General features: G+C 47.2%; 2 protein-coding genes and 1 non-coding gene across 3 annotated transcripts; 2 read left to right on the forward strand and 1 right to left on the reverse strand.

Moving 5' to 3' along the window:
• The first annotated feature begins 7,214 nt into the window (after positions 1–7,214).
• On the forward strand, positions 7,215–45,306 carry SLC6A20 (solute carrier family 6 member 20). The gene is made up of 11 exons (XM_025458251.3): positions 7,215–7,403; positions 22,031–22,171; positions 23,783–23,874; positions 27,690–27,917; positions 31,250–31,360; positions 32,261–32,502; positions 33,387–33,549; positions 36,731–36,935; positions 38,729–38,888; positions 41,679–41,844; positions 44,007–45,306. Exons 1-11 carry the CDS (start codon positions 7,283–7,285, stop codon positions 44,157–44,159), a joined length of 1,782 nt encoding a protein of 593 aa, XP_025314036.1. The 5' UTR covers positions 7,215–7,282; the 3' UTR covers positions 44,160–45,306.
• Positions 45,307–51,175: 5,869 nt separating this feature from the next.
• On the reverse strand, positions 51,176–110,562 carry SACM1L (SAC1 like phosphatidylinositide phosphatase). Its single transcript, XM_025458249.3, has 20 exons — positions 110,449–110,562; positions 91,758–91,855; positions 90,109–90,183; positions 88,732–88,859; positions 85,830–85,979; positions 83,086–83,145; positions 82,138–82,171; positions 76,274–76,375; positions 73,763–73,848; positions 72,900–72,986; positions 72,113–72,181; positions 67,736–67,815; positions 64,131–64,229; positions 60,995–61,133; positions 58,785–58,854; positions 58,591–58,663; positions 57,556–57,649; positions 57,347–57,439; positions 56,379–56,436; positions 51,176–53,021 (listed from the first exon to the last, which is right to left on the reverse strand). The coding sequence occupies exons 1-20, from the start codon at positions 110,478–110,480 to the stop codon at positions 52,885–52,887; spliced, it is 1,764 nt and encodes a 587-aa protein (XP_025314034.1). The 5' UTR covers positions 110,481–110,562; the 3' UTR covers positions 51,176–52,884.
• Positions 110,563–110,837: 275 nt separating this feature from the next.
• On the forward strand, positions 110,838–110,910 carry TRNAR-ACG (transfer RNA arginine (anticodon ACG)). The gene has a single exon. It is a non-coding gene; the product is annotated as a tRNA-Arg (tRNA).
• The last annotated feature ends 5,192 nt before the right edge of the window (positions 110,911–116,102 follow it).

A 116,102-nucleotide genomic window follows, 5' to 3' on the forward strand; every position in this document is an offset into this window, starting at 1 on the left:
AACGTAGGTCTAGGTGTCACATTACTGCCCCATCAGAGGTAGGGGAGTGAATGGCAGGCCCAGGAATGGAGACGGAGAACGTGGCACGCACTCGCACATGCACACACGGAAAAGCTATCTGCCATGTCACGGAGACCAGGGTGGCCGGTGGGATAGATGCCAGTCCCAGGAGGTAGTGGGACCCCACCCTCAGGGAGGCTGGCCAGGAAGGAGCACCCTCAGCTGGCCAAGGGAGCTCAGGACCAGTGTTAAGTCATCCGTGGGCTGACGGGGATGGAAAAAGAGGTTGGAGAGGCACACAGAGAAGATCTGGGACCCCAGCCCACGCCATGAGAGGGGACCCGGATCTCAGAGCAGCAAGCAGCAGCAAGGCCCTGCTCACGGCCCAAGGCTGCAGCAGACCCAATCACAACTCTGCTAGATCTTTCCAGAAGCACCTACCAGCAGTCAGAGAACCCAGAGAAGCTCAAGTTTGAGTGGCACAAGGCTGAGAGACAGCAAAAGGACTGGGGGCTAGGAGGGTTGGGAGGGCAAGACATGGAATTGGCTGACTGTGAGGTCTAGGCCAGAGACTGGGCCTGGGTCCCCAGAGGCAGAAAGGCAGTGGGAGGGGTGGGGGTTGGGGTTTGCCACCTTGTAGCAGGAGTGGCTTCAAGGGATAGAGCCACCTAGGACATATCCAGCCTCCCAACGGGAGGCCGAGAGGTTGCATTCGGCATCCTGAGAGGTGAAGGAGCAGAGCAAAGGAAGGTCCCACCTTTTCTGAGGACGGGACAGCATTCGGACATTGCTGTGTCCCCCACCCCATTGCTCACAGTCCAGGCCCAGAAGGTGGAAAGCTCCGTGGCAGGAATTCACGCAGAAACTCCCCCTCAGGCCTCCTGCTGTGCAGCACGGTGGCCACCAGCCACAGGTGCTCCTGTGCTCTTGAAGTGTGGCTAGTAGTTATTTCCTTTTAAAGTTAAGTAACAGCATGTGGCCAGTGGCTGGCGTGTTGGACAGGCCAGCTCCAGGTCCCCTCCTTTAAAACAAAGGCATGGGCTTGGCCGTGGGGCTCCAGTGCATTTTGGGACCTTAACTCCTGTCAAAGTTCTCCACGGAAACCCAATATATAAAGACTTCCTGGGATCCCTGGGTGGCTCAGCGGTTTAGCGCCTGCCTTTGGCCCAGGGCATGATCCTGGAGTCCCAGGATCGAGTCCCACGTCGGGCTCCCTGCATGGCGTCTGCTTCTCCCTCCTCCTGTGTCTCTGCCTCTCTTTCAATCTCTGTGTCTATCATGAATAAATGAATAAATACATCTTTTTTAATAAATAAATAAATAAATAAAGACCTTCTGGTGGGGCTGCTCTACTTGGCCCCGACCACTGCCTTCCAAGCCCCGGGCACATCCTCGGGATTCCGGAATTCCAGTCTGTGGGCAAGGTGTGTGGCACCCGCACAGCACATGTAGCCCCTGGAGGACATGGGGTGGTTCACAGCACACCACAGACACACAGTTTGCAACTTGAGTATTTATCAGCTTACCTTACATTGCATTGGGAAAACACTAGCTTTACATGTATGGTAATGATATAAAGACTTCCTTTCAAAATTTAAGTATTTAAGTGAGAAAGTGACTAATTTAAAGGAAAATGATAAATAAATAAAAGTCACATGGTTCACCAATGTGGCAAGAGGGTGGTATGAAAACCCGGCAGACGTGGCCAGAGCACAGAAAGCATTGAAGGGTCTGATTTGGGGATCCAGGGATTTGGACCAGTGGCAGTGGCACGTGCTGGCAGCTTGTTGGAAATGCACGCTGGGAGGCCCCATCCTGGACCTACTGAAGCAGGACCCCGGGGCATCTGTGGGCACGCCGATGATGCTTGAGGAGCACACTTGCTCAAAAGGGCTGACAGTGCTGAGTTCAAGGGTGGAGCCCAGGAGCTGTACTTGCAGCCTGGAGAGGCTCAGGTCTCACAGGAGCTCCTGTCCCCTCAGCACCACACACACACACACACACACAAACACGTGTGCACACATGTACACATATACACATACACACATCTACACAATGCACACATACACACGCACATGTGCACCATGACACACACACGCCCATGTTGCATGCATACACTCAGCCTTGATGCGGCGCGCCCTGCCCCCAGCTCTCAGGAGGACCCTCCTCTTCACCCCACAACTGCACAGTGCCTGTCCTGTGCTCTCATACATAGAGCAAGCAGGCATTTGGGCAGCGGGGGCAGGGGGGGCACCCTCCTTTCCAGAGGTGTCCCTCCAAGCCCCGGAGCCGAGCAGGATCCTGGCACCGGGTAGATGGGCAGCAAAAACTCAAAAGTCTGAAGAAGGGACACCTGGGTGGCTCAGCAGTTGAATGTCTGCCTTCTGCACAGGGTGTGATCCCGGGGTCCTGGGATCAAGTCCCACATCTGGGTCTTTGCAGGGAGCCTGTTTCTCCCTCTGCCTGTGTCTCTGGCTCTCTCTGTGTGTCTTTCATGAAGAAATAAATAAAATCTGTTAAAAAAAAAAAAGAGTCTTAAGAAAACTTATGAAATGTGGTTGTCGATGCTGTGGAGCAACAAGGATGAATCGACACTGCAGCGCTCATTTCTCAGCTAGCCTTTACTGATCCTCGACCATGGAGGAGGGAGGAAAAGACAAATAAGACGGGACAGCAGCCACAGAGCAGAGGGGACACATATCATATCATGCACCCCTTGTGAGAAGGCCCCACAGACAGCGTTAGAAGCCAGATAGGCACCCCCAGCCTGGGATGGGGGGGAAGAGGGAGGAATGTAGTCTGGCTGAGGGGATGCTGCGGGGCGGGGGTGGGGTGGGGGGGTGGGGGGCTGGGCTTCCCAGAAAGGGTAGCATTTCTCATCCAGGTCAAGGAGAACAGAGAGGCTTTTCCCAGGTCAAAAAGGGGGAAAGTGTTTCTGGCTGAGGGAACTGCCCGGGAGGATAAGAAGGCACAGCGTATTCTGGAAGGTGAAAAGTCTAGTTTCTCCTGGAGCCTAGGTAAGCAAGGGTCACATTCCTCTGGGCCCAACTAAAAAATAAATTCCTCAGGGACTGTACAGACCAGGCTCAGGAGTTTGGACTTTATCTCGCGGGGAGCTAGGGGCTGCTGAGGGTTAAGTAACAGCAGTATTGCCAGGGTGAGCACATTAATTATTGAAAGCTGCGTGGCTGGAATTGGTAGGGAAGAGTCTGGAATCCTGGCACCGGGCTGTGACCACACCTGTGCAACTGAATCAGGAGCGCCCATTTTCTCTCCACCCTCTTCCCCAAATCAGATAACCGGGGCAGGCTGACCTTCTATCCTCTGGGATTAGTGTCCTGATTGACATGTGGCGACTAGGACCAGACAGGTGGATCAGTGGGGTGGAGGGGAAGGTGAAAGGCCCCCAGGGAGCACTCAGGGTGAGGCTTCATGGAGCTGGGAGCCCTGCTGTCCTTGGGCACCCGACCTCTGAGACCTGAACTTGTCCCACTGGCCCCTGCCACACAGAAGTTGTCCCCCCACCCCACCCCAAGGCCCCCGTGGAGTGCTGGATCCAGCTCCCATAGGCTTGTGCGTGCCGGCTGGTAACTTTTCTTTTCTTTTCTTTTTTTTAAGATTTTATTTATTTATTTATTCAGAGAGAGAGAGAGAGAGGCAGAGACACAGGCAGAGGGAGAAGCAGGCTCCATGCAGGGAGCCCGACGTGGGACTCGATCCCGGGTCTCCAGGATCACACCCCGGGCTGCAGGCGGCGCTAAACCACTGCGCCACCGGGGCTGCCCTGGCTGGTACATTTTCCAGAATTTTGTGAGCTGATTGTTAAAGGCAGCCAGAATTAAAGCTTCTGTTATAGAAACTAACAGATAAATGATGTAAAACAGAGGTCCCAAATGCACTCAAACCCCACCACCTCCTAATCGTTCACTACACCTTCATCAGGCTCCCGAGGCTCGCCCACTACGTGTGTAGAATGGAGATTTGTGCAACGTTGTGCTTCAGAGCGTCTCTGCCCAGTGTTCAGTTGGAACTTGGCCTTGGCCGCGGTGGGGGTATTTAGACCAGCGACATTGGTGAGTGCCACAAAGCAGAGGTCCGTGGAGAGCCGGCTTGGCCAGTTGCATTTGACACCAGTAACCTCCACCCCTGCTCTGCTGGCTCCCTGAGGAAACACCATCACCCCTCCCCAGTTTGTTCTTTGGGCTTCTAGCAGCACAACCAGTCTTGTCAGATTAGACAGAGCCGTTGGGTGTGTGTCAGGAAGGCGTGAGGACCTTACCAGGAGCCTGAGCATCGCCCCTGAGGATTTACTTAGTCCTAGTCTGGGGTGTCTCTGTGTACTTCCCACAGCCCGCAGGCTGGCCCCCCCACCCTGGACAGGCTCTTGGGGCGGCTGGCGGTGTGACCGCAGGGGCGTGCTGGCCTGATTCCTGGTGGTGAGGAATGGAAGAGGGGCCTCGCCTTTGTCACACCAATGACCAGCCAGCAGCCTCCTGTTCCAGGTGGCAGGCAACTGCTCTGGGCATCTGTCTGGGGTGCCCAGTTCCCGAATGCCGCCGTGTGGCCGGGCACCTTCTGGAGAAAACTCACTCACGAGAAAAGAACAGGCCAAGCAAATAGCTGGAGGTGGCAACCTGCCTCTGTCCTAAACTACTCAACGACGTTAAAAAGGCAGCCCTGTCTATGCGGATGGCTGAGCCTTCTTTCGCCACAAATTTAAATTCTCAGGGATCCCTTCATGACTCCAGAGTCAATAAGAGAGACGTCTCTTAAATAGGATGTCTTAAAAAAAAAAAAAAAAAAAAACTAACGGAGACCACTAAAGAAAAAGATGGGCCAACTGGACTTGGTTAAAATCAAGAGCATCTGGAGGCCCCTGGAGGCACCTGGCTCAGTGCTTGAGCGTCTGCTCAGGTCGTGATCCCGGGGTCCTGGGATCGAGTTCTGCATCGGGTTCCCCACTGGGACCCTGCTTCTCCCTCTGCCTATGTCTCTGCCTCTCTCTGTGTGTCTTTCATGAATAAATAAATAAAATATTTTTTAAAAAGATAAAAATCACAGTGAGCCAACACTACACACCCACAAAACCAGGTAGCACTTTTAAGACAGAGTGACAGATGTCCATGAGGACACAAACACCTGAAACTCCCATGGGAGTGCAAAACTGGTACTGCCTCTCCTGGGAACAGTTAGGCAATACCAGCTCCCCCTAACCCTCCACTCACCGTCCGGCCTGGAAGGTCCCAGTGCTGTGTGTACTCATCCCCCAAGGGCACTGGAATGTTCGCCAGAGCCCCACCGTGGTGATGTCCTCTGGTCATCCACTAGAGTATGTCCACACGTGGAATATGACACAGCAGTAAGGAAGAGGAGCCCAGGGACGTCCACGCAGGAGCAGAATGACAGCCACAAGGACGCTGATCATGGAAGAGGACACACTGTCCAAGTTCATGTGCACAGAGGTCAAAGCGGCCGGGACTAACCTAGCCAGGCAGACCAGGATGGTGGGACCCTCCGGGGAGGATGCAAGGTGTGGGGAAAACACCCACTAGAATCCCAAAGTTTAAAAAGCAAAATAAAAAATAAAATAAAATAAAATAAAATAAAATAATAAATAAAATTACAAATAAACAAAAAGCAAAATAGTCTTCCTTGCTGCCTTGTGGACTTTTGGGGCTCTGGGTTTTGAGGCTAGAAAATTCAAGGACAGGCAGTGGGTCTGAGGAGCCTCCACCTTCCTCAGCACACTGCCCTTCCCCGTCCGCCAGCCGGGCAGGACCTCGGGGGAAACCAGAGTGATTTCATTGTGGCTTCATGGAAGATTTCCTCCAGCAACTCTGCTTTTCATCTCGGTTTAATTTTATTTATGGATCAAGCATTTTCTTAGCTTTCCTACGTACCAGGCCCTGTTCAAAGCACCATTATCATTAGCTGATTTAGCGTACCAGCTGTTCATTCCTCCAGACTACTGGGGACTTCGAACAGTGGCCCCTTTATTGTGCACTTACTATGTGGCAGGTCCTAAGCTAAGTTATCAAGTAATTCTCACATGAGCTGTCACAGGTTTGTTTCCGTGACATGAAGCTCCAAGAGGTTCAGTGATTTGTCCAAGGTCACACGGCTCAGTGGCAGAGCTGAGAGCCAAAGCCAGCTGTGGCACTTCTCCAGAGCACCAGGCTTAGACATGTCTGGTGTGACCACCTAGAACCAAACAGCCTTTCCAGACTGGTTTTTTTTTTTAGGCCTCAACTCCAGTGAAATGGAGCAGAATCTCTAGCCCTTAGACCCGCCTGAGCAGTAGAGTATCGCACACCTGACCCCTGCCTGGCCCCACAGAGCCAGACTCCCCGAGCTACGTACCTAGTCAAGTGGGGCCTGTCTGTAGATGGAGGGCAACCTGGCTGGCGGATCGCTCTTCCTTCAAGAAGTGTGTGTGTGCAGCAGTGGAGGTGCTGCAAAGTCCCTCTCTCCCTCCCTCCTTCCCTGCCTTCCAGTTTCTGGGTAACCGTCCTGTCTCCTCCTCCGGGAAGTCCTCCAGGACCACCCCAGCCTACCCCCACGGTACTGCTCACCCTTTTGCTTTGCCTTAGTTGCCTTTCTCCTGTCTCAGTCTTTTATTTTTTTTAAAGATTTTATTTATTTATTCATAAGAGACACAGAGAGAGAGAGAGAGACGCAGGCAGAGGGAGAAGCAGGCTCTATGCAGGGAGCCCGACGTGGGACTTGATCCCGGGACTCCAGGATCGCGCCCTGGGCCAAAGGCAGGCGCTCAACCGCTGAGCACCCAGGGATCCCCTGTCTCAGTCTTTTATATAAAGGACTAGAATGGGCCAATATGAAATGTCCTTTCTGTGGGTCAACAGTAGTTGAAAATGGGACCTTTTCATCCCGGCCAATGTAAGCAGTTCCCTCTCGGGAATGTCGGGTCCCACAGGGTTGGGGACGTGTGTGTGGCCCCCGGCGCGTGCCCAGACGATGCCCAGCACCCAGGAGCACCCAGCGGACGGTGGGCAGGTGGCCGGGAGCACCTGCGGGCTCCGACGCGCTCCCCGCACCGCGCCCTCCCGGGCGCAATCCCGGGCGCCTTCCGGGCGGCGGCGGCCGGGCGGGGTGGGGCTCGGCGTCATCCGTTCACCGGCCTCGCCCCTCCGCGGCGCGCGTTAATGAGATTAGCAATTAAAAAGGGAGCGCGCGGCGGCGGCCGGGGCGCGGGGCCACCCCCAGGCCGAGCGGGCGGGACGCGCCGGCAGCCGCGCTCCGAAGCAGCCCCGCGCGCGCGGCCATGGAGAAGGCGCGGCCGCTGTGGGCCAACTCGCTGCAGTTCGTCTTCGCCTGCATCTCGTACGCCGTGGGCCTGGGCAACGTGTGGCGCTTCCCCTACCTGTGCCAGATGTACGGCGGGGGTGAGTGCGGCGCGCGGGGGGCGCGCGCGCCGGGCCGGGAAACTGAGGCAGCCGGGAGCCAGGGGCGCGAGAGTGCAGACCCGCGGGCTCGGACACGCGCTTCCCCGAAGGCGCCCTCCTGCGCGCTCTGCAACCCCTACCCTACGCCCTCCGCAAACCCCCACCCCACTCCCTCCGCAAACCCCCACCCCACTCCCTCCGCAAACCCCCACCCCACTCCCTCCGCAAACCCCCACCCCACTCCCTCCGCAAACCCCCACCCTTCTCCCTCCGCAAACCCCCACCCTTCTCCCTCCGCAAACCCCTACCCCTCTCCCTCCGCAAACCCCCACCCTTCTCCCTCCGCAAACCCCCACCCCTCTCCCTCCGCAAACCCCCACCCCACTCCCTCTGCAAGCCCCCCACTCTGCCCCAGGTGCTGCTGAGCCCCTTCCTGCACCCCAGCTCTGTGAGCAGGGCGCTCCGGACTGTTTTCTCTGTATGGGGCAATAGTCTGACTTCTAGTGAGTAAACCTGACATTTAACTGCAAAAAGTGAGCAGGAAATTGTCCCCTTCAACAGAAACCTCTGCGACAGTTTTCAAATTCGAAACATGCTCCAAGCAGTTCGGTTTGAAACAGGCTAAAAGAATCTTGAGCCAGCCAGTTCTTTAAATTCCCTATTAAAACATTGGTTTTGGGGCAGCCCAGGTGGCTCAGCCGTTTAGCGCCGCCTTCAGCACAGGGCGTGATCCTGGGGTCCTGGGATCGAGTCCCACGACGGCTCCCTACATGGAGCCTGCTTCTCCCTCTGCCTGTGTCTCTGCCTCTCTCTCTCTCTCTGTGTCTCTCATGAATAAATAAATAAAATAAATTCAAAATAAATTCAAAAATATGCCAAAAAAAGAGGAGAAAAAAAATATGCCAAAATGTTGATAATGGTTATCTCAGGGTGATTTTTCTTTGCCTTGGACTGTGTGTGCACGTGTGTGTGAGTGTGTGTGTGTGTGTGATCTATACTTAGGAATGGTTTTTCACCATAAAGGACAATAAAAGATGTTAGACCAAACTATTTACACAATTTAACCCATTTAAGAAGAACCAAACCTAAACTACTGCTCCCCTGCCTTCCCCCAACCAGCTCAAAAAAAGAAAACCCCAAACCTGACAAAAGGTTAACTCTCTGATTCCCTTTTTTATTTGAAGGGTAGAAATACATCATAATTATGGGAAGGGCATGGCATGCCTTGCCATGTGTTGTAACAGCTTCTTAACTGACTTTTGAAAGAATCATTGGTCAGGATGAGATTCCACGTCCTCCTGTGCTCAGCACACCTACCTATGATACCTTTGTCCTGGCTGCATGTTTTCCAACCACCCGGCCAGGTGAGCCTTGCTGTCACGTGACAGTTTCCTTGTTTCTAACGACACCGTCCCCTGAATAGTCTGCAGGTGACCCAGGTCAGTAGGAGTAGTGCTGAAATAGAATATATGTAAGGAGTTTACTAGGGGAACTGCCCGACCTTTAAGACCTAGAAAAGGAAAGAAGAAATCCGGGGGCAGGGTCGGGGGGGGGGTGGGGTCGTGCACCTGGGTGGCTCAGTCAGTTGAGTGTCTGCTTTGGTTCAGGTCATGATCCCAGGGTCCTGGGATCGAGCCCCATGTCCAGCTCCCTGCTCAGCGGGAAACCTGCTTCGCCCTTCTCCCTCTGCCTGCAGCTCCCCCTGCTTGTGCTCTCTCGCTTTCTCTCTGTCAAATAATGGATGAAATCTTAAAAAAAAAAAAAAAAAAAAGCTGTGTCTGGTATAGAGTATACTCGGGTCGGCTGGGTGGATGGAGAGAGATGGGTGATGGCTGACAGATGGGCAGACACCGAGGAGAGGCTGGCTGGGTCCGGGGTGGGCAGATATAAGCTGTGCGGGTAGCACCTTCTTAAGCATAAGTGTCTACAGAATAAGGACCCCACAGCTTCTCCTGGCACAGTAAGGACTTCATCACCCAACATCTGCTCCTCTTTCCACTCCATTTCCCGCCACTCATCTTTCAGCCCCACCAACTGTTCTGGACAGTTCTCTGTCCGCAAATGCCTACTCTCTGCCTCTACTCTCTACATGAGCCATTTCGTCCACCCGGGAAGCTGTCAGTGGCCTGGAGGCCTCCTTTCTCTGCCAGCCCCCAGCCCCACTGGTGGGGTCAGAGGAGGCGCCAACGAATATTTGTTGGACAGCTGAGCAACCTCTGTTAGGAAAAGCACGGGGTACGCGAGGTGGGGATGCTGGCGGTCTTCCCAAGGGTCTTCCCCTGTCGGGTCGTGTTACCTTTTAATAAGTGATTTATGTGGCCCGAAACCCCAGCCCTTTGCAGACCCATTCTTTACCTAAAGCCAAGAGGTAAACCAACCACATCAGGAAAGTGTCACCTCCTTCTAAGCAGCACCGTGACCCACCACCTCCAGCCAACAAAGGGCTTGTTTATAAGCTACAGAGCCAAGCTGCGCCAAAATACTTGCCAGAATAAAGCGGATTAAGGGTCCGAGCTCCTTTCCACGGGGCTGGGCCCATGACTGGGGATGCTTGTGTCCTTCCTGCTCCGGGGCCAGGCCCAGCACGAGGAATGTTAATTCTGAAGATTACGTTCCGGGTACCAACCAGCTCTGTGCAGCGCGCCGGCACTAGAGGAAACATAAAAGGGCACAAAACCTCTTCTTGAACGGGTCAGCAGGTCTCGGCGACCGTGTCAGCATCTAAGGCGGTGCTCTTTTGAAAGAAATTCGGGATGAAAATGTCCTTGTAGAAAAGAAAAGCACCAGAAACTGCTTTTCATACAAACATGCTCGAGTCACGGAAGAGAGGCGGACAAATGGGAACAGTTGCGTGGCTGGTGGCAGTGTGGATGCTTTTCCTCCGGAGTGTTCTCTCTATTATATCTGGTGAAGAGGAGGAAATCGGGGGACAGTTGCCTGTATTGGTTTGATGACACTCAGACTGGATGTCTCACTCCCCCTCGACGCCCAGTCTGCTCCTCTCTGGCGCTCAGAGCATGGCACCCCCAACTGTAGCCTTTCTGGGGAGCCTGATAAACTGCAGGTCTCAGGCCCCTGCTCCCCATCCCCGAGATTCTGACTCAGAGACCTGCGGGGAGGCAGGGGCAGGATCTACCTTTCTAGCAAGGTCCTAAGGGGTGCTGATGCTGCACGTCCTTGGACCAAGGTCAGGGTTGCTCTTGTGTCATCCACCGGGCCACCAGCTGCTAGGAGCCTGGTAGCCAGGTGCTGGAAAACGCTGAGCAGCTGGCTTCTGGTGGGAGAAGTAAGATCTAACTGGCAGCATTTGATGATCCTTGCACTGTACATACTCCCCCCATGGCCGATTTCACACTGGAATGTCCTGGGATGTGACAGCGTAAGGTCCTGGGACGTGGGGCTAGCAGAGGTGCACACTGCACACAGCCAGCCCTCAAGAGCTGGTCTGAGCTGGCCCCATGTGCCCCCGTGGACGGACACGTGGATGGCACTGCAGCTGCTCACTGTACTGTGTGCGTGTGTGCACAGTGCATGTGCGTGTGTGTTTCTGCAGTTCTCCTAGGTGGGACGGAAGCATGAAGTTCAAAGGTTGTAGCACATTGACCACATAAAATTTCCAAAGTCAACTCCGGATGGTAGGTGAGAAAAATGTGCTCAGTGAGTCCCTTGAGAAGCCAAGTCTGGGCTTCTAGACTCAGTGCTGGGAACCAGCATGTCTGGGCTCCTAGTAGCAACACAGTGAAGTGTTTCCTGCAAATACCCAACGTCCTCCTCCCAGCACCCCTGCAGTTGGTCCTGTTGTCCCCACTAAGAAGTAGGACACAAGTCCAGGAAAGAAAAGGAGGCTCCTGGAGGTGGAGCTGGGGCTCAGGCCACTTCCATGTCAGAGCCAGGCTCTTCCCCAGACCCCTGGTGTCAGGGTTTCCTGTTCTGATAAAGGCAGGACAGAAGTGACTGCTCCAGAGGCCCAGGCCTCCTCCCAGGTCCGAACTGGCTCCAGCTCAGGGCCCTTCCCCACACTGTGACCAGAGGTGGCCCAGATGAGCACCTGGTGTCCGCAGTGTCCCCTGTGGCTTTCAGGCAGCCCTCCCTCCACCCCTGCCCTTCTCCCAAATGTACACCCTCCCTCTGTGGGGCATACCCCATGCTCCTCGCCCTCTCCGGGACACCTCCTCCTCCCTAAGTTTAAAGCGGCTCTCTAAGTTAAAGCCGTGACTTACCATGCACAGCACCGTGGACTCTGACACAGCTCATCCCTGTCCCCCATGGTGGGAAGAGCCCCCTGCCAGGACACAGCGTCCACCTGCCAGTGGAGAAGCCTCCTCCCTGTCCACACGTTAGCATCCCCCAGGAGCTGGGAAACACCCTGACATCCATGATTTCCCCACCCCAAATCCTGATAGGGTTGGTCTCATGGTGTAGTAACTTTAAAGCTCCCCAGGAGATCCTGATGTGCACTGGGGATGAGAACTTCCATCTTAGATCCTTTTCCAAAGAGGCAGGAGTGTAGAAAATTAAACAGTCAACAATAAAACCTCTTAGGAATTTAATTTCAGTCCTTCAACAAGTTATCGATTGAGCATCTGCTGCGGTCCAGGGACAAAGCTGGCCATCACCCTTGAGGATGCCACGTCATGAACATACCCCTTCTGCGGAAGAGCTGACTGCCTGAAAGAGCCCAGAAAGGCTTCCAGCAGTGGTGGCATTTCATCTAGGCCTGGACAGATGAGTCTCAGCTCATTGGTAGATTTAGGGACAAAATCATTCCGGGCAGAAGAAGCCGTGTGTGCGAAAGACACAGAAGGATGAGCATCTGAAGGGAATGGCTGGAAACTATGTGGCCAGGATATCTGGGGTGGGGGCCAGGGCCATGGTGGGAGGGGACATGAGGAAGAGTCCAGCATGAATGCAAACCTAAGGTCATTGACTAACAGGTTGACAAGATGGAACTTCACTTGGACAGCAGAGCCAGGATTTCAGGCGGAGAAGCAGGGCCTTCAGAGCCGTGGGGGACTGGGAGGGTGCCAAGGTGGAAGCCAGGACCCCGTTCACCAGGGTAGCTGGTGATGATGCTGCTGGCACAGGGGACGGGCAAGGAGGGACCAGGGCCAGTGGAATGGGCATCTACAGGTTTTAGACCAAGGTGTCAGGTAGGGTGAAAGGGAACTTTCATTTTTCTTACTTGTGTCTCTGTTCTTCGTTTCCAAAAGTTGACTGGAGTTGACTCCAAATAACAAACTTTTAGGGGACAGCCAAGATGGGCGGGGGTGAACGAGGAGGAGACAGGTTACAGTAGGATGGGGTGCTGCAGGGAATAGCAGAGCGCTTCTCAAAGTGTGGTCCCCAGACCAGCAGCTTCTGCATCACCTGGGAACTTGTGGTCTGTACCCCCTTACACACACACACACCCTAAAAAGAAAAAAAATCAGGTTAAAAAGTCCCTGTGTGGTTTTGTAGAGACAAAGGTATGAAAGTGGAAAGAGTGTGAGTTTGAAAGCCTGAGCAAACTTTCCCCTGCAAGTGGCTGCATCTGATTGCTTGGTCTCTTCGTGGGTCTCAAAGGACAGAGATTTGTGGAGATGAATTTCATACAGAGAGGAATTTCTCTTGTAGTGAATTTTTTGGGTGAGGCAAACAGGGCAATTGGCTGCGATCGTTAGAGGAATAAGTAGCAACGTGCTCTAGAATGATGAACTCGTGTGTGTGTGTGTGTGTGCGCGCGTGTGTGTGCGCACGCGTTGGAGGTCATAAATGTACATAATATTTGTTCACGGTAGGAAATTTGGGAAATTGAGAAATGTACAAAGAAATAAAATACAAAATCACCCCCCAATTCCCAAAAGTCCAGTACCCAAAAGTCATGACTGTTATATTTTTTTGCAACCTAACCAAATCAGAGGCATATATTTTTTTAAGATTTTATTTATTTATTCATAGAGACACACAGAGAGAGAGAGAGAGAGAGAGAGAGAGAGAGAGAGAGAGAGGCAGAGACACAGGCAGAGGGAGAAGCAGGCTCCATGCAGGGAGCCTGACGTGGGACTCGATCCTGGGTCTCCAGGATCACACCCCGGGCTGCAGGCGGCGCTAAACCGCTGCGCCACCGGGGCCGCCCTAGAGGCATAATTTGTATGCGATTTTGTGTCTTGCTGATTTGACTGCACCTGCGACAGTCGTTTCCAAAATCATTTCAGTCTTTGTGAACTCACACCGCTCTTCGAGGTTCCGTTTACAGATGGCGCGTAAGGAACGTGCCCATTCTCCAACATGCGCTTAATCTCACAAACCTTGCAAGCCGCACGTCTCGGTGTTAAGCACATCATCAGTGTTGCCCGGGCTCGTCTATCCCCTGCCGCGCGGGGCCAGGGCCAGGTGGAGAGTGTTCCCCGGGTCCTGTACTGAGTACAAATGCCTCAGGCCAGCTCTTGGCCCACTGGAGGGTGAGCCAGCGCTCCTACTGGGAAATCTGCGCTTTTTTGCAGATAGGAGCCCTCTCTTCCCCGTGAATGGGCTTCTGGGGCTGCGCGATGGGCTGCCTGACACGGTGAAACCCTCCGGGGTGGGCTTCCCTGGCCAGAGGGTACAGGCATCCACCCCGCTGGGAGAGGCTGCTCTGTCCCTGGGGCCCCTCCTCCTCCTCTCAGGGTGCCTCTGAGCCCCACCTTCTCACCATCTGATGCTCATCAGGTCCAGGTTGGTCACCTGTGGACGGGGCTGAGCCACCCCAGTGTTTTCTACGGGGCCGATCCTGCAGGTGGCAAACTCAGCTGCGCGCCTCCGGGGCTCCGGAGGGCCCATCGCTTTGGCTCCCTGCTGCAGTCGTTCACAAAACCTTTTATTTTTCTTACAAGACTTTAAAAAAATTTTATGTGGGACTAGCGAGCCCTTTCAAGGACACGGCCAGGAAAACATCAGGTAGAATTTGTATTTCCAGCTGCTGTGTCCACGGTCTTCTCTCCCGCTTGGTTCTTTCTAGAGGACACAGGAAATGGGTGCTTGGGGTTGCTGTCCGTGCCTCACCTTCTGTCATTTCCACTTTATCCTCTTCCCCTGAGCTACAGGGTGTTTTTTTGTTTGTTTGTTTTTATTTATTTATTCATGAGAGACACAGAGAGAGACAGAGACACAGGCAGAGGGAGAAGCAGGCTCCCTGCAGGGAGCCTGATGTAGGAATCCATCCCAGGACCCTGGAATCAAGCCCTGAGCTGGAAGGCAGAAGCTCAACCCCTGAGCCACATAGGCGTCCCCAGGGTGTTTCCACCCCCGCTCCCATAGCCTCCATTGGCTTTAAATTCATTCGCTATATTTTTTTCATCTTCATAAAATATTTTCTATCCTTAAATTGTCCTTTCTTCCTCATTGCCTGAGGCTGTTCTATAAACATAGCATCCTTTTCACTCTTAGGGACCAAGTGCTAGAAATTTGCTCCCTGTTTCTTCTGTTTCTCAAAGCAAATCAATTTTGGAGGTAGACATTTGTTCCGATGCCTTAGTGTGGCCCTTGTATCTTGATCAGCGGTACATTATCTTAGGGCCAAAGACTGTCTTCTGAGTGCTCACCCCTTCTGAGGGAGGTGCAGGCCAATGTAGACCTGCCCAAGGTCCGTCTTACCTGATACGGCCACAAAATAAAGCGAGAGTTCGAAGGAAGCTGATATGAAATTTTAAAAGACACACTGGTTTTAGCAACGTGATGGACTTTCCCAGACCTCTCCATCATCTCTCTCTGGTAAGAGCTTCACAAATTGCCCACCCACGTAGAACACTTAGCATCAAGCAGTCATTCAGCAAACACTCACTGAGCCCCTACTTCGTATCAGGCCCTGTGTTAGGAACTGGAGATTCAGCTGTGGGCCAGGCAGACTGTATCTCTGCACTCAGGAGCTGGGGTGGACAGAACCACCCAGCTTTGGTGATCCGGAGAGGTTCCTGGAGGAAGTCATGTGTGTGGAAGGTCCAGTGAGCATGAAGGATCCTGTCCTGCATGCACCAAATATGCACTGTGCTCTGCTCTCTGCTCACCTCTGCTCCAAGCAGACCAGCGAGCAAGAGCATCCATGCTAAGTGAGGGAGACAGACACCAAGTAGACAGCTAAAATTGCAGCATAATGTCACATGGGTCACTGCTTGGAGGTCCAGCGGGGTGAGAAGTTGGAGGATCACTGTGGTGTGGGGGCTGTGGTCACCAAGGCAGACCAAGAAGGCCCCTGTGAGGAAGGCAGGTTTGGCAGAGAAATGAGAGAAAGGAAAAGGCAATTCAGGCAGAGGGAACACCACGGGCAAGTGTGCAGAGGCCGGACCGACGGGAAGGGCCACTCAGCTGCGGCGACATGAGGGAGGCCACCAGCCTGGAGAGGAAATGGGAGCCCTGGGTCTCAGAGCCTCAGAGGCCATGGGAGGGAATGTGGGTGCTATTCTAAGTGTAAGGAGGAGCCATAGAGGCTTTGACCAGGTGTAGGGGGCGGGGATGGGGGAGACAGAGAGTGATGCAATCTGACAATCAGCCTTCGGGGGCAGGGGCAGCTGTAGAGTGGACACAAGAAGATCAACACCAAGGGGACTGCGGCCAAGACGTAATGCTGGGCACTGGGGAGGTAGCAGTGAGTATGAGCTCTCCAGGCTCAGAGCTGTCTCTATATGCTCGGAATATAAATGTCCCCTGTGACTGGAAACACCCCCCTCACCCAGGGTCATGCAGTCGCACACAGGCCCGCGCCACCCGCACTCCGTGACCTATCTCTGCAGCACCGACCATTCTAGAGCTTAAGGACTTAGAAGGAATGATGCGATTATAAAGTCACCCGTCGGCCGGTTGGCAACCAACACAACACAACGATGGTCGTTTCCCACACGAATCCTCAGTGGCCGCTAAATCTAGCGGGCAGAGGTCCGATGCTGGGACACAGGATGCCTGCTTTGGCTCAGAGTGTCTCCCATCCAGCCACATAATCATTTCCCAGGAGCAAACAGTAACTTTCCGCAGAGAAGCCCAGCAGACCCCACCTTGACCAAGTGAGCGAAGTTAACCCGGCCAGGAATGGGGCAAGGCGGCATCACGTGCCTCTGGACAAAGACCGAGATGGCTTGGGTGTTCCTGCCAAAACCCAAAGCGAGGGACATTCCATAGAAGAACTGACTCGTCCTCTCCAACGTGTCAAGGTCACAAAAGACAGAGAGAGCCTGAGAGGCTGTCCCCGATTGAAGTTGGCCGACAAGAGGTGGCCTGAGACACTGCTCGTGATGGGGAGACCAGAGGGACGACAGGCGTCGGCAAGTCGGTCAAATTGCAGTGAGGTCTGCGGCTTAAATCGCAGTGCTGCTTCCATGTCACTCTCCTGGTTCTGCCCATTGCCCTGGGATGATGCAAGAGAATGTCTTGTTTTTAAGAACTATGTGATGAAGTATTGAGAGGTAAAAAGGAAAAAAATAGTGACTAAAGCAGTGAATTCTTTCCTACAGCTCTGTGGGTGCCTGGGCGTTTCTCCCTCCGGGCTTCACCAGGCCTGGCTGTCCTGGCGACATCTGCCGGGGAAGCCCTCACACATGGGCACTTGGCCCTGAGCTGGATGGGCCCTTGGTTCTCCTCCATGTGGCTTTTCATCCTCAGGTCCCCTGGACCGGCTTCCAGATGTAGCAGCCTCAGGGAGCACTCCAGGAGGTGGTGGTGAGGCTGCAAGGCGTCCTGAGGCCGGGGCTCTGGAACCACCATGCCATCCTCTCCCCCCACATCCTGTTGGACAGAGCTGGTCCCAGGACCAGCACAGATTCATGGGTAGGGAAATAGGAAGGTCTTCTCAGGAGCGGCTCCAGAGACTGTGCAGCCGTATTGAATCCCCCGCTGTGTGCCCCCACAAGGCGCGGGAGCGAAGGCCTTCGTCTTCCTCTTCCTGATGACAGGGGCGAGGGGGTCTCCTCAGGCTAAAACAGGGTCAGAGATTTTATATCAAAGGAACATGGGGAGAGGCCAATGGGAAGAGGGTTGGCTAATGGACTTGTTTTCAGAGTGATCACAAAACTAAATTTTCTTTTCTTGAGAAATATGTATATGTAGAAACACACTTTTTTTTGGTGTCCCCTTCTATGAATCTTAAGAAATGTATGGTTGTGTTACCACCACCACCATCATGCCCCTTAGAGTCAGCCCTTCCATTCCCAACCCCTGGCAACCACAGATCTGTTTCCATAGAAATGGTGACAGAATGTCATATAAATGAAACCATACATGTCCATCGGACAAATGAATGGATAAAGATGTGGTATATATATATATATCCAATGAAACTACTCAGCCATCAAAAAAAAAAAATGAAATCCTACCATTTGCAATGATGTGGATGGAACTAGAGGGTATTATACTATGGGAAATACGTCAATCAGAGAAAGACAGTTTTATGATCTCAGTCTTATGTGGAACTTAAGAAACAAAGCAGGATCATAGGGGAAGGGAGGGAAAAATAAAACAAGACAAAATCAGAGAGGGAGACAAACTGTAAGAGACTCTTAATCATAGGAAACAAACTGAGGGTCACTGGAGGGGAGGGGGTTAGGGGTGGGGTAACTGGGTGATGGGCATTAAGGAGGGCATGTGATGGAATGAGCACTTAGTATGAAATAAGACTAGTAAATCACTGACCTCTACCTCTGAAACCAAGAATACGTTATATGTTAATTGATTAGATTTAAATTTAAAAATTTACAAAAATGGGGGACCCCCGGGTGGCTTGGCGGTTTGGCGCTTGCCTTTGGCCCAGGGCATGATCCTGGAGTCCCGGGATCGAGTCCCGCATCGGGCTCCCGGCATGGAGCCTGCTTCTCCCTCTGCTTGTGTCTCTGCCTCTCTCTCTCTCTCTCTCTCTCTCTCTCTATTGTCTATCATTAATTTAAAAAAATTACAAAAATGGAATCATACAGTATGTCACCTTTTGAATCTAGCATCTTTAACTTAGCATAATGCTTCTGAGAGCCTCTGGCGCTATTGCATGAATTAGCAGTCTGTTCCTTTTTACTGGCTGAGTAGCATTTCGCTGTATGGACGTACCACAATTTATTTGTCCACTCACCCAGTGGAGGGCCATTAAGTTGTTTCCAGTTTCTGACAACTCTGAATGGAGCTGCCATAAACATGCACATGTAGGTTTTTGTGTGAACGTTGTCACTTCTCTAGAGCAAACACATAGGCGTACGATTGCTGGATCACACAGCAAGTGTGTGCTTAACTTTATGAGAAACTGCCAAACCACTTTTCAGAGTGGCTGCGCCATCTTACATGTCACAGGTGAGGCACAGGAGCTCCCCTAGATCCTCGCCAACACTTGGTATTGTCAGCATTTTTCTATTTTAGCCGTCCCAGTAGGTGTGTGGTGGCATCTCGGTGTGGCTAGAATGTGCTCATTTTCATAATGAATGGCAACGTTGAGCATCTTTTCATGGGCTAATTTGCCCATGAAATATATTTTCTTTGGTGAGACATCTGTTCAAATCTTTCATACATTTTTTAAAAGATTTTATTTACTCATGAGAGACACAGAGAGAGAGAGGCAGAGACACAGGCAGAGGGAGAAGCAGGCTCCATGCAGGGAGCCCCGTGTGGGACTCGATCCCGGGTCTCCAGGATCACACCCTGGACCAAAGGCAGGCGCTAAACCGCTGAGCCACCCAGGGATCCCCTCTTTCATACATTTTTTGAATGAGTTCTTCGTTTTCTCATTGTTGAGTTTTGAGAGTCCTTTATAAATATAGACACTAGGGATCCCTGGGTGGCGCAGCGGTTTGGCGCCTGCCTTTGGCCCGGGGCACGATCCTGGAGACCCGGGATCGAATCCCACGTCGGGCTCCCGGTGCATGGAGCCTGCTTCTCCCTCTGCCTGTGTCTCTGCCTCTCTGTCTCTCTCTGTGTGACTATCATGAATAAATAAATAAAATCTTTAAAAAAATAAAATAAACATCATCTTTAAAAAAAAAAAAATATATAGACACTAAGCCTTTGTCAGATATGTCTTTGGCAAATGTTTCTCCCAGTCTTTTGCTTGCCTTTTTAATTGTCCTAATTGTGTCTTTCATAGAACACAATTTAAAAACAAAATCTGACTTATCCATACCTTCTTTCATAGCTAGTGCTTTGGATGTGGTAGCCAAGAACTCTTTGCCTAGCCTGCAGTCAGAAAGTTTTTCTCCTGGGCTGTCTTCTAGAAGTTTTATAGTTTTGAGTTGTGCATATAGGTCTGTGATCCAATTTGAGATATTTGTTGGGTGAGGGGGGATGCATTTAAAATGTGAGATGTGGGTTGAGATTCATTTTTTCTGTATATGGGTGTTCAGTTGTTCTAACACCATTTTTGGAGAAAACAATTGCAGAGCAAATTCACTCGGATTGTGTTTTTGGATAGTTGGAGGGGTGATAGAACTGTCTGATGGGCAGGCCTCGAGAGCCCCCGTGCCCCCACCTGGGCACCACACCTTGGATTTCCAGCCTTCCCATGGGCAGTGGGCCATCAGGCAGGCCCTGTCAAAGAGAAAATCCTGCCACAGACCTTGCCAGGCCTCATGTGGTTACTGTTTAACACCTTGGGTGAAAATGAGCTTTTCTTGTAACCACTGAGGGTTTGAATGTTGCTCTGAACAGGTGGTGCCAACACAACCTTTGTTGTTAGGTTTGTGGTGGGTGGGAGCCCCCAGCAGCCTGCCTCTTGGACTCCCTGCTACCAAAGAGGAACCTGGTGTGATGCCAAAACATGTTTCTGCAGGGCAGGAAGGGAGCAGGGCCTGGCGGCGTCATCAGAACAGAGTCCAGAAGTGAGAGGGGACGCTTGTCGTAGGCCCCAGTGTGGGCAGGGAGCACAGACTCGGAATGCAAAGGCCTGGCAGTCCCGTGCGCACAGCTGGTGCCTGTTTCTCCAGGGTAGGAGGTGGCCCTGTTCCATCTCTGCTTGGTCTTGGTGCCAGCCATCCTACTTCTGCGATTTCTATCCCAAGGAAAGAACCAAACATGAGGGCCAGCCTTTGTCCCACTGCTCTATTTAGGATGAGAGGACACTGGCTACAGCTAAGTGTCCAAGGACAGATGAAAGGAGTCTGGGTGTGTTTACCTAGTGAAATACTGAGCAGCTACTAGAGGGGTGATGCACATGTACAGGTTGTGGTCAGAAGAGGGTTTGTGAGATCCTACCGGGGGAGAAAAGTGGGCTCTGAGGCCGCCCATATATTCAGTGGAGGCATCCTTGTAAATATTAGATGTTCACGTAAGCACGTTTACCTGAACATTTTTGGAATGAATTCCTTCTATAACCAGCCCTTAACCCCTACAGCTGTAGTGTCAGGGTTTTATTTTAATCCGGAGTCCTGCCCTCTTCTCCTCCTGGACCTTTTCTCAGGTCCACTGCCAAGGAGCTGGGGGGGAGGGGGGAGGATGAGCGGAGCTTCAGAGAAGGAGGGAAGGAGGGGTGGGGCTCACGGGAGAAGAAGCAGGGCAGTGCTCTGCAGGGCAGGAGTGGAGGGAGCCCCCCACCCAGCAGGCTGCCCACCTCTGACCCTCTGTCCAGGTGTCAGCAATGGAGAGGGCTTCTATAGCTCCATCCATACTGCCTGGCTCCCCACCATCATCACAGGAACTTGTTTGTGGGTGGCTCCTCAGGAACCAGCGGGTTTTAAATGTGTGTTAGTCATTGTACTCTTTATCCAAATAAAATAAAATTTTAGGCTGAAGGCCACTGTATAAAACAGATACACACACAGTAGAGGTGCTCTGAAAAAATGGTGACCTAGGCTCGGTCTGTTAGAGACCAACACATACACACCAAGCCCCTGCCTATGTCATTGGTTGGTACAACATAAGATGGACCAGGGTTTCTGGCAGAGGAGCTGAGGCAGCTGAGGCATTGAGGAAGGCACTCAAGGGGCTTGGAACGGTGGCAGTTGATCATTCAGGATGGAAGTATTTGAACATTTTAACTGACAAGTTCACATGTCATCCATGGATAGATAGATGAACAGATGGATAAATGAAAGATAAAAGGATACATGGATGGATGGATGCATGGATGGATAGATGCATGGATGGATAGATCAATGGATGGAAGAATGGTTCTGTTGATCTGTGGATGTATGTATGAGTGGGTACTCGGGTGGATGGATGGATGAATGGCTAGATGGATGGGTGGACCAGTGGCTATTTGGATGGGTAAATGGATGGCTAGATGTGTGGATGGTTGGGTGGATGAATGGATAGATGGATGGATGGATGATGGATAGATGGATGGTTGGAAGGGTGGTTGGTTGGATGGATGGGTGGATGGATAGGTGGATGGTTGGAAGGGTGGATGGTGGGATGCATGGGTGGATGGATAGGTGGGTGGATGGATGAACGAATGGAAGAATACGGATGGATGAATGACAGGTGAGAGGAATGAAGGAACAGTGCGTTGTGGAACAAGGAGGAAGAGGGTGAAGGCAGAAGGATGGAGGATGGATGGAAAGGTGAGAGGATGGGTGGGAAAGCAGAGGTATGAATGGACACATGGAAAGACTGAAGGAAAGAAGGGAGGGTGGATGGAAGGACAAGTGCGTGGAGGTCATGTGGGCTCGAGTAAAACCCATCAGTGATGGCCCGGTCTTGGCTCTGGACACCCACAGGCAGCTTCCTGGTGCCCTACATCATCATGCTTTTTGTAGAGGGCATGCCTCTGCTGTACCTGGAACTGGCGGTGGGGCAGCGCATGCGGCAGGGCAGCATCGGTGCCTGGAGGACCATCAGCCCCTACCTTAGTGGTGTTGGTAAGTGGGTACTCTCCAGTCCTTGCCCACCTGGAGACCCCCTGCCGTATCCCGGACAGCGGGGGGTTGGGTGGGAGGCCCATTGGCGGAACAGCTGGAGCAAGGAGTGAGCACAAGGCCTAAGAGAGAGCCCTTGAATGGGTGGACACACGGCCGAGGAGGGGGTGCCACAGAATGTCAGCTGAGAGGGGCTGGATTTCTTACCCACATGGCAGTGAGAAGGGGGACACACACCCGCTGGGGAGCTGAGGTCGCCATGCTTCTCTTCTCTGGGCCTCAGTTTGCTCTTCTGTAAGAGGGAGCTAGCTGCCCAACCAAGGAGCTAGAAGTCAGTGTGCCAGCCAGCTACCATTCAGGGAACTCCCCTAAGTGCTCCCTGCTAATTATTACTAACAACACCTCCCTCTCGGTGAGCACCTACTATGTGCCAGGTGCCAGCCCGCACGACAGATGCACATGAGCCCATGCAATCTTTGTCACACCACTGCGAGGCCGTGGGGCGCTGTCAAGATCTCCAGTGCGTGCAAGCAGAGGCACATGGGTTGTAAGCAGGGCACCACGGTGCACCCCCCGCCCCCCGGTGACTTGGAGCTGGCGTCCCCGGCACCTCTGGGAGATGGTTAACCTGCCCTGCGCAACCCTCACGTTCCAGGGCTGCCTGTGAGCAGGAGGACCTTTGGCCAGCCTTGGCCACGGTCTCTTCTGCTCAACCCTCCACCTGCAGGCAGGAAGGCGGGCAGGGAAGCCAAATGGGGTTTCAGGAGCGCGGACAGCGTAAACCGGTTCGGGGATTTAGTCTCCGAGGCAGAAGGAACGCATCCGTGGCCTCCCAAATCCTCCCGAGCCGCCCCCCCAGCCCCGCGCTGCCTCCTCATCTCGCAGGGCTGTTAATCTTTAACAAGGAGGTGTGTGGTTTTGCAACCTGCCCAAGCGATGGATCACAGAGGGCTTCTCCGAGGTGGCATTTGCTGCCAAGAGGGAAGATACCAGATGTTTGCGCCAAGCAGGGGTGCTGGCGAATGTTTAACCACCGGCTCTCACCCAACGAGGGGGAGGCAGGGCCGGGCTGGGGCATTTACTGATGCCGGTGGTGTGAATGCCCCCCGCCCCCCACGGCCCAAGGCCTGCCACCCACGCGGGTCCCAGGGGGTGGGCTGCGCCACGATGCACACAGTGGCTCGCGTGGGCTGGCTGCGCGCTCCCGCCCCCCTGCAGGCTGGCCGGCTTGGGGCAGACCCGTCCCCTCCACTCCCCAGGCCCCCGGGCCCCCCACCACCAGGCAGGGCTGGGCACATGCGACCCCACTTGAGGGAAGCCGCGGGGGACCGTCTGCGACTCCAGCCCCGGGTGGCATTGGCGGGCAGCCTGCCTCTCCGCTCGGGTCTAAGTGCCCTCCTGCCGCTAAGAGCTGAGCGCCCTGGGGCAGCCTCTGCACCTCGTTTCTGCCCTGGGAAGTGGAGGCAGTGACACCCCCGCCACGACGTTGTCGGGAAGACCCGAAGCACCTCAAGTACTCAGCACAGCACCTGGGCCCGGGGTGTTGCCAAGATGGGGAGTGGCTGGCGGGGCCGGGGCTGCGGGCAGGCCTCAGCGCCCCTGTGCCCCTCACAGGCCTCGCCAGCGTGGTGGCGTCCTTCTTCCTCGCCACCTACTACAACATCATCAACGCCTGGGCCTTCTGGTACCTCTTCCACTCCTTCCAGGTGAGCGGCCGCCCCCAAGGGGGATGAAGATTGGGGGTGGCGGCCTCGGGCTGGGGGCACGCCGAGCACCCCGAACCCCACAGTGGGCGTGTAGACCTCGCATCCGCCGCCCCGGCCTTTGTGTGTGCATGCACGTGTGTCCATTTTTTCTGGGGAGCAGCTTTCTAGATTCCCCCGGGTTCTCTCTGAAAGATGTGACCCCCACCCCCCCACCAGCAGCAAATATTGAGCACCTCCTCCCGCAGAAACCATGGAGACAGCCAATGGGATTCCTCCAAGCCAGCCAGCCAGGGGGAGGCCGCCCCTCCTCACTGCCTTTCCTCTGCGCCCGCCCTCACTCTCGGGGGGGCCCCCTGCCTACTGCCCCCTCTGGCCCTCCAGCACCCCCCTCTGTCTCAGACAGAAGGTCACTGAGCAGGTGCCACGCCCTTGCCCCTGAACCAGGCCTCCACAGGATACACACTGTCCTCCAAAGCAAGGCAGGGCTGGCCATGGACCGTGGGGTCCCCCAACCTGTAAGGCCACTCTCTGGAACACTTGGGCACAGCCTTGAATCTTTGGCACCCCCAGGAATGCTTGGAGGAATGACCTCAATGACGGGGACTTGGCATTGTCACTGGGAAGATGCCACATCCACGCCCGACTCTGGCTACCCAGTCAGCCCTACCCGGGTCCCTCCACTGAAAAATGCCCTGTGTATGTCTCTGACAGGAAGGACTCTCTGCTCTGAGCTTAGTTGCAGCCCCTCATCTTCTCCCTGACTCCACAGCCCTGCCTCTCTTCCCCCTTCTGGGTAGAAATAGCAGCGGCCCTTATTCTTCACTCCAGTGACCTTTCCTCCTCCTCTGTGTGGAGCTGTCATGTGCAGTTGGGCAGGTTGTGCACTGCACAACAGCACCCCCAAATAATGGTTGCCAGACACATCACCAGTGTTACAGATCTGTATAAAGACAGTTTTCCAAAGATGGAAGCAACGTGTCCTGTTTTTGCAAAATCAGAATAGTTTGACCATGTTCCATAGTGTGAAAACAAGAAATGAGACACATTTTTCTAACTCTCCAAAGTATGAGGACCAGCAATTCCTGAAAATCACTTAATGGTCCATTCGTTCCATCCTTCATGGGCGCATGGACTTCCCCTTCACTCCCTGTGCTCTGGAGACCTCTTGTGTGTTCACGCAGGGGCAGGGATGGTATGAGCAGTAGGCACTCACTCACACTTGCTCTGAGCCAGGCATAGTTGCAAGCACGTTAGAAGCAATCACCTAGGAACCATCACCACGGCCCTGTGATGTGGGGTGCCCTGGAGTGCCTGAGGCAGAGGAGAGCTGAGTAGCTGGGAGCTTGGCCTCAGGGGCCACGCTCTTGTCTATCCCACTACCAGGCAGTCTTCCCAGCTTCCTGTCTAACCTTCCCCCCCACCCCGGGGCGGGGGTGGGGTGGAGTGGGGGGGTAGCAGCCGGGCGGGGGTGGGGGAGTGGGGTGGGGGGAAGCTAATAGAAATGCAGATGCAATGACCCCAGCCCTGACCCACTCATTCAGACAGAGGAGGGGAGGCCGGGTACCTGGAAATGGGCAGGTTAATCAACCCTTACATACATGCTAAAGCCTCTTCACCCTGGCTCTGCACTGGGATCCCCCAGGGAGCGCTCAAAACTCCCATGCCCAGGCCCCACCCCAGACCAATGAAACCAGAGTCCCAGGGGGTGCAGCCTGGGCACCGTATTTTTTAAATATTTTTTAAAGCGTCCCTTCCCCCAGGGGATTCAATCCCGTAGCCAAGGCTGAAACCAGGCCGGGCCAGGCTGCCTCAGCAGTGGTCCAGCGGTGGGGGGACCAGTCAGTCCCACACAGGCCGGCTGAATGGCCAAGGGCCTGTAGGCTGGGTAGCTCCACTGGGCTCCAGGCCCACAAGGGACCCTCCCACCTGCCTGGGGAGTGGAGCTGGCTGTGGCCCGCACCTCATCAGTTGGCTCCGCATAGTCATTCCCTCCATGAGTCCCTGTCACTCAGCAGTGTGGCCCGAAGATCTTTACATCAGCCGGTTTCCAGGCGGGCCACAATGACTGCCACAAGGCCCCAGGAAGCCCCGGCCAGGAAAGAGCAGGGCATCACTTCCCCGCATTTTCTTTTCTTTTCTTTTCTTTTTTTTAAGATTTTATTTATTCATTCATGAGAGACACACACAGAGAGAGGCAGAGACATAGGCAGAGGGAGAAGCAGGCTCCAGGCAGGGAGTCCGACATGGGACTGGATCCCGGGTCTCCAGGATTACGCCCTGGGCCGAAGGCAGATGCTTAACTGCTGAGCCACCCAGGTGTCCCCATTTCGCTGCATTCTCCCGGTCAAAGCAAATCCCAGGCAGCCGGGAGTCACGGGGAGGGGCCATAGATGCCACTTTTCAATGGAAGGAACCATTGGTGGCTGTCTTTGGAAGTAATTCCACATTGAAGCTGGAAACCCACTTATTCCAACGGGCGAAGACCACCGATTGCTGCCAGGGTCCCACCCACACGGTGTCCCCTGGAGCATTTTCCAGGTGGACTCAAACCTGAGCTCCAGCTGCTCGCTGGCAGAGCGGCCTGGCCCCTCGGGTGGCATCTGCTTCCTATGAAATGCACAGATGGAACCCAGCGGGTGAGGACTTGCTTCTGTCCATGGAGAACTTTTGTCGAATGAAATCTGAGCTTATGGGACCCTGACATAAGGGGCCTGGTGGAGCAGAGGTGGGACTCCTAACCCACCCCCTGCCCACTCCGGAGCCAGAATTAAATCCACTGCCCTCCCTCCTTCAGCTCGTACCTGTATGAGCACTTGGCCTTGGGCAACAGTCCTTGGGCACACACATCCTTAGGCTCCTGTGTTCCAAAGTGACGGAGAACCCAGTTCAAACCAGCTGAAGCAGCAGAGGCTCTTCCTAGCTCCATCTGCAGAGTCCTGGGAGTGGCATTGCTTCAGGTATAGCTTGACCCAGGCTCAAACGAAGTCAGCGGTGCCAGACTCCACCTTAGGGGCACAAGAAGGCTGCAGGGAGGCTGCGCCTCATCCCCACCTGACTCTTTAAACCCAGAGTCCCTCGTGGGAGATGCCTGTCTCCACCACCATTTAGTGAGGGCAGGACCCAAGTCTTATTCAAGCCAGGACTTGCTAGGAATGTGTGGAAATAGGCAGAGTCCACCCAAATGCTATTTATCCGGAGCTCCCTACCACTTGCCTTTGGCACAGACCCCGGGGCAGGCAGAGGGGTGGGCAAGTGTGGGGCAGAGGGAAGGCTCCCAGTGTGCCCCAATTGGAAGGTGTGGGAGATGGTGGGTGTGCTAGCCACGTGATGAGGGGAGCATCTTTGGCCTTCCCCGGTTGGTCTGGAGCTGGGGAGCACACAAGTGAGGGAAGCTGACGGTCCCTGACCAGGGCCTGCCCCCTCCCCCCACTGCAGACGTGGGGTGGTTACTGCAGACGTGGTGGTTGGAGCCCCCCTGGGCTCCTTGCTGCAGACATTGTGGGTTCTGCTCGCAGAGATGGCCTGGCCATTGTCCTTTTGATCCAGGCTTTGGACCCATGATACAGCGAGGTCATCCTCAACGAACACCTGTAGGGTGGCACTGTGTGTGGAGCCCTCTGCCCACCTCTCCCCCCCACCCCACACCCCATCCGTGCCCCTGACCAACCCTCCCATTCCCTGTCTGCCTTCAGGTACTCGGGCCCCTGTGCTTTGGGGACCAGCACCCTCCCATTGGGGCCGTGCCCATCCTCCCCACCCTGCTCTTCGGCCTCTGCCCTCACCTGTCCTGTGTAATGCTTCTTTTGATCCCAAAGGATCCCCTGCCGTGGTCCGTGTGCCCGCTGAACCACAACCGCACGGGCTACGACGAGGAGTGTGAGAAGGCGTCCTCCACGCAGTACTTCTGGTACAGGAAGACCCTCAACATCTCCCCGTCCATCCAGGACAGCGGGCGCGTGCAGTGGGAGCCGGCGCTCTGCCTCGTGCTGGCCTGGCTCGTCGTGTACTTGTGCATCCTGCGGGGCACCGAGTCCACCGGCAAGGTGGGACCGCAGAGCCTCCCCCGGGGCCCGGGCAGTGCCACGGGGCTGCCTCCCGCACTCGAGGGGCGGAAGCCGTGCTGGGGAACAGGGTGCCGACAGCATCGCTGGCACGAGTCACTCCTAGGCGACATGGCCAGTGCCGCGCCAAGTTGTGGTCTTGAAATGAGGACTCTCCCAGCTACCTAAAGGGATGAGCAGGTCTGTGCCCGCCAGCCCCAAATCCGTGCCACCCAAGTGGCACCGAGCAACTCAACAGCGAGTTTTCCCTGGGCTGGAGATGTCCCCAAGACCCCCTAGCCGCTGGCTCTCCAATTCAGCTGCACGTCAGTGACATGCGGAGAGCTTCTAAAACTCTGGGGTCTCAGTCTTCCCCGGGAGGTCCTGGAGCAATCGGTATGGGAAGGGACCTGGGCATCGGGTAGTTAAAAGCTCCCACGGGTGATTCTAATCTAATCTAATCTGCCGCTGAGTCCAAGAACCTTTGCTCTAAGCTGCTGTCACTGACCCCGCGGAGCTGTCAGGCCTGATTTATAGACCTGGTGTGTCCCTGGTGTGTTCCCAGGCTTAGACTCCCGCAGGGGCTGAGATGCTCTTTAATCTGCCCCCATGGAGACAGTCTTCCTGCAATGTCTCTAGCATCTGCCAGCTCTGTGGATCTGCAGCAGATGCCTGGCCGCCCGGGGCGTGCCCTGCCTCATACGTGGTCACTCCTCCTAGCTCATCCCCGGGGGGTCAGGCATGCACCTTGTTCCCTCTTGCAGGAGCCCTTCACAGTAGAGTTCATTATCCCACCCACTGGAGCGTAGAGGGAAAACGGGACCTGCCCAAGGGCACCTACCAGCAAGGGCAGAGCCAGGGTAGACCCAGCTTTGCTCTTGAGACTCCCCATCATCCATCCTGGTCTGATATGCTACCTCTTATTTGCTCTCTCCACACCTTTTATGACATAATTCACCCCAACTGTTCCCCTCAGAAGATCCTAAGAGGCCACCTGTCCTCACCCTCCTGACCACCTGAGTCGCCTCCTCCAGCCCCACCGTGTTTCTCTTGAGGCAGCGAGACCAGAACTCCTCGTGATACTTGACCCCAGCACCATGCTCATCCCATGGCCACCATCTTGAAGCTTGGCTCATACTTTATGCTCGTAAAAAAAAAAAATGTTTTTTGCAATTTGTCTTTGCTTGATTCTAATGAACGTGACAAAAGATCTGAGGTCAGCATCTGTAAGCTTCGACATGTGACGAGGCCCTCTTTTCTAGATCATTTATAAATGTGCGAAATGAGGTCATGTCATGCCATGAATTCTTATTTATTCTTACTATTTCCTCTACTCAAGCCATACCCTCTCTCCAAGACAGAAGTGCCCCCAATAGCTTTATGTATGGGCAGCAATCCTGTTAAAAACTGTGTGGTATTTCCTCACCTCTTCTCTTAGAATATCCGCTCCCCCTCCCACCACCACCAAGAGTTGTTGTGGACTGGTCAGAAATGGTTCCTCCCAACGATGTAGACTGGGTCACATGTCTGACTTCCCTGATGAGGAGAAATGAGCCCAGAGAGCCTGCCAGGAAACTTACAGACCTAAGGGGAAGGAAGGAAGCCCCAAGGGCCTGCTCTCAGTGCCCCCTATGTGTCCACTGGTTATGGACATTGGTCACCCCTCTTTAGCTCATTGGCCAGATGTCCTTGCCCTCATCTGTCTCCATGTCACTCCTGGTTTATTTTCTTGTCAAGTCAGCTGGATTGATGACTCTTCTCAAGTTATGATGACCTCAGTGAAGAACCAATGATAAAAAAAAAAAAAAAAGAACCAATGATAACAGGCAGGCCCCACCTCTGCCTGTGTGCCTGGGGTGAGAGGGCACGACCGCTCTTCTGGTGGCCTTGGGAATTTCCAGGATGATGGTGCCACACCTCAGTAGGAATGGAGGGCTGAGTGCGATCCCATCCAAGCCCATCTGGACGTGGGCCTCCAACCAGATGTCCCACATGAGGACCCAACCTTCAAGCAATTCTATCTCGCAGGATAGAATTTTGCAAAGTATTTCTGTGCTTTACGTAAAGAGGCTCTGGTGCACATCCAAGTCGACATAGAGGAAAGACGCTGGTCCTGGACAGGCACGCGTGCACTTGGAGGTCCCTATTTGAAGGCAGTGGAAGAGTGAGAGTTAGCAGAACCAAAGTACGAGACTGCCGAAACTACCACAAAAACCAAGGATAAAATGCCACTGAGCTTGTGATGCATGTCAGCAGGAAGAGAAGACCTAAAAAAAAAAAAAAAAAAAAAAAGAAGGAAGAGAAGACCTGATTTTTTTTTTTTTTATAATTAGGACTGTTGCTTTGACCCATTTATCCAACAACCCATTTTTTAAAAATTTTTTATTTATTTATGATAGTCACAGAGAGAGAGAGAGGCAGAGACATAGGCAGAGGGAGAAGCAGGCTCCATGCACCGAGAGCCCAACGTGGGATTTGATCCCGGGTCTCCAGGATTGCGCTCCAGGCCAAAGGCAGGCGCTAAACCGCTGCGCCACCCAGGGTTCCCGAGAAGACCTGATTGACCAAAAATTCCATTTATGTGCAGCTTTAAAGCCTGCAAGAGTGAAGCCTTTTATAAAAAAAAAAAAAAAAAAAAAAAAAAAAAAAAAAACAAGCTCAGATTGTTGAATTTCAGACATATTTCTGATAGGGACACCATCCCCACACCACCATCACCACTTTTCCTTCACGAGCCCTCATGCCCAAGCTTCTCCCTGGTCTCAGTTCTGGAGACACGTGCCCTTGATCCAAGGCCCTGAGTTTCTTTTTCTCTTTAAAGACGCCATAAATGGTGTAGGTGATGGTGCTTTCTGCTGCATGGGGGCCACTAGGAAGCTGGATGGGGAAGGAATCTGGTTCCCAAACGGTCCAGCCCCTCCCCCCACACACACACATCTTGTGGGCTTTCGCTTTGGGCTCAACTTCCTGGATCGCTCACATTGTCTCTCTTCTAGCAATTAAAACTAGCAATGCCCTAGGTATCCCCAAATCCTTTCTGCAGTAGAGCCCGGGTGCAGGGAGGGTGGGAGGTAGAGGCCTCGACCCAGTTTCCTCTGGTCTAGGAAGCAGGTTGCCTGGCGGTTACGGAGGCGGGGAAATGCATGCCAGCACCCCAGCTCCCCAGCCCAAACTCAGAGCCTGTGGCCATGCCTTTCCAGCCGTCGTAGCCCGAACGCCCAGGACGGGGCCGTGTGCTCCATGGGGACCAGGGGTCTGTCCCAGGGACCAAGGGGGCCCGTGGTCCCGCGTCTCCGAGGCTGACTCTGCCCTCTGGTGCCCCCTGGTGCCCGCAGGTGGTGTACTTCACCGCGTCGCTGCCTTACTGCGTGCTCCTCATCTACCTGGTCAGGGGCCTCACGCTCCACGGAGCCACCAACGGCCTGGCCTACATGTTCACCCCCAAGGTACCGGCTGGAGGGAAGGGGACCTGCCATATTCCAGGATGGGTGGAAAGAGGGGAAGACCCTGGGAGGTGGGTGGGAGCCCACCAGGCTGGGGCAGCAGAGATTGCCCATGGGCGCTGGGTGACCTCCTCAACCAGGCCGGCCCCAAACCCCGTTCATTCTGGGGCACTGACTCTTTTGTTGACTCCTCCTCCGTTGTCCTCCCTGAGCCCCAACCGACCACTACCACAGCCTCAAGTCTGGTCTCCTGGCCCATCCACTCTCCGCTCGCACCCTCCTGGCAGCCTGTGGACTACATGATTCATCCCCCAACCACCTGTCTTTCCTGGCTGTGCACCTCCACGTACCCCTTCCCTACAGGGAAGAATCCACACACCGCAGGGTATTCTGTGCTCCCCGGCACCCCACAGCCAACGCTCATCCAGCAGCAGGGGGTGTGGAGACGGAGGCGGGGGCACTGTTGCCTTTGGGACAAAGGAGCTCTTCATTTAGCAAATCCGACCCCTAGAAACAAAATGGCTGTGGGGGCAGCACCCCCCCACCCCGAATGCTCCCCACATTCCACATGGCCCCCAGCATCAACCCAGACCGAGACCTCCAGAGCAGGCCGCACCACCTCCGTCCCTCCAGGCGCAGGCCCGCTGCTCACGGTCAGGGGCTCGGCACCCGTTTAAATGACTTCACTCCGCTTCTTGCAATTGCACACGTCGGCTGGGAAAGGCGCTGGGGAGCATCGGGCCTGAGTGATGCGTGCGCTTCAGCTGCTGGGGAGCGGACCAGGAGAGCTGGGCTGTGGCCCCAGGCCCCTGGCACGCCCTCTCGGTCCCCTTTCTGCACCTCCTGCCCCTGCCCGTCGGTCACAGAGGTGGCTCACTGGCCCCGTCCCCTGTGGGCTTGCAGTTGGAGCAGCTGGCCAACCCCAAGGCCTGGATCAACGCGGCCACCCAGATCTTCTTCTCCCTGGGCCTGGGCTTCGGCAGCCTGATCGCCTTCGCCAGCTACAACCAGCCGTCCAACAACTGCCAGAAGCACGCCATCATCGTGTCCCTCATCAACAGCTCCACCTCCATCTTCGCCAGCATCGTGACCTTCTCCATCTATGGCTTCAAAGCCACCTTCAACTACGAGAGCTGCCTGGACAAGTAAGCCCAGCCCAGCCACCCCAGGAGCCCTGGGCCTCAGGTTGGGGGGTGCGTTCCCCCAAGCTCCCAGGTCTGCCTGGGAAGAGATGGGTGCCGGGAAGGCAAGGGGGCAGGGGCAAAGGCCACCAGCTTCACAGCCCTCCACCTGGGGCCCCAACCCGGGCACCCAGCCTGGGGACTGAGGGCAGTTCAACAGACAAACCGTACGTAGTTTCTTCTAGCCCATCAAGTGCTCTCTGGGTGAGCCATGGAGGTCCCAGAACTCACTCCCTGCCCCCCCTTACCCAAAACTCGACAAACCTCATCCATGTCCATCACTGTCCCACACGGGAGTGAGTCACTGGCCACAAGTGGCTACCTACAGATTTAAATGGAGATTGACTGACATCATGAAGTGAATCTTTAAAAATTCACTTCATTAAATTCGTTGATTCAATTTTAATGAATCGAAGCAGTTGTGATCTTAGTTAAGTCGATGAATTAAATTTTTGTTGAAACTGATTTCCATTTAAATGTAAATGAACTCAAGTGGTTTTCTCGGTGAGACTCACCAATTCAAGCGCTCATGGGTCCCTGGGGGCCCCACAGGACGGCGCGGGGGTAGGGCATCCCCCCCATCACATTCTGTTGGGACAGTGTCGGCCCAGAGGTGAAGGTGGCTGAGGGGTGCGGGTTGGTTTCTCATTTCTGGTCCTGCTCGAGTCTCTTCCAAAGCCGTTCAAAATCACCCCAGACTTTAAAGGTTACCGATCAACAGATTCCCTTTGCTGGAGAGACCTCGCCCCATCGGATGGGGAGGAACCCCCGGCATCCAGGCTTCGAAGGGGTTCAGTGACAAAGGCCTTGCTAACCAGCGAAGGTCCATCTGGTGCTCTGCTCTGTAGGGTGATTCTGCTGCTGACCAATTCTTTTGACCTTGAAGATGGCTTTTTGACACCCAGCAACCTGGAGCAGGTGAAGAGCTACCTGGCGTCTGCCTTCCCCAGCAAATACAGCGAGGTGCTCCCACAAATTAAAAACTGCAGCTTGCAATCAGAGCTGGCCACGGTAAGGCGCGGGCGGGGTCTCGGCTTGCTTCGCTCCGCGCTCCGCGGAGAGCCGCCCACAGGGACCTTTGAGAGCCTCCCACAACAAAGCACAAGCCAAGGAAGATTCTCGAGGCAGCCTTAGTGTTAAACCCATGTGTTATTTCCCAGATGCTTTTCATGCGATGTAGCAGCAGCTTCTTTGCAAGTGACTGGGTCAGTGGGTGCCGTAGTCGAGGACCCCCGGCCTGTAGCTGCTTCTGTGGCCTTCATGCTGGGATCACGTGCGTTCTTGTCGAAGCCGTGGCGAGCGGTGTCTGGTTCCTCAGCCAAGTGTGTAGCTAAACAGCTTAAAGCACAGCAACTGGTAACATAGGGGCCCGGAGCTCCTTCTCCTGTGGCTTGTCTACCAGCACCTGTCAGTATGGGCCACCTTCTCGGGCATTCGGTTGGCATCCCTGTCATTGATCAGCTCATTGCATGCAGTAGGCAGCCAACTGCGTGCACACCGGCCTGACCCCTAGCCCCCGCCTCTGAGGCCTCAATCCCTCCCCTTGGGGCCTCAGCTCCTGGTGGGTGTTTTCATTTCAAAATTCCTTTTTGTTTAGGGCCCCTGAGAGTTTTCCGCACTTACATCTGAGCTTGGCTCAGTGTCCAAGGATTATGTGGTTGCTGATTTATTCAGACTGTCTTGTTATACGTTTGTTCCTGTTTTTACCCTCTGTTCCCCCTGCCCCCTCCCCGCCCTGCTGCTTTATTCTCTGCTATTTGGAGCTGATCTAGCGAATTTCTTCTCTCGAATTTGTCCCATGCACATTTAACTTAACAACACCTGAGGTTCAACAAGATCTTGACGTCCCACCCAAACAGAACAAGGACTGTAGAGCACGTTCATCTCATCCCTCTGGTTTCAAATACCGTCTGTGTCCGGCTCTGTCCTTTTGAGCCTGTAAGCTGGATACAAATGTTGTTGTTGCTGTTTTTAAATTTTATTTATTTATTCATGAGAGACACACAGAGAGAGGCAGAGACACAGGCAGAGGGAGAAGCAGGCTCCATGCAGGGAGCCCGACGTGGGACTTGATCCCCGGTCTCCAGGATCACGCCCTGGGCCGAAGGTGGCGCTGAACCGCTGAGCCACCCAGGCTGCCCCAGGTGTCGTTTCATACGACTGTGTCTACCCTTCCCTGCACGTTTGCCATTTTACTTGCTCACCATTTCCTTTGGCACCCAGACATCTTCTGGGATTTTTTATCCTCCCTTAAAATGCATCCCTTTATAGCAGGTTTTTTTTTTCTTTTAATTTTAATTCCAGTATAATTAGCATATAGTGCTATATTAGTTCCCGGTGCACGGCACCTGCTCCTTGATGATGCATTGCCTCAGGTTTTGTCTATATGCAAATGTCTATATTCAGCCCCTCTTTTTAAAGACAGTTTCTCCTACATAGAACATTCCAGGTTCACAGTGATCTTCTCTCCACACTTCGGAGATATTTGCCATGTGATTCTGGCTTCCATGGAGGCTCTTATAATGTCCTGTCCTTCTTCAAAGCCCTCTGGCTTTCAGCGCTCTCTCTGATTTCTCTGTCCCCTTTCCTTGGACTCTGCCCTCTGCTATCTAAGCACGAGTGTATTTTTATTTATGCAATGTGGGTTTGGGCATGGTTGGGCTTCCTGGATCCACGGATCCGTGTATCTTACCAGTTCTGGGAAATTAATACCTGTTACCTCTTACTCGTCACCTATACTTCTGTCTCTCTTCTCTGTCCAGAGTTCCTTCTACATCTTCTCATCCCTCCCTGCATGTCCCCTCATTTCTCTTTTATGTTTTCCCACCTTCTTTTCTTTTCTTCATTATGGATTCATTCCTGGGATACACCTCCCAGATCACTAATTTTCTTTTCAGCTGCAAGTGGTATTTAGCTGCCGGTGGAGCCTTTTGGTTCAGTAATTTGTTGGACACGATTTTTTTCTCCCTCAAATTTGCTTTTCATTCTAGTAGCTTCTTCTGATATGTTTATCTTGGCAATTTTGCCTTTTGTGTCTTTGGAAGTGTCGTACACATAGCTATCCCTGACATTGTGGAGGATGTGTGGGCTCATAATAATGATAAAAAGCAAGCCAACGTTAGCAGGTTTTGTTACCGTTTGTGAATTCTCTACAAATGATCACCCCTGATGTCTGCACCCAGAGCTGGAGAATCCCACTGTGCTCATCAGTATGCCACAGAGCTGACTTATGTTCTGAATCTGCCAATCCAACCTCTGCCATTCTGGGGGAATTATTCCTGCTGACTCTTTTTACTCAGTGGCTTGTCTTCCTGTGGGTCGTTTTTTTTTTTTTTTTTTAAGAGTTCATTTATTCATGAGACACCCAGAAAGAGAGGCAGAGACATAGGCAGAGGAAGAAGTAGGCTCCCCGCAGGGAGCCCGATGTGGGACTCAATCCCAGACCTCGGGATCACAACCTGAGCCAGAGGCAGATGCTCAATTATTGAGCCACCCAGGCGTCCGATCTTGGGGTTTATACATCTGTTTGCAAGCTCACTGCTTGATCATCTCTGATGGTCCTACAGGTCTAAATTAAGGGAGCTTTGCCCCAGGGAGGGTTTGCTTCTGCTGCTGATAGCCAGGGGGCACCCTCGAACCCAAGACCTCTTTCATCCCTCTTGAGGGTATGTCATTAAGCAGGAGCTCCAAGCTCTGTTTCCACAGTTCAGTATCCCCACAACAGTGCTATCGCTGCAGGGATCTGGCCACCGAGCAATCCTGTCATTTTGGTTGCCCGCTGGCCAGGCCAGCTCCCCACTATTCTGGCTCCCATTGCTCTGGTTCCACCTGCCCACCTCGGCTCCCAGCCACTGAGGACTCAGAACACCTAGGTGGTCATGACACTGGAAGCAGAAATGATCCAAACCTTGTTTTATTGTATTTCATCCAGAACATATGTGAGTTGGAGCTGGAGAGAGGAGCTCAGTACTCCAAGATGACTTGGAACATTTGCCAACACGGACTCCTGACGGGTCCCACTTCTATCCAGCCCCACTAAGCCTGAGGGGCCGGGCTGCAGATGGCAAAGCCAACCTCAGAATGTGGCTTCTCATGGCCACTTCCAGGGTCCCCCAAATTGCTTAGCATCGGGTGTGCTTGAGGAGTCCTACGTCCCTTGGGTGTGTAACCGGTGTCTTCTTACCATGGGCAGGCAGTCCAGGGCACTGGCCTGTCTTTTATCGTCTACACTGAGGCCATTAAAAACATGGAGGTGTCGCAGCTATGGTCGGTGCTCTACTTCTTGATGCTGCTGATGCTGGGCATTGGGAGCATGCTGGGGAACACGGCGGCCATCCTCACGCCTCTGACCGACAGCAAGGTCATCTCCCGTCACCTGCCCAAGGAGGCCATCTCCGGTGAGTGGGCCAATCCGTGGAGGAGGCTGGATCCGGGAGGGCCGGGCGTGGGGCGCCAGCTGATGGGCGAGCTGCCACAGGACCCTGTGCTCGTCGACGTGCCAACCTCCCAGAGGTCCTGCCATGGTCTCTCCTCCTCCGGGCCATCAAGGACCTGGTCTGTGTGACTCGCCCTTGCCTCTGCTTCTCCATTCCAGCCATGGGAAAGGGCAAAGTCACCAACGTGGTGCTCAGAACTCTTCAGGCTAGGAGAGGACCTGCTTTTTTGTCTTTGTTTTAATTGAAGTGTACAATTATCATGTGTACATTGCTTAAACACAAACTCAATGAGTTTTACAGGTTTCTACCCAAGTAACCACCACCCAAGTCAAGATACAGAGCATCCCCACCGCCCCTGAGAGCCCCTTGCCACCCTTTCCTGGTCCATACGCTGACCTCTGTCCCCAAAACCACCTCTCTCTGACTGCTACCATTTAGGATTGTTTTTTCCCACTCTTGAACTTCCTATAAATGAAATCACACCATCTGTGCTCCTTGTATCTCGTCTTCACCAAACTCTGTGCAGTTCACCCTGTTGTGGCAACTGGCTGCGAGTCTGTCCCTTTCCTGCCTGTGTGATAAATGATCCCCTGTAAGACCACCCACCACCATGCACCTTCCCATTCTGCTGCGGGGGGCGGGTGGGGTGGGGTGGGGGCGTTCTTAGGGAAGGACCTATTTTTTTCTAATCACCCCTCCTCCCTTCTTCACTCCACCATCCATCTGCGCCATCCTTCCTGGCTGTGTCTGGGGGACCTTGTAGCCCCCACCCCTGCCCATGATGACGCCATCCCACTGCATCTAGGACATCCCTTCTCCCAGCTCTCGGATCCCACCCAGTTCTCATCCCATCCCCTTAAAATCCCGACCACCCAGGTGGAGCTGCCCACCCTTTGTCAGAACCCTCTAGTGCTGAGCATCCCTCCCTGCGCCTGGCCTCTGTAGCCGCATGACGTGTGCGTGTGACGTGTGTGTCCAGCATGTAGCCCCTTCTCCTTGTGTGTCCTCTCAAGATGGCACTGGGGTTTGGTGACTGGTGGTATATGGTTTGGCGCTGGGAAGGGCAGGTGCGAGCTTCCGAGTCAAAAACTTCATGGGGTCCCCAGGGCGGAGTCAGCCAAAGGAGACTGGGACAAGAACCTCAGTTCTGGAGGCACAGGGGCCTCTGTCTGAATCCCGACTCCACCACTTGCATGCTGTGGGATGTGGGGAAAGTTACTCCATATCTCTGGGCCTTGGCTTCCCCAGCTGTGAAAGGGGGCTCCCCAGACTATCAGATCCAATGTCTGCCGTGTGCCTGGGGCACAGTAGCGGGAGCTGGGTAAACATTCCTATCTTCCCCTCCCCTCCCTACTCCCTCTCTGGCCAGGTGTGAGTCCTCCCTAGGAAGTCCTGGGAGGGGTGCCCCGCCAGTGCAAATCTGTGAGCTCAGGGGCTGATTTGTTGGGGCAAACAGGCTGGGTGGGACCCCCCTTACCCCCCAGACAGCAGTGCCCACAACTTTCTCTTTTCCACTGAGTTCCACGCCCCCTGCATGCAGGACAGCTCCCTGAGTTGACATCAGCGACTTGTGCAGACACCCCTCCTCGGGGACACCTTTGGCGTCCCTGAACCCACGCACCTGTGGCACACACGGGCAGGGAGGCCGGTCCCCGGCACAGTCCCCCTGGGGTCCGCGGCTCTGCTGCCGCAGAGGAAGCTGGACGGACGGGTGGGCGTCTCAGGCTGGTGAGCGCGTGCTCTTGCGGCCCCAGGTCTGGTGTGCCTCGTCAACTGTGTCATCGGCTTGGTGTTCACCATGGAGGCCGGCAACTACTGGTTCGACATATTCAATGACTACGCTGCCACACTGTCCCTGCTGCTCATCGTCCTGGTGGAGACCATCGCTGTGTGCTACGTGTACGGGCTGAGGAGGTGAGGAGGCCCCGCCCCCCGCTGGCCCCGCCCACGCGGAGGCCACGCCCCCTCGGACCACGCCCCCGACTAGCCCCGCCCCTGCTTGGGCCACGCCCCACGGAGGCCCCGCCGGACCACGCCCCCGCTGGGGCTACGCCCCGTGGAGGCCCCGCCCCACTGAGGCCCCGCCCCTGATGGGCCACGCCCCGCTGAGGCCACGCCCCTGTTGGGCCCCGCCACGCCCCTGGGCCACGCCCCCACGGAGGCCACGCCCCTTCCCGCAGGCCCTCCACCCCTGGCTTCCAGCTTCCAGCTTGGCATTGCTTGTCCCTGTGCGCGGCTGGTTCTCTTCCTTCGTCCCACCCTCCGCTCATACCTCCTCTCTCCACTTCCTGTATTTTTACTTTTTGTTATAGGATATTCGCCCGTGGACCCTGCTGGACCCCAGCGGCTTACCCGGGCAGGGAACCGTGCCTCCAGGCACGAGACACTCTGATCATCCGTGAACATCAGTATTTTTCGAGCGCGCTGACCAAAGTCCAGTGCATAACTTACACCCTAGAAAGTGCTGCAGATTCAGGATGTCAGGTTCTCCATCCCAGCCCTGGAATGTTTTAAATCTCCCCAGGCGATGGCAGGTGCGGTGGGGCTGAGACCCCTGGTCTAGAGCAGACTCCAAACCTGAGTGTGGACGGTCGGTTCTGACCTGCTGGGCCTCACGCCAGGGCTTCTGATCACCTAGGTGCAGAGAGCTGCCCAAGGACTCATGCTGGTAACAAGTTCCCAGCGGAGTCAGGGGACCTCAGTCTGACAACCGCGGGTCTAGAGAGCCTTGCTACTGCAGGTGTGGTCCCAGAGTAGCAGCCTCAGTGGTATCAGGGAGCTTGTTTATTTATTTTTAAATATTTTATTATTCATGAGAGACAGAGGCAGAGACGTAGGCAGAGGGAGAAGCAAGCTCCATGCAGAAAGCCTGATGGGAGACTCGATCCCCAGACCCTGGGATCACGACCTGAGCCAAAGGCAGATGCTCAACCACTGAGCCACCCAGGCGCCTCCAGGGAGCTTGTTTAAAACGTGAGATCTGGGGCCCACCCAGGCCCACTGAATCAGATCCGACGTTTTAACACGTGAGGGATCCAAGGCACACTGCACTTTGGGAAGCACTGCTCAGATGTGAGCCGATTACAAAGGTGTGTCAAGGTGTGCCCCCCATCCTCCATCTTTTCCCATCCTCCAAACTGGTTTGGAGGGGTTGGGGGTGGGGAGGACAAGCCATGACTCCAGAAACCAGACCCCTTGAGCCACGTTTCCCCACTGTGTCCGGGAAGCCCTGGGGTCTCCTGTCACACCAAGGGACTCCTATGATCAAATAATTTCAGGACATAATAAGTTAAAGCAAAGATTTCTTTCCTATTGGACTTCTTGGAGCCTTGAAGACAATTGTGAATCTCAAAGAATGGGGTATAATTTGTAGCGGTTCTCTCTGCTTGCCCAGGGGACAGCGCCATCTAGTGACACCTAGCAACAGTGCCATGTCACCTCCCCCCCACCCCTCCCACCCCCAGCCAGCTCGCTCTTCCCAACCTTCTCTATCCAGCAAAGTGGGGGGCAGAGGATGTGAAGGGACAGAGAACCCCAGCCCTTTCTGCCACGTGTAATCTTGAAAATCTCAGGTATTCACACGAAGGACATGAGCCTTCATGGCCTGGAACCCAGGGGCCAGCCAGGTCAGCTGCAGCATGGGAGCAGGTGACAAGCTGCAGGCTTCTGCGGGAACTCAGGACATGCAAACAGGCCGAAGTGTGGCAGGTGGCTGTGGTTGCAGCTGGTGACAGGCTCACCCCGCCCCACCCCCACCCCTCTCCAAGGCCAGAGCACCTCGGGGGCAGTTTCAAGACCCTGGACGGGAGGCAGTACACCAACCTGGGTTTTAGGCCTGGGTCTGGGCCTAAAACTACCCTGGGTGCCCTCGGGCAAGTCACCTCACAGCCTGGGGCCTTGATGCCTTCTGCTGTTAAATGGGATGATGGCTGGGTGGGCATCTCCCGAAGTGCTGAAGATACTTTCCATACTTCCTTGTGTCTGTATCAGCATGAGTAACTTGTCACACCCACGGTAAAATCGATGCTGTTGCACTATTGCTAAATTTAAGGAAGAGACTCCGTTTAAAGGGAAGAAAAAGACACATTCCGCAGACACGATGGCCATCACAGCGGTGTCTGCGGGCAGCCACCTTTGGGGACCGCTGCTCTGGCTTCTCTGTGCCCGCCACAACGGGCCAGGCCCAAAGTGCTTTGCTCCTGGGTTTGGCTCTCCCCTCTGCCCCAGCAAACCCGCTCTGGTTCCAGGGTACAAAAGAGATTCCCCTCTGGAGGCATTTTTATGTGCAGTATAGAGTCGCTGATACCAGGACGGAGGAGGGGGGGCAGAGCTTGGGCACCCTCCTCCCCAGAGTTGATGCTGGCTTGATAAATGTCCCGCATTGCTGTTTCTTCCTGCCGCCGCTGGGAGCCGCCCCCTGGTCTACACCAGCGCCTTCCTCTAGCACCGGGAAGATCTCTTCGGACGTCCCCCTAACTATGGGGTGGTTCATTGCCTTGCTCCACTGCTCTGCGGCGGCCTCACCCCTTCCCCCCTCCACCCCCTGCCCTCACCCTCTCCCCAGGAGGTACCAGGGAGGGATCCCAAGAGGTCATCGATGGTGCTCAGAACAGAATCTTCCTGGGACCACAGGGATATGAAAGCTGAAGCCCCCTCACCCCAACAGCATGGATAATCCAGACTTTCTCCCCATTTTCCAAATAGATTTGAAAGTGACCTCAAGGCCATGACTGGCCGCACTCTGAACTGGTACTGGAAGGTCATCTGGGCCGGCGTCAGCCCGCTGCTCATCGTCAGCCTCTTTGTCTTCTACCTGACTGACTACATCCTCACGGGGACCCTGAAGTACCAAGCCTGGGACGCCTCCCAGGTACCCTCTGTCTCAGGGCCCCCCGGGGCTCGCTCTCGAGCACCGGCTTTCAGTTTTCTGAAACCAAAGAACCATTTCCCCGGTGTGGGCAGGTTATTCGTCTCAACACGGAAGCATCACCCGGGTATTTACTCAGCCCAGGACAGCAGCAAGTGGGCTTTGAGTTTTCCAACATGTGCTCTGGGAAAGAGAGCGGGAACTTCCCAGGGGACCTGTGCCGGCGGCCAGGAGAAGGCCTCTTGCTGGGACTGGTTCCCGCCTGGGCAGCACCCTCTTCCTCGGCCGCAGGCCCTCTGACCACTTAGGCCTCCTCGGGAAAGGCAGAGGGAGCCCGGAGGGCGTGGGCCCGGGCCCTGGAAGGGATGCCACAGGAGTCCAAGGGGACCTGCCCTTGCACTTGCATGGCCAGATCCTGGGTGGCTGTGGCTCTGGGTGCAGCTGGGACAGAACAGGCTCACTCAGGGCACCAGGCAGCCACCGTGCACTGACCGGAAGGGCAAGTGTCCATCCCTATGTGAACAAGGGCGGCCACGGATGCCCTCGGCCTGCAGGCCAGCCCTGGCTGTCCCTACACAGACGCACTCCCATGGGGAATATTTATGCTGTGAGGACAGTAACACTTCAGGCCAGCAGGCACTCGTCTGCCCAGGGGTAGAGGACGTGTCCCTCAGTGTCCAGTGTGCATGGTGGCGTGCAGAGAAGGGGGGTGAAGGACACAGCTCCACGTGAGCACACAACTGATGGTGGCTGGAGGCGCTCCCACCCCGGTTCCAGTGGCGGTGAGGGGGCCGGGGTGTCTTCCCCAATCCATAGCATCCTGACACTTTCATAAAATGCAAGGCCAGTGAACCAGTCAAAAAGTCAAATGAGAAAAGATACATAGAATACAGGCTCCAATTATTTCTTATATGCAACAGACTCAAGATGAAGCTGCCTATTTGCTAAAGCAGCTTCTACGTGTTTCCTCCCACTTTCTGGACTGGTCAGGACAGAACAAAAGAAAGGGACTGGGGAGGAACGAGAAGTTTGTGGGCTGGTTCCCACACCACACTCTAAGCCACGTTTTGGCTTACAAACCACGCTTGGTTGGCAGCAAACACCTGCTCTCCTGGGATGTAGCTGTTCTGTGGCTCCCGCATAGAAAGGGGACATTTACTGGCTTTTTGGCCACTTTTTAAAAAAATATTTTATTTATTTATTCATGAGAGACACAGAGACAGAGAGGCAGAGACACAGGCAGAGGGAGAAGCAGGCTCCATGCAGGGAGCCCCATGTGTGACCCAATCCCAGGACTCCAGGATCACTCCCTGGGCCAAAGGCAGGTGCTCAACTGCTGAGCCACCCAGGTGTCCCTTGGCCACGTTTTCTCATCAGCTTTAAAGCATGTGCATTCAGGGAAACATCCACCAACTAAATCCAGAGGTCCATCAAGACTTCTTGTAAGACTAGGGCTGTGCCATTAGGATGGTGGCCAACCCACATGTGGCTATTTACACTGAAATTCATTACAACGTGATACAATTTAAAATTCAGTTCTTCACTCTCATGGCCACAGTGCGTGTGCGTGTGCTCCGTAGCCACCTGTGTCTGGGTGCTGCCATGCTGGACACCGATACGGAAACATTTCCATCAGCCCAGAAGGTTCTGTTGGGCAGCAGGGGCCTAAGGAAGGTTAGCCCCCTACATTTAGGTGCCCTGATGGTGCCTCAAATGAAAGGCCCTTGATTGTTTTTGGGGTTACTCTTCAGGCGTAGAGCCAAGTAGCGGCTGTATGCGCTGGTTGAAAATTTCATGGATGGGCCGCCCGGGTGGCTCAGCGGTTTAGCGCCGCCTTCAGCCCAGGACGTGATCCTGGAGTCCCGGGATCGAGGCCCACGTCGGGCTCCCTGCATGGAGCCTGCTTCTCCCTCTGCCTCTCTCTGTGTCTCTCATGAATAAATAAATAAAATTTAAAAAGAAAACTTCACGGAAGAGAAAGCAGCCAAGGGGAACTAGTCTCCCCGGCACACCTGCCAGCGAGCTGCTGCGCCAGGTGGCCCGTAAGGAAGCCCGATCCCAGACAGTCCCGATCCCAGACAGTCCCGCCGCCCACAGCCTCTCGGCCAAGCCAAGCTCTCTGCCTGCCGGGCCTCCTGGCGCTGACGCTCAGCTTCTCCTTTCAGGGTCAGCTCGTGACCAAGGATTACCCCCCCCACGCACTGGCCGTCATTGGACTGCTGGTGGCCTCCTCCACCATGTGCATCCCCCTGGTGGCCCTGGGGACTTTCATCACGCGCTGCTTCAAGAGGAAGGGAGACACGCCCCCCGTGGCCTGAGGACTGGGCTTCCCGGAGACCGCGCTCACTGTTCTGCGGCTACGATTTACAGGGGGAATCTCCTCGGCTGCTTTTGCAGTTATTTACTCCAGAAATACTCAGCCCGTCGTCCCCGAGTCCACCAAGAAGAACCGCGGAAGAAGGGTCCCTGGGACCCACACTCCACCTGCAGAGCAGCCCCTGGTCCCCTCTGCCTCCCCCCGGGTCGCACCGTGCTGCCTCCTTGTCACCAAAGATGCAGGCTCTTCAAGGCCAGTCTTGAAGACAATTGCTTTCTTGATTCTAGGGAAGTCCTAGAACTCAGACACACTGTGAGCTCAAATCTGACCATAATTTTTGCAGAATAAAACTTAAAGCGATTTTTTTCTTCTAGAGAAATTCCAAAATATCAGAGGGCAATTGTTTTTTTGTTTTTTAAAAGATCTTATTTATTTATTCATGAGAGACAGAGAGAGGCAGAGACACAGGTAGAGGGAGAAGCAGGCTCCTTGGGGGTTGTCTGATGCGGGACTTGATCCCCGGACCCCGGGATCACGACCTGAGCCAAAGGCAGATGCTCAACCACCAAGCCACCCAGGTGCGAGGGCAATTGTTTTTCAGATCAGTTTGAAAAGAGGGTTTTTTTTGTTTGTTTTAAAGCACCTGAGAGGACAGATCTGAACATCACTCGAGCAAAATCAGGTCTCTCTCTTTTTTTTTTTTTGAGTCATGGTGAATATGCAATTGCTGTGTTCTTCACTCCAGGACTGGCTGACCAGGCAGAGGGGAGGCCTTTGTTGGGATCCATAAAAAGGGGGTCACTTCTGTGATCTGAGGTCTCTCACACTGGGTCCAGGGCCAGTCTTCCCAACTACAGTTCACAACCCCAAACCACCTGAGCAGTCTGTGCAGACGGACCCTACCCCGGGGGGTTACACATCGGAAAAGGTGCCAGAGCCACCTGGAGGGTGAAAGCAAATCTAACTTGCCCATAGACGATGTGATATTTGGACATGGTACCCAACTCTTTATATAGCAAAGACCATGAACATCACTTACGATCAATTTTAAATTATTTGTACATAAGTTTCCTAAAGTGTATATAACTCTAACAGAACATCCTGGAACTGAAGACTCTATATTTATGATACAGCATCAGTCCACCGTGCCAACGTCTCCTGTCTTTTTTTAACGGCAATAAGTAGATCAAGGTCATCCCTAAGTGGAGAGGGCACCTTCCTGCCCTAACATTCTGGCTTCACCGGCATACAGAATTCAGGGAAGTTTCTCTGGGTAGATTTGTACAAACATTTTTGAAGACAAACACTCATATAGGACATCAGCTGGAGGTTTGCGTTTTGGTTTTTTAACTTTTTTCATGCTATAAATGTCCTCTATAACGAAAACAGGCATTAGGAAGGTCTTCTGCTATCTTTTACAGCCATCTTATCAATACTTCCTAGCTTCACCTCATGGCCAGTTACATTAAAAAAAAAAAAAAAAAATCAAATCACTTGCCTTTGAAATGCGTGCCCCAGCATTTACTAACCACTAATACTCGGTCCTCTGATTCTCCATCAGAGGGTTTAGCGTCGATAAACCTTACATATCAGGGCTGAGACCGTGGGCACACTCAATGTCAAATACACGGCACACAGTTCCTGAATCCTTACAGAGAGGGACCCCCCACCCTCACCCTGGCACGGTCACGGTCTGACCACATGGGCCGCCCCTCCCGGGGGTCAGTCACCAGCAGGGTGTTTCAGACCCACATGCCGAGTATCCTGAGGACCACGGAGACCAACGTTGTCCTAAATCATTGCTTTATTCAGTGACTGGATGTCCATGTTTCTATACCTGGCCGCCTGTTCAAACCACCTGCGTGCGAGCACTTAAATTTGGTTCAGTTTTATTCTGGTTTCTGTGAACTTCACGAAGAGCAGAACATTTCTCGGTAATCCTCTTGAACCAGGAGTAAGTCCTGTCTCAAAAAATTCTTGGTTGACCATTTCCCAGGTGCTGCACAGAAGTGGTCATCTGGTGTTTGTCTATCCTCCACCAGGAGGGCTTGGGGGGTGGGGTGGGGGGACAAGGGGACGTTTCATCCCTGTCCACGTAACAGTCACCATGATGCCACGGCCAGATCGTGGACTCCAGGGAGCTCTCTATTAGTGCTCGAGACATAATGGCCCTTGACTTAGCTCTAAGAAATCTGGGAGAGAAATATCAGGGTTTTTAGCAATTGTCCTCATAAATAAAATCCTAAACAACTGCATCTATAGGTTTTGGGTCATGTACTGGCTGCAGTTTTAAGAGCTCTTTCTTCATACAAGATTTTCCATCATTATGTAAAAAGACAAGCTGATTCCGAAAACACAGTAAATAAAGGAGACTCCACCCGGCATCTTGTTTCTATCCCCTTCCACATTTCCCCCTCACACAGCCAATGAAACCACATTGATGCAACGGACAAAGACCCTCACATGATGGTCAGATTCCCTAAGAAAGATCAGAAAAATAATGTTTAATTTGCTGGATGTCAAACAGTGTGAGCTCTTCTGAATCGATGCAAAATTTTTTCAACTCTTCTGAGAGGCATGCTGCCCAGCCTGCCCGTTTCGGGGGCTCTCTCTGGCGGAGGCAAGAAACCGCAGCAGGCCTGAGTGTGCCCTCACAATTGTCCTGGGGCCGGGGGGGTGGGGGGGGCGTGTGTCCAAGCTATTGTGTTAGACTTTTGTACGAGTTAGGCAGAAAAATTAATTTGTGGCTGTTCCACTTTATTGTCAGAAAAGCTGGGTCAGAGAATTAACTCTCCCATCAGTTTCTATTTGACATTAGTCACGGGAAGAGAAAAAAATAGGTAACAGATTTAAACATTCACTTGTAAGGCAAAAACATCATCGACAAATAGGAAATTCTTAACCAGAATGTCTTGACCGGTCTCTGACATGGGAACCACTTCCTGACAGTCGCCTACCTGCATGTTATCAGCCTCTATTGAGATCACCAACTGGTGTGTTGCACATCAGTCCCGGGGTAGGTGCCGGGGATGGTGCTGAACAGAACAGACACATTCCTGATCTTTAGGGTACTTACATTCTGGAAGGGAAGAGCGATGGTCATGGGTAATGAATGAGAGGAGTAGAGACTGTGATGGTTTTAAGAAGCCAAGAAATGGGTCAAGTGATGGTGTGAGAGGGGCAGCACATCAATCAGGTGGTTGAGGAGGCTCTCTGAGGATGGAATATCTGTCCAGGCAGAGGCAACAGCACGTGCAAAGGCCCAGGGGTGAGAGAGAGCAGAAAGGAGCCAGTGGTTAGAATGGGAGGGTGATCGGAGGTGGGCACGGAGTGGGCAGGGTCAGGTCAGTAAGGCCTTCTGGGCCAGACCAGGGACTTAGATTTTCTTCAAAAAGCAAGACTGTTTAACATGAGGGCCCTGCCCTGCATACTCTGCTGGGAGAAGATTTATATAGCACATATAAACCAACAAAGAACTACTCTCTAGAATATAAAGAACCTCAACAAATCAAAAAGGACAGTCTAACAGAAACAGGCAAAAAGACCTCAACAAGGCACAGAACAGGAACACCAACGACCAAAAAAAGAATTACGAAAAGATGCTCAGTGTCATCAGTGATTGGAGAAATGCCAGAATGAGATACCATTTTATACCTACCAGATTAAAAAATTAGGCCCATTTGGCATACCGGGCATTGGTAGTAACATGGAACCACCAGGCATATACATGGCACAACCAATTTAGAAAATGCTTTCATGTTATCTTGTCTATTTCTGGCTTCTAATTCCTCTTCTGGGCAGATGCCAGGGAGAAACACTCTCCGTCGTGAGCCAGGAGGCTAAGCTAAGTATCTCTATTTCTCATTTTCCTCCCGCAGCAGCACAAACTATAGTGACTGATCCAAAGTGGTCATTCCATAAATGCTAGCTAGAAAGTAAAGAGCCAAGCGGCATTCCTAGAGCGTGGAGAACCCGTAACTGAGTGCAAGAGCTACCCCCAGAAACCACCAGATGTCCATCTGCATCAGATCGGGTAAAAAGTGAACTGTGATCTATAAATCTGAATGAGGGCAGCCCCGGTGGCTCAGCGGTTTAGCACCTCCTTCAGCGCAGGGCGTGACCCTGGAGACCCGGGATCGAGTCCCACGTCAGGCTCCCTGCATGGAGCCTGCTTCTCCCTCTGCCTGTCTCTCTCATGAATAAATAAAATCTTTAAAAAATATATATGTATATAAATCCGAATGAACATGCTGACGTGTGAACCTCTCTAGGAATACACGGGCGTCCTCAACTAATAGGGAATAGGAGTTAATGTGAAGCAAGACAAGTACCTCTCTGGGAGGACGTAGTGGGGGGGCCTGGGAAGCACACGGGCCTCCACAGGTGCAGGGCCTCTTCTCCCCCGTTCTGTTACGGGCGCCCAAAAGTACAGGAGGGAAGCAGTGAAGCTTGAGACTGAGCTGAGGTCCTGAACTTCTAGGGCGAGGTGTCCTTCCCCAGGCTCCTTCCACGGAGAGAAGGGTGCCAGGAGCTACGCAAACAGCAGCACGGCTGTGCCAGGCGCGGGGCCCTCGGGCAGCTGCTCCGGACGGGGAGACCCTTGCACACCGCAGAGCCTGTGTCCGCCTCCTCCCTCTCCCCTCCCCTCGGCCCGTCCCAGGTAGGGGCGAGCTGCTGCTGCTGGGGGCCGCTGGCCTCGGAGCCACACCACTCGTGCCAAGCGGAGCCCAGAGGAGCGAGGCCTACCAGGCAGGGCTGTGCGAGCAGAACAAACGTCACGGTCGTCCTGTGCCACTCCGGGGCTCGTGTGCTACGCAGGCGGTCCCAGCCTATGCGGCACTGCCTGCAGGGGCCACCGGGTTCTCCAGGCCCCAGCCTGGAGTCCCCGGCTTTTGGGTTTTTCTCTCATCGGCTGCGACGGCAGACTTCCTCGATGGCCCAGAGATGCGCACCTCCTGGCACTCATGCCCCGTGTGGTCCCTCTCCTCCCCTCGCGTGAGCTGGATCCAGTGACTGCTTCCCAACACACGGGAAACGGCAGACGTGACCGACGACACTCCTCAGTTTAGGTTACGGAGGACTGGCACTCCGCCTTGCCGCCTTCCTTGGGCCGAGCAGCTGTGCTGGGGGCCTCACGGGGCAACCGACACGTAACATATCCTCACTGGGATACTTTCTTCTGACCTCGGGACTCTGAACGAGACAACCCCGAGACCCTCATCTGTGTAAGCCGCTGCCCCCAGCACCACCCGCCCCTGCACACGCATACACGCCTGCGCTTTCCCCGCCCTTCTGGCCAGGCCTTGGGCTTGGTGCAACAACTCCAATCCTGACACAAGTCCATCCCCTGCTGTCAGAACGGAGGAATCTGCATCACATCATTCTGGGGACCGCCTCCCCCACCCCTCCCCACTCCCAGCCCCAGGATCCTCAACTGGACAAACTTGCTATTCCAAAGCTGCAAATAAAAGCACAGACAGACGCGTGGGTAACACATGGACTAAAATCTCATTCATACTCAAGCCAGGCAATCAGAGGATCATTAACCTTTCTCTTTGCCCCATGGAAGGGAGGAGCTGGATGCCCAAGCACAAAACACCGATTAATGTATGGGAGGGAAGGACAGAAGGTCCCAGGTGGTGGGTGGTAGGGAATTCCTGAAAACCTCTTCACAGGAAGCCGCTGGGGCAGCTCACCTTCACCAGTGTGCAAGAAAGGAAGCTGCTAGAGCCCATGCTGGGAGCTGCCACCAGGGACAGGCACGACACAGCCCGAGGCGGCTCTGCTGGGCTCCTGAGGGGGACTGTATACCCCACAGCCCATCTCCAAGGACTGTTGCCTCAATCCCGTGAGGGCCTCCTAGGTGCCAAAGGGTTGACCCCAGTGTGCCCACTTCATTCATGCACACGTTCCCGTGGCCTGAGAGATCATTTTCTAATAGGCAACACTGTCCCTCTTCCCACGTAAGACCTGTGTCATTCTGAAAAACTAACTTTTGGGGGGTGGGGTGCCAGGGAAATCTTTTTATAGATATCATACTTTACTAAATGTTTCCCTGGTTTTATCTATAACTAAAAAATAGAGGAAAAAACAATTTCTCAAGTGATACCTGCAAAGCAGGATTTCAGAACCTATGAAATGTCTTGCTTACTTACACTTGGGTGGCTCAGCATCTGCCTTCAGCTCAGGTCATGATCTCAGAGTCGTGGGATCAAGTCTCACATGGGGCTCCCTGCTCAGCAGGGCAGTCCGCTTCTCCCTCTCCCTGTACCCCTCCCCTCTGCTCGTGCTCTCTCTCAAATAAAATCTTTTTTTTTTTTTTTAAGATTTTATGTATTTATTCATGAGAGACACAGAGAGAGAGTCAGAGACACAGGCAGAGAAAGAAGCAGGCTCCATGCAGGGAGCCTGACGTGGGACTCGATCCCGGGTCTCCAGGATCATGTCCTGGGCCGAAGGCAGGTAGGTGCTAAACCGCTGAGCCACCCAGGTGCCCCTCATATAGAATCTTTTATTTTTTATTTTTTAAAGATTTTATTTATTTATTCATGAGAGACAGAGAGAGAGAGAGAGAGAGAGAGAGAGAGTCAGAGACACAAGCAGAGGGAGAAGCAGGCTCCATGCAGGGAGCCCGACGTGGAACTCGATGCCGGGACTCCAGGATCACGCCCTGGGCTGAAGGCAGGCGCTAAACCGCTGAGTCACCCAGGTGCCCCTCATAAAGAATCTTTATTATTATTATTATTTTTTATTTTTTAAAGATTTTATTTATTTATTCATGAGAGATACACAGAGAGAGAGAGAGAGAGAGAGTCAGAGACACAGGCAGAGGGAGAAGCAGGCTCCATGCAGAGAGCCCGATGTGGGACTCAATCCCGGTACTCCAGGATCACGCCCTGGGCTGAAGGCAGGTGCTAAACCGCTGAGCCACCCAGGGATCCCCATATAGAATCTTTTAAAAAAATTGTTAAAGAACATCCCTTTCGAGACAAAGTATAGGAATGATACCAACGGTGGTTAGAAAAGAGTATGACATTTATTTTCACTTAAGGATGTACAGTACATGAATTTAGAAATAAAATCACGGCAGGTTCTGAATACGGATACTTTAGGCTCTAACACACCAGCATGAGTCCATTTGCTGCAGAGCAGCCACATGAGCCACACGAGCAGCTCCCAGCTGGTCTTTGCTGTGGTTGTGGAAGTCGGTTCTTCACGTGAAATGTCCAGTAGCACTTGAGTAATATATTACAGTAGACAGGAACCAAGTTTCAAATGTTTCATCTTTGGAACAAATTATGCTTATTTACATGTTAAGAATAGGTAGTCCTAATTACTTACCCTATTGTGAGTTTTAATGACTGATTTTAAGCTACAGAGGGCTTCCAGCTACTATCTCCTTTAGAGTTTCTAGAAGCAATGACTCTTTATTAACGTTTATAAAAGATAATGTTTGAAAAAAAAAAGTCATGTTGAAATAAAGGCGCTTTGAGAGATTTAAGGACAACAGAAGGTCTTACTATTGAAAAAAACTGTACATATTTTCAAGCACAACACAAATATTGTAGCAGTATTTAATTGACAGTTTTAAAATAGTGGCAAGTATGCTACCCTACACACTTTCCTAATATTTAAACCTCATAATTACAGTTTGAATATACAGTCCAACTTATAGTTAGAAACTATGCACAGCTTCTAAAGCATATTTTTCAGGCTTGTTTTTGCACATAAATTAACATTTAAGTTGGTCCTTGATTTGGAGAACTCTAACTACCTGGAAGCACGAAATTTCAGACACATTTATTGATCGTTAACAGAAACCTTTACAGAGTGAAAAGCATTGATAGTACCATGCGTGGAAAGCAGCTGCTGCCTCCAAGTGCAACACCAAGTCCAGCACCAGAGCCTCCCAGAGGCTCACGAGTCTCAATGAACGAACCCCAAAGAAACCAACACATCCAGGAGGGAGGAACCGACCAACGGAGGGTATCTTCCACACTGGGGCAAATCCTTAAAACAGAGGCGGCTTTGGACCTTTAGCATAAGACACAGACTTTACATTCTTTGATTTCATTTACACCTTTTAAAAAAGATAAAGTAAATCTGAACTTCTTCTTCACACCCAAGTTCAAGCTGAACTCAGAAGGCAGCTCAACCGAAACGCCAGCCCCGGTCCCCGCCAGCCCTGCCAGGAGGTCACAATCTGCTTTGTCAAACTACCTGATGTCTGTGACACACTCACACTGCATACACACAGGCAAATTAGCTTATTATTCAACTTTTAAGAAAAATTCAAAGATGTGTGGGGAAGTTCGCTTGCTAACAGCAACTGCCTCTACAGTGACAATAAGGAAACTGAGCTAGAAAAATAATTTTACCATTTTAAATAAGGAAAGAAGCTAGATTTCTTAAATATATTACTTATTCTGCAAGAGTTGATTAAATTGACAAGGAATAGATTCCTTCCATTCCAGGAGCTGGATTCAGGTTACCTTTTAATTACAGAAGAGCTTCAAATTATAACTAGAGCTGTCCAAGTAATGAAGAGATGGTCAAGGCAGGAACATCAGGCTGACCAGAGGTCATCCCCCCACACGGCGCACAGAGTGGGCTTTTGGAGAAAGGCTTTCGAAAGACCTCGGGGTGACGTGGAAAGCGGGTCAGTAAAGACTCCAGTTCTGCATAATGGAATCTTCTAAGCCAAGCCGCTTTCCACAGACACAAATTCAGTCCATCTTTTCTTTCTGGACCAATCTGGGAGCATCGACAAAATCTTTGCCGTTATAAAGAATAATGAAAAATGTTCCGATGCTTGCAACTCCCCAGAAAAGCACATAGGCCAGTGTTTCTGTCCAAGTGTCACCTATTGATATATAAAAAAAGAGTTGATAAATAAAAATCATTTTATTGATCCCAGAGGCAGTTTTCAGCTGCTTAGCAAAATTAAAGTCCAGTGTTTAAATATTAAAGTTTCATCTTCACAATATCAAAGTTTATTACCACATCTGCAGGAAAAATATAAGAACCTCTCAATTAAGGTTTAAACAAGTGGCTCTTGAACTCTGACTGGCATCAGAACTCTCCAGAGCTTGACAAGGTGTGGGCTGCTGGGGCCAACCCCAGAGATTCTGACTTGGCAAGTGGGGGTGGGGCTCAAGAATCTGCATTTCTAACAAGTTTCCAGGTATGTCGAAGCCACTGATTTAGAGGCCACAGCTTAAAAACCACCTGACCAAACTATTTGCATTCCAATCATGCAAATAATTACTTACTTTTAGACTCAGCACTTTTATATTACAAGAAACTATTAATACATTTACCACAATCAAGATGCCTACACAAAAAATAACTGTACAAAACATACATACATGCTTCAGAAAAGCTATGTATAAAAGTGTGTAAGACAAAGCTCAGTAACATATCTTAATGACCAATTTCACACAACTCTCCCGATAAGCATTTTTTGCAATGTCTAGAGTTCACGAGGGTTAGTAGCAGTGGGAAAAGATCTACTTTGTTCTACTACTTGAGCAGCTGAACCTAGCACAGCTTCCCTCCTGTGACAGGACTGACTGCACCTGCAGACCTGGGAGATGTGTGCAGAGGCCAGGAGACGGTGAGAAAGCATGCCAGGCAGGCTCTTTCCTAGCAAGCTGTCGGAGATCATGCTGCGCTTATTCCCCATTCTCTAAAAACCCAAAGAACAGGCTAGAAATCAGATGCTATCACATCTAAACATCACAATGCTCATCATTTTATAGCACTAACATGAAACATTGCTATCCTCAGCATCCATCTCTTTTTATAAAAATTTACATAATCGCTCATTTTCACACCTCTGAGTTTTAAAATTCTTCTTGGACAAAGAAGAAAGGCAGTTCCTCACAAGCCCAACCCAGGACATTCCCCAAAGGAATCATCACTTGTTCAGGCTGAGCTGTCAACTTTCCTCCCTCCCCAGACGTTCTACAGGGATGTCAAGAAAACACAGAAGAGATCAAAGTAACAAAACTAATTCGACAGGCTCCCAGAAAATGGCATCCACTAGGCAGTGTTTTAAAGAAGTCAGAGAGTCTAGGGATTGAAGAGCATGATCCCCTAGGAATCACGAGAGGCACGTGCTCGCTGGCCCTGTCCACCTTCCTTCCTGTCCCCAGACTGGACACAGGGCCCAAATTATGCCACAAAGCACTGCCCGTGCTCTAGAGCCCTCAGCCTGTTTTCGTACTGTGAGCTAAGAAGAGTTTTTACATTTCCAAAAGTTGTCAAAACAAATAATGTGCAAATGGAGATGGTATGTAGTTTGGAAGTCAAAACTATTTATTATCTTGCTCTTTAGAGAAAATGTTTGCTAACTCCTGCCCTAGAGTACAACAGGATGGCTCCCTGCCTATGTCATGACTGCCTATGGCGCTGAACACGGAGGGGATTACAGGGATTTCAGACATGAACAGGTACCTATTGACCCTCTGCTCCAGAATGCGCGTAGGGGTGGTGTTAAGGGTCCTTAGCTCAGCAAATTTTTGCTGAGGGCTTACTATATCCCAGACACAGGAGATAAAACATTGAGAAAGGCACAGTGTCTGCCCTCAAAGTGTTGCTTATCCAGTGAGAAAGATAAACGAATATGCAAATCATGACCCACAAAGAGAGATGTTCACTAGGGATGCTGGATACACCACAGAGATACGCCACCTCAGAAAAAGAGATCCCCAGATGCTTATGAGGCCAAAGGACACAGTGCTGTAAGAAAGGGACATGATGCTGTGGAGATGAGAAGGGGGTAAGGTCTGTGTGGGAGAACAAAGGGCCACTGTGAGAGGGGAGAGTGAGAATGGGACCCTGACAATGGGCGGAGCTCAGACAAGACAGCCCAACCTGCCTAAAGCTGCATCTCAAAGCGTAATACAGCCAACTCATAGACTCAGATCCCATAGCACTGAAGAGTACCTAACGGAAACACTTTAATCCTACGTGCTTATTAGCTTAGTAACACAGGAAAACAGTGAGAGAAAAAGAGAAAACCAGTAAAGACCTCGTTAGCACAAGTTCTTAGGCTAAAAAAAATTTTTTTTTTCTTTAGAGAAAGAATGAGAATCTTAAGCAGGCTCCATGCTTAGCATGGAGCTGGATGCGAGGCTCAATCCCACAACCCTGAGATCACAACCTGAGATGAAATCAAGAGTCAGACACTTAATCGACTGAGCCACCCAGCTGCCCCTCAATCTACTAAAATTTAATGATAAGTAGTGTATTAATCTATTAATAACATTTGCTTGTCCAGTAACAGGTGGCTGGCTAAATAAATTATATATCCATAAATGGATTTTAATGCAGCCATTAAAAATAAAGAACATGGGGAAAGGCTTATATTATATTGCTCAATGAGAAAAAACAGATTATAAAAAATGTGTATCTCACTTGTAAAAAAAAAAAAAAAAAATCACACACACAAAGATTAAAACATCACAATGGGGATCCCTGGGTGGCTCAGCAGTTTGGCACCTGCCTTTGGCCCAGGGCACGATCCTGGAGTCCCGGGATCGAGTCCCGCGTCGGGCTCCCGACATGGAGCCTGCTTCTCCCTCCTCCTGTGTCTCTGCCCTCCCCCCGTCACGTCTATCATAAATAAATAAATAAATCTTTAAAAGATCACAACGGGGCAGCCCGGGTGGCTCAGCACTTTAGTGCCGCCTTCAGCCCAGGGCCTGATCCTGGAGAGCCGGGATTGAGTCCCAGGTCAGGCTTCCTGCATGGAGCCTGCTTCTCCCTCTGCCTGTGTCTCTGCCTCTCTCTCTGTGTCTCTCATGAATAAATAAATAAAATCTTAAAAAAATAAATAGATAAAACATCACAATGTTAAGTGTAGTTAGCTTATCTCTACAAAGCAGAACGATAAATAATATTTTCTTCTTTTTCACCTGTTTTCTAAGATTACTTTGTATTACTTAGATTAAGAAGGAAAAAAAGTTTAAATCTTAAAAAACCAAAACCAAGACCTAACAACAATTATTGAATTTGAACAAAGAACAAAATACTGAAGAATTATAAATTATTTCTCTTGTTACATTTAAACTACTCACATCTGGTCACTTTGCTCCCCCTACAATTAACAGGAAAACATCAAGTGCAGAATATGCTTGCAAACTCAAGACGCTGTACAAGGAAGTGCCACATTCTGAGAAAGGAATGTGAGTCTGTGAAGGAAGAGCAGACTTACCAGCCATCAGCAAACAGATAATGCACATCGAAAAGGCAACAACCATGATAATAGGCAACTGAAAAGAAAAATGGAGAGACAAGCCATCACTTAAGAACACTACTCAATGGTTTCGAAGTCTGTTGTGCAAGCTTTGTGTGAAAAAGAAAACCCTTTTGCAATCTAACTACAAAATATCTTTTCCCAACAAAACCCCATTATTGGGGGCGGGGGGGGGGGGGGTTCAATCACAACTGCTGAAGTCTTCAGACTGGTTAGGCCACAAGGTGTGAAGAAGCATGGCTCTGGCCCAAGCCTAGGAGCCAAATGAAGAGAGGCTGCCCAAGTGAGAAGCCTGCTCCGTGCAGGGGCACTCTGCCCACTGGGTGAGACCCCAGAGGGGCTCCTGCAAAGTCTGGTGAATAGAGAGGTCAAAAAAAGGACAGAAGTGTCAAGAACCACTCTGCTTTCCATGCTACAGCTTTGCCCCCAGCGACCCCTGACCGTGACAGGAGTGGAGCCTCCCTGAAACGAGAAACCCTCCGAGCTCCCTTCTGCTCCAGTGCTCTCACAGAAAAAGACAGTGACATGTGAGAGAAAACAAACGTCCCAAAGTTCTTTTACTCCTTTCCCTCATCTTCTCCTCAGATAAAAGAAGTATTTACAGTCCATTTAGAACAACATAGGGAGTTTTAAATCAAATGGACTTGGCGCCATCTATACCTTCAGACCTAATGCTTTTAAACTTGAAAAACAGGGGCGCCTGAGTGGCTCAGTCCGTTAGGTGTCCACGACTCTTGATTCCAGCTGAGGCTGTAATCTCAGGGTCATTGTATTGAGCCCCAAGTTAGGCTCTGCACTCAGCAGGCAGTCTGCTTGAGATTCTTTCCTCCCCACCCGCCCCCCCGAACCTCCTCACATACTCTCTCTCTGAAATAAATAAATCTTTGCAAGAAAAAAACAAAACTTGAAAAAGAAAGGTTTCTTACAGCCAGGAATTTCAAATCCCGTGGAACACTTAAAGGACTGTGAGATTCTAATTCATCCACTGAGTAGTTCCCAAGAAATAAGTCTATGGAATCCTAGAACAGAGGAAAGGAATTAATAAGTCCCCAATTCGATATAATTATGTGACTCAAGAACAGTACAAAGCTGCGGTCCCCTGACGACCAGACATGAGCACCAAACACAAACTCACCTGCCGGAAGCCATCAGAGAAGTTGTTCTTGTAATACCGTATCATTGAGTTCCAGCCGTCCATCAGAAGCCCCAGCTGAGTTCTCTTCCCGGTTCTGGGGAGAAGAGGTGAATTTCAAGTTACAGATTTGTATAGTAAATTCTCCCACGGTTTTGTGGCAAGTATGTGATATGGAGATAAGTGAGTTACAAGGATTTTTTTTTTTTTTTTTTTTTTAGAAAGAGGGTTTTCTTTTTTTTTTTTTTTAAGATTTTATTTATTTATTCATAGAGACAGAGAGAGAGAGAGGCAGAGACACAGGCAGAGAGAGAGAGGCAGAGACACAGGCAGAGGGAGAAGCAGGCATCATACAGGGAGCCTGACGTGGGACTCGATCCAGGGTCTCCAGGATCACGTCCTGGGCTGCAGGTGGTGCTAAACCGCTGTGCCACCAGGGCTGTCCAGTTACAAGGATTTTAAAAATCACCCCTAAAAGTATCAAGGAGACATCTCCCAAAAGACACCACTGGCAAGTCCAAGAAACATGCACTCTCCCTCTAAAATAGTATCAAAGTTGGCGCAAAAATGACAAAATGTTCAGGTCCAGCTGCAAGGGGAAGAAACCGGAAGAGAAACACACAACCAGGGTCAGAACAACAGACTAGGAATGTTTGCTCTCGGGGAATTGCTACAGCAGAGAAAGACCAACATCTGTAACAAATCCCCAACGTCCTGACCTCTCACTAGCCAGTGTGGTCCTGGAAAGCCGCATGGGCATCACCTGGGTGCTTCCCTGAGGTCCAGAACCTCAGGTCCTGCTTCAGACTGCAGGGACCGGGGCCGGAATTGCGAGGTCTGCAGAGGGGGGTTTAGGGGGTGTGGCTGCCTCTCCACATAGCATAACCACCCAGGGAGGCTAGGAAGCCTCCAGCACCTGAGCCTCCCCTCCCAGCACACCTGACTCAACTGCTGTGTCCTGAGGCCCTGGGTGTCGTGGCCTCTGGATGGGACACGAGACCTGCAGATCCAGAGTGCAATGTGAAAAGCATGGCTTACCTGGTAAAGTCCGTCTTCAAGGCACCAGTGCCTGCGTATTGTTTGGCACAAGCATTTGCGTTGTCAGCCCAGGCTGTGAAAACAAGGAAAAGATAATCAACAGTGATTCACATGACAACCAGAGTTCCTAAATCCAAGATATTAATTTATTTCACCATCGGAGTAACTTTGCCTCTACTAAAGAAATTACCTACCATTTTTATAAATCTTCTCAAATTCATTTTGTTCTTCAAGCTTCTGTCCCACGTGCAAAACTCCTAGTCTCTGGAATAGGAAGCACACCATATTCATATGTAACCGATTTCAGCACACATGATTCCAGAAAAGCAGACAATCCCCCATGGTATCATCACATGGTTCCTGGCTGCAGGTGGGAAATACAGTCCTCGCCTACAGGGTGCCCCAGCTCACAATGGCCTCCCCCTCTGAGGACTCCTCCCCCTGCAGCCCCCACTCTCCCTATGCCCCAGCCCCACAGGAACAGGGGGGCAGAAGGGAGAGCAGAGGTAGGACCCTAGCCATCACCTCCTCCTTCGCAGCACTCCCCAACTTCCCACTGCCTCCACCCTCTAGCTTCCCACTCCCATCTCCAGGCTTCCCTCACACCCAGCGCCCAGATGAATGCTATACACCTACCTCCCCACAAACTGCACATACACACAGCCCTTTGCACCTCCTGAATCCCTCTGTGGACTCCCCTTTGGGGGTCACTGACCACAGATTAGGAGCCCCTGCCTTGCTTTGTCTCAGACCTCTACCACCTCAGAGTCCCCACTGTCACTGCACCTCAGATGACAGCTCTCTATCTCCACCCCAGGATGGTGCTCCCACCTCAGCACAGGAGCTGCCCTCCATGACCCTCAGCTGGGGGGGGGGGGTGGGGCACAACTGGAGGACCCCACCAGCTGGCACTGATGCCCCAAGACTCTCTGAAGGCTGGTTAGGTTTTATGATACTACATTCAGCATGTAAAATAGTTAAACATAGATTACAGAACCTAATTAAATAGGTTTTTGTTTATTGGCCTTGCAAACAATCATTGCTACTACTGGTTTGTTTTTGGTTTTTGCTACTATTGTTTCTATTAAAAAACAGGCCCTGAAGCAAATTCATCAGGATGAAAAGGACAAGGTACAATACAAACCAGAGCATGCTCAAACAGGGAAACCACTTCTTTGGCCTGTGTTACTTAGGATTCAAAGGCAATTCATTTCAGAGGTGTTTTACTTCCGTAATTCTTTTCTGGTATCATAAAATAATAAAGTTGAACTGTCATAAACGCAGCTTACTATTTAGGCAGGAAACCACTTGGCATGCGTTTTGTTTGGCCCTCATACTAAGTGCCAATGTGATCTGGAAATCTGGGCTCTACATTTTTAATTCCAAATATAAACACAAGAAAATATTTATAGCTATCTTTCTCAATAGCCCAATTTTAGTGGTAAAGAAAGCTGTGTCAGAAACTTCTTAGCTGGAGGTTAGTATCACTTGCCAGTAATAGAAGAGATGCAAATGAAAACAACAGTGAGGTACTACTCTGTACTAATACAGGAAAAAGTTTTAAATAAAAACATCTCACACTGGCAAGAGTTCAATGAAATGGATTCACTTATCGTGCTCACTGGTGCAGTATAGACTGCTATGTCCCTCTCGGAAAGCATACTCTCTTTAGCAGTAAATTCCACTTCTGGCAAGGAACCCAAAGGGAAGAATTCAAGTTCATAGTAACAGATGCAGATAGAGTCTCTACAGTGCTATTTATAAGCCAAAATGTAGCAACTTAGTAAGTGTAACTTTAAAAAAAAATTATGGCTCCCTAGAACTCTAAAGGATCAGGCAAATTTAAAACTGTGTAAAGGGGTGCCTGACTTGCTTGGTCAGTGGAACGTGCACCTCTCGATCTCAGGGTCATGCGTTTGAACCCCACGCTGACTGCAGGTATTATTTAAAAATATAATCTTGTTTAAAAAACCCCACAACTGCATACACATATGCTGACCACAGGTATGGCAACGTGCACACCCACGGGATGGAAAAGACAAAAACACAAAACAAAAGCTAGGTTAGGGTGGGGAGCAACATCAATGTTTTCTGTTGTTTTTGTAATGTATTTTTTTAATTTTTTTATTTTTTATTTTTTTTTTTTTTTGAGAGAGAGCGCGTGCACACACACAGGCAGGAGGAGGGGTAGAGGGAGAGGGAGAAGCCGACTCCCTGCTAAGCAGGGAGCCCAGTGGGGCTCAATCATCACAGGACATGACCTGAGCTGAAAGCAGATACTCAACCAACCGAGACACCCAGGCACCCCTTGTTTTTCTAATGTTTTCTGCTAAGGCTTTTAAAGATGCGGCTTCTTTAATTTGGGGCTCCATTGTTGACGTAATAAGAAAAAAAGTGTGTGCACCTGAAGCTGGGCCTGCAGTGAGCGGCGAGCTAACAGGCTCTGGATCACATTGGTTCTGTCCAGACAGTCCATGCAGTTGCTGCGGAACACACCCTCCTGACTCGTCACCACCATGCCAGCAGAGTCCACTAGAAAATAACTAAAACATATTTGTATAAACACCCTCATACCAAAGTCAGTCCAATGTACTAAGACCCTCCTCCTCTTGTATCCAGGCTCTCATGAGTAACATTAGTAAAACTGATGAATTGAAAGGGCGGCCAGGAAGTTGTGGCCCAGGGGTATGCAATTACCAGAGAGCAAAAGAAGTTTAAATAACTAGGCCAGAAGCAGGCCCCCTATGACACAGCTGCTCCCCACTGTGCTGTATATCAAGACTTCTTGAAGCATGGTCCCTATGCTGTATCAGAATCTCCTGAGCTGTCTGTTGAAAATTAACACACTCGGCCTTGAGATGAACTCAAGTCAGAATCTCTGAAGCAAGGGCTGGAAATTGTCCATTAAGAACATTTTTAGGGCAGCCCGGGTGGCTCAGCAGTTTAGTGCTACCTTCGGCCCAGGGTGTGATCTTGGAGACCCGGGATCGAGTCCCACGTCAGGCTCCCTGCGTGGAGCCTGCTTCTCCCTCTGCCTGTGTCTCTGCCTCTCTCTCGGGGTCTCTCATGAATAAATAAATTAAATCTTAAAAAAAAAAAAAAGAACATTTTTAAAGCCTTTCTTGTTCTTTTTTAAGGTTTTTACTTATTTATTCATAAGAGATACAGAGAAAGGCAGAGATACAGGCAGAGGGAGAAGCAGGCTCCCTGCGGGGAGCCTGATGCAGGACTTGATCCCAGGACCCCAGGATCACGCCGAGCCAAAGGCAGTCGCTCAACCACTGAGCCACTCAGGTGCCCCTAACACCTTTCTTACAATGGGAAATATATACAAATAGTACAAAGTTTATAAAATTTGACAGGGCATTGTTTGAAAAATCAGGTTCCCTTTCTCTTCTTAACCACCCAGATGTCTGCACTGGAGCCAATCATGGTCACCAGTCCCTGTGTTTCCCTAATTTTTAACAATATCCTCAGATAATTCTATAAGCTCAGAAACTGGACAACATGCAATGTAGCAGGGAACACCACGGACTCTGGTAGCAAACAACTGGTTTGCTAGCCTTAGCTACTCAGACATCTCATTAGTTACTAACTGTAACTTCAAATAATTACCCCAATCTCTCCAAATCTGAAGTTTTTCATCCACAAAATGGAAGTGGCACTGCTCCAAGGTCTGAATAAAATCATGCACAATGTACAGTGTATGGGGCAGAGCACACAATGAATACCAGGTAATGTTAACTTTATTGCAATTACTTGCCAAAATCAAAATGGGCAGGGAAATAACATATTTACTGTGGGCCAAATAAAAATCATGACCTTAAAAGTAAGCACTCAGAATGTGTTTATGCTAAAAATCTACATGAGATTCATGAAGAGTTGGTGAGGTTCATTTGGAGCTGGTATGTGTCCGTGTATGCATGAGTGCACATAGGCGTTGGCACCCCATGAGTACTTAAAAAATAAATACTAGGTATTTTACAAATATTATTTCTTAAACTATATACTGAGTCTACAAGGTAGTGATATTATCTCCACTTTGCAAATGGAGAAACCAAGGTTTGAAGGTAACTAACTTGCTCCTGGGTCATATGGCTAATAAGCAAATAGATTTTGGGGCACTTGGGTGGCTCAGTCAGTTAAGCATCTGACTCTTGACTTCAGCTCAGGTCGTGATCTTAGGGTGAGACCAAGCCTCAAGTCAGGCTCTATGCTCAGTGGGGAGTCTACTTGTCCCTCTCCCTCTGCTTGTGCTAACATGTTCTCTCAAATAATAAATAAATAAATAAATAAATAAATAAATAAATAAATAACTTAAAATAAATTTTTTAAAAAAGCAGCAAACAAATTTCAAAATGAGACGCGTCATATCTCAAAGCCCAGATTCTTTCCATTCCCCCTCAAACCCCTGGGACAAACGTCCAGAGAAATTGTGTGCAGGTCACTGGTGGAAAGCTCCACTGCCCGATGGAACCCAGTAGGCAGGAACTCAGAGAGCCTGGTGTCAATCCTTTCTCACACTCTTGTGTGGCAGCAATTAATGGGCAAACCCAGGAGCCACCGCCTCTGATAGTATCCGAGGTCTAGTGTCACCCTAGCCGAATAATGATGTTCATCAATCCCCCTTCACTAGCTGCTCGCGACAAAACTTCATCAAAAATGAGGAGATTTAACTTACTATAGCTGGCTACTTAATATGTATATAAATATATTTTCAAAAACTGAGAAATGCCTAGAGGGAAAAGTTTTACTATGTTACTATGTAACTAAAACGAAAAGGGTTAGTTTTAGTTTAATCCCTGTGGGCTGCCAGGGTTAGAATTACACACAGGCAGAACTTGACAGAATGGTTTATAGATTCCTTCTTCTGGCTTTAAAACAACTGAAGACTGACCTATGCAGAGGGGACCGTGAACCTGTGAGCCCACATGGTAAATAACAGGGTAAACACGCACAGAAAGTACCATAAAGTTATTCAGACCCTTTGAACCATTAATCCTACTCTCAAGAATTTATTTTAGGAAATAATTTAACAGAAGTAAGAATATATATACCCAGGGTGATTCACCGCTGCTCAATCTTTTGTGGTAGGACAAGAAAACAAGCCAGATGCCTAATATGAAAAAGAACATTTAACAGAGCCTGCACTATGACACAGTGGAGTATAGGAAAGCCGTGTCACACCATCATTACAAAGACAAAATATCAAAAGACCCATCCTAGAACGTTCAGTGAAAACAACTGAATATAAAATTCTAACACTAAGTTCAATTATGTAAAGCTTTGTAAATGAGTGGCAGCTGATTCACAAAAATGTGAAAATACCTGGTGTTGGGTTGCTTTTAAGAATCTAAAAATATTTTTAAATCACTAAGTTTCATTTTTTTAATGAAAAAAGTAAAATTAATGGTACAAACAAGTGCCATCAACCCAGGGACCTGCATTCGTGTAAGTGTGCTGGATAAGGCGTAACAGCTATGACGCATACACACACAACCCTCTTCCCTGGACCTCTATGGGGGAGTGATATAGCTTACCTTAGTTCATCTTGTATTTCTGCTACCTGATCCAACAGGATACTTAGTCGATCCCATCTCATGTTTTTACATTCTTTATGGAAGTCAAAGGCAACATATCTACCGAAAGAAAAGATATGCAGAAACTGACCAAAGATGAGTCATTTTCCTTCTACTACTGTGTTCATACGCTAATTTCCCTCTGAGTGTACCAATTTCTTCTCCTTCACTCTGGGTTTACCAACACACACACACACACACACCCTTCTATCTTCACATGTTCTTCTAGAGGCCTTCAAAGAAGACTAGAGAAGCCCAGCAAAAAGCAGAAGTGAGCTCAGGTACAGCAATCAGGTATATAACATAAAGTAGCCTTACCCAAATGAATAGCCACTGTATATTATCTGCCCCCGTGTACAAAGAATAGGATCCCTTTTATTATTTTTCAAATCGATTAAAATGTTCAAAATGGTTGAACTCAAATCAGTTTGCAGGGGATTAGACGAGTGTCAGACTTGTACTGAGGTTTGTCAGAAGAACAGAGGCAACATGGCTCCCACCCTGGTTACTTATTGCCCATCACCTTCTTTAACAAATCAAAACATGCGCTGTCTTAATCACTATCTGTACGTCTCACATACATTCCCGTCAATCTGTAATGGGTTGTTTTTAATTATCTGGTATTTAATAGGCCCAATTCTGCAGGTTAGAACACATCTGACAGTGAAGGTGTCCTACCATGAGCTGGAAAATGTTGCCGATTGAGAGGTGAGGAAAAAAAAAAACCATGACCCAGTTTCTGAAAGTCAAGGGAGTCAGGAACCAAGTCAAGTCATAAGTAGGACTGGAAAGACCTCAATTCCGATCCAGAGTGAAATTCAAGATGAGGTGTCTGCCCTCTCAAAACTCCTGTGGCTCCAATAAACCAAAGGAGCATCAATAGAGCATGGGCTTCTAAGCAGGTCCAGGGGCTCCTACCACCTCAGTGGTTATCTCACTAATGAGGAGAGAATGGTCTCCTTAGAAATCAGTACAAAAACAGAGCTAACAGAAAGGCTAGACTTAGTGAAGACCGGGAGCAGGGGAAGCATTTCCAGAGAGGCCACTCCCACAAGAGTGGCAGAGTGCCAGTCACTTTGGGGTACTCCCACCAGAAGTTACAGTCCCAGACTGGCTTGAAGAACTTAAGCAGATCACCAGCATCTACATGCACTTGGATTCTTGGCGTCCATCCTTCTAAAATCACACTCGTGTCTTCTAAGAACAAACCACATAGCTATATTTTGACAATGAATGACTTTAAATATATTATTTACTTCTGACCCTAAGAGTCAAGCAGTTCTGCTGCTTTCCAAATTCTAGGAAGCAACCCTCAGTGATACATTACCTAGTACGGCTCATTTTCTCATCCAGTTCCCAAAAGAAAAACTTCCCATTGCTGCAGAGGCCCACCATTCCTCAGAAGTGCAACGATATGACCTTTCTCTCTTGCGAGTCATTTCATCAATCTACCAACTTCATTTATTTAATTTACTCAAAGCAACTAAATTAAACAACTAAAAAATGAATCAGTCCAACAGATATCTGAAACATGACAATTAAGTCTACTGTTTAATTTCACTTTAATCAACAGACTGATTCTTTCCCTCGGCCACAACATGGATTTACTAAATTAAAAAATATTCAAATATGCTTTTTTAATATGCTCCTCTGTCTGATGGTCTTTAGAGCTCACAGAAGGAAAATGACAACAGCCCTGGGTATTTCACTCTTTAGGTGAGAGCTGGGGTGCCCTCCAAGCTCCCCAGAACACCTAGGGCCTAACTCTAAACTCTGACCTATGCAGCAAGTTCTCAAAGTTGGCTGCTGCTACAAAGTCAAGATGACTCTGGAGACCACTGTATCTGTGGAAACCCTGTGGGCAGAAAAAGGGCCTTATGAAGGGGTATACACAGCAGCCAGCAAACAAACTTCACTCAAGAGTATGCATGCTGGACTCCAAACCCAGAGATTCTAAGTTTTCAGGTCTAAGAGCTATTCTAAGTTCCTCTGAGGATTCTGAGGCACATCTTGGGTAGGAACCCTCCTCTGGGTCCTCCGAAGAGTGTTTAAGAAAGTTCCGCTGTGAGAGAGGCAGAAGTGTGCATGGGGTAGAGAGTCTGATGAATTTGTTAGAGTTCTGAGTTGGATGAAAGACACTTAAATTCTTCCCCAAAGGTTCATTATATCATTCTATTTTTGTGGATGTTTAAAATTTTTCATAAGTTAAAAAAATTTCTCCCCAAATAACCCCACACCATTTCTTTGGAAAGTTCCCCCTCAGTGCCTATGACCACTTCCTACCACAGTACACCCTCACCTCCTGCCCAGTTTCCTGCTGCAGAATGCTCCAAATAGGCTGACTCATTACCTCACACCTTTCCACAGGGCAACTGTTGGATGTTTTAAGATTCCCCTTCTTTTGACAAGGCCACACAGGGTTTACAACTACAGCCTGGTGACTTACAGAAGCAAAGCTGCTGCTCCACACAAGGCCACCATGCAAGCGGAAATTTCTTCAACTCCGGTGGTGGCCAGGACCACAGAGATCACATCAAATGATCACAAGGAACTGAAATTCATGACCGATTGGCCATGCGACACAAAGCCTCAAGGAGGGGATTTTGACCAGGGACTAAACTTCAACAAAATTCAAATTAAAATCTGACTGTTAAGAAGTTATTCTGCAATATAAATTATGCCAGAGAAAAATTTCAAGCCACCAAAATTATGCTTTGACCTAGTATTGAAAAACAAACAAACAAAAAAGCTGAACTATAACTCAGGTTTCTCCTACTATCCAAAAGTAGAGTGTGTCCTATGGAACTTTTCATGATCTGAAGTAGCCTAAAGCAAAGACCACCCCTGCTTTCCAAAAGTCTGCCTCATGCCACAGGCCTCTCTGCTCTTGTGAAAGAAAGACCTCCATCAGGGTGGTAATGACTTTCTCGTAAAAGTTAAAAATCATCTTTGGATTTCTTCTGGGTTAGCGAGAACAGGTACCAACAGGGCTTTTGTAAGAACGAAGTAGTGTGACGCGGACTTTTGGAAAGTGGGTGACACCATATGTCTGGTGAGATCTATGTACTGGTGTACACAGTAGTCTCCCCTTATCCACAGGTTCACCGCCCATGGCTTTAGTTACCCGCGGTCAACTTTGGTCTGAAAGTAGATGATCCTCCTCCTGACATGAAATCAGGTCAGTCATTGCCTACATGATTCAGCTTATTTCATCACGTAGGCATTTATGACCTCACATCATCGCAAGACGCACAACTATAGTACAGCAAGATGTTTTGAGAGAGACCACATTCACGCAGCCTTTATTATAGTATGTTGGTTTAATTATTCTATTGTAATTATTCTATTATCCGTTAATCTGCTGCTATGCCTGTATTAGACACTAAGCTTTATCACAGGTATGTGTATCTAAGGAAAATCATAGCCTATATGGGGCTTCAGGACCAGGTGCGGCTGCAGGCATCCACTGGGGGTCTGGGAATGGATGCCCGTGGATGAGGAGGGACAGCTGGGTATGCAGGTGCACATCTAACCTGAAGAGACCTGCAAGATCTCTAGGAAGGTACCTGATCATTCCACTGGCCAAGGAAGACACCATTGTTGCAAATGCCTGTTCGAGTGGTTTCTCTGAGCCCTTCTGATTAACCTGTAAAAAATTAAAAACACCACAGCTTTAATTTCTTTTAAAAGGAGAGAATGACATCAGCAAAATGGTGGACCAGAAAGGTCTAAGCTCTTGTTCTCTCCCAAAACACTGAAAACAATAGAAGTTATCTGAGCCAACTCTGTAGGAGCTCAGGAAAACAAAGGTTTAAAGCAACCAAACAAACGCCTGATCCAAAAGCAGCTATCTTCAAAACTATAGACAGTTCTTTGACATTTTTACTTGCCCTTACCCCACCCCATCTTAAGATGCTTTCAGTCTTAAGAAGCGGCAATCAGGCTCTCGGTTTACCTCCTCAAACTGGATAGAGGGCCCCAGACCTTTTCTGCAAGTTATCATGGATGTTTTGTTCCAACCTGAAAGACGGGCTTGTCTATGCCTTACATAACTCTGAACACAAGCAGGAGAAGAAGCGGACACTGTTCATACAGCTACAAGAGGATGATAAACCAACAGCTACCTAAAGCAAGGGCTTTGGAAACCATAAAATAGACCATCTACAGCCTGCAGAAGAAGCTGGGGTTATACTCTTTGGGAAATTAGGACATTCAAAAGCAGTCAGGTATAAGGAGGATTTTAGAAATCCACATGCAAACCCAGGCAAGAGGCACATCAGAAAGCCCTGAGAATATCCAGAGCCCTCACCCTCAGGCTGACACCTCTGCTCAAGCGAGCCCGGCTAAACCAGTGAAAAACTGCTCCAGCATAGAACCAGTCTGCAGAGACTGGAAGATAGGGCTATTCTTTCTTTTTCATTTTTTTCCTCTGTCTGTTTCAGTTCCTGGCATTCAAAGAAATCTCTCTCAAAACATTAGCTGAACATGAGCTCAAAGAATAGAGGCCTCACTCAGCATACACAACAAGGGATAGTCTTTTCAAAAATGGTTTGGAAATGTCTGAAAACAAATAGATTACTACAGCCTTCAACAATAGAAACAAAACAAAAACACTGCAAAACCCTGGCAAAGGAGAATCTGACTTCCCTAGCTACCACATTAAATCACAGAATGCCCAATTTTCAACAATAAAAATACTGGGATCCCTGGGTGGCTCAGCAGTTTAGTGCCTGCCTTCGGGCCGGGCCAGGGTGTGATCCTGGAGTCCCAGGATCGAATCCCACATCAGGATCCCTGCATGGAGCCTGCTTTTCCCTCTGCCTGTGTCTCTGCCTCCCTCTCTGTGTCTCTTATGAATAGAAAAAAAATCTTAAAAAAAAAAAAAATGAAGGAATACAAACAAAAGATTGGAAAACAAGGCTTATTCAGTGGAGAAGGATAAACTGACAAAAAACATCCCTGTAGAAGATTTACGAGAAAAAAAGTTTCAAACAAGTGTCTTAAATATGCTCAGAGCTAGAGGAAAACACAAGGTTCAAAAGGAAACCAAGAAAACGGTACATGAACAAATAAAATCATCAGCAAACAAACAAAAATCATTCAAAGGAACTAAACAGTAAGTCTGGAGTTGAAAATGCAAAACAGAAATTAAACATTCACTAGAAGAGTTCAAGAACACATCTGTGCAGGAAGAAAAATGAATCAGCACTTGGAGACAAGACAAATGAGAAGCTGCTCAAGTCTGAGGAGCAGAAAGAAAAAATGAATGAGGAAAAGTGAACAGAACCTCAGAGAACATCTGGGACACAACCAGGGGACAATACGTTCATTCCAGGTGTCCCAGAAGGAAAAGAGAGAAGGAGCTGGAGACCTATTTTAAAGAAAAAAATAGCCCCAAACTTCCCAAATTTGATGAAAAACATAAATCTTCAAATCCAAGAAGATCACTCAATTCCAAGGATGATAAAAGAAACCCACGCCAAGTACATTATAATCAAACTACCAAAAGACAAAGAGAGGATCTTGAAAGCAACAAGAGGGAATACATACAAAGTATTCTCAACAGGATTATAGGCCAATTTCTCCTCAGAAGCCTTGGAGGCCAGAAAGCAATGGACTGATATATGTAAAGTACTGAAAGAAAAGAAGCCTAAACCAAAAATTCTGTATCTGGAAAAATTGTCAAAAATGAGAAAGAAATTAAGACACTCTTGGATAAACAAAAGCAGAGAGAGCTCATTATCACTGGGCCTGCCCTACAAGAAAAACTAACAGGGGTCCTTCAGGTTGAAATGAAAGAATGCTATAAAGCAACCTAAAGCCACACGAAGATATTTAGATCTCCTATAAAGGTAAATACAAGACACAGGCTAATATAAAAGGCAGCATTCCTGTAATCTTGATCTATACCTCCATTTTTTTTTTTATAATCTATGGGACTCAGAAGTCAAATGCATCTAAGAAACTATAAACCTCAGGGAAATATAAATCAAAACCACAATGAGATACCACCTCACACAAGTAAGAATGGCTAAAATTAACAAGACAGAAACAACAAATGTTGGAGAGGATGTGGAGAAAGGGGAACCCTCTTGTACTGTTGGCAGGAATTGCAAACTGGTACAGCCACTCTGGAAAACGGTATGGATGTTCCTCAAGAAATTAAAAATAGAGCTACCCTATGACCCACAATTGCACTACTGGTATTTACCCTAAAGATATTGATGCAGTGAAACACCAGGACACCTGCACCCCAATGTTTATAGCAGCAATATCCACAATAGCCAAACTACAGAAGGAGCCACAATGTCCTTCAACAGATGAATGGATAAAGAACATGAATGGATAAAGAACATATATATACAATGGGATATTACTCAGCCATCAGAAGAGATGAATACTCATGATTTGCTTCGACGTAGATGGAACTGGAGGGTATTCTGCTGAGTAAAACAAGTCAATCGGAGAAAGACAATCATCATATGGCTTCACTCATACGCAGAACATAAGGAGTAGTGAAAGGGACTATAAGGGAAAGGAGGGAAACTGAGTAGGGAAAAATCAGAAAGGAAGACAAACCCTGAGAGACTCCTAACTCTGGGAAACAAAGAGTTGCAGAAGGGGAGGTGGGTAGGGGGATGGGGTCACTGGGTGACAGGCACTAAGGAGGGCACTTGATAGGATGAGCACTGGGTATTATACTGTCGGTTGGCAAATTGAATTTAAATTTTAAAAAAGGAATAAATATTAATCTATGTTACTGGGAACAAAATGTATAAAGATATAATTTGTGACATTAATAACATAAAGGGGAGGGACAAAGCTTTATAGGAGTCAAGTTTTTGTATGCAAACTGAAGTTAGGTTGGCATCAATTCAAATTAAATATTATAAACTTTACAATATTACAGGTAATCCTCACGGCAACCAAAAAGAAAATATCTGTAGAATATACACAAAAGAAAATGAGAAGGTAATCAAAAAACTGAACTACAAAAAAAATTTCAGCAGTTGAGCCTTTGGCTCAGGGCGTGATCCTGGAGTCCTGGGATCGAGTCCTGATCGGGATCTCTGCAGGGAGCCTGCTTCTCCCTCTGCCTAGTCTCTGCCTCTCTCTCTGTGTCTCTCATGAATGGGTAACTAAAATCTTAAAAAAAGTAAATCAAAACTACGACATACCACTCCACCCCCATAAAGATGGCTATAATCAAAAAACAAAACAAAACAAATCCTGAAAATAACAAGCGCTGGTGAGGATGTGGAGAAAGTAGAACTCTGGTGCACTGCTGATGGGAATGTAAAATGCAGCCACTGTGAAAAACAGTAAAGTGGTTCCTTAAAAAGTTAAACCTAGAATCACCATATGATCCAGCAATTCAACTTCTAATTACAGCCCTAAAAGAACTGAAAGCAGGGACTCAAATGGATACCCAAACACCAATGTTCAGAGCAGCATTATTCACAGTAACTAAAATGTGTAAACAACCCCATGTCCATCAACAGATAAATGGATAAACAAAATAAGGTATCTACAATCGAATGTTATTCAGTCTTCAAGAAAAAAAAAAAAAAGGAAATTTTGATGCTGTAATATGGATAGATCTTAAAAACATTAAGCTTGGTGAAATAAGCAAGACCCAAAGGAATCAGTATTATATGATCCCCTATGGGGGGGAACCTAGAATAGGAAAATTTATATAGATAAGAAAGTAGAATAGTTACCAGGGGCTGAGCTGAGAAGGATAATAGGAAGTTATTGTTTAGTGGACACTGAGTTTCTGTTTGGTATGATGAAAAGTTCTGGAAATGGTCAATGGTGACAGCTGCACGACATGGTAAAATACATTAATAATGCCACTTTAAAAATAGTTAAAATAGTAAATGTTATATTTTTTTAACTTAGTTTTTTGTTTTGTTCCCCCAAGAAACATGTAAGAAACATACCAGATTGATTATTACTTGTTTTCCATAAATAATTACTTGTGAATCAAAATGCCTTTGGAAACCATCCATCTAGAAAGAGAAAAGAGTTTTTACACTTTACCAGATTACACTATAAGAGTATTTTAAAAATCTTTTAAAGTATCTCCTTAAACATCCTGTTTGTATATTCAAGAGACTGACACTAGGATTGGGACCAGGTCTTCTAGATGTTCTGAATACCACATAGTAAACAACCATTATAAGCCATTCTATTCTGAGCTACAATACCATACTTTAATTCTGAACATGACCTCAAAGAGAATACACTAAAGACTGTAAATGGTATGAAGCTGCAAAGCTACGAGATCTCTAAAATCTGAAATTGCGGGATCCCTGGGTGGCGCAGCGGTTTGGCGCCTGCCTTTGGCCCAGGGCGCAATCCTGGAGACCCAGGATCGAATCCCACGTCGGGCTCCCTGCGTGGAGCCTGCTTCTCCCTCTGCCTGTGTCTCTGCCTCTGTCTCTCTCTGTGTGACTATCATGAATAAATAAATAAAATCTTTAAAAAAAAAAATAAAATAAAATAAAATCTGAAATTGCCAAACGTGTGATCAACCGCTAGCTTTCTGCATTTCCAACATGGCATCTCTACAGCCTTTGGGTCAGAGGTTCACTAGGTGCCAGGACCAAGGAGAATGGCTGCAGATGCTGGATTCTGACTTGTGAGGAATAACTACATGTTTAATGTGCAAACTATAATGCCATTAAGCTATTTTTAGCTAATGAAAAAAGCACAGAAGATACTCACATGATTCGCTACTTTGTTGATCAGTGGCTGCGGTTTGTACTTGAGGTTTGGTCTTTGAGACCAGAAAACTGGTATTGACCCTCGAGTCTAAAAGAAAAGAGAAATATAAAAAGAAACATACACATAAACTTGTTTTTCTCAGCTTGCTTACTGTTAGGTATGGTTGTGGGTGTGTATCACTGACTACAAAGAAAAAATACAACCTACTATCTCTATGAAAGGTATCTGGGTGTACCTACTCCAAAAGTTCATATTTTATGGGAATACATTTGGAAAGGACTTTTTCCTCCTGATTTTATATACATGTTTACTACTTGGGTAGTAAATGGTTCTGTGTTTCCCCTAAACTCCAAAATAAATCAACTTATCTACAAGTAAAACTTGGTAAGTTATGTCTATTATGTAATGTGGTATTATGATGAAACTAGAAAACTGCTTTATTCATTCTCAAATGAGTATGTTAAAAAATTTATAAATATGCTGAGCCACTACTGCTCTGGAGCAGCAAGTAATCCACAACTTTGAAAGGAGGCAACAAGAGACACACTGTCCCACAAAGAAGGGCAGGGCAGGTAAAGCCATCACAAGCTGGCTTCTGTCCCGTCACCACTGCCTTGAAGAAGTGGAGAGGGTGAAGTGGATAGGTGGCTGCACCTCCACCACTCTTGGACCTCCTCCCCTCCCCTCCCCTCTCCCAAGGGATTTAATTAATTCAAGGGCAGGAAATATGGGCAGGTAAGAGCCAGGTTAACAGAGTAGCTTTGTTCTGAGGGGACTTTTCCCACATCGTAGACAATGGCCTTACTTTAAAAAGCAGGGAAGAGGAGGGAAATCTCAACAACAGGACAGACACATCCACCCACCTGTACGAATGAAGCCCTGCTTCCATTGTAGTGCACAATTTGTTCTGTTTCTACAAAGTTAGCTGCATGACCTTCAGAATCAATTCCTAAATTGAAAAAAAGTTAAAGTTAACTATATTTATTATATGAGAAACACATCAGAAGCTCACTAATTTAGTTTAACTTGGAAAGAATTAAGTGAGTTCAAGTTAGTGGAAAAGTACTTGTAAAAATAAATTTCAGACAAATGCATACATCATCAGAAAGCTAACAGGAGCTCACTCACTGCAACAGGCTTACAGGAGCATAGTAAGGATCAATTAATAATCAGATGACGTTGGCTGCTATTTAATATATCAATTATTTATACATACACAATTCCTCTAAAACAGTGTTTCTCAAACTTGAGGAATATTTTCAAGAAAAATGCAATTCTCAAGGACCCCTGAGAGTATGCCCATGGATCCCAATTTGAAAAATACTATTTTGAAAGTCAAAACCATTAAGCACAGTATTAAATGTAAATATTGGTTGTCACGGCAACAGTATTTTGTTATAATAATGCAAATGGGCCAGCAGATGTTTACAATGATTTTAATTATCAAAATAAGAGCACAAAAACTTTATAATCCTAGAATTCCCATAACTCCATGAACATACCCACAAAGCCTAGTTTGAAAAGCACTGCTCTAGTGTTTTAGTCCTGACACTCATTAGTCTTTTCAATTATCTGAAGCAATCCTCTACAATCCTGTTCATAAAGTCTATTTGTACAACAAAAAGCTGGCAAATGCTGAGTGAAGTAAGTCAGTCGGAGAAGGACAAACATTATATGTTCTCATTCATGTGGGGAATATAAATAATAGTGAAATGGGAATATAAGGGAAGGGAGAAGAAATGTGTGGGAAATATCAGAAAGGGAGACATAACGTAAAGACTGCTAACTCTGGGAAACGAACTAGGGGTGGTAGAAGGGGAGGAGGGCGGGCGGTGGGAGTGATTGGGTGACGGGCACTGGGGGTTATTCTGTATGTTGGTAAATTGAACACCAATTAAAAATAAATAAATAAATAAATAAATAAATAAATAAATAAATAAAGTGGGGGGAAAAAAAAAAAAAGCTGGCAAAGGCAACTTTCAAGCTAGTCCCTGACTCAAATGACCACATTATCTAAAGAAGTCAATAGATTTTATTTTTAACCACCTCAAATTATTTCTCAAACATAACACTTTTAGGTGAGGTCGGTGGTTAACAGTGACAGGGACAAGATTACTGAGTCCAATCAGCAAGGAAATGCTTTCTCAATACCTTCTAAAATTACTTGTCAGAAGCATCCTATACTTGGTTCTTTCCGTAATTCTCATTAAGGAATATTTTTAGAAGTGAGAATGAGACTGGTGGGGGTGGGGGTGCTGGGAAGGGGGTGGCCAGGGGGAGGGGAGGCAGACCTTACGAAATGATTTCCAAGGTATAGGAAATTTTAAAAACAAGAAAAATCAAGGGGCAAGAAAATATGCAGAGTATACAACCAATGCCTACAAAAGAGGGGGGGGGGTGGCACACACAACTCTAACAGTATAAAAATGATCCAGAAGGATAAATAAGAAGCTAATAACTGATCAGCTGCTAGGGAAGTTAAGATGCAGCAGATGGGCTCAAAGATGAGAAATATTTTTTATTGCCTATCTCTTTATATTTCTTGATACCTGAACTATGTGAACCTATTATCTATTCAAAAGCTTTAATTAAAAATATGTCTCCATCCAAGAAAATCTAGTTATGAAGGAGCTAACTCCAATTCTGGTCGTATGATTTTGACCATGTCCCTTACTAAATGCCTTTCTTCTTTTGCCTATACTACCTGTAATAAGGGAATAACCTTTAACTTCTACAATTTCTCTAATGGCCCACAGGATTTTATTCTGATATATATGGCCCACAGGATTTTATTCTGATTTTCTGGCAGAAGGAAAAGAAAAGAGAAAAGAAAAGAAAAAAGAAAAAGTTAAGAAAAATCTCCTTTTCAGAATGCCAGTAATTTTTAAGGCAGATTTTAAAAGCATGGTTTAAGCAAATTAGCATGTTACTAGTACAAACCCTAGTAAATGCTCAAAACGAAAATCTTTAAAGTTGAAGGCATAAAGTCAAATATCTAGCTTTATGCATGCAAAAAACCCAAGAGCAATAAAAGAAAATACTTTTTGATGTGAGTTTAGGTTACTGAAACTACACTGAGTTCAGCTGGCCTCCAGACATCCGGCAAACAATATGAATGAGTTCTCTTAAAGCAGTAAGAAGCAGCCTATGGGGTCTCATGAACATTTGCAATGTAACTACAGTAGCTGGAGTAAAGCACAGAAAACCTACCTAATTATTATAATGAAGCAGGAGATAAATATTTAGTGAGGCTATCAAATGATAATGAGAACAAATAAAATACAAAAGGTTACATTCATGTCACCATATGACAAAACATTAATTAGTCATAGATATAACCCAATATTGAATCACACTGACACAATTAATCTCACCTCTTACATAATAGCGCACACCAGCTCTGAAACAACTTCTCCTGGAGATGAGAATCCAATCAAAGTATTTTCCATTAATAGAACATGAGTGCATAGTAATAACTTAGATACATTAAGAAAAATATAACATTTATAAACATCATAGGTATTATTTCCAGATTACATTTGAAAATGTACTCTAGCAAGAATGACTCCGTCCTTAGGAAAAAAACGGACCAAGAATGTATCATCTTTTTGGGTTCCTCCCTCTGCCCTTCCCCCTACCTGTGCTCTCAAAAAACGAAAAATTTTTTAAAAATATGATTTCCTTTCCCTGCTATCCTCAAGCACTTTCTAAAAGTAAAATATTACCCACATTACCAAAAAACCCTCCTTTAAATGAAAACATAAATTTAAAATAGTTTTGCCTCCAAGTAAGAAATGGAAAGGGGGGGGGTACTAGGCTACTGCAATTAAAACACACACACACACACATAAATATATCATATGCATAATTACAAATATAAATTAACCAAAACAGTTGGAATGCATATGAAGATTTACAGATCAAACTGTGAATTCAGGATTATCCAGAAACAAATTTTGATTCTTTTTTCTTGAAACAGGAAAAGTGAAACTGAATATGAAAAAAAAAAAAAAAAGGTATCTCCCTCAAAAGCTTTTCTTGATATAAAATTATCTCCCTAATGACTGTAACAATAAGTGCTTTGCACTGGCTCACTACAGCTCAGGAGCTCTATCCCAACGAACCCTCAGGACACAGGCTTCTCATCACCTCATGCCAGAATAAAGGGTTGCAGAAGCCTACAGAGATACAAACCTCTTACATTAAAACGATGTTATTAGAAAATATAATAATCGGAAAAGAATACACAATGTATCTAAATATTTACAAAGAGAGTCCTGTCTGGGGAGCTATTGCTTCCCAGATGGAGAATTTTTGATTGGGGAGAGGGAGATGGTTTGATGCTCTTCGTATGATGTTAGGAAAGAGATGCCACTTACTAAGCTATACACTCAGAATTGGTTAAAATGGCCAGTTTCGGGCAGCCCCGGTGGCGCAGCGGTTTAGTACCGCCTGCAGCCCAGGGCGTGATCCTGGAGAACCTGGATCGAGTCCCATGTCAGGCTCTCTGCATGGAACCTGCTTCTCCCTCGGCCTGTGTCTCTGCCTCTCTCTCTCTCTCTCTCTCTCTCTGCGTCTCTATGAATAAATAAATAAAATCTTAAAAAAATAAAAAATAAAATAAAATAAAATAAAATAAAATAAAATAAAATAAAATGGCCAGTTTCAGTTACATATGACTAATCATAACAAAAATCATTAAACCTGCTCTCACATTCACCTACACGCGCACCCCTAGCACCTCTGAAGCACCCAGAGCAGTCACTCCTCTGCATCTAGCCCCCCCTGCTGCCCTCCAAGTGCAGACCACTAGCCAATCAGTACACGACTCCCTTGCTTGTATTTCTAGTTTTGCCACTGAGCAATCTGTTTAGACTCAACAGTTTACCTTTTTTACATAAATGGAATTATCCTGTGTATGTCTTTGGGCTTGCTCTGTGTGTTCAACAATATGGGGCTGGGGCTCACTTGATGCTGTAGCTGTATTCTATCCACTGTGGCCGCACTAGTTCGTCCAGCCTACTGTCCAGGTTGGCTCCAGTTTTTGCTAGCATAAAAATGCTACAAACAAAGATCTCCGCACATAGACATCAGGAAGTGGCTCTAAGGAGTTAAGACTGCAAGGTCATGGAGTATATTCATCACCGGATTTTATTAGAAAATGCCAAATTCTCTTAAGAATTACTTTGACTTTTCATGTTTACCAATGCTTGATACCATAACAGAGAGGTTTTGGGCAGCCAGGGTGGCTAAGCGGTTTAGCGCCGCCTCCAGCCCAGGGTGTGATCCTGGAGACCTAGAACCGAGTCCCACGTCGGGCTCCCTGCATGGAGCCTGCTTCTCCCTCTGCCTGTGCCTCTGCCTCTCTCTCTCTCTCTCTCTCTCTCTCTCATTCTCTCTGTGTCTCTCATGAATAAATAAATAAAATCTAAAAAAAAAAAAAAAGAAAGACAGGTTTCTTTCATTGTCTCAATGGCCTTATTATCTTTCTTCCTTCCTCATTTGTTTGGGATTGCCCTATGCATATTTTTTATATGTAACATTTTTTAACGCAGCTTGATTCATCCATTATACAGCCTAATAGCCTAATAAATTACATATCTATGAATCTACCATCCAACTTCAGAACAGTACCAAAACCCTGAATCTACTTATGTTATTTTCCCATTCTGTCCAAGTGACTTCTTACCCAGAAGTAACACTATTCTCAGGAGACCACATTCCTGCCTTAATTTCACCATATGCAAACATGACTTAAAAACGTATGGCTTGCTTATGCATTAGGTTTTATAAAAACAGCACCACATTCTTGATAAATTTCAGTCCTTGTTTATTTCCACCAGTAAGTTCCTAAGATTCATGCTTGGACTGCACGAGCCAGTAGGCCACCTGTCCTCAGTGCTACCATCTGCAAAGACTATACCTCGAGAGCCCTAACTATACCTCGAGAGCCCTGATGGAACTTAAGTCCTTAGTTCCATCCAATGGTGGTGCTGTGAATACTCTTGCAAACCTGCCCTGGTATAAACATACTGGGCGTGCATAGGGGAAGTTCTGGTAAATTCACAAGAGAATGCCAAATCATTTTCAAAATGATGGTACTGAAGGACACCAGCAATATGAATTTCTAATGATTCATCCCTCTCTTTGACCTACTATCATCAGACTTAATGACTCATCCTGAACTCCCAATTCATTTTTCTTTAAAACCCAGTGCCAGAGCAGAATCCAAGGCAGTATTTATTCATTCATTCACCCATTACATTAAGTATAGCATAGAATATGAATGACTGCTTTCTGAATCATTTCCTCTGATGACAGGACAGATATACATACACTTCAGAGAATCCAGAAGGCATGGAAGGAACAAGAAGAAAATAAAAACCATACAGCATTCCTCACCATGATCTAACTTTTACCATGTAAATATATTTAGTTCTGGTCTTTATCAATGCGTTATGCCACTCATTGCCCATGCCACACCTTCTCAACCTCCAACACACCTCCTCCCTCATCCCACTCACCCAACTGACATTGTCTCCTGTTCCTCTGTGGAAATAAAAGCCATCCCCATATACCAGCCAGTATCCACATCCATGTGTCTGCTTCTCTTCCTGGCGGAGGAGGACCTGAGCACTAGACTCTACCTGTCACACACTCAAGGATGTCAGACTGTGCTTTCCCCTTCTGCGAATCCCTCTCATCAGTGATATCCCTCATTTCGGGAGGAAAAGCAGGGGAGCAGGTACCTAACCTCCTTCTCGAATGCTCACATTTAGCCAACCAGAAGCGTACCAGCTGATTACCCCCTGTGCCTTCAAACAGTCTTTTCATTTGCTTGTGGGACACCACTTTCACTTGGGTGCTTCCCCTCTTCCTCACTGCCTTTTGCTGGTTCATCTTCATTTCTCCTGTCCTTTCAGTTCACTCACACTGGTTCTCCCACTTTGTCCTCACTGAGTCCAACAGTCTGTGGCTCTAGCATTTCTTCATCATCTAGAACTCCATTTTAGGCCATCTTCTCTCTCCAGGCCTTTTCTTTTCTCTAGATGCATTCCTTCCTTTGAGGAGTTCATCAGCTTCGTGGCTTTAAATGCCATCTGTGCCTAGAAGACTCTCAAGTTTATACCGTAACATGACCTTCCCTTGTAAACTCCCACCGCATTACTCCATCTGCTTCAGTGACATCTCTACTTGGAAGTTAGAGAAATCTCAAGCTTAGCAAGTCCAGTGGAACTCTGGATATTCTGGCCCTACTCCCACCTCCAGACTTTTCTGCATGTCAATGGATGGCTTCCTTCTACCTACCCCAGCCAGAAACCTTAGATTCATACTAAATCCCCTTCTTTCGTAACCCAGGTACAATTTGTCAGAAAAGTCTACAAAGTCTACCCTCAAGACAAGTCTGGAACCAGACCATTTCTACCACCATCACTGTTACCATCCTGGCCCCAGGCACCACTGCTTCTCACACATGGATTAGTGCAACTGCCTCTAATTAGTCCTTATATTATCTCATGTTCTCCTCTGGCCTGTTCTCCACACTACTGTCAGTGATCCTGTCTTACCTACCATGCCAATCCTCTACCCGGATCCCCAGTTTCTCACTACAGTTACAGTACAAAGTCCACAAAGGCCCTGCATAACCTAGACCGGGTCCTTCCCTGCAGTGGCTCCCACTTCTCCCTGTCCACCCTGGCTGCCCCAGCATGCTCCTGCCTCAAGGCCTGTTCTTTTTCATTCTCTGTATACACACCAAACACTGAAACTATGTAACTATGTTAACCAGAGGCTTATTTAAAGCTTTAGATTTTTTTTTAAATTTATTTATTCATGAGAGACAGAGGGAGAGAGGCACAGAGACACAGGCAGAGGGAGAAGCAGGCTCCATGCAGGGAGCCTGACGTGGGACTCCATCCCGGGTCTCCAGGATCACGCCCTGGGCGGAAGGTGGCGCTAAACCGCTGAGCCACCAGGGCTGCCCTAAAACTTTAGATTTAAAGCTAAACGAATGGATAGGCTGTTTCTAAAATCTCCAAGACAAACTGTTCCGTAACTCATTTAATTACAGTCCATTCACAATTTCATTTTGGAAACAAACACATAAACATGCATAATTGGCCCAAACCTCTTAAAGCACCACCTAAATTCATTGCTTATTTTAGTCTTAGGGGAACTCAAAAATATTCCAGGAAGGGGAGGGAGACACAGGATAAACAAGAGCTTTTATCCCCAGTGTTTCTATGAAAGATGTTTCCCCTCCATATTTCTTTGCTTTTAGGTATAACAAGAATAATGTAATTTAAAGAAATCATATTAACATAATGAACAAATAAATCACACACTGTTTCCATAATAAGCTTCTTGGGGGTATGTGACATACAAAGATTGCCTCTGTTTCTGCAGGAACAGCACAGTGCTGATTACAGGTGCTCATCAGCTACCTGTCTCCTATCAGCCAGCTCACTCTGCTTCCCTGTTTCTAGAATAATGTCTATGATAAATTATTTAAATGAACTTACAATTAGACGATGACTATTTGCATTGGTACAGACTTTCCTGCATACTGGTAGACATCTTTGTGTACCATCTATTCTCATTTTGTTCTGTGGTTATTTCAAATGACAAATACGATTTTTAATTTCAATTCTCCTCTCCAGGTCACCCCAGTTTGTGAATCTAACTACTTTAAGGGAAAGGGAAAGTTTTCATTTCAATAGCCAGGTTCAAACTACTCTTGTTTATTGGTACAAAGTCTAATAAAAGACAAAACACAGTCTGCATATTCCTTCTTTAAACTATCAGCGCCAGAACTCTTGAACAGAGAGAATAATTTTATCTCAAGAGTTCATTTAAAAAAAAGGGGGGAGGTCACTTATTACCAGTATTCTAAGATTTTTTTTAAAGATTTTTAATTTACTGATTCATGAGAGAGGCAGAGACACAGGCAGAGAGAGAAGCAGGCTCCATGCAGGGAGACAGACCCATGTGGGACTCAATCCCAGGACTCCAGGATCACGCCCTGAACCCAAGGCAGATGCTCAACCACTGAGCCACCCCAGCATCCCTCAGTATTCTAAGATTTTCTGTTAATAGGTATGATTTATTATCAAAAGCAATTTCTATTAATTCAAAAAACACTCTCCTCATACAACTGAGGTTGTTCCTAAACCTGCCTCATACTAAAACTGAATTAAAGACTGCCAGATAACTAAAGAGTGATACTATGTAAGGATACAGCCATGTAATACTGGAAGAGCAAACCGATGGACCTGAAATGAAGAGAGACATTACATTTAGGAATACATATGGTCCTTAAAAAAAAACAAAAAAAAAAAAGGAATATATATGGTCCTAAAATAAAAGGTGCAGCATAAAACAGTTTTATACTCTATAAAAATATTTGTGCGTTATGGAGGCAACATACAAATACAATGAGGTATCAAGCTTATGGTTAACTTTATTTTTTTAAAATGTCTCTAATGTACCCTTGTCTTTCCAATTAAAAAACAGTTTAAGCATGTGATACCATCATTTGGGCTTACATATTCAGGTCCTGGAACACTAATAAAACTGCATGAAGCTGCCAAACTTCTACCTCCCTCCCTGTCAGACTTTGCCTATAACAATTCCACTGATTCAGGGAAAAGAAACACCTGTGCTGTCTGCAGCTCAAACTCCTTTTTCAAAAGCAAAGCAAAGCAAATGACGAGAAATAAAGACCCGAGGCAAATCTATGTAACTAGATTCAATATGTAATGCTTCCCGGCTGGGTGTCCCTGTTCACCCCACATTTGTACAAACTAAGGACAGCGGGAGATGACATCCACACATGTCTCTCCTGGGTGACTCAAGACAAATTCAGAACTCTGCACTTGCCCGGGGACCTCCTGGGGCCCCTGATTTCCCCACTACTCACCCACCAAAATCCATCCTCTCTTACTCACAGAAAGCAATGTATTTTTACATAAGTATTTTTTTAAGGCTTCTATAGAAGATGAGAGTAAAACTGGGCTTCTTCAGAACAATGCGAGGGGGGAGACCTATCCAAGCTTTGTAAGTTATAAACTGAGTTAAATCAGACTAATTTACCAAAATCCCAGGTGATTAGGCAGCCATTTTACATATGTATCCAAGTAGAACCTGGATTGTAACAAATAAGCAGGTTTTATGTAGTGTCCATTACCTCTGGCTGAGCAGAAAATTCTCTTAGAAGATGACCATTCCATACAAACCGCTGATCTGCCTGAGAGAGAAGATTTAAAATCAATAAAGTATCTCCTGCCCACCCAAGTTTCTACAGAAAGAGAACTATTAACAATCAATGTCTCCACCTGGTGGCTACACGTAGGTCTTCCTCTCAAATCAGCCCTCCCTCTGGGTGAATCCCATCCCACTGGCTCAGGCCCGTGCTGTGGGCCCAGACAGAAAGCTGGGAGTCCTTTGGGGTCTGTCTCGTTCTCTTATCTGTAGTCAACTGCCAAGTCCTAAATCTCCTTCCAAATCCGCCCCCTCTCCTCCATCTCTGCTCCCACCGCCCTGGCTAGCACCTGACTCCTGCTTCTCACTACCGCAGGTTCCTGGGCTTCAAGTCCTGGCCTTGCTCTTCTCACCCATCCCTCCACATGCTGCCAGCAGGGGCTCTCTCACACCACCTGTCTCCTGTCCGCTGGGAATTCTTCACTGGCTCGCTGTTACCAGCAGAACAAAACCTCTGCATGGCCTACCCAGTGCTGGGATCTCTGACCACTGACTTTCAGACTATAAATACAGGGGAAGTTCCCTCAACAACACAGGAGGTGAACTGACTCTCTCAACTCTCTTTACCAAACACACCAACTGACACTCCCCGCTCCTCCACAGCTGACAGTCCCCGGGTGTGGCTCTGGCAGGGAATGGCTCTGGTGGCCACAGTCAGCCCCAGGGCACACTTCCAGGCTCAGGAGTGTGCTCCCAGTTGCTCTGTGCCAGCTGCACCTGTTATTCATCATTACACAAACTAAATGTCTTACACATCAATGAGATGGGACTTAAAAACAAACTACTTTTTTTTTTTTTTTATAAAAATTTTTTTTTAATTTTTATTTATTTTATGATAGTCACAGAGAGAGAGAGAGAGAGAGGCAGAGACACAGGCAGAGGGAGAAGCAGGCTCCATGCACCGGGAGCCTGACGTGGGATTCGATCCCGGGTCTCCAGGATTGCGCCCTGGGCCAAAGGCAGGCGCTAAACCACTGCGCCACCCAGGGATCCCTACTTTTTTTTTTTTTATAAAGCTGAATGATATGTGGAACTTAAAGTGATCAAAGGCAAGCTAAAACAATACTGCTGTTGGATCCAGAGGAGGGGTGGCAGCTCTAGAAGGTTAGAGAAACACAGTCAAAATCTACAGGATTCTGCAAACATCACTTTGTGGGTGTCCAAACCTGTACAGACTCTGTACAAACTGTACAGAACCTGTACAAACTGGAAAGTGTTATGGATATACTCTGCACAGGAATCAAGGAACCCAAAACAAAGAAAAGCTTAGAGTCCTATACCAAAATATCGACCAGTCAGTGTAAATTTTACGTTTTAAGTTAGACAAAATGTTTAAGGTACATATGGTTCATTTGTCACTGTCTTGATTTCCTACGTTAACTTTAATGCACTCCTGATTAGCTGACAAATTCTCTTCCCAACATGTGAGATGGCTCTGTTTCTCATTTCACTGCCACCATCTCTGCCTGGGACCCTCCCTTCTCCCACTGTGCCCTGACCAAGGCATTCAGTCTCTGCTGAGAAGTACCTTCCTGTGTAAAGTCATCCCCAGCTCCTCCAGACCCAGTGAGACCCCAACTTCCTTTGGGATCCCACCCCATTTTGGTACACAGTCCCATGACAGCAACTGTCCCTTATTTTGTGACTGCCCAGACTTCTGCTTCCCCAGTAGACTGCAGGATCCCACATGGGGCCATCCTTTTCATTCTGTGTCCCTGCTGGCTGATACAGTACCTGGTACACAGTAGGTATCCGAGAGACATCTGATTAACAAATGGAGAATGCAGCATAGCAACTGCTTTTAAAAGCAACAGTCTCTGTAGTTAAAAGCCAAACTGCTTGATTGCTTAGCCTACATCTAATTTACATCCAAGCCTACATATAATTTTACTAGATTACAGTATAAAATCTTAAAAGAACCAGTCAACTAAAACACTGATTTAGGCTGAACTGTACGAAATTATAATTTTTACTGGTCAAAATGGTCAATTATTGGCAATTTCATAGGATCTAGCCTAATAGGTAACAGACAGCAACCTTTTAAATTCTGTCTGCCCCCTAAATACACCTAACGGTTTGTTACTAAAAAAAATCCAGGCAGCAATTATCCAGGTTCCTGAACAGCAGGAATTTTAGGATGATATCATCTGAGATCTAGTTTCAAAGATACACTCATATTTAAGAAGGGGGGGGGGGGGCAAAATAACAACAACAAAAAAAAACCCCACCTTAAACAAAACAGTATTTTCCAAGTTCTTAAATCAGTTCTTACTTTTCTAGTTGCAAAAACTATAAATAACACCACTGCATAAAGAATATCACCTGCTGGAACATTAATTTTACAAGTTTAATTATGCTGTTAACATTAATAACTGCTATGCTACAGAACACTGAGAGCCAGGAAACTACCAACATGTCTGTTTACACTGAATTTCTGAATACTTACACCACTGGCTCTCAATCCTGTCTGTGTAACACTCGCAGATTCTGGGATCCTGAATTTGCAACTGTGACGGATATCGAGAACATGTTGTGTTTTCGACCCCACATGTGAGCCTGATATAGCCATAACTGAGAAAAATCAATAATACTTTTATGGATGACATAGAAATATGCCCCTTAAAAAAACCAAAAACAAAATAAGTAAAAGTAACTGAAGGTGAAGCTTACCCTTTCCAAGAGACTCATTTCTTGGAATTCTGGACTAGTGTTGGACAGCCGCTGCAAAGTATGGGTCAAATCATATGTTGTTGAGAAGTAAAACCCATCCACATTCAGGACATGGTTGATCATTGCTAGGAAAGTTTTATTATCTTGTAACTGTAAACAGAGGGGAGGGACAAACATCAGTCTGCTTCACACTTGAAAAACGGGATCTGCCCAGCTCTGTAAGCCGGCTGGCCCTGTTAAAGACCACTGGAAGGGGACCCAGAGAGAATGCTCACCACATCCCCAGGGCCTAGGCCAGCTCCTGACCCGCAGAGGGAGTTCAATAAACAGCAAATGGTGTTGCTACCTTAACTGATGGGGTACAACTGTTGCCCTACAGCAGCCTTCAGCTTTTGCTCTAAGGGGCAGAAGTTATTTTAACAAAACATCACCGCCTTAGGTGATGACCGCCTAAGTTCCAGATCCTTTAGAGACTCTCTTGCACCCTTACAACAAACCCTGTGGGTTACTATGATTACTCTCACTTGATAAGTGAAACCATGAAGTCAGGAAGGCCCAAAAACACAGCAAGTAAATAACAAGGGAATAATACCATCCTTCTTCCTAAAGAAACTTTACGGGGCTGGATGAGAATTAAATTTTTTGTAAATGAAAAGACTAAGAAGAAAAATCCAGATAAATAAAGATAATACTCATCTTTATTTTCTGATAATTATTTTAGCTGGCTTTCCCAATGAATACCAAGATTGACATTGATTTTCATCCTTCCTTTAAAAAATAACTGATAATGTCTGGTAACGTTTAATGGATTATCAAATGATTAACATGTTAATCTACATGTTAGAAACCTACATACTATGAAATTTTTAATTTGGGCTCATACTTTTTTTTAAAAAAAACAAAAGGTACAAGCAAAACACATGCAGCGAGCAATGTTAAAATTAGTTGCATGGCCTGACAACCAAGTATAGCAATCAGGAAGAAACTGTTCAGGTAAATATTACTGGGTTATTAATAAATACAGCCATTTTTATTTCTTATTTACCATGTCTTATAGGAGTGAATATATTGATCTACATAGAATATTTTCTACACCCTAACCAATTGTCTTACACCTTTAAAAAAAAAAAAAAGATTTATTTATCTTAGAGGGAGAATGTGCAAGAGAGCATAAGTGGTGATGGGGGGAGGGCGAGAGGAGAGATGGGGGGGAGGGAGACAGAGAGAAAGAGAGAGAAAGAGAATCTCACACAGACTCCCTGCTGAGCATAGAACCAAACACAGGGCACAATCCCAGGACCCTGAGATCATGACGCAAGCGAAAACCAAGAGTCAGACACTCAGCTGAATGAGCCACCCCCAGGTGCCCCTAACTGTCATAAACCTTTCTAAGTCTGGACTGGCTTCCAACATCTTATCCTTTGCACTCTCAAGGTCATAGAATACCCCAGAGAGTTCCCTTCCTATGAAGTCTGTCACTGACTTCACTTCCTCAGGGGCATCTTCAACCTTCTCATCACAACCGAATCATCAAGAATGCAGAGAAGTTCACCTTCACCAAGACCTCTGGCTGTGCACCAGAACCTTGTGAAAGGCGAGTGCCGCATTCCCAGGGTCGGCTGCATCTTCTCTACCCCACCTATGTTCAATTCAAACTTCATTTCTAGAGTCGCTACTTTTTGTTTCTTTGCACTTCCACCTTGCTGGACCAAACTTTATTTTACATACCATGGTAACTTAAATTTAAACTGTTTTGTTGGGGGACTGCATTCCCTAACAGCTGAGCCAGGATAACTAAAATCCGTGCCTACAGGAATTGTGCTAAAAAGAGGGCTGTGTGTGTGGGCTTTTTAAAAAGATTTTATTCATTTATTCATGAGAGACACAGAAAGAGAGGCAGAGATACAGGCAGAGGGAGAAGTAGGCTCCCTATAGGGAGCCTGATGTGGGACTGGATCCCAGGACCCTGGGATCATGCCCTGAGCCAAAGGCAGATGCTCAATCACTGAGCCACCCAGGTGCCCCTAAAACAGGGCCTATTTGGACAGAAACACACATACTTCTATTTACATGTGGTAAACACAATGAATACTTTTTCTCTGGGTAAAGAGGGAACACAACAGGATCAGAGGAACATCAAAGGTATCTCATATTTTATTTCTGGTTGTTGGATATAGGTGCATTTTCTGTTTGTCCTTTTCTCTACATATGAAATTTCATAACTAAAGAATTTGAGTCAGGAGATCCCTGGGTGGCTCAGCAGTTTAGCGCCTGCCTTCAGCCCAGGGTGCGATCCTAGAATCCCAGGATCAGAGTCCCACATCAGGCTCCCTGCATGGAGCCTGCTTCTCCCTCTGCCTGTGTCTCTGCCCCTCTGTGTTTCTCGTGAATAAATAAATAAAATCTTAAAAAAAAAAAAGACCTTGAGTCAGTTTTAAAAAAAAACAAACGAAGGACAATAAAATATATAAAGGACTTTTAAAAACTACATTTTATGACTACATATAAAGGCATATAGAGCCACCCATATGCCTGGGTGGCTCAGTGGTTGAGCATCTGCCTTGGGTCCAGGGCGTGATCCTGGGGTTCCAGGATTGAGTCCCACATCGGGCTCCCTGCGTGGAGCCTGCTTCTCCCTCTGCCTATGTCTCTGCCTCTCTCTCTCCTTGTGTCTCTCGTGAATAAATAAATAAAATCTTTATAAATAAATAAATAAATAAATAAATAAATAAATAAATAATAAATAAATAAATAAAGGCATGCAGAGGAACCTTGCTCTCTGGGCTGTTGAAATCATTAGGCTTAAAAGAAATCCATCAAACATTCTTTGTTCCATCCCTCCCATGCCTTGCCCCACCATGGTATTATGTCAGGTTTTGCAATTAGTGTTTCCAGTTCTTACCTGAATATCAGTTAAGTGCAACATTGTCTTCTTATAAGAAAGGATATCAAAATCTGTTGCTTTCCAGATTACGTGATTGAAAAATTCACCTATTTTTGTCTTTTTGGTAATAACAATTAGATAATTACCTGCAAAAAGCAAAGCCAAACACACATAAATAGAGGCAACTCTAAAGCCAAAAGTGGCACTCTGTATTGTTTAAGCTCCAAAGGTCAGCAGAGTGAGACTGCACTGTGCAATACAGATAAAAGGCCCAGGAGTTTTTTTAAAGGAAATCTTATGACTTATGACTAGAAAGAACAGCGCATTACTTAGAGAAGTTCCTACTGAAAAGTCAAATCTTTTCTCAAAAAAATAAAAGCAAAAGCAGTGATCTTAGCAGAGGGAAAGCCAGAATACGCTCCTTTTTTTCTCCTGCCATCCCCAAGGCATATAGGCCTCTGCTAATACACTTCCCAGGGTGTAGCTTAAAGCATCATGGGTCATGATGCAGAAGAGGTAATGTCCTGGGTCACTGCAGAAGAGGTAATGTCCTGTCTACATTACTCCTATGTCCTACACGTCATTATAAACAGTACAGAGATGTGCTGGGGCAATATAACTAACTGGTCACTGCAACATCACCAAGATGAACAGTCCAGAATTAAGAAAGTATCACAGCACCATGAATAATACCCCAACCCTGATCCTGGCCACCTCCTCCTCCCAAAATAAAATAGGGTAAGCCTTTACCACTAAATTAATTCTTAAGCTCCATTCAAAGCTCTTCCCACAAGTACCCTTCCTGGAAGTCTCCTACATACATCTCTCTCTAGAACTCGTCACACCTTACTACAGTAATTTACTACTCAAAAGAATCTCTCGCTAGACTGTAAACTGCAGGGAAAAAAAGGGTCTGGCATCTTCTATAACTCAGCATCTAGCACACTGCCTGATAATATAAGAATCTTTTTCTTAAGTTAAATGAAATGAAATTTAGATAAACAAAATCACTTTCCCAGTAACTCAGAACTAGGTAACATTCTCTAACATGCACTATGTCATATTCGACCTCAAAATGGGGTTGATGGTATAGAATATTCTGGTCCATCAGTGCCTTACAATATTTACTTAAATACTCTTAGAATTTACGAAGAAATGTCCAGTTTGACTAGGGATTTCAAGTCCAGTTGAAATAAAAATAAAACCAAAACTCTTTTTTAAAGAACCACAGGCTGATAAATTTAACTGCTTGTCGTAATATGTCACTTTTAGAAATTAGGGACAAATATCTAATCTACAGATTTATTGCTTCAAGCATGATAGGAAATATGCCTTCATCTTATACTGTGCCCATTTAATTAACTTCTTGGCCCATCTTAGCTTATTTTTTCTTACCTGCCACCAGATGGATTGTGCCCAGTATACCGAATATTGGTCTCGTAACAGCTGAAGGAGGAATATCTTTCTTGACTTTAAAAGAAAAAAAAAAGGAAAAATCACAGAGAAAAAGCTCACTGATAGAAAAAATTTAGTTTGATTCCCATAGTTACTTCAAAATCAACATGCATGATTTGTTCTAAGAAAGCAATAGTCCTTCATTACTATTAGACCTCCATTTCGGCAAAATATAAAATCAAGAAGTTCATGTGAATATAAAGGCCTCTGCCTATCTAGAAGAAAGTGCCCAAAGTGGCATGCTTTAGCATCCTCATCAAGCAAACTGTGGGATACCTCTATGGTTATTTTTCAACCAAGATTATTCAACCTCTTGCCAGAAGCTAAGTCTGTGTCCACTTAAGAGGATTAGAAAAGGAAACCTGGGTGGCTCAGTGATTGAGTGCCTGCCTTTGGCTCAGGGCGTGATCCTGGAGTCCCAGATCAAGTCCCACATCAGGCTCCCTACATGGAGCCTCCTTCTCTCTCTGCCTGTCTCTCTCTCTCTCTCTCTCTCTCTCTCTCTCTCTCTCTCTGTGTCTCTCATGAATAAATAAATAAAAATTAAAAAATAAAATAAAAAATAAAAAAATAAAACTGCCCTAACATTGATTAAAACCAATCGGCAATCTTGAGAGCACAGCCACCAACGGACATAGGAAATGCCAAATTATCCAACTAAAACAGACCTCTAATTCCACTATTTGATCAAAGGAAAACTATGTATGATACTTACCAGAATAACTTAGATAACTAAGAAAACAGAAAATTACAGCCAGCCATTTCTTAAACCTTACTATCTCATGCAAAATATTTTTATGTTTCACTTTACCATTCAAAGGATATTTACGCTTACTGAAAGCTTACTGAGTGGTTACTCAAATACTGTACTTACAAGAAAACAGAGAACTCTGTCTAGAGGTGAATATTTCAATAAATGAAATATGAAATTCTAAATGTGATATTACCAAAATTATTTCACATTTAATCAGAAATCCATGTTCCATACAACTGGAAAAAAAACCTTGTTTTTCATACCCCAGAGAAGCAAAACCAAAATATACTGGAGAGACAGACAAGATATAGATAGATAAAGCTTAGGAACATTGTTTGCCAAAAACACAAGTTTTAGTGATACATATATACATATAATTTTTTGTTTAATAAATTATCCTCAGTCATGAATATTTTCGAAAACAAAAGCAGCTGTTAAAATTCCACACACTTAATGCTCAAACAACTTTCTCACCCTCAAAAACCTTAAATCTTATAGCTAGAAAGGAATTGAGACCTCAACAAAACCAATCCCATTAAAGTAGAAAGAAGGGAGAAATGAAGAAATAATTATGTTTTTAAATCCTTACCATAAATAAATAAATAAATAAATAAATAAATCCTTACAGACAGTAAAAACATCAAGATCATTCCTCCTTTTCAGAAAAAGGAGGCAGCATAAAACGAATGCATAAAAATCAAATGAGGTGGCAGGAATTAAAATCTTACCAGATGGTACTCTAAAAGCCACACACGGATATGCCCCTGATCAGTTTAATTACTGCAAGTGCGGTACTGGTCTCTCCCTGCCACTTCTGCCCGGGGCTGAAAAATACCTGACAAGGTGACTTCTGTGGACACACGATCAATGACAAGTACGTCATCCGCTCCATCATCACAGGCTTCCACGTAAAATTTTTCAGGTGTGACATGCCTAAAAAGAAATTAAAAACCATAAATAACCACACCAGATGAAATGAAGGCTTCTAAAAAAATCTTTTTATTTTAATGGTTTCAGTGGTGCCATCAAACGGATTTCCCAGGAGCTGTTTTAAGGTCCTGACACATTCACTGGAACTGTCTTCACCTGTATATTATGCTCACAAGGTTTGCTGTAAGACCAATTTGGCTTACACAAGAAGATCATAATAAATTCTATCTTATTACACTCAACATGGTGCAAAATGTAGCATAGTAATCAGGGACATAGTCTAAAGAACCAGACTAGCTGTGCCACATGAACTTCGGCAAGTTACTCATCCTCTCTGTTCTTTAGTTCCCTTACTCATCAATAGGGATAATATTAGACATCAAATAACACTATCATGAGGATAAAATGAGCTAATCTTTAATAGGCACTTAGAATAACATCTGATACATTGTAAGCAAGATATATTAACTAAAAATAAGAAATAAATTTTATATAAAATGTTTCTAGGAAATTGTTTAAAATACCTAATACTGCAACATTTTTGTTTTTGTTGTTAGAATGTCATTTAAAAAAGGAGAATGAGGTGGGAAAAGACTTTTCATTCTGCAAGATAAGAAATAAATGGGGTAAAATCGGGGTTGTGACAGACTACACAGAGCGAATGCAACTTTGTAAGCAGAGTCCAACAAAAATCACATTTTTTGGTTCCTCAAAACACCTGGATAACTTAGGCCAAGCGGGGTGCTAGAGGTTAGAGGCTGCCTCAGGAAACAGTAACCCCTCGCAGAAACAATACCCTGAGAGCAATGAAGCCAGGGCTGTTGCCTCTGAGCCAGAGGCAAGAGAAGGAAGTAGCTGACCAGGCTAGGAAAGGGACTAGGGTTTTTGCGGGGGTTTTGTTTTGTTTTGTTTGTATTTTCCAGGAACTAATCTTTGTTATCTTAAGCTTTATTTGAAAGAATTTGTCTGTGCAGCAGCCAACCTGAGGGCTTGTTCCTTTCCTTTTAAATTCTACTTCCTCTATTCCATTATTCCATGGCCCTGCCTATGAAAAATCCACACAACCATCACCAACCTCATTTCTTATATACAGATCGTGTTTAAACTACCTGGGATTATAGAAACAAGTCCTCAGCAGGAACAAACTGTACTGACCACTTCTGACTACAAGTTCTCAACTTTTAACTATCCAAATGCAACTTACATCCTGGTATGGTTCATCTATAACCAACTTTTTAATGTTAAGCTAGTTTCCTCCAGGGGCAGGGAGGGGGTGCTAAGAGAATGAAAATCAATTTTAATACAAATCAAGCAAAATATAACAAAGATGAATCTACTTTAAATATGGTAGTCTTCAACTAAAATACAACAGCCCATTCCTTTTTATAATGCTGAATAGCATTCCAATGGATGGTTATATCACAATTTGTTTATCCATTTGCTTGTTGACTGACAGTTGAGCTGCTTCCAGTTTGGAATATTTCAAATAAAAGTTCTAGGGATGCCTGGGTGGCTCAGTGGTCAAGTGTCTGCCTTCAGCTCAGAGCATGATCCTACAGTCCTGGGATCAAGTCCCACATCAGGCTCCCTGCATGGAACCTGCTTCTCCCTCTGCCTATGTCTCTGCCTCTCTCTCTGTGTATCTCTCATGTATAAATAAATAAAATCTTTAAAAAAAAAAAAAAAGTGAATAAAGGTTCTATGAACATTCTTGGACAAGTCTAAGTCAGACATGCCCCTTCATTTCTCCTGGGTAACTACCTAGAGGCAGAATGGCTGGATCTTATGGGAGTTTTATGTTTAACTTGTATAGTGGGAAGAGGGAGGGGTTGCTAGGACAAGGGAGCTTTCCAGAGTGATGGAGGTGTTCACGATTTTGATTCTGGTGATGGTTTCGTGGGTGTAAAAATATATCAAAATCTATCGTACTACTGTCTTGAAATATGTGGAGGAGGGATGTCTGGGTGGCTCAGTGGTTTAGCACCTGCCTTTGGCCCACAGCGTGATCCTGGAGTCCTGGGATAGAGTCCCACATCGAGCTCCCTGCATGGAGCCTGCTTCTCCCTCTGCCTGTGTCTCTGCCTCTCTCCCTGTGTCTCTCATGAATAAATAAAATCTTTTTTTAAAAAAAGAAAAAAAAAGGGAGAGGTCCTGAAATCAACTAAAAGGAATATAACTTCCAGATAATCTACTTACAGTATTCTCTAGTCTTAAATCATGAAAACAAAAGAAAATCAACATGCCAGTCCTTGTCTGCAGATGTTGTGTGCAAGCATATGTTGCTCTCTAAGAGCAAATAAAAAATTTACTTTAAAGTTATTAACCATGTGTTAATCATTACAGAAGCATTAGTGACTGGGAGGTAAGGGATTGATTAAAAAATATAATAGGAAAAAAACTTCAATAACAGACCTCAAAAACAAGACTTCTTTATAAAAGCTTTCAAAAAAAGTGCTGTCTCCAAAGGAGAAGCTATTCTGACCAGCCGCCCATCTTTTCCAGGCAGTGTACAGCGGCTGCACCACCGCACAGATGCCCCAAGGCATTCTCTAAGGCTTAACCAGGCTCAGGACCTGAAAGAGTGCCGGCGGCTGGTGCTATATTGGAACATCCTGTCCCGCCAACCGCCAGCCAACCGCCAGCCAACCGCCAGCCAACCGCCAGCCCAGCCCAGCCGAAGTGTGAAGAAACTCCAGGAGTTCTTTTCACAAGGTTCAAACGAATAACAAAGAACCTCTCCTCTGTTCTTTTACTTCTAAAATAATGATCACAGCATTGCTAAGGAGTAGTCCAGTTACCAATGCTGCTTCAGTGTTAAGTCAACTCCCAATGACTTGTCCTAGTCCAAATAGTGCCAAAGCCACCCAGAATCCCGGTCAATCAACAAACACCTGGAAGCCTTGTTTACATGGGAAATCAAAACTGATGTAGGAAAGAGGTTAGGGTTCAAGGCCAATGGCCAAGAAAGAATTCTTAGGACGTCTTTGGTGCAAAAAGGTGGTTTTATTAAGGCATGGGACAGGACCTGCAGGCAGAAAGAGATGAACTGAGGTCATGAGGAGTGGCCCGTCATATACCTTTTTATTTTTTTAAATTTATTCATGAGAGACAAGGAGAGGGAGAGAGGCAGAGACACAGGCAGAGGGAGAAGCAGGCTCCATGCAGGAAGCCCGATGTGGGACTCGATGCCGGGACTCCAGGATCATGCCCTGAGCTGAAGGCAACCACTGAGCCCTGAGCTCAACCACTGAGCCACCCAGGTGTCCCTGTCATATACTTTCAAGGTTTGGTTAGGGAGAGCCTAAGGCTCCCAGGTATTTTGGCAACAGATTTCCAGGATCCTAAGGGAGCTAGCTATTGTTGGGAAAGGTCATCTATTATTGTCCTGAGTCCGTTCAGATGTATATTGGTGGGTCATATGCTCAGAGGATGATTGCCAATACATATTTGGGGGGGGGGGGGGGGTGTACAGAGATACAGGAAGTTTCCAAAGGAATTTTTATATATTAAAGTATTTAAAGTAGACTTACAGGATCCTGGGGGTCAGGCTAAGATTGCCTTTTGCCCTTAGCGAAATATTAAAACTGGGGCAGGTGAGTTCCTAGAGGAATGTCACTCTGCTTATTTCAAGGACTTATCAGTGGGCTACAGGTAGTAAGCGAATTTTTCTTTTGCCTTTGTGTCCTACATCAAAAACCAACACTCACATAACTGATAAGCCGCTAATCAAAATACTACTTCAATAAATTATAATAGCACTGCATTAGGAGTAGAGGCACTGAAAAGGCCTCAAGATCTGCTGTCCAAAATACAGAGATTCGACTCCTGACTTTGCTAACCACTAGCTATATATGTAATGCTGGACAAGTTATGGGTGTCCACTCCATGCCAGCCCTCGTTCAAGTAATGAGTACCAAGTCCCTGAATCACAGAGTTTACGTTCTAATGGGGAGACATACAATGGGCAAGAGAAGTCATTCAGTGATATCAGAGGTAACCGCTATTAAAAAATAATAAATATAGGGAGACTAGGCAAAGAACGCGGTGAGAGAAGCACAATGATCAGTCCTCTTGAGGATTAAATGAAACATGAAAAAGCTCCTGGCACAATTGTGAACGAGGACAAAACATCTCTGTCAACAAGGCATCTCTGTCAGGGCCACATTCATGCAAGGGCTTGGAATCTGAGCAAAGCAAAGGGGCTCTCAGCAACCGCAAAGCTGGATGCAAACAGGAAAAGCAAACAGGTGTATTAAGCGACCCACCTCGAAACAGCCATAGGGCCTTACTAACCAGGCACAGTGATGTTCCCATGCCCCCTCACTCCACCCTCACCCCTGCCTCATGGCAAAGAGCCTATCCTCTGCTTCTGGGCCACCTCTCCCTTGCAGTGTACTCAATAAACTTCTATCTCTTTTGTTTGGCTTCGGGTGAATTCTTTCACTGCCCCCACTGCTGGCCCCCACTCTATGGGGATGCCCCACAATCACAGCCCTTCATGAAGCCTGGGGGTGAGACTGCTTACCCTAACTACCTCACAGACAGCAGGAATTAAATGAGCATTTATGAAATACTTTTGCAAAGAATAAAAGAGTTACCTCATGGGTGTGATAACTTTTTATTATTAACAAAAACATCCTTTGACAGAGAAGGGAGAAAAGCTGCAAAATTTCAGGACAGGACCAGAAAAGTTACTTAATACACACTTGAAAGAAATAATACAATGGAAGGTTCTGATATCTTTGCCACATGGGCCACCTCTGAACAATTTGGTTTTAACAGGAAGATACAGAAATCAAACTCTATCTTCTAAATATGTATCCTCAAATATCAAGACCATATAAAACAGCTCTGATTTATCAAAAAATATTCCAGAATAATACAGAATGTGAATAAAAATTACATGACTATCTTCCTTGATTTATTTGTAAATATGACTCTATAACAGGAAAAAAGCTTTTAATACATAAGACATTGGCTTTAAGAAGCCAGCATGAAATGCTGATTATACCTTGTTACTTCTTCCAGCAACCACTTTTATTTTGCATACTTAAAAGTTTGAACAATTAGGGGTGCCTGGGTGGTTCCATCAGTTAAGTGCCTGCCTTTGGCTCAGGCCATGATCTCAGGCTGCATCAGGCTCCCTGCTCAGCAAGGAGTCTGCTTCTCTCTCTCTCTGCTCATCCTCTTTCTCTCTCTCTCTCTCAAATAAATTAATTTTAAAAAATTTTAAAGAGATTTTTTTTAAAAAGTTTGAACAATTAAACTGCAGACAGAATGTGCTAGAAATTTTTATTGCAGAAGCAACTGTACCATTCTGAAGATGTCTCCCCACCCCAAGATTCCAATCTCCTGATTACTCAATCTAGGTACTGCTCTGCAGATGGGATTAAGGTTACTAATCAACTGGCCTTACAACAAGATTATCTTGGGTAGTCAGGGTAGACCCAATGGAATCATATGAATCAGAGGAACCCAGAAAAGCAGAAGAGGAAAGAGCCAGAGAAGTGCAGCAGAAAGGGAATGAGAAATTTCAGGCATGAGATGGATTTGATAAACTGTTGATAGCTCCTGAGATGTTGGGGCCACATGCAAGGAGAGGAGAGAGGCTTCTAGAAACTAAGAGTGGCCCCACATTGACAGCCAGCAAGGAAATAGGGACCTCAGTCCCAAAGCCACAGGAACTGTATTTGGCCAACACCTTGAATGAGCTTGTAAGAGGATTCTTCTCCCAGCCTCCGGTGTGGAATGCAGCCCTGCTGATACCCTGATTTCAGCCCACTGAGACCCTTGTTGGAGTTCTGACCACAGAAGCTCTGAGATAATACAGTTGTCTTGTTCTAAGTCCCTCCATTTATGGTCATTGGGTACAGCGGCAACAAAAAACGAACACAGTGATCAAATCCCCTAGAATGAACCACTTTCACATTAACCCCTGGCCAAAACCCAATCCATAGATACAGCATCTTCCTGACACTAAACAATGAGATGCTTCCCTCAATGGAATTTTTTGATACCTGGTGTTTGGGTCTCTAAGTGACAAAACTTTTTTAAACCACTTTTAATGGAAAGTCTGTAATTCAAATTTTATTAAACCAAAGCCTCTCATTAATCTCAGTATAAATAACCATGTTTTCTTGACTGACTAGGGTCTATTCTGAACACACCAATGTCTGTACCATCCCACATAGAGATGACAGTGTCTTCAAATTCTAGTAATAGAGTATGCTGGAAAAGTCGCAGCTTTTAAACTCTTACAAAGCTGGTTTGAAGCCTAGTCCCTCAAGTCACTGAACAAAACACAGAGCCTCCCAGCTCAGCTCTGTCCACGAAAGATAGCTGAGGGTAAATGAGAGAACACAGGAGATAGGTCCAGCACTGAGAGGACAGTCCACAAAATGGTGGCATCATTACTTTACTGAATGACCTCAGATGGCTGTGGGCTCTGGTTTTTAAGCCTTGTGTTGTTTTGAGTCTCTTGACAAAGCCATCACCTGGGTTCCTTTTGTATGAAACAAGGCCTGAGGACAGCTACACCATTGTGACCACAAGTGTGAAGTCCCTGCGTTTGTTCTTCATCTTGCTCAGGAGCCTATGGTGCTCTCCATTAACAGCTATATTTGGGGGGCAGGATTAGCACATGAATGGGAAGTTACTTCTTTAATAACCAATGTTATTTTAATGCAAAAAGACGACTAATCAACATACAATTGCAGAAATCAAATTCCTTCACTTTTTAATATAATGCACAAAACACAAAGCTTGCAGCTCAATAAACAGCCAGCAGAAAAAGGCATATTGCTTTCCTCAGTGCACCCTCTTCTTACACTTTGACTACCTTTAACTTTTAAGTTTTGAAAAAAATTTTAAAGATTTTCTTTATTTATTCATGAGAGACACAGACAAAGGCAGAGATATAGGCAGAAGGAGAAGCAGGCTCCCTGCAGGGAATCTGATGCAGAACTCAATCCCAGGATCATGCCCTGAGCCAAAGGTAGATATGCTCAACCACTGAGCCACACAGGTGCCCCCTATTTGACATTTAAACTTAAAACTCATCTGGAAAGGTGTAAGAATACTGACAAAATACATACACGTTGGATTAAGACTTTCAATTATATTGCCTCTCTCTGTGTCTCTCATGAATAAATAAAATCTTAAAAAAAAAACCTTCAATTATATACCAAAAAAAGTAGAGAGCTACAAAAAACTAAGCCTTTGCTAATTGTCACAATCCTAATAACCACAAAGTTAGTGACTTCACTAAGTCCTTAGAGTCCTGAAAATTATAAAGTTAGAAACTGAAATTTCTTTTGTAAGAAGAAAAATGCCATCTACAACAGGTTTGTAATGAGACAGTCAACAAACTAAAATTTTAATTGAAGAAGAATGAAATGGATTTCCAAGAGTGAACACTCTGCATTTAAAAAAAAAGCCCTGATATTCTTTCAGAACATGGAATCTAGGGGGTGCCAACAGGTGGGTGCAGGCTGTGGGGCTGATTCAAATGTGTTCAAATGCATGCCTGCAAGAGGGAGAGTGCTTGGAAATGGGCTAACTCACTAAGTCACCAACTTTGTTGGTAAGAGCCAATAAAGCCAGCAGATTCCAGCAGCAGAATGATGAAAAGCCTCAAGAACCAGAAGGAAACAGTAATAAGGACTGGGGTAAGGGGAAGTGGCTGACAGTCTGTGCAAGAAACGCTCAGATCCACCCACGCCTGGGATCTAATGCTTAACACAGTTCAACATAAGATGCTCTCTGGCCTCCGGACATCAGGCACAGCTGAAGACCAGGGTGAGAGAGCTAAGTGAAGTCTGGAGACAAAGAAGGTTTAACTTACAGACTGGGAAACTCATCCTACCCTCTTCCTGTACCAGATTCCCAGAATGCTGGCAACCTAGCTCCCATCACCCCTCTCCCTGAGCCTCCACAGGAGCCTTGAATACTGTCTCTGAAGAAACTTTTCCTGAAAGCAAAGACCAGCAACTTATGACCTTTAGCCCCTCTCCCCCATGAGAGAGTGGAGTTCCTGCTCAAGCACTCTCCAGCAAAAGCCACCAGTTGATAAGCCCTGACCCACAAGCAGACCCTCCAATCAATTTGTAGTGCCTCCTTCTTTTTTTAAAAAATTTTTAAAGATTTACTTATTTTTATTTATGATAGACACAGAGAGAGAGAGAGAGAAAGAGGCAGAGACACAGGAGGAGAAACAGGCTCCATGCCGGGAGCCCGACGTGGGACTCGATCCGATCCCGGAACTCCAGGATCGCGCCCTGGGCCAAAGGCAGGCGCCAAACCGCTGAGCCACCCAGGGATCCCCAGTAGTGCCTCCGTCTTAAACATGATATGACAACCAAGGATCACCAGATACGAGGAAAGTTTCTGTCATATAAGAAAGAGTCCAAAACAAACAGAAAAATAACTCTGGATAAACGAACTATGCTGAGAACAGTCTACAACTTCAAAACACTATTTTATAATTGATGGCCTCAGAGAGAGGGCACTGCAGTCATGAAATAAGAACAAGAAAAACACACTGTGAAAGCAAGAACACATTCTTGGAGTGAGGGCAGAAATAATAATTTGACTAGTCCACCGAAAGAATGGAAGATAAAACTGAAGAACTCTCCATGAGAACAGAATAAAAAATAAGAGCTATAAAACGGGAAAGCACAGGAAGGAAGGGCGGAAGAGGGGCAAAGGAAGTGGGAGAAGGAGGGGGCCAGGGAGGGAGGGGGAAAGAGAGAGGAGCCTGATCCAGGATATTCAACACAAATTCAGCAGGAATTCTAAAAGAGCACACAGGAAAAAAAAAAAAAAAAAAAACTTCAAAGAAATAGTAAAAATGAAAAAACAGATAACATACATACACAGAGGCACATTAAGCATTAAACTTCAGAAAGCCACAGACAATCCTAAAGTTCCCAGGAAAAAAAAAGGAGGGAGAGGGAGGGAAAAAGGAGGAAGGAGAAAAAGGAGGGAGGGGGAGAAAGGAAGAGAAAGAGGAGGGAGGGAGGAAGAGAGGGAGGGAGAAATGGAGGGAGGGAAGGAGGGAGAGAGAGAGAGAGAGAGAAGCACTGAAATATTCAATAGCCACACTACTGGATTATCCAGCAACAACACACTGCACTATTCAACAGCAGGTCTTTAAATTCTACAAGATAATAATTTCTAATTGAAAACTCTATACTTAACCACGCTATCAAACAAGTGTGAGGATAGAATGAAAACATCTTCAGATGGGCAACATCTCAAAAGATAACCTTTCTTAGAAAGAAGGAAAGGCTTGTTTCACCAAAATGGAATAAATCAAGAGTTAGATCAAGAGAATCCAAAACAGGACAGAAGTAAAAAAAATTCTGATGAAGATATTGTCAGGGACAATAGCTACATGACAGGCCTAAAGAAAAGCAAGTACAGATTAAAGCAAGGGGTACAGGGTTCCCATAAGTAAATGTCAGAGAAGAAAATGAATTGATGGTTATCCAATGTGTTCGAGAGGAATTTTATTGCTGTCACACAGACTGAAGATGCATTAGCAAAAGGCCCATTAAAAAAAAAAAAAAAAAGTCATGCAAATAAAAAGAAAAAAGGCACATTCCATTCCAGGAAAAGCAAAACATTTTTATAAGAAAATATACTACTGACTCATTTGAACTACATCTACATGAGCATAGCAATGTGAATACTGAATATCTTACTATAAATACACTGAAAGGAGAAGGGAGGAAAAGAGGGAGAGGTATAAAAGCTAAATTCTCATCCTCAGAAGTAAAAGTCACCAGTTAACTAAACCTGAAAAAAATTCAGGAAACAGCAATACAAGCATGTTGTTCAGTAATGTGGAGTAAAGGGGTGTCTGGTTGGCTCAGTCACTGGAACATATGACTCAATCTCAGAGTTTTAAGTTCAAGCCCCATACTGGGTACAGAGATCACTTAAAAATACAAAATTTTTAAAACAAAAAGAAGAAAGGAAAGAAAAGTGGAATAAAGTACCCGAAGAAATTGCTTATAAAGTTGAAAGTTGATGTCTCTGGGACAGTGGGAATTAGGAGCGCAAAAAGGTGCTCTTTTAATATAAGCTCTATGTATTGTTGACTTTTAAACCATATATAAGTATTATATTAAAATAAAAATAAAGTTTAAAAATGTGTTAAGTGGTGCCTGGGTGGCTCAGGGGTGCCTGCCTTTGGCTCAGATCATGATCTCAGGGTTCTGGGATCAGCCTGGCCCTGCAGGTTCCCTGCTCAGTGGGGAGTCTGCTTCTCCCCCTCCCTCTGCTGGACCTCCACCCCTCCTCAACAAAGGCTCTAGGACCGTTGCTGGATATTGCCTCTCCAGTCTTGCTGAAACCCAAGTTGCTGCTGCTATCAGCCTATTCTAATAATGCTACTGAGAACAGCTCAAGAACTGGAGCAATGAAGATTCAAACAGTGCCTGCCAGCTAATCAACATTTCTAAGAGTAATGTAAGAGATGACTCAGAACCCCACTAATGATCAGAGCAGGTGTCATCTCAACTCTGGAGACATCTACACACCTCTTTGTTGTCTTCCTCTTCCCACCACTCTTTAAATTGCCCTTCATATTGACCTGAAGTATATGCGTTTTACCCAGTAAATTGTATTCTGTAAATTTTATGATTCCCAGGTTTCATTTCAAAAGCCAGTGAAATTAACTTCAGCTCTCTAGCATTTACCATCATAAACACTTGAGTAAACCATTCAGTGGTGTAATTTTTGCTGCTGTGCATGGCTTTATTGTTATTTTTGTTTAGGGAGCTTCACCAAATAGGCTGTCAGGTCTCTGTAGACAAGGACTCTGCTTCTCTGTTCTCCTTGGTATTTCTCAGACAGCAGAAGCTCAATCAATATTCTTAGAGAATATAATATAATCAGTCAGCAAATATCTACACTAAGTTGGATTTTCTTCTATGGCCCTTAATTAATGTTTTCTTTGGCTCAGTGACAGAATAAAAAGGATTTAAAAACTGTTTCCCTTTCTCCCAGCTAAGGAAAGATCTTGGTAGGTCAAACACTGGATTGGAGAGTAGGGTGTAACTAACAAGAGGGAAAAGAGCAAACAGGAGTGGTCTCTGGTTAGATAGCCTACAAAAGTGTCACTGGTGCCAATTTCTGCCTGGAGCTTTTCAAAATTAACCAGTGAACAGGTTATACTGAGTTCTCAACATAATAAATACATGGAAACCAAGACAGAAGACTCAATGATGATCAAAAATCTGGGAGAAAATATTTTCTCAACAGACAAAAGAATGGCCATCCACTGCTCTGAAGTCTCTCATTTCATTAAACTGTCCCACATTACTTTTTTTATGAAATAGATTTTAGAAGTTAAGACAAGGAGATTCCATCCAAGAAGATTATTTGGTCATTAACTATGCTGTTGATATCAAGTCCCTGAAGTTCAAAATAATATCGCACAGTAAAAAGAGCTCTGGTCCTAAATGAACTGTCCAGCGAGGTTATCCAAATCTAATAGGCATGAGCCATGAACTCAAACCAAACAAGATTACGGTCTCATTTCTCTCCATTCTGAGTTCTGCTTTCTGTTAAACAGATACAGACTCTGGGAGATACATCAAAATAGCAGAATATTTAAATAACAATTATTTCCTACTCTGACTACTTTCATTTGGTAGTAAAGATTGCTGATCAAGTATGAGATAAAAAGGAAAATTCAGAAGACTAGGAGCTAATAAACTCATTGTGGGCAATTCTGACTATTATTCTTAATAGAAATGCACTTAATTGCACAGCCACTTGGGATTCAGTAGCTCTTAAGAGTGCTTTTTAAAAATTACCCTTGTCAAATTTTTAGAGAAGCAATATATTTAATTATAATACAAACACAAAATTTTTTTTCAGAGTTGGCAATTATGATCTTCTAGTGTCTGAAAACATCCCTTTTCCCCTCCATGTAACATTTACATCGCTAGGAAACAACTAACCTCTTCAAAATCCTGTCACATCCCAAGAGCAAAATGAACCCACTTAAAAAGTATTACTATTTGCTGACCCCACACCCACTACAAGGGCTATTATGAAAAACAAAACAGAGAATAACGAGTGCTGGTAAGGATGTAGAGAAACTGGAATGCTGTGCACTGTTGGCAGGAATATAAAATGGTGTAGCCACTTGGACAAACAGCATGGCAGTTCCTCAAAAAAAAAAAAAAAAAAAAAAAAATAGAATTATCTGGGGATCCCGGGGTGGCTCAGCGGTTTAGCCCCTGCCTTTGGCCCGGGGCGTGATCCTGAAGACCTGAGATTGAGTCCCACATCGGGCTCCCCACAGGGAGCCTGTTTCTCCCTCTGCCTGTGTCTCTGCCTCTATGTGTGTGTGTGTGTGTGTGTGTGTGTGTGTGTGTGTCTTTCATGGATGAATAAATAAATAAATAAAATCTAAAAAAAAAAAAAAGAATTATCTTATGATCCAGCAATTCTACCCTAGGGTATATGGTCAAAAGAATGGAAAGCGAGGTCTCAAAGAGATATTTATACACCCATGCTCACAGTAGTAGCATTCTCAACAGCCAAAAAAGTGGAAGCAACCTAAGCACCCACTGACGGATGAACAAATAAACAAAATGCAATATATACATAAAATGGAGTATTGTTCGGCCTTAAAAAGGAAATTCTGACACATACTATAACATAGATGGACTCTGAGTACATTATGCCAAGTGGATCGCAAAGGCACAAATACTGGATAATTCCACTTCTATGATGTACTTAGAGAGTCGTCAAATTCACGGAGATAGAAAGTAGAACGTTGGCTGCCAGGGACTAGGCGGAGGAGGAAGGGAGAGTCGTTTAATGAATACAGAGTTTCAGGTTTGCAAGATGAAAAGAATTTTGGAGATGGATGACAGTAATGGTGGCACAACAATGTGAATTGAACTGGAGCTTACAAATGGTTAAGATGATAAATCTTATGTATATTTTAGCACAATTTAAAACAGTATTACCATGTGCACAGAAGCATGTCAACGGTCATGGCACAAAACTAGCAAAAAAAAAAAAAATCCTCGAAAATCGTGCAGCAAGAATTAAATCAAAGTTTTATTTTTTTTATTTTTATTTTTTTTTTAATTTTTATTTATTTATGATAGTCACACACAGAGAGAGAGAGAGGCAGAGACACAGGCAGAGGGAGAAGCAGGCTCCATGCACCGGGAGCCTGACGTGGGATTTGATCCTGGGTCTCCAGGATCGAGCCCTGGGCCAAAGGCAGGCGCCAAACCGCTGCGCCACCCAGGGATCCCTAAATCAAAGTTTTAATAATCAACCCTAACCTATCTCTGGTTCAAGACATACAGAAATAACACTTTCCTAGACCCGGCTAGCAAAAAATAAAAACCCAGACAGTCAAGAAGGGTCCTCTGAGCCCACTATACCTATACCCAGAAGGTGCTACCACCAGCCCTCATCCATCCACCCTCTGGGTTCCAGGGGTTTCCGCCTCACTGAGCCACTGCTAGGGTGTCTTTCCTACAGCCCAGGTTCATCCCAGACCACCCAAGAGCCCAACACAATACCAAACAGTTGATATTTCCAGGAAGCTAATGCACTCTAATTCCATCTTCTTCCTCAAAACACTGAGGTCCCATCTACTTCCTATTCTCTGCACATCCTAAAACCATCATCTCCAAAAACCAGATTCCTTCACAGGACCAAATCTAACTGCTACCTAACCTGAGGCTCTAATCCACAGTAAACTCCTCTAGGGGCCCCCAAGCCTTCCAAACAATGCCACTCTACCACACCAGTGTCCCTTGGTTCCCAATCAGCTTCAGGGTGCAGAAGAACCACCAGGACAGCTAGTTAAACATGAGGATTCCCAGGCCCCAACTTGATTTTTCACTAGGCCTCATGTGAAGCTCCGGAATATGCATTTAAAACAAGTGCAGTATGTGATCTGATGCAGCCCAGCCTGCAGCCTAGTGCAGACCCTCCAGCCTAAGCTACCAAGCCAATGAATATCTTGGAAATAAACTCTGCAGATCTGTGCCCAAATTTATAACCTTCCCTTCCCTCCATCCTTCCTTGCAAAGTGATGTGTGAATAAGCTGACTGTTGCTTGTACTGGACAGACCACATATGTCTTCACCACTGTGTAACTCCGTTTACGTCTGGTCAGGGTTGCATTGTAGCTGTCTCACTGACCTCACAGCTATGGCTGTCTTTGACCAAGAAAGGTGACTTCCTAACTGAAGAAACAAGGTTTCTTCAGAGGCAAGCTGCGGCCTTATACACTTTCTAAAGAATTTCCAGCTTTACACCTGTTTCAGCTAACCTTTTAAAGAGGGGAAGGCGAGGGTCCTTTAAATGTTTCCAATAATGGATTTCTATTGCACTTGTTTCATAATTTCAAATTTATCATTGTCTGACTTTATCCATGCCTACATAGGTAACTTAAAAAGAAACAAGGAGGGATGCCTGGGTGGCTCAGCAGTTGAGCGGCTGCCTTTGGCTCAGGGCATGATCCCAGGATCAAGTCCCACATCAGGCTCCTTGTAGGAAGCCTGCTTCTCCCTCTGCCTCTGTCTTTGCCTCTCTCTGCGTGTCTCATGAATAAATAAATAAAATCTAAAAAAGAAAAAAAAAAGGAAAAAGGAGTCACATAGATTATTCAGAACTGCCTGGATGTCTTAAAAGAATTTTAAATTCTAAACATATCGATATTGTTTTCTATATTAAAAATCCATATGGACATGTTAGCTATTTTCAAATATAAGTGACTCACTTCTATACCAGGCACATCCAAAGACTAAGGTGAAAGCAATCTGATAAGAAAAAAGTAATTTGAATAATGCAGTGTAATGGAAAGATCTCTGGACTCTGGGCCTGCTGTGTTCCAAGGCCAGTTCTTCCTGGCTTGACTGTAACTGTGGGGCCAAGGGCAATTATTCCCCTCTTCAACAATGATGGAGGATATACATCAACCTATGACTTCACAGAAGCATTTGAAAGACAATCAAATATGACTTAATGACTTAAGCTGCTGCTACTTCAAAAGAATATGTTCCAAATTACTCCAAATTACTCCAAAAAATTGTGTTCGTTTTGAAATGCTGGCTGTGGTATCTCTCCACTGGAAAGTTCATTTACTTAGGTGATTCACTGAGGATCTCTCTGCACAAGGCTTTATGCTAGGTACTGAGGACTAGAGAAAAAATTAATGTTAAGGTGTTTTGAATATGATCTACAATCTAGTGGGAGGGACAAAGCATATGCACTACAATGATTTCATCATTTCTAAGTGGCAAAATGAGTAATTCAAACAGTGCTATGGAAAGGGACCTGGGTGGCTCAGCTGGTTAAACACCTGACCCTTTTTTTTTTTTTTTAAATGAGCCATCCAGCCCTCCCAAAAGTCTGACTCTTGATCTCAGCTCAATCTTGAGCTCAGGATTGTGATTTCAAGCCCCACACTGGGCTCCACGCAGAGCCCACTTAAAAAAAAAAAGGAGGGGGCCACCTGGGTAGCACAGTCAGTTAAGCATCTTGAGGCTTGGTTTTGGCTCAGGTTGTGATCTCAGGGACAGGAGACTGAGCCCCACATCAGGCTCTACACTCAGCAGAGTCTGCTGAAGTTTTTCTCTCCCTAGCTCTTACCCTCCTCCCCTGCACACCCACTATAATAATCAATCTTAAAAAAAAAAAGGCAAACAGTTCTGTGGATTGATCGTTCAACTTTCAGTCTTCCTGTCGCTGAAAAATGATACACTGCATATCAATCCTAAAAGACAGAAGGTGCAAGCCAGATGGACATCTGGTGTCCAGTCTCTATGACAGTAGAGTGTTATAGGGGCTCAGTGAAGGGAAAGATGTGGGGAAAAGGCTTCTCAGTGAAAATGAGTCTCTGTAAATTACACTGGGTATCTCATCTACACTCTCTTTCAATCGTTATAATAATTATATGAAGTAGGACCATTCTCTTTTCACAGATGAAAAACCAATTCAGAGGTTAAGTAACATGGCCATGATGCAAAGCAAATGACAAGGACAGAATTCGAATCGAAGTCTCTTCTGACTAAAAAAGTCTGCATCTCTCAGCTCTACCATGGGTCCATGATTGTGATCAGCATGTAAAGAGGGGAAGAAGAAAGCATTTTGATAGAAGGACCAAAATAAAATAAGCGGGAGGCTAAAACAGGGTGGCCAAGACTGGTGGAAGGGAGAAAGAATGCACTCAGCAGTTAGGGAAAAGGAGGTTAAGGGTTAGCTTAGAAAGAGGCTGGAATCCAGATGACTAAGAAATGTAGGTTCAATCACTCAGCAAGATGGAGCTGGAGATTTTAAGTAGGAGAGCAGCTGATAAAATCAGGGCATCAAAGAGGAAGGTGAACTTCATACAGGACAGAGGCGGCCTGCACATTGGTGACATAATGTAGAACAAATTATTATTTAACATCCGGAGCACTTCAATGTTGTGACACTCAGCAGTAGCAGTAGTTTTATAATAAATGATCAAACTATCTCTTGTATGGATCTTTCTTAAAACATTTCTAGGCACGTTTTTAAAAATGGATCCTACTAATTCTTACATGGGTCAGAAACTACTGCCAACTCCAAATGCATCTAAAAAAGAACACTGCTAGGGTCAGAGGCCGCATTTAAAAACCTTGAACAGCATGCCTCAGAGCAGGAAGGGCCAGAAGGAAGGATTAAGAACAGAGATTCCAACTCACAAATTTCTTGGTAAGAAAAACAAAATTACAGAGAAGTAGGATCTTCACATTTACAGAGGCACTCAAAACTTTTCTGGGGAGGTGGGTAATAAAGTTAAGGACTGATAAATTAGAGAATGACTTTCACATAACCCCACACTTACTTTTTCACTCATAGTTTCCATTTCTACAAAAATCAATAGAAAAGCATCATCCCCACACGTAAGGGCCAAATTTCCTTTGTCTTTTATGGATATAGAGTTGTTTTGTTTTGGAAGGTTTGGACTGATGAGTTTTGTGTCTCCTTGGCAATATATAAGCAATCATGAGAATTCAAAAGTCTTCCATCCCTTTTAATCTGTGCCACAGGAAAATTCAACTGCATTTCATAACCTAACACTGAGGCGCATAAAGCCAAGGCTCCATATTGCTTAAACACATTTGAGACCTGGTGTGGGATCATATTAAGCCCTTCGGTGACTATCAGATAGTCAACAATAACCTAATTAGCCAGCACAGCACACGTGACACCGGCCCAGCCAGTACCCTAGTCAAAGACATTTTTGCTGGATTCATTCACCAGCAAGGTGATCACCTTGCAGAGGGGAACTGGGAGAGAATCAGGAAACCTGGCAAGGAAAACGGGCAAGGAAGTGTGCAGCTGGGACTTTCAAAGACAATTACAGAACACAAAAGCGGCAAAGGAGTGGGCTGAGGAAAAAATAAGTCTTTTCTGCAAAATATCGCACGCCAAGTAGATGACCTCACTCCCAATTCTGCGCCTCAACTTCAAATTGAACCTTCCAGAGAGTTTAGTGAGTCTGAGGTTCCAGAGAGCATAGGAAGTGCCCAGACCACACTGTGATGTCCTCCGTAGCCCTACAAAGAGAAATATGATACCTCCGCCTCTAGATCCCGAGGCATTTTAGCTCATTTAGGGATGGGTAAGTTTCCTCCAAACGACATTTTGCTTCTGAGGCCAAGGGCATTCTCAGAATGGGGCAGCCGGATTTTTCAGTCTGGAGGGAAAATATTAAACACAAAGCACAACAAAGTTAATTCGGAGACAGGAAAACCAAGGAGCTGATGGTAATGCTAACAGAAAACGCACCTTTAATTGATTCAGAACAAGCCCAAAGAACCTACAGATGCTAACTTTACCACTCTGACAACCAGAGCCTATCGCCCAAAGCCTCGAGAACTTGGCTTCAGGGAGAAGTCAAGCAGCAGTGGCCAAAATTCTCGAGAACGGCCTCTGGCTGTCAAGAGGAACCTCAACCTGCTTTGGGCTTGAGCTGTGTAATATTTAAAAACCACATGAATCCTTCAGGACCTCAAGAGTATACTGACTGTTCTTTTTTTTTTTTTTTCTTTTCTTTTTTCCTGCATCCTACAGGCTGGCCAGGCAGGGCTCTGGTGCCCAGGGAAGGTGTGTCGATTTGTGCGTGGCCTCGAACGCGCGGTGTGCGATGGGTCCATTGAAACAAGAAAACACAAACAAGCCAACTTCTCCTTTCCCCTGCTAAGCAAATAAAGATGAATTTAGCCGCCGCCTCTCCAAGAAACCAACAAACCAACCAAGTGGGGGGGGGGGGGGCGGGGAGGGGAGGGGAGCGCGCCCCGGCTCGCTGGGGCCCGCTCCGCAGCTTGGCGCTCCCGCGGCGGGCGCCGAGGCCGAGCAGGGCGAGGGGAGGCCTCCCAGGCCCGGGGCCCCTCCGGAGGGCCTCGGCGCCGCCGCAGCCGACCAGCTCCGGGAGCGCAGGGCGGGGACCTCGCGCCCGCCCGCAGCCCCGGGACTCCGGAGCCCCCCACCCCCCGCCCGAGGCCGCGGCCCGCACCTGCCGCCCCGCCCGCCCGCCGCCCCCTCCGCTCAACGGCCTCCGGCCCGCGGGGACTCACAGCTTCAGCCGCTCGTAGGTCGTCGCCGCCATCGTGCACCACCAGCTCCTTCTTCCTCTTTCCGGCCGCCGCGCTCGACCGATCGCCCCGCTCGGCGGCCGCAGCGCCCGGCTCGCCCCACCTCCCCCCTCGCCCCGCCCCCGTCGGCCCCCCGAGCGGACGGGAGGCGGCCGCGGCCAAACTTAGTGCTCGCGCGGAGAGCGCGCCAAGCAGCCGCGCGACGCGCGGATTGGAGCGCGCGGAAGAGCGCCGTGACGTTGCGGCCGCGGATTGGCGGAGCGCCTTGGGGCCGCTGTGCGCGGGCGGCGCCGCAGGCCGTGGCGCGGCCGGGAGCGTCTGGGAGCCGCGTCACGGGTGATGTATGTCGCAGCCAGGGCCGGGCCAGTACGGGGCCAGTGGCGCAATGGATAACGCGTCTGACTACGGATCAGAAGATTCTAGGTTCGACTCCTGGCTGGCTCGGAACGCGCTTTTTGCCCCCGCTGAGCTTGATGTTACGGGGTCTCCCCGGGAAGGATTCTAACTAGAGTGTGAAGGGCTGGAAGTCTCGAATTTTACCGCCACTTTCCCCGAAATGTCATCTTCGGAGTCGTGCGAGGTGGTTTGTCGATTGCAGGAGCCTGGAGTCCCTGTAAGTGGGGTGCTTCCAGGAAGACACCCCTGAAAAGGCGGCCGGGGGTCCTCCACCTGGTGACCCCGAGGCGCGGGCCCGGCGGAGCCGCTGGCCCCCTGCCCCGGGGGCCGAGAGTCCCGTAAAGACGGGAAGAGCGGCGCAGCACGTTTCCCGGCACGGCGTGCGCTGCAGGGGTGCGGGCCTCGCAGCCCCGTGCTCGGAGGGGGCTCGGCGTGCAAGGGCCCGCTGGTCCCCAGGCCCCCCCGGGAAGCCTTAACACGTGCATGTGTCTACAGTGCGGTCACCCCCAGGGGATCTGGCATATTCGATTACGAGTGGCTCAGAGACCCGAGAAGTCTCCAAACCTCTGCGGAGAAAAGCGGACTCAACCCACTTTGAAAGTTGGCCTGGCCAAGCCGTGGGACATCGGACATCCATCAAGTCATCTCTCCAACAGGACTTTTTTTTTCTTCCTCCTGAGAAAATTCTACACAATTTGTGAAATACAGAAAACTATTTGGAATAAAAATGTGAATTCCCATCCCAAGATCATTATTACTATTAATGATTCTTTTTTTCCTTTTAGATATTTTTGCTTCCACGCTTTTTAATAGGAATATACCTGCTCACGGAATTTTCCAAATTTGGGGTTGTACTAGAAAGGTCTTTGTGTTCCCATATTGTCCCTTTCGCCCTCTCTCTGAGATTTAAGGACATTGAATAAATATACTTTGAAGCTACCCCAGCCAAGAACTAGATCATTTTTAGCATTACCTTCTTTGGGGGAATTTGGGTTGTTGTCAGCTTAACACTTTTAAAGATAATGCTGTGTTGAATTATTCCTGATGTGCCTTATAAATTTCTAGATGTGGAATGATCAAATGGACATTTTTGAGACTTGGAACATATTTTCAAATGCCCTCCAGAAAACTAAAACCAACAATTCCATTAACAGCATCTGTTTTCTTTTTTTAAGATTTTATTTATTTATTCATGAGAGACAGAGAGAGGCAACGACAGGCAGAGGGAGAAGCAGGCTCCATACAGGGAGCCTGACGTCGGGCTCGATCTCGGGTCTCCAGGATCACATCCTGGGCCGAAGTCAGCACTAAACCACTGAGTCACCCGGGCTGCCCAACAGCATCTGTTTTCTTGCTTGCTAACCAACACAGTATCATAGGTTACATTATGATTTCTTAAAAATTTTCAAAAAAAAAAAATTTCCTTTTACATATATGACTCAATGTATCTATAGTCTCTTGATATATGTATAATATTCAATTTTTCTTAGATTTATTAGAATACATAAAGGATATTAATCCTTTGGCTATCAAACAAATCACAGTCTTCTGGTGTATCATTTACCTTTTCCTTATGGTATTTTTGAACCTAAAGTAGTTTTCACTACTATATATTCAAATTTAGCAATATTTTACTTTATGTTTTTTTCTATGGCATATGTGATCTTTTCACATTTTTGTGTGTTTGTATTTTTCCCATTTAGTCCATCTGTTGTTTATTTTTTGGTTCTCTCAGTGGAAAGATCAATTGAGTCTAACAGTCTGTCACTCTTATTGAGCAATTAAGAGCTCTAAACTCTGTTTGGACTCATTCAATCAATCCTGCAACAATCCTATAAGGCAAGTTTAGTTAACCCCATTTTTACATCAGGAACTAAATTTGCTTAAGGTTATTGAGCAATTAGGCGGTGGAGCCTGGGTTAGAACCTGGGTATGGGGGCACCTGGGTGGCTCAATGGCTGAGCGTCTGTCTTTGGCTCAGGGCATGATCCCTGTGTGTAGGGATCAAGTCCCGCACCAGGCTCCCCATGGGGAGCCTGCTTCTCCCTCTAACTATATTTATGCCTCTCTCTGTGTGTCTCTCATGAATAAATAAATAAAATCTTTAAAAAAAAAAAAAAAAGAAGAAGAAGAAGAAGAACTTGGGTCTGGGCTCTTGACCTCAAAGCCATCCTGGTCTTGAGCTTGCTGTGCACAAGAGGGTGGACCGCATGAGTGGACTCAGGGTCATTCCCTATCTGGGCATGAATGACACTCACGTGTGCACCTCAGCCTTCAATCAGAAGATCTTATCTTTAAATCCTGATAATCCTTCAGCTCATCAGCTGTGAGCTCTTGGACATTTCCTCCTCTTTAATAAAATGGGGATAGGAGTTGCAGCCTATCTCTTAAGGCTTTAAGAAAAGAATGCTTCCAGCTGAACAGCCACCGCCCTGCCGAGAGCTCCTCCCTGGACTCTAAACATATTCACCACAGAAAAAAAAGACACAGAGGTTGAACTTTCTTTGCCAGCTGTGTAATACAAGCCAAGGCCTTTATGAACACTCAATGAAAATGGAAACTAATCCAGGCAGAGACAGCCATTCTTCTGGGGTTTTAAAATGCCTAACAAACCAAAATCGGATCTAAGGAGAACAATGTTCAGGATAAGAAATCAGGCAAGGATAAGTGATATAAATTGACGTCTTTAGCCAAGTTTTTCCTATAGTGAAATTATATTACCTATGTAAATACAAATATAATTTTTTACGAAATCTGCCAAGGGGCCTCCCATGGAAGCAATCTAAGCTGCAGATGAGGTTTGTTGGTACCATCTCTGCTGCTCGCTTTTAGGTCCATGCTCCTCTAGGGAAGTGTGGCTCCCAAATGTAGCTCTTACATACTTTGGATCCATTCATTATGTCACATCTGCCTTTCTGCCAAGTCTCCAAATTGGGTGCATTTCCTCACTTCTCTATTACCAGCCTGCTGTAGGCCAGGTCCCACAGCCACCTGTCCTTGAAGACTTGGATCAGTTGTATATCAGGTGTATAACCGAGGGACGGGAGTACCTTAGGTAACCAGGGCTTCTCCCAAAAGTTCTACACCTCAGCAGTCACACACCTGGAACCTGTTCCTGGACCAGAACACTGGCTTATTCCCCCCACCCCAGAGTATGGCCTATTTTGGTTTGTTTTTACAGGTCCCAATCACTTTCATATATGAAGCACTTCTGTTTTCTTTTTTTTAGATTTTTATTTATCTATTCATGAGAGACAGAGAGAGAGAGAGGCAGAGACAGGCAGAGGGAGAAGCAGGCTCCATGCAGGGAGCCCCGTGTGGGACTCATCCTCAGTCTCCAGGATCACGCCCTGGGCCAAAGGCAGTGCTAAACCGCCGAGCCATCCGGGCTGCCCAGGCCGCCTCTGTTTTCAATCCAAGGAAAATGCAAGCCCCACCGTTAGCCATGCTTGAAGAAAATGCACCTAATGATCCCGGGATAGTCTCCCATTCCACCTACAAAGTTTGTTGGACTCTGTAGTAAACTGAGTAATACCCTCCCACCAAGATGTCCATGGCCTAATCCCCCAGAACCTATGAATAGCTATTCCTACAAAGTAGAAGAGATTTTGCAGCTATGATTAGTTGAGGGTCTCCAGATGAGATGGGGATTATCCTAGCCCAGATGGGTGTGCCCAGTGTAATCTCACAGGTTCTCATAAGAAAGAAGCAGGAGGGGGAGAGAGAGGGGAAGTGGGATAACAAACTTCAAAGACAGAGCCACAAGCAAAGGAGTGTGGGTGACATCTAGAAGCTGAAAAAAGGACAAGGGATAGATTCTCCCCTAGCATCTGCAGAAGGAACTTGGCTCTGCTGACACCTTGATTGGAGCCCTATGAGGCCTATTTCTCCAGAACTGTAGGATGAAGAATCTGTTAAGCCACTAATTTGGTTATTTGTCCCAGAAGCAATAAGAAACCAATAGAGATGCCAGCAGAGAGCAGCGACAGGCCCCTCTTCCCCCTCACAATGAGTGTTTCAGGCTAGGTGGCTCTCATGAAGGAAGGAGTCCACTGAAGGACACTATTGCCCCCAGCAGCCAGAGTGGTGGAAACACTCCCTCTCGCTGAGACTGCCTGGGCTTGGTTTACTGGGTACTGAATGTTCAGAGAGTTACTTCACCCTTCTGTGACTCAGTGGTCCAGAAAATAGAAGATTATTAAGAATATGATCCTTAGTACCTAGTACACGGTGAGCACACAATAAATGTCAGCTGTCACTGTTGTTACTGCTTTAATCATGGAACCTAAAACCAAGCCAGATTTCCACACTGCTTCAGCCCCAAATGGCCCAAAGGCCTGTGCCGGCTAGCATCCACTCCTGACTGTGCCATCTCCTCCCAGCTCCAGGGCCAAGGATCTCACATGGATAGCCTGAAACTGGCAGTGATGGCAAGATTTACACCATAGAAACCAGCCAAAAAAAAACAAAAACAACCAGCCAACAGCACAGCACAAATCAGGGCCTAACCCCCACCTCCCACCCTAAAGCTGGGGTACCAGCACACCTGGGTCCAGGCCACCTTTCCCCCTTTTTGCTTATAGCATCAGGGTCACAGGCAAACGGCAGCCCACATTTGTAAAATCAGTATATGTGCTCTCATCATGTAAAAAGAGGTTGTATTTTCCAGTAAGACACCACTTCTGTCAATACCCTGGCTCTCAGCTTTCCCGTGTCCCTAGTACATCAGACCTGGCAGCCACAAGAGCTAACCCGAAGCCTGAACCAGCTCACGTACTGAGCAGTGAAAGGCAAGTCCCTGGACCACCGCACCCTTGCCCCCAGGAATTCCAAGCACACACTCAGCCCCTCCTTCTGCAAGGCCTGCCTTCCTGTGCGTGCTGGACTCAAACCCAGAGGGCCACTCACCTCTGGGATTCTTTGATCAGAGCCTCACTAGAAAAAAAACAACATACACAAAAGGAGACAAAGCGATCACCACTACAGCACCATGACCCTGTGTCTCAATATTTAGGACCCAGGTGAAGAAACTGCTGATTCTCGGAAGAGGATTCTCCAAGGGTTGTTCACATTCTTGCACATCGTGTGAGCTAGACTGCCTCAGTTCCAGACTGTCTCTTCTGGGATGCTGGCTGTAGTGAACGGTGTTGGGTGGCAGACACAGGCAGACACAGTGTCTCTCTCTGGAGCAACACTCAGGCAGGCTTACTGGTCAGTGTAAAACTGAGGTTCCCTAAGCT

This window comes from Canis lupus, chromosome 20 (genome assembly GCF_003254725.2).
Source record: "Canis lupus dingo isolate Sandy chromosome 20, ASM325472v2, whole genome shotgun sequence".
Taxonomy (NCBI): domain Eukaryota; kingdom Metazoa; phylum Chordata; class Mammalia; order Carnivora; family Canidae; genus Canis; species Canis lupus.

Excerpts from the sequence above, each read along its gene's own strand:
- SLC6A20 (XM_025458251.3), top strand. The coding sequence starts at position 7,283 with ATGGAGAAGGCGCGGCCGCTGTGGGCCAACTCGCTGCAGTTCGTCTTC. Across the intron at positions 27,918-31,249 it reads GCACCGAGTCCACCGGCAAG|GTGGTGTACTTCACCGCGTC; the intron begins GTGGGACCGCAG and ends TGGTGCCCGCAG. Across the intron at positions 38,889-41,678 it reads TACGTGTACGGGCTGAGGAG|ATTTGAAAGTGACCTCAAGG; the intron begins GTGAGGAGGCCC and ends TTTTCCAAATAG.
- SACM1L (XM_025458249.3), bottom strand. The coding sequence starts at position 110,480 with ATGGCGGCGACGACCTACGAGCGGCTGAAGCT. Across the intron at positions 72,182-72,899 it reads TCAACAAAGTAGCGAATCAT|ATGGATGGTTTCCAAAGGCA; the intron begins GTGAGTATCTTC and ends TTCTCTTTCTAG. Across the intron at positions 58,855-60,994 it reads CACTGCAGGCCCAGCTTCAG|AGACTAGGAGTTTTGCACGT; the intron begins GTGCACACACTT and ends TTCCTATTCCAG.